Consider the following 144179-nt stretch of genomic DNA (forward strand, 5'->3'; position numbering starts at 1 on the left):
TTGGGGAATATATGACTTAATTTTCAACAGGCTTACATGTACCAGTTAGATACACCAACAGGATTTCCTACTAGTGCAGTTTTCTAGCTACTCTGAAAGTATTTGTGAAAACTTTAAAGTTTTTTGTTGTTGTCAATCATACAGTATACATTCTCACATAGTATTGTAGGGGTATGAGGCCACATGAAGGTTTCCTACATTTTTACATTCAATACAACTCTCCACTTTGAGTTTTCTTCATGATCTTTCCAAGGAAAAGAGACAGCTGAAGGCTTTACCACCTTCACTCTATGTATACACTATTTCTCCAGGTGCATTCTCACATGTCCAAGAGAGGCTCTCCCAAATTCCTATGTTCATACAGTTATTCTTGGGTGTGAGTCCCTTCATGATTTTGTACAGAACTAGGATGGCCAAAGGCTCTTCTACCATGTTCACATGACAGGGCTTCTCTTCAGTGAGTTCTTTCATCCTTTACAATAAACTGGAAGAAATGAATGCTTTCTAACCCTCTTACATTTCTAGGGTCCATCCCCAATATGGATAATCATGCATGATAACACAGCTGAGAGATAAATGAAGGCTCTTTGTTATTCTTTTTTTAAAAATATTTTATTGATTTTTTACAGAGAGGAAGGGAGAGGGATAGAGAGTTAGAAACATCAATGAGCGAGAAACATCTATCAGCTGCCTCCTGCACACGCCCTACTGGGGATGTGCCCGCAGCCAAGGTACATGCCCTTGACCGGAATCAAACCCGGGACCCTTCAGTCTGCAGCCCGACGCTCTATCCACTGAGCCAAACCGGTCATGGCTAATTCTTTTTTTTAATTGAACCTGAAGGGTCCCAGGTTCCATTCCAGTCAAGGGCACGTACCTTGGTTGCGGGCACATCCCCAGTGGGGAGTGTGCAGGAGGCAGCTAATCAATGTTTCTTTTAAAAAAAAATATATATATATATTTTATTGATTTTTTACAGAGAGGAAGGGAGAGAGATAGAGAGTTAGAAACATCGATGAGAGAGAAACATCGATCAGCCGCCTCCTGCACACTCCCCATTGGGTATGTGCCCACAACCAAGGTACATGCCCTTGACCGGAATCGAACCCGGGACCCTTCAGTCTGCAGCCCGACGCTCTATCCACTGAGCCAAACCAGTCAGGGCTAATTCTTTTTTTTAATTGAACCTGAAGGGTCCCAGGTTCCATTCCAGTCAAGGGCACGTACCTTGGTTGCGGGCACATCCCCAGTGGGGAGTGTGCAGGAGGCAGCTAATCAATGTTTCTTTTTAAAAAAAAAAAAAAAATATATATATATATATATATATATATATATTTTATTGATTTTTTACAGAGAGGAAGGGAGAGGGATAGAGAGTTAGAAACATCGATGAGAGAGAAACATCGATCAGCCGCCTCCTGCACACTCCCCACTGGGTATGTGCCCACAACCAAGGTACATGCCCTTGACCGGAATCGAACCCGGGACCCTTCAGTCTGCAGCCCGACGCTCTATCCACTGAGCCAAACCAGTCAGGGCTAATTCTTTTTTTTAATTGAACCTGAAGGGTCCCAGGTTCCATTCCAGTCAAGGGCACGTACCTTGGTTGCGGGCACATCCCCAGTGGGGAGTGTGCAGGAGGCAGCTAATCAATGTTTCTTTTAAAAAAAAAAAAAAAAAAATATATATATATATATATATATATATATATATATATATATTTTATTGATTTTTTACAGAGAGGAAGGGAGAGGGATAGAGAGTTAGAAACATCGATGAGAGAGAAACATCGATCAGCTGCCTCCTGCACACTCCCCACTGGGTATGTGCCCACAACCAAGGTACATGCCCTTGACTGGAATCGAACCCGGGACCCCTGAATCAACAGGCCAACGCTCTATCCACTAAGCCAAACCAGTTGGGGCTAATTGATGTTTCTAACTTTTTATCCATCTCCCTTCCTCTCTGTAAAAAATCAATAAAATATATTTTTTTAAAAAAGAATTAGGATGGTCAAAGCTTTTGTACTATCTTTACACATTAGGGCTTCTTTTCAGTGTGAGTTCTTTCATTCATTATGATTTCTCTCCACGATGCAAGTTTTTGTGGATTTGAAGGGAACTGGGATGAATAAAGGCTTTCTTCCATGACTTACATTGATAGGGTTTTTCCTTATTATGAGTTCTTTCATGACGTTGAAGGGAAGTTGGATAAGAGAAAGCTTTACCACAATGACTACATTCATAAGGTTTTTCCCCAGTATGAATACTTTCATGAAGTCGGAGGTGATATTGATCAGGGAATGTTTTACCACATTCCTTACATTCATGAGCCTTCTTTCCGGCATGACTTCTTTTATGTTTTCCAAGAGAGCTGAGCCAACTGAAGACTTTCCCACATTGCTTACATTCATAGGGTTTCATCCCAGTATGAGTATTTTCATGATTTCTAAGGGAATAGTGATGATGGAATGTTTTACCACATTCCTTACATTCATGAGGCTTCTTTTCTTCATGGCTTATTTTATGAATTGCAAGAGAGCTGCTGGAACTGAAGACTTTTCCACATTGCTTACATTCATAGGGTTTTTCCCCAGTATGAGTTCTTTTATGATATTGGAGGGAAGTTGAATAAGAGAAAACTTTACCACATAGCTTACATTCATAGGGTTTTTCCCCAGTATGAGTTCTTTCATGATCTCGGAGAGAAGATTGATAATAGAAACCTTTACTACAATGCTTACAGTCATAGCATTTTACCCCGGTATGAGTTATTTCATGACGTTGGAGGGCAACTAGAGAATAGAAACCTTTGCCACACTGCTTACATTCATAAGGTTTTTCCCCACTATGGGTCCTTTCATGATCTCTAAGAGAGTAGCGACGAAGAAATGTTTTACCACATTCCTTACATTCATGAGGCTTCTTTTCGGCATGACTTCTTTTATGTTTTCTAAGAGAACTGAGCCAACTGAAGACTTTCCCACATTGCTTACATTCATGTTTCTCGCCAGTATGTGTTCTTTCAGGATTTCTAAGAGAAGTGGAACTGGAAGCGTTACCAGATTTCTGATATTGATAGGGTTTTTCTGCAGTGTGTGTTCTTTCATTTTCTCCAGAGTACTTGGAAGAACGGAAAGCTTTGTCACGTTGCTTACTTTGATATGGTTTCTCTCCACTATGAGTGTTTTTGTGAAGTTTAAAGTAACTGAGACGACTAAAGACTTTCCCACATTGCTTACACTCATACAATTTCCCAGCAATATGCGTTCTTTCATGATTTCTAAGGGAAGCTGAATAGTGGAAAGCTTTCCCACTGGGGCTGCCTTCATGGCTTCGAATATATTGATGATGCTTGAAAGCTTTCTCAGGTTCCTTACATTTATAAGGGCTTTCTTCATATTCTTGACACAGGTATAGTTTGGGTCCAATGTGAGAACTCAAGTGGCTATTCAAGGATAAATAATGCATGAAGATTTGCCTACACAACTTGGATTTAGGTTGTTTTATTTCAGTAGGAGTTTCCTTCTTTTCATTATGATTTGGAATCTGGCTGAAGTTTTCTCTGCATTGACTACCATCCTTCCTTGTACAGAGTCTCTCTACCATATGACTGCTGTATAAATCAGAAGCATATTATTAATACTCTGTTAACCATTTAATATTGATTAATAGCATGACAATGACATTTTTAACATTTTCAGAGAAAGGGTGGAGTTTCTGTACATTCCAATTTTTGAAAGTGTATATCCTAAAACCTCTAAAATAGACTGGATCATAGATATTACAAAAATACTTACAGTCATTAATGGTACTTCTGTATGTTGTTTTCAAGTGTAAATATTTTTTATACACTAAATATATAGCTCATATTAAAAAAAAACACATTTGATGAGATTATTCAAAGAATCAACAAATTTGAAACAGAGCTGAAATAATTGGATTACCTGTTTTTAAGATTCTGTTTCGAACTGGGCCCATATGGCTCAATGGTTCAGCATGGACCCATGCACCAGGGGGTTGCTGGTTCAATTCCCCAAAAGGCAACATGGCAAGACTTCAGACTTATTAACCCCAGTATAGGCATGCAGGAGGCAGCCAATCAATTTTTCTATTTCTCCCTCTCACCTCCACACACCAAAATCAATAAAAACATATTTCTGCACCAACGGAGAGGCTCATTGATTGAGAGCTGACCTCTGAACTAGGAGGTCACAGTTCAATTCCTGTTCAGAGCATATGCCCAGGTTCTGGACTGGATTCCAAGTGTGGGGCATGCAGGAGGAGCCATCAATAATCTTTCTCATCATTGATATTTCGCTCTCTTTTTCCCTATCCATAGCTCTCTGAAGAAAAAAAAAGTCCTATATAATAAAAGCCTAATATGGTAAGTGTCCAGTCGTCCGGTCTGCCATTCAACCAGTCAAAGCATAATATGCTAATGATATACTAAGGCCACTCAACTGCTTGCTATGATATGCAGTGACCACCAAGGGGCAGACGCTCAACGCAGGACCTGCCCCCAGGTGGTAGGTGCGCTCCCACAGCAGGAGTACTGCTCAGGCTGAAGCCAGGTTCATGACTTATGAGCACAGTGGCTGTGGCTAGGGTCTCGCCTGCTTCCGTGGCAGCACTAAGGAGCAGTGAGGCAAGTGGTAAGGAGTGAGCAGGCGGGTGGTTAGGGACAAGGGATCCAGATTGCAGGAGAGTTCAGGGAGGGGGGAGGGGCTCCCCCCCCCGCAACTCACGCACAAATTTCATGCATCAGGCCTCTATAAATATATAAAAATAAATTTTGGGGGGAAAAAAAGATGCTCTTAATGCTTTCTCATGTCAATATGACTCACCTAAGATTCATCCCATGATTTTCATACTGATCTTCACTGTGATGGTCTTCACATTTTTCTTCTAAAATACATGCTAGAAAAAGCATTAGAAACTATTAAAGAATATAAAAAATGGTTAGGTTTTAAGTACACAATGAGCTGTGATCATTCCTAGTTTAATTACCAATGTATTCCCTTTCCATATTTCAGTTTCTGAAACAGCATTAATGAGCAAGCAACACTAGTTTTCTAATTGACTAAGTAAGTAACAAGTTGTTGCCGGCCAGAGTCACACTGTGGTTGACAGTCAACCTATGAACCAGGAGGTCATAGGTCAATTCCCAGTAGGACCGGTCTGCAGGCTAGATCCCTGGTGTGAGCCGCGCCGGAGGTACCCACTCAGTGATTCTCTCTCATCATTGATTTTTCTCTCGTTCTCTCCCAACTCCTTCCTCTCTAAAATAATTTAAAAGGTATTTTAAAAACAAGAATTTGTCATAACTACCTACTGATGCCAGGTTCCAGAAGGTTTCCAGCATCACATCTGTGTAGAGTTTCTTCTGGGTCAGATCCAGGAAAGTCCACTCCTCCATGGTGAACTCCACATTAACATCCTCAAAGGCCACTGAGTCCTAAAACATCCCACATATGCATATAGGAGAATGTGTGAGACATTCAGCACTGGGGATTTATATACAAGAAGTTCACATAGGCCACGTGGTCCCCAACATTCAGTGTATGATTTTATTGTAAGACTATTGACTATTGTTAATTTGCTACACTCATTTCCTCAAGAACACATGGAACTTATTGATATGATTTTACTGTGATCACTTCAAGTCTTCATTGCTCTGAAACGTCAGGGTAAAGAGCACTTCAAACAACTTCTATATTAATAAATTAAAATACTTTTATTTTATGAGAAAAGTCATCTCTATTATCACCACCAGCAGTCCATGAAACATACTGTCATATCTACATAAAATTTCAATGACTATGAATACAATAAAGGCCTGGTAGCCTTTCTATTCTCATCACCAAACAGGAAAGGCCAAGCGGTGAATGGAAATTCAAGTTGGAACAAAATGTATTTGGCCATATTGTCCTGAAGCACTCCAGAATATTACAAGTAGTTAGATATACCTGAATGAATGAAAATATTCTTATGGAGGAGTATGAATGATCAGTTGTTTTTATAATATTTATTAGTAACTCAGTTTGACCTTTAGCCTCTCTCATTTCATGGAGATAGGACATTAGAGTTAGAGCTCAGTCATGAACAAGACAAGACAACTTAGTACTCTACAAAAGTCCTCTACTCATGAGCCTGAGGGTTAGTTACTTCATACTGATTTTTAGGACACATAGAAACGTACACTGAAATCATTGGATCACACTCAAAAGAAGTCTTTCTGGCAGAATTGTGACACTATAACTGGGGCCTGAACCTTGAGGAACAATTTAAGACTTGGCATGTGTAAGGCCCTTTATTGAAATCATCAATATTTTCTTTTCTTTTTTTTTTTTTTAGATTGTGTAATTATTTATTACAAATAAATGGTGGTTTCACAGCTGTCAAAAATGGGTCCTGTTTTTACATGTGTGTGCAGGTTCTGAATGTACAAGAAAGGGTCATGTGCTTAGTTCGTCCATGCAAAGCTCACACGTACATCACTAAATACTTTAAAAACAGAACGATCTCCTTTTGAACCAATCTGGAGGAAAGCAAACTGCTGGATATAGAGTTCAAAACCACACTTTTAAGGTCTTTAAAGAACTGTCTAGAAGCCGCTGATAAGTTTAGTAAGACCCTCGCAAAGACTGGTGAGACCGCCAATAAATATAGTGAGATCCTCAAGAAATCTAGTGAGACCCTCGATGTTGTAATAAAGAACCAACTAGAAATTAAGCATACACTGACTGAAATAAAGAATATTATACAGACTCCCAACAGCAGACCAGAGGATCGCAAGAATCAAGTCAAAGATCTGAAATACGAAGAGGCAAAAAACACCCAACCAGAAAAGCAAAATGAAAAAAGAATCCAAAAATATGAAGATAGTGTAAGGAGCCTCTGCGACAGCTTTAAGCGTACCAACATCCGAATTATAGGGGTGCCAGAAGAAGAGAGAGAGCAAGATATTGAAAACCTATTTGAAGAAATAATGACGGAAAATTTCTCCTACCTGGTGCAAGAAATAGACTTCCAAGTCCAGAAAGCGCAGAGAACCCCAAACAAAAGGAATCCAAAGAGGACCACACCAAGACACATCATAATTAAAATGCCAAGAGCAAAAGACAAAGAGAGTATCCTAAAAGCAGCAAGAGAAAGTAAGTCAGTTACCTACAAGGGAGTACCCATACGACTGTCAGCTGATTTCTCAATAGAAACTTTGCAGGCCAGAAGGGAGTGGCAAGAAATATTCAAAGTGATGAATACCAAGGACCTACAACCAAGATTACTTTATCCAGCAAAGCTATCATTCAGAAGTGAAGGTCAGATAAAGAGCTTCACAGATAAGGAAAAGCTAAAGGAGTTCATCACCACCAAACCAGTATTATATGAAATGCTAAAAGATATCATTTAAGAAGAGGAAGAAGAAGAAAAAGGTAAAGATACATATTATGAACAACAAATACACATCTATCAACAAGTGAATCTAAAAATCAAGTGAATAAATAATCTGATGAACAGTATGAACTGGTGATTATAATAGAATCAGGGACATAGAAAGGGAATGGACTGACTATTCTTCAGGGGGAAAGGGGTGTGGGGGATGCGGGAAGAGGTTGGAAAATAATCGTGCACCTATGGATGAGGACAGTGAGGGGGGAGGAGGTGAGGGCGGAGGGTGGGGTGGGAACTGGGTGGAGGGGAGTTATAATGGGAAAAAAGAGGAACCAATGTAATAATCTGAACAATAAAGATTTAATTTAAAAAAAAGAAAAAAGAAAAAAATGAATAAGCAATGCCTGCCTTCTAGGCACTCCCAACGATATCATGCCCTACATTCAGAGGTATATGCAAATTAACAAGCATATTAAAATTATACTTTCACTTGAAAAACAAAACAAAACAAAACAAAACAGGACCCATACATTTGCTGTCTACAAGAGACCCAACTCAGAAGAAGGGACTCACACAGACTGAATGTGAAGGGATGGAAGATCTTTCAGGCAAATGGAAATGAAAAGAAAGCTGGGATAGCAATACTTATATCGGACAAAATTGACCTCAAAGTGAAGGCCATAACAATAGATAAGGAAGACCACTTCATAAAACTAAAGGGATCAATACAACAAGAAGATTTAACCTGATGAACATATATGCACCCAATGCAGGAGCACCCAAATACATAAAAAACGCCTGAAAGATATCAAAGGAGAGATCGACAACAATACAATCATAGTAGGGGACTTTAATACACCATTGACATCATTGGATAAATCCTCTAGACCAGGGGTGGGCAAACTTTTTGACTCGAGGGACACAATGGGTTCTTAAACTGGACCGGAGGGCTGGAACAAAAGCATGGCTGGAGTGTTTGTGTGAACTAATATAAATTCAAAGTAAACATCATTACAGAAAAAAGTACGGTCTTTTTTTTTTCGTTTTATTCATTTCAAATGGGCCGGATCCAGCCCTCAGGCCGTAGTTTGTCCACGGCTGCTCTAGACAAACAATCAGCAAAGAAACAGCAATCCTAAATGACTCACTAGATCAGATGGACTTAACTGACATCTTCAGAACACTTCAACCCAAAGCCACGGAATATACATTCTACTCAAGTGCTCATAGGACATACTCAAAAATAGACCACATATTGGGTCACAAGCAATGTCTCCCCAAATTCAAGAAGACTGAAATCATACCAAGCATCTTCTCAGACTACAATGGCATAATATTAGAAATAAACTACAATAAAAACAACCCAAAATACTCAAACACTTGGAAGCTGAATAGCATGTTATTAAATATTGATTGGGTTACCGATGACATCAAAGAAGAAATTAAAAACATCATGGAAACTAATCACAATGAAAACACAACAATCCAAAACCTATGGGACACAATGAAAGCAGTCCTGAGAGGGAAGTTTATAGCTCTACAGGCCTATCTCAAAAAACAAGAAAAAATGGTAGTAAATCATCTAACTCTACATCTCAAAGAATTAGAAAGAGAGCAACAAGAAAACCCCAGAGTGAGCAGAGGGAAGGAGATAACAAAGATTAGAGCAGAAATAAATGACCTAGAGACCAAAAAAACAATACAGAAAATCAATGAAACCAAGAGCTGGTTCTTTGCAAGGAAAAACAAGATTGACAAACCTCTAGCCAGGCTCACCAAGAAGCAAAGAGAGAGGACCCAAATAAATAAAATCAGTAATGATAGAGGTGAAATAAGAACAGAGCCCACAGAAATATAAATGATTGTTTTTTGTTTTTTTTTAATTTTTTGCTAAAAGTATTACAAAGGGTATTACATAAGTGTCCTTTTTTCCCCCCCACCCTTAACAAGCCCCTGCCCTCCCTTACCCCCCAGTGTCTTATGTCCATTAGCTATGGTTATATGGATGCATACAAGTCCTTCGGTTGATCTCTTACTCCCCTCCCTCCTGTCCCCCAACCCTCCCTGGCCTTCCCACTGTAGTCCAACAATCAGTTTGAGGCAGCTCTGCCACTGTATTTATTATTGTTCAAAAGTTTGTAATGGTCTTAATTATCCATGAAAGAGTGAGATCATGTGGTATTTTTCCTTCATTGACTGGCTTGTTTCACTTAGCATAATGCTCTCCAGTTCCATCCATGCTGTTGCAAATGGTAAGAGTTCCTTCTTTTTAACAGCAGCATAGTATTCCATCGTGTAGATGTACCACAGTTTTCCAATCCATTCATCTACTGATGGGCACTTAGGCTGCTTCCAGATCTTAGCTATGGTGAATTGTGCTGCTATGAACATCTGGGTGCATATATCCTTTCTGATTGGTGTTTCTGGTTTCTTGGGATATATTCCTAGAAGTGGGATCACAGGGTCAAATGGGAGTTCCATTTCCAATTTTTTGAGGAACCTCCATACTGCCTTCCATAGTGGCTGCACCAGTCTGCATTCCCACCAGCAGTGCACAAGTGTTCCTTTTTCTCCACATCCTCTCCAGCACTTGTCGTTTGTTGATTTGTTGATGATGGCCATTCTGACAGGTGTGAGATGGTACCTCATTGTTGTTTTGATTTGCATCTCTCGGATGATTAGTGACTTTGAGCATGTTTTCATATGTCTCTTGGCTTTCTGAATGTCCTCTTTTGAAAGGTGTCTATTTAGATCCTTTGCCCATTTTTTGATTGGATTGTTTATCTTCTTTTTGTTAAGTTGTATGAGTTCCCTATAAATGTTGGAGATTAAGCCCTTATCAGATATGACGTTGGGAAATATGTTTTCCCACGAGGTGGGCTTTCTTGTTGTTTTGTTGATGGTTTCTTTTGCTGTGCAGAAGCTTTTTATTTTGATGTAGTCCCATTTGTTCATTTTCTCTTTAGTTTCAACTGCCCTAGGAGCTGTATCAGTGAAGAAATTGCTTTGGCATATGTCTGAGATTTTGTTGCCTTTGTATTCTTCTAGAATTTTTATGGTTTCCTGTCGTACATTTAAGTCCTTTATCCATTTTGAGTCCTTTATTCTTGTGTATGGTGTAAGTTGGTGGTCTAGTTTCATTTTCTTGCATATATCTGTCCAATTTTCCCAACACCATTTATTGAAGAGACTATCTTGACTCCATTGTATGTTCATGCCTCCTTTGTCAAAAATTAATTGTGCATATTGGTTCAGGCTAATTTCTGGACTCTCTATTCTATTCCACTGATCTATATGTCTGTTCTTGTGCCAGTACCAGGCAGTTTTGAGAACAGTGGCTTTGTAATACAGCTTGATATCTGGCATTGAGATCCCACCTACTTTGTTCTTTCTCAGGATCGCTGCAGCTATTCGGGGTCTTTTTTTATTCCAGATGAATTTTTGGAGAGTTCGTTCTAGATCTTTGAAGAAGGCCATTGGTATTTTAATGGGAAGTGCGTTGAATGTATAGATTGCTTTGGGTAGTATGGACATTTTAATGATGTTGATTCTACCAATCCAAGAACATGGTATGTTCTTCCATCTGTTTATGTCTTCCTCTATCTCTTTTTTCAACGTCCTGTAGTTTTCTGAGTAGAGGTCTTTAACCTCTTTAGTTAAGTTTATTCCTAGGTATCTTAATTTTTTTGGTGCGATGGTAAATGGGATTGTTTTTCTAATCTCTCTTTCTGAAAGTTCACTATTGGTGTATAGAAATGCCTTAGATTTCTTGGGGTTAATTTTGTATCCTGCTACATTGCCAAATTCATGTATTAAGTCTAGTAGCTTTTTGATGGAGTCTCTAGGGTTTTGTATGTATAATATCATGTCATCTGCAAATAAGGACAGTTTTACTTCCTCTTTTCCAATTTGGATGCCTTTTATTTCTTCTTCTTGCCTAATTGCAATGGCTAATACTTCCAGTACTATGTTGAACAGGAGTGGTGAGAGTGGGCATCCCTGTGTTGTTCCTGTTCTTAGGGGAAATGGTGTTAGTCTTTGTCCATTGAGTATGATGTTGGCTGTGGGCCTGTCATATATGGCTTTTATTATGTTGAGGTATGATCCTTCTATTCCCACCTTTCTGAGGGTTTTTATCAAAAATAGGTGTTGGATTTTGTCGAATGCTTTTTCTGCATCAATTGATATGACCATGTGGTTTTTTTCTTTCAATTTGTTTATGTGATGTATCACATTTATTGATTTACGGATGTTGTACCATCCTTGCATCTCTGGGATAAATCCTACTTGGTCATGGTGTATGATCCTTCTGATGTACTGCTGGATCCGATTTGCTAAGATTTTGTTGAGGATTTTGACATCTATGTTCATGAGGGATATTGGCCTGTAATTCTCTTTCATTGTGTTGTCTTTTACCTGGTTTTGGTATTAGGGTGATGCTGGCTTCATAGAATGAGTTTGGAAGTGTTCCTTCCTCTTGAATTTTTTGTAGTAGTCTGAGGAGGGTAGGTTTTAGTTCTTCCTTGAATGTTTGGTAAAACTCCCCTGTGAAGCCGTCTGGCCCTGGGCTTTTGTTTGCTGGAAGCTTTCTGATGACTGCTTCAATTTCTTCCATAGTTATTGGCCTATTGAGATTTTTAGATTCTTCCTGATTGTGTTTTGGAATGTTGTATTTTTCTAGGAATTTGTCCATTTCCTCCAGGTTGTCTAGTTTGTTGGAGTAGAGTTGCCCGTAGTATTGTTTAACAATCATTTGTATTTCTGTGGAGTCTGTTGTTATTTCACCTCTATCATTTCTGATTTGGTTTATTTGGGACCTCTCTCTTTGCTTCTTGGTGAGCCTGGCTAGGGGTTTGTCAATCTTGTTTATCCTTTCAAAGAACCAGCTCTTGGTTTCATTGATTTTTTGTATTGTTTTTTTGGTCTCTATTTCATTGATTTCTGCTCTAATCTTTATTATCTCTTTCCTTCTGCTCACTCTGGGGTTTTCTTGTTGCTCTCTTTCTAATTCTTTGAGTTGTAGAGTTAGATGATTAACTACCATTTTTTCTTGTTTTTTGAGATAGGCCTGTAGAGCTATAAACTTCCCTCTCAGGACTGCTTTCATTGTGTCCCAGAGGTTTTGGATTGTTGTGTTTTCATTGTCATTAGTGTCCAGGATGTTTTTAATTTCTTCTTTGATGTCATCGGTAACCCAATCAATATTTAATAACATGCTATTCAGCTTCCAAGTGTTTGAGTATTTTGGGTTGTTTTTATTGTAGTTTATTTCTAACATTATGCCATCGTGGTCTGAGAAGAAGCTTTTTATGATTTCAATCTTCTTGAATTTGTGGAGACTTTGCTTGTGACCCAATATGTGGTCTATTTTTGAATATGTCCCATGAGCACCTGAGAGGAATGTATATTCCGCAGCTGTGGGGTGAAGTGTTCTGAAGATGTCAATTAAATCCATCTGATCTAGTGAGTCATTTAGGATTGCTGTTTCTTTGCTGATTATTTGTCTAGCGGATTTATCCAGTGATGTCAGTGGTGTATTAAAGTCCCCTACTATGATTGTATTGTTGTCGATCTGATATCTTCCAGAAGTTTTCTTATGTATGTGGGTGCTCCTGCATTGGGTGCATATATGTTTACCAGGGTTATATATTCTTGTTGTATTGATCCCTTTAGTATTATGAAGTGGCCTTCCTTATCTCTGGTTATGGCCTTCACTTTGAGATGTATTTTGTCAGATATAAGTATTGCTACCCCAGCTTTCTTTTCCTTTCCATTTGCGTGAAAGATATTTTTCCATCCCTTCACTTTCAGTCTGTGTGAGTCCCTTCTAATGAGGTGGGTCTCTTGTAGACAGCAGATGTATGGGTCATGTTTTTTATCCATTCAGCCACTCGATGTCTTTTGGTTGGAGCATTTAGTCCATTTACATTTAAAGTTATTATTGAAAGGTACTTGTTTGTAGCCATTTCTTTTTGTGTGTGGCTTTTTTCTTTCTGAGCTTTTTATTTCTTCTTTTTACACCAGTCCCTTTAGCATTTCTTGCATTGCTGGCTTGAACTCCCTTAGCCTTTTTTTGTCTGTGAAGCTTCTTATTTCCCCTTCAATTTTGAATGATAGCCTTGCTGGATAGAGTATTCTTGGATTCAGTCCTTTGCTTTGCATCACTTTGTAGATTTCCGTCCATTCTTTTCTGGCCTGATGTGTTTCTTTCCGTGGAGGGGTGCAGGTCTCCTCTGGGCTCTTGCAGTCGCGCTGCTTGCGAGTCGTTGCCGCCGGGTTAGTAGCCGATCTCTGGATGCCGGTAACAGCAACCCAAGATGGCGCGGTCTCTCCGCTGCGCTGGCGCCCAGGGGGAGCTGATTGTTAAAAAATACTTTGGACAACTCTACTCCAACAAACTAGACAACCTGGAGGAAATGGACAAATTCCTAGAAAAATACAACATTCCAAAACACAATCAGGAAGAATCTAAAAATCTCAATAGGCCAATAACTATGGAAGAAATTGAAGCAGTCATCAAAAAGCTTCCAGCAAACAAAAGCCCAGGACCAGACAGCCTCACAGGGGAGTTTTACCAAACATTCAAGGAAGAACTAAAACCTATCCTCCTCAGACTACTACAAAAAATTCAAGAGGAAGGAACACTTCCAAACTCATTCTATGAAGCCAGCATCACCCTAATACCAAAACCAGGTAAAAGACAACACAATGAAAGAGAATTACAGGCCAATATCCCTCATGAACATAGATGCCAAAATCCTCAACAAAATCTTAGCAAATCGGATCCAGCAGTACATCAGAAAGATCATACACCATGAACAAGTAGGATTTATCCCAGGGATGCAAGGATGGTACAATACCCGCAAATCAAAAAACGTGATATATCACATAAACAAATTGAGAGAAAAAAACTACATAGTCATATCAATTGATGCAGAAAAAGCATTTGACAAAAATCCAACACCCATTTTTGATAAAAACTCTCAGCAAGGTGGGAGTAAACGGATCATACCTCAACATAATAAAAGCCATATATGACAAGCCCACAGCCAACATCATACTCAATGGACAAAAACTAACATCATTTCCCCTAAGAACAGGAACAAGACAGGGATGCCCACTCTCACCACTCCTGTTCGACATAGTACTGGAAGTATTAGCCATTGCAATTAGACAAGAAGAAGAAATAAAAGGCATCCAAATTGGAAAAGAGGAAGTAAAACTGTCCTTATTTGCAGATGACATGATATTATACATACAAAACCCTAGAGACTCCATCAAAAAACTACTAGACTTAATACATGAATTTGGCAATGTAGCAGGATACAAAATTAACCCCAAGAAATCTAAGGCATTTCTATACACCAATAGTGAACTTTCAGAAAGAGAGACTAAAAAAACAATCCCATTTACCATCGCACCAAAAAAATTAAGCTACCTAGGAATAAATTTAACTAAAGAGGTTAAAGACCTCTACTCAGAAAACTACAGGACGTTGAAAAAAGAGACAGAGGAGGACATAAACAGATGGAAGAACATACTATGTTCATGGATTGGTAGAATCAACATCATCAAAATGTCCATACTACCCAAAGCAATCTATAAATTCAACGCACTTCCCATTAAAATACCAACGGCATATTTCACAGATCTAGAACGAACCCTCCAAAAATTCATCTGGAATAAAAAAAGACCCCGAATAGCTGCAGCGATCCTGAGAAAGAACAAAGTAGGTGGGATCTCAATACCAGATATCAAGCTGTATTACAAAGCCACTGTTCTCAAAACTGCCTGGTACTGGCACAAGAACAGACATATAGATCAATGGAATCGAATAGAGAGCCCAGAAATCGGCCCGAACCAATATGCTCAATTAATGTTTGACAAAGGAGGCAAGAACATACAATGGAGTCAAGATAGTCTCTTCAATAAATGGTGTTGGGCCAAACCGGTTTGGCTCAGTGGATAGAGCAGCGGCCTGCAGACTGAAGGGTCCCAGGTTCGATTCCGGTCAAGGGTATGTACCTTGGTTGCGGGCACATCCCCAGTAGGAGGTGTGCAGGAGGCAGCTGGTCGATGTTTCTCTCTCATCGATGTTTCTAACTCTCTATCCCTCTCCCTCCCTCTCTGTAAAAAATCAATAAAATATATTTAAAAAAATAAATAAATGGTGTTGGGAAAATTGGACAGATACATGCAAGAAAATGAAACTAGACCACCAACTTACACCATACACAAAAATAAACTCAAAATGGATAAAGGACTTAAATCAACATACGACGGGAAACCATAAAAATTCTAGAAGAGCCAAACCGGTTTGGCTCAGTGGATAGAGCGTCGGCCTGAGGACTGAAAGGTTCCAGGTTCGATTCCGGTCAAGGGCATGTACCTTGGTTGCGGGCACATCCCCAGTGGGAGTGTGCAGGAGGCAGCTGGTCGATGTTTCTCTCACATTGACGTTTCTAACTCTCTGTCCCTCTCCCTTCCTCTCTGTAAAAAATCAATAAAATATACTTAAAAAAAAATTCTAGAAGAATCCAAAGGCAACAAAATCTCAGACATATGCCAAAGCAATTTCTTCACTGATACAGCTCCTAGGGCAGTTGAAACTAAAGAGAAAATGAACAAATGGGACTTCATCAAAATAAAAAGTTTCTGCACAGCAAAAGAAACTATCAACAAAACAACAAGAAAGCCCACTGCGTGGGAAAACATTTGCCAATGTCATATCTGATAAGGGCTTAATCTCCAACATTTATAGGGAACTCATACAACTTAACAAAAGGAAGATAAACAATCCAATCAAAAAATGGGCAAAGGATCTAAATAGACACCTTTCAAAAGAGGACATTCAGAAAGCCAAGAGACATATGAAAACATGCTCAAAGTCACTAATCATCTGAGAGATGCAAATCAAAACAACAATGAGGTACCATTTCACACCTGTCAGAATGGCTATCATCAACAAATCAACATACGACGACAAGTGCTGGAGAGGATGTGGAGAAAAAGGAATGCTCATGCACTGCTGGTGGGAATGCAGACTGGTGCAGCCACTATGGAAGACAGTATGGAGTTTCCTCAAAAAACTAAAAATAGAACTCCCATTTGACCCTACGATCCCACTTCTAGGAATATATCCCAAGAAACCAGAAACACCAATCAGAAAGGAAATATGCACCCATATGTTCATAGCAGCACAATTCACCATAGCTAAGATCTGGAAACAGCCCTAGCCGGCTTGGCTCAGTGGATAGAGCGTTGGCTGCAGACTGAAGGGTCCCAGGTTCGATTCTGGCCAAGGGCACATGCCTGGGTTGCGGGCTTGATCCCCAGTAGGGGCTGTGCAGGAGGCAGCCAATCAATGATTCTCTGTCATCATTGATGTTTCTATCTCTCTCTCTTCCCTTCCTCTCTGAAATCAATAAAGAATTATATTTATTTAAAAAAAAGGCACACACAGGAAGAGAGTGACAGGATGAAATCAATTTTTCCATGCAAATGGAAAAAAAAACAACAACTGGAGTAGCAATACTCATATCCAACAAAATAGTTTAAAATGAAAGCCATCACTAGAGACAACAAAGGGATCGATCTAACAAGGGGATATAACCCTGCTAAACATATATGCACCCAATATATGAGCACCTAAATACATTATATAACTTCTAGAGAACTTTAATGGAGAAATAGACAACAATACAATCATAGTCCGAGACTTCAACACCCCACTGACTTCACTGGGTAGATCTTTCAGACAAAAACTTAACAAGGAGACAGTGACTCTAAAGGACACACTGGATCAGATGGATTTAATTGAAATTTATAGAACATTTCAGCCCAAAGCAGCAGAACATACATTCTTCTCAAGTGCACACGGCTCATTCACAAAGATAGACAACATTAGGACACAAAACAAGTCTCTAGAATGTCAGGAAGATTGAAATGATATCAAGCATCTTCTCAGATCACAGTGGAATGAAATTAGAAATCAACTACAATAAAAACACCCAAAACATTCAAACACATGGAGGCTAAAGAGCATATCATTAAACAATGAATGGGTTAACAACGAGATCAAGAAAGAAATCAAAAAATTCCTGGAAACAAATGAAAATTTGTTGTGTGGAAACACACAACAACCCCAAATCTCTGGGACACAGCAAAAGCAGTCCTGAGAGGAAGATTCATAGCACTACAGGCATACCTCAAAATACAAGGAAAATCGACAATAAATTATTTAACCCTACAACTTAAAGAACTAGAAAGAGAACAACAAGAGTCCAGAGTAGTAAAGATGAGAACTGAAACAAATAACATAGAGAAAAAAAAACAGCCGAAACTGGTTTGGCTCAGTGGATAGAGCATCAACCTTCAGACTGAAAGGTCCCAGGTTCGATTCCAGTCAAGGGCATGTACCTGGGTTGCAGACACATCCCCAGTGGGAGATGTGCAGGAGGCAGCTGATCGATGTTTCTCTCTCATCGATGTTTCTAACTCTCTATCTCTCTCCCTTCCTCTCTGTAAAAAATCAATAAAATATATATATATTTTAAAAAGATTTGGTTTAAAAAAAAAACACAAAAAAACAAAAACAAAAAAAACAAGCACACAAATGAAACCAAGAGCTGGTTCTTTGAAAGGATTAAAAAAAATTGATAAACTGCTAGCCAGACTTATCAAGAAACAAAGAGAGAGGACCCAAATAAGTAAAACCAGAAACGAAAGTGGAGAAGTAACTACCAACACCACAGAAATACAGAGGATTGTAAGAAAACACTATGAACAACTATAGGCCAACAAGCTTGAAAATGTGGATGAAATGGACAAATTCCTAGAAAAATACCACCTCCTAAAACTGAATCAGGAGGAATCAGAAAACCTGAATGGGCCAATAACAACTGATGAAATAGAAGCAGTAATTTAAAAACTCCCAGTAAACAAAAGTCTATGTCCGGATAGCTTCACAGGGGAGTTCTTCATTCAAAGAAGAACTAACACCTTTACTACTCAAACTATTTCAGAAAATCCAAGAGGAAGGAACACTTCCAAACTCCTTTTATGAGGCCAGCATTATTCTAATTTCAAAACCAAATAAAGACACTACAAAGAAAGAGAATTACAGGCCAATATCCCTGATGAACATAGATGCTAAAATCCTCCACAAAATATCAGCAAACTGCATCCAGCAATATATTAAAACTAGAGGCCTGATGCACAAAATTCGTGCATGGGGGTCCCCTCAGCCCAGCCTGCACCCTCTCCAATCTGGGACCTCTCAGGGGATGTTCGACTGCCGATCCCTGGGATTGGGCCTAAACCTAAACCGGCAGTCGGATATCCCTCTCACAATCCTAAACCGCTAGCTCCTAATCGCTCAGCTGCCTGCCTGCCCGATTGCCCCTAACTGCCCCCCACCCCCGCCAGCCTGGTCACTCCTAACTGCACCCCCCGCCGGCATGGTTACCCCTTACTGCCCCCTCTGCCGCCTGGTTACCCCCAAGTGCCCCCCCTGCTGGCTAGTCGCCCCTCACTGCACCCCCCCATCAGCCTAATCGCCCCCAACTGCCCCTCCTGCCAAACTGTCCCCCTCTGCTGGCCTGGTCACCCCCAACTGCTCCCCCCTCTCCCCCCCGCAGCCTGGTTGCCCCTCACAGCACACCTGCCAGCCTGGTTGTCCCATGCAGCCTGCTGTTCAGTCATTTGGTTGTCCCTCACTAACCCCCCTACAGGCCTGGTTGCCCCACGCAGCCTGCTTGTTCAGTTGCTTGGTCATCCCTCACTAACCAAAAGAGAGCCCACTGTATGGGGGAACATATTTAGCAATAGTACATCTGATAAAGGGTTAATATCCAAAATATATAAGGAACTCATACAACTTAACAGAAGGAAGACAAACATTCCAATTAAAAAATGGGCAAAGGACCTAAATAGACACTTCTCCAAGGAGGACATACAGATGGCCAAGAGATATATGAGAAAATGCTCAAAGGCGCTAATCATCCGAGAGATGCAAATCAACACGACAAGCAGGTACCATCTCACACCTTGTCAGGATGGCTGCCATGAACAAATGACAAGAGCTGGAGAAGATGTGGAGAAAGGGAACCCTAGTACACTGCAGGTGGGAATGCAGACTGGTGCAGCCACTGTGAAAAACAGTATGGAGTTTCCTAAAAAATTAAATATGGGTCTGCCATTTGACCCAGGAATCCCACTTCTAGGAATATCTCCTTAGAAATTCTGAAACACCAATCAGAAACAATGTAGGCACCCCTATGTTCATAGCAGCACAATTTACAATAGCTAAGATCTGAAAACAGCCCAAGTGCCCATCAGTAGATGAGTGGATAAAAAAAGCTGTGGTACATTTATACCATGGAATACTATGCAGCAGTAAAAAAGAAGAATCTTTTACCCATTGAGACAGCATGGAGGGATCTGGAGAGTATTATTCTAAGTGAAATAAGTCATTCAGAGAAAGACAAGTAGCACATGAACTCACTGTTACGTGGAATCTAAGTAAAAAAAAAATAAACTGATAAAAGGAGTAGATACAGAGACATGGAAGAGAGTGTGGAATCTCAGGGGAAAGGCGGGGGAGAGTGGGTGGGTGGGACGTAATCAACCAAAGACCTTGCATGCATATATGCATAACCCATGGACCCAGACAATAGGGTGCTGAACACCTAGGGTGGGGGGCAATGTGGAGGGGGCCAGGAGACAGCTGGAGGGGGTCAATGGGAGGAAAAAGGCAACATGTAATACTTTCAACAATAAAGAATAATTATTTTAAAAAAGGAAGTACAGCCCTAGCTGGTTTGGCTCAGTGGATAGAGTATCGGCCTGCGGACTAGAGGGTCCCAAGTTCAATTCCGGCCAAGGGCACATGCCTGGAGTTACGGGATTGATCCTCAGTAGGGGACATGCAGGAGTCAGCCAATCAATGATTTTCTCTCATCATTGATGTTTCTATCTCTCTTTTCCTCTCTGAAATAAATTTTTAAAAAATGTTTAGCCGAAACTGGTTTGGCTCAGTGGATAGAGTGTCGGCCTGCAGACTGAAAGGTCCCGGGTTCGATTCCGGTCAAGGGCACGTACCTTGGTTGCGGGCACAACCCCAGTAGGAGATGTGCAGGAGGCAGCTGGTCGATGTTTCCCTCTCATCAATGTTTCTAACTCTCTATCCCTCTCCCTTCCTCTCTGTAAAAAATCAATAAAATATATTTAAAAAAAAAAAATGTTTTTTAAAAAAAGGAAGTACAAATTGGTAGTTACAAAATAGGGGGATGTAAGGTACGGCACAGGAAATATCCTATCCTATATATCCTATATAATAAAACCCTAATATGCAAATCAACCAAATGGTAGACTGACTGGTTTCTATGACGCCCACTGAATACCAGTTGGTACAGGCCCAATGTAGGACCTGCCCTCTGGTGGTCAGTGGGATCCCACAGGGGGAGCGGCACTCAGCCAGAAGCCGGGCTCACAGCTGGCAAGTGCAGGGGCAGTGGCGGGAGCCTCTCCTGCCTCTGTGTCAGAGCTAAGGACCCCTCAGGGATGTTGAGTGGGCCTAAGCTGGCAGGCGGACATCCCCGAAGGGGTCCCGGACTGTGAGAGGGGGCAGACTGAGCTGAGGGAACCCGGCCAACCCCCCAGTGCATGAATGTCATGCACTGGGCCTCTAGTAGTCTATAATATTCTATTAACTATGTGTGGTATCTGATGGGTATTAGACTTCGTAAGTTATGTACATGTCTATTCATTATGGTGACACCAGAAACTAATATACAGTGTCAACTTATTGGAGAAAAAAACAACTTTAAAACCTAGCCAGTTTGGCTCAGTGAACAGAGCGTTAGCCTCTGGACTAAAGGGTCCCAGGTTTGATTCTGGTCAAGGGCACACACCTTGGATGCAACTACCCCTCGATGGCCTGAGCTCTGGTCAGGGTATGTGCAGGAGGCCACCAGTGATGTGTTTCTCTCACATTGATATTGCTCTCTGTCTTTCCCTTTCTCTTCCACTCTCTCAAAAAATCAATGAAAAATAAATTTTTAAAAGAAAATGGTGCAAACACACACACACAGAAGAATATTATTGCATTATTCAGCCATTAGAAAAAGAAATTCTGCCCTAGCCGGTTTGGATCAGTCGATAGAGCATCGGCCTGCGGACTGAGCGGTCCCGGGTTCGATTCAGGTCAAGGGCATGTACCTTGGTTGCCGGCACATCCCCAGTAGGAGATGTGCAGGAGGCAGCTGATCGATGTTTCTCTCTCATCGATGTTTCTACCTATCCTTCTCCCTTCTTCTCTGTAAAAAAAAAATCAATAAAAAATATTTTAAAAAGAAAAAGAAATTATGCTACTTGTAACAACACATTCATGAACCTTAGGGCAGGATGCTTTGTGAAATAAGTCAGAAAAAGAGAAATACCACATGTTCCCACTTATCTGTGGAACCTTTAAAAAAGCAACTCCATAGATACAGAGCACAGACTGATGGTTGTTAGAGGTTGCGGGAGTGGTGTACGGAGGTGAGGAGGGGGTTAAATGGATGAACTTTATCAAAAAGTACAGACTTCCAGTTATAAAATAAGTCTTGGAAATGCAGCTTACGGCACGGCACGGTGACTGCAGCTATTAATACTATATTTCAGATTGGAAAGTTGCTAACAGTAACTCTTAAAAGTTCTCTTTACAAGAAAAAAATATTCTGTAAGTATGTATGACTGATGCTAACTAGACTTATTGCAATGATCACTTCACCATACATACAAATATCAAATCATTATGATGTACACCTTAAACTAATATAATGTTGTATGTCAACTGTAACTTACTGAAAAATAAAATCTCTTCTATAAAAGATTACAGTGGATTTGAAAAACTGCAATCCCTAGTGATGTCACACCCATCACAATGTCACAGGAAAATGCATTACTCAGATGTTTATGACACTGGTGTAAACAAGCTTCCTGGGCTGCCAGTCCTATGAAAGTCCAGCACATACAGTTACCTTCACTACATAGAATACTTGATGATGAGAAACTGGTTTAAGCATTTGCTATAGTATCCTCTTTATCTTTGTGTGCTTTCTACTTAGTGACAGAAAACTTTGCTGTGAAGCAGTATGCTGTTTTATGCAGGCAGCAAACTCACAGGTCCTGTGTTGACTGTGCCTTTTGATTGCATCATTGCCTCCTGGGCTTGATTGAATCTGATTTTTGTAAATTTCCTGGCCTAAGTGTACAGTGTGATACAGTCTACAGTCGGGTACAGTAACGTCCTAGGCCTTCATATTCACTCACCAATCACTGACTCCTGCAGAGCAGCCTCCAGTCCTGGAGCCCATTCAGGGTCAGTGCCCCACACGGATGTACCATTTTCTACCTTGCACACCACATTTTTACTGCACCTTTTCATAAATGCTTCCTACCACTGCATCACAATTGCCCACAGTATTCAGTACAGAAGCATGTTGTACAGGATTGTTGCCTAGAACCCACAGGCTACACCATATGGCCTAGGTGTGTAGCAGGCTGCACCATGCAGGTTTGTAAGAGAACTGAAAACAACAAAACTGCCTCAGGATGTCCTCCCCAGGTTCAGGGGTGCAGGACTGTATGTAACTGCAGTTTCACCTCTCCCAGGAGTAAAGTTTTAACCCAGTCACTCTGCAACTTGCTGTTCAACACTAATCTGTCTAAAGACTCCTGCTGTTCCTTCCCCTAAGGAAGGGTGACCCTGCCTGAAGCAATCCCCTCTTTGCTTTTACTAATAACCTCTCAAAGCCACTTCCTTTCTGCCTGTTGTAAAAGCCTTCCATTGTGAACAGCTGCTCTGAGATTCTATTTCCTAGATGGGATGCAGCCCGATTCGTGAATGGGGAATCAAGCCAGTTAGATCTTCCAGCTTACTCAGCAGAAGTTTGTTTTTAACCGTTTGAAAACCACCACGAAACAAGTAGCTGATAAGATGCTGTGACTCAGAGAAGGGAAGATGGCGGTTAGGATTCGGGGGAGAGACTGGAAATGCAGACATTTGCTGCAGAGCTAGGCCTGGGGGACAGCGGGTGGACTTGAGAGCCTGCTCCACAAACATCAAAACTCAGGAGAAAACGGGGTCCTTCTGGGGAGAAAGGAGGGACAGGGGGCCCCACAGACCACAGCTCCTCCCATGAATGAACCGCGGGGGCCGAGTCACCATTGTCCCCAATGACTCTCCACGTGGTCACCGCACCGACTGCGGAGCCGCGGGGATGTGGGTGCAGAGCTGCCCAGACGCGCTCCGCAGCCCAAGGCCCTGCCGCGGGGACACACTGGACGCCCGAGTCCCGCCTGCGCCCCACCCTGCGAGCCCGAGGGGCCTGCAGTTTCAGCGGAGCCGCCGGCGCCTCGGGTCCGCAGGCTCCGGACCTGACCGTGGACAGACGGTCCCGCCACGGCGGCTCCACCCGCCCCTCCTCCCCGTCTCCGCGCCCGGCCGCACACTCACCATTTCTAGTTCCTGGGCCTCCCGAGTCCCGCACGCAGCTCCCACCACCTTACAGATCGCAGATGAGGACAGAACAAGGGAGATGCGACCCCAGTGCAGCTGAAGGGAGTGGGAACAAAAGGGTGGAAACAGAGCTTAGCCCCGCCCGCCCCCACCGCTACTCATAAGACGCACACTTTGCACGACATCGCCCCCTAGCGCCTGAGGGGCACAGGCCTGAGCCCAAAGCAGCCAGATCTCTTGTCCAGGGACCTTTGCACTGAGAGGCAGCGCTGAGAGTCCCCAGGGAACAGCGGTCCTTCCTTGCAAACACACACACTGAAAAGGCACCTAATGAATCTGGCTCCATTTTCATCTTTGTTGACAATTGGAGTTTGACGTGTGGATTTACAAAAAGGTGCACAGGCTCAGGGACCAGGGATGCCTTAGGGTGATATCCTTCCAGAACCACAGTCAGATTCCCAAAAAGAGCAGTGAATCCAGAAACAAGCCATCATTTCCAGCGTGAAAGTGACTTCTGTGCATTTAGAATGGTTAACTTTTGAAAATGTTTTTCACATGAAAACATGTGTTCCCACTGGTGATTCAGTCACGCTCCTCTGAGGCCATGAGCCAGCCCTTCCTTGTGGTTGTCTTGTGGGCAGTTCCACAGACCTACCCAGAGCAGGGAGATGGGCCAGGCACAGAGGTCACCAGGGTGGAAGCCCAGGTGTCCAGCAATGGGCAACCAATTGTAGGGTGGGGCCTGGTCCCCAGGGTGACTTTTCCTCCTCTAGCAGATCACTGGTCCTGGGTTTGGACCCCCTGATCTTCCTCCCTAGAGATAACATCTATGCCTCTTTGTATTTCAGCTCCAGGCCCAGATAAGCAGCAAAATGCCAGGGTTGACATCAGGACCAGCTGCATTGAATAATGACCCCTGTCCTGGTGCCGGCCAATCCATCAGTGGAGGCCACATCCCTGAATGGACACACCTGGAAAGCTACAGAATATGCCATTCAGCTCTTCCCCTGGGACCTCCCCTCAAATCTCCACCCTTAAAACCTTCAGGAAGGAGGACCCAGTGCGCTCTCCCTCCCTGGAGCACACCTGTACCTTCCCCTTCCCGTCCATCTCCTCCTCCCCCAGGCAGGTTACCATTAGCTTGTGCTCCCAAGCTCCAAGGGCAATTCTTTTACCTCCTTAACTCCTTTCCTAAGCCCATTTCCTCTAAGACTTACTTCTCCTACCTCTGTAATTTAGCCAATAATGTTCTCTTACAGTTTGGGTCTTGCCCTGTATTCTTACCCAGCCAGAACCAAGTACCAAGGTTGCTGAACCCAGGTTGGGTGTGACCCCACCTGTCAGACACCTGGTGCCATTCCTGCTGCCACCACAGTTACAGTTTAATCCAGCAATAATGAGATTTATCAGAAAACTGGATCCCATCTATGTAAGAATCATTCAAACCTATACAGAATTTTTATGAGTTCATGTCAGGAAGCAAGATGTCAATGAATCAAGATAATGTCCAGAGTATGGAGGTTTGGTACCTTATTTTATATATTACAGTCAAAAGAGAATACCCAAGTGGGTTACATGAAATTCACTGGGGATAGATTAGGGAGCTGGGAGGAAGCAAAGCAGGGAAACCCCTGGGATAGGATGAAAAGTAAGATGATAGGCATACAATATATTTTACATAGCTGGGTACAGGGTAATTAATACTTAATGATTAACATGATAACAATAATAATGCAAGGAGTTATGGTCTCAGCCCTGCTGCATTGGTTGTGCACTGAGGGCTCTGAAATAAAAGTATTCGCCCTGACAATGACAAGATATGCAATCTTATATGCAAAAGACAATGGACAGGCGTAGGTAAAGGAAAGATTGAGTTTTGTCAGGGGAGATTCTAGCCTGGGACATGACTACCATAAACTGCTCCTAGTTAAAACGTTCTCATTTTAGACCATCCCTTGTGGTTATTTTAGCTCTTTGAATTTGCAAGGCCATCACACACAGGCCTTCCCTGAACTTGGCAGGTTAGCATGTGGACTCTTTTCATCCCCAATCTCAATAATAATCCCCTCCGATTGGTGAGTCTGTGATACTAACATAACATTCATTCTGACCATGATGGAAGCACTCCCTGCCAGGCATCCTCTCCATAGAGAATGCTCAGCTTCCTGGCTCTGACCATTGCCTCTCTCCAGTCCCTGAGGAAATGCTCACCTTTAGTATCATCTGAGACAAGCAGCCCCACCCAAACTGCAGCAATAACCCCATCGAGCCTGGGACACAGAAGAACCTGGAGGCCATCTGACACAGGTTTCCTTAACCTCAAATAAATGACCTCCTACTAAAAATGCATGTTCACTGGGGAAGATGCACATGTTTGGTCTCTTCTCTCACACTGTTGAACTTCAGGAACCTGCTGCTGCAGAAATTACATCCTATCCCTGCCCTTCCACACCCTGCTGGTACTTGCACCTGTGGGAATTGTATAGTTCCAGCTGTGGCCCCATCTGGGCAGAGAACGCTCCATTTCTCACAGGTAACAAAGCTGGTCGCTTTGCTGAGGCCACTTCATGCTGCTCTCTAAGGTGCTTGAATTACTGGGTTGTGTTTAATAAGAGGAGGTGGTTCCTGTGATCTCCATCATGGCAAATGCAAGGGCCAGAATAGACTTAGTGTTGCTGCATCCACCTGCATCATGGAAACCATGAGGTCTCAAGACTCACCCTACAAGATGGTCTTTTCAGTCAAAGAGCTCCACTGAAAAGGCACAAGGAGTTCCTTGTATGTATAGAGAGATTTTCCCCGTAGCCTTGGCATATGGCTCTAATGGAAAGAGTCACACAAGTTCAAGCAGCTGCTCTGTGGGAGGGTCACTGAGATAATGTGACTGCTAGTCAACCAATCAGCTGGGCAATGAGATTCCTTCCTCCCACCCCTGTCCTTGGGATATATGTCCTGCCCACGGATGGAGAACTAAGAGCCATTTCAAGGACACAGCTTTGAGAGAACAATGTGTTGCTGACCCCACCTGAACCATGTACATGACCCAGTGAAAGCTTCTAGGAAAACTTTGAAGATTCTGGTGGGCAGGGTGGAGGTCTACTCCTCTTCTGTCCACCCAATATCACCCTGGTATGGGAGTTCCTTTGATTTTTAAAACTGACACTTAAAACTCAGGAGTGGCCTGGCTCTGTGGTTGAGTGTCAACCCATGAATCAGAAGTAAAATATGAGCAATACAAAAATTTTTATCATAAATTGTTTATTTGAAGAGCAAGTGTCAAAACCTAAAGCTGAGATGGAGAAGTGTGCGTGAGGAAACACTTCTAGCTCGTCCTTGAACAAAGGGGGCTAGTTTCCCTATAGAGAGCAATGTAGTTTGTTTCTTTCCAATCTTTTCAGTGTTCATGCGAAAGGACACCATGTAAAGTATACTGTTCTCTCTCCATTTTGACAAGCACAGGAGTTGTTTTGAAATATGCTTTCCCCCCTCGTTCTTTTAAAAATAAATCCTGCTCTAATTTTCATGTCCATGGTGCTGTGCCACCAGCACACGTGATGGAGAAGAGATCCCTGGAGAGCTGCTGCGACTGACCCTAACCCGGCCATCCCTGCTCTGAAATGGGACCCAATGAACAGCAAGATTAGTCACCTCCAGGCAATCATGCCACAGGATGCCCTGGCAAATAGTTGACCCCATCTGGACATTTTTACAACTTTCAGGCCATTGCCAATGGTCTGGCTGTCTGGCACCAAGAGCAACAACTCTTAATTGAAGATCACCCTTTGAGATAAACCGCTCTGGAATAACCCTGCTTATAATTACTCAAAAAAAAAAAGAGAATGTCACACGTCTCTGAACATGGGAGAAATGAAACCGCAGGGCTTCATTTCCATCACAGCCAGATAAATTGGTGCAAGTTTCTGAAACACACTGACACTTCAGGTGCACTCAAAAACAAGGGTGAGGGAACCTGAGGTTGTAGTACCAAGACAGGGAGGTGTCCCTGTGCTTCCTGGGAGGATGTAATAGGGTTGTTAATACTCCTGTGCACAGACATGGAAATGACCCCCGCTGCCCTGTAGGCTGAGAAGGCTGCAATACTATTCTGTAAAATTATGCTATATGACACCCTGTAAAATAAATTATATAATATATTCTAAGTATCCAAAATATATGCTAAGATATACTACTGTACTATATATTACCAATACTATACAAATATACTACATACACTATATATACTAAATTCTACATTATATATACATACACAAACATAGATAAACAATATATGTAATAATTTTGTACTATATAATATATTATAATACATTACACAGAGGACCACTTTAAAAAATATTTTAAATTTATTTTAGAGAGGAAGGGAGAGGGAGAGGGAGATATAAATATCAATGATGAGAGAGAATCATTGATTGGCTGCCTCCTACTGAGCATGGAGCCCACTTTGGGCATGTGCCCTTAACCGGAATCAAACTGGGGACTCCTTAGTCTCAGGACGATGTTCTGGCCACTGAGGCAAACCAGCTAGGACCACTTTGTTATTTTACTAGCATATTGTTTTTAATATTTGCACATACTGTTGCTAGAGCCATTATGAGTTTTCACGAATGCCATTACACCACTAAGAAGACGGAAAACACTCCATCAATTCAAAGGAACACATCGTGGTGGTGGTTTATACTGGATTTGTTAGAGCTTCCTCTAAACCTTTACCTTTTTTATTCTCATATTTAAATATTCTTTTTATTGATTTCAGAGAGGAAGGGAAAGGGAGAAATAGAAACATCAGTGATGAGAATCATTGATTGGCTGCCTCCTGCTCGCCCCCTACTGAGGATCAAGTCTGCAAGCCAGGTGTGTGTCCTGACCAGAAGTCCAACCATGACCTCCTGATTCATAAGTCGACACTCAACCACTGAGACACACCACCCAGACCAAACCTGTATGTTTTCCAGAATGTGATGTAGTGGATCACCATTTGTCTTTCACCCCAGCTGGGTAGCTCAGTTGGTTAGAGCATCATCCCAAAGTGCCAAGGTAGCAGGTCAAATCCCAGGTCACACACAAAAATCAACCAGTGAATGTAGAAATAAGTAGGACAGGGTGCTGCTTCTCTCTCCTCTCTCTCTCTCTCTCTCTCTCTCTCTCTCTCTCTCTCTCTCTCTCTTTTCAATTATAAAAAAACAACAACAAAGTAAAACAAAGCTGTAGCTGGTTTGGCTCAGTGTACAGCGCGTAGGCCTGTGCATTGAAAGGTCCCAGGTGTGATTCTGGTTAAGGGGACTTGCCCAGATTGCAGGCTTGATCCCCATTAGGAGGCGTGCAGGAGGCAGCTGATCAATGATTCTCTCTCATCATTGATGTTTCTAACTCTCTGTCCCTCTCCCTTCCTCTCTGAAATCAATAAAAATATATTTAAAAATAAAAAGTAAAAGAAAATAATACTCTATCACTTTTTGAAAATGCATCCAATACCCTCTAGGAAACATTTCTGTATTTATTTATTTATTTATTTATTTATTTATTATTTTTTGATTGTTTGTTTTTTTGTTAATCCTCACCCAAGGATATTTTTCCATTGATTTTTAGAGAGAATGGAAGTGAGAAGGAGAAAAAGAGAGAAACATCGATGTGAGAGAAACACATCAATTGGTTAGCTCCTGCAGGAGCCCTGACCAGAGCCCCAGGCTAGGGAGGAGCCTGCAACCAAGGTACATGCCCTTGACTGGAACAGAACCTTTGGTTCACAGGTTGATGCTCTATCCACTGAGCCAAACCCGCTAGGGCTATTTTAGTATTTAGATAACAAGAAAGGAAAAAGCTGTTCGAGACACTTGGTTAAAGGCCTTGCACTCCCTGCCAGCCCTAGATCTATCTTGTTGAAAAGAAAAGGTCACACATGTCCATCATCACACAGAGCTACTCCATGACCACAATGAATCAAGACCAAAAAAAAAAAAAAAAAAAAAAAAAGGCATTCATGTCTGTATAACGGATGAAAGAGAACAGGCTTCCAAAGAATAAAAATAATAAAAACTCCCTTTTCTCACTAATATGATTTCTGTTTCCTACAATTCAGGGTTAGCATGACTTTATTTTTCCTGCCTTCTAAATAAAAGTTAGTATCACCACCCAATGTAGAATTAAGTTCATTTCCTCACAGAATTCAACGCAGGAAAATGTCTGGCTTCCCTGAATGTCAAATAAATGATCTATCACAAGGCAAAATACAAAAAGAAACCCTTTTTATGCCAAACCGGTTTGGCTCGGTGGATAGAGCATCGGCCTGTGGACTGAAAGGTCCCAGGTTCGATTCCAGTCAAGGGCATGTACCTGGGTTGCGGGCACATCCCCAGTGGGAGGAGTGCAGGAGGCAGCTGGTCAATGTTTCTCTCTCACCGATGTTTCTAACTCTCTATCCCTCTCCCTTCCTCTCTGTAAAAAATCAATAAAAAAATATATTAAAAAAAAAAAAAGAAACCCTTTTCAGTGTGCTGTTACTGTCACACCCCACAGCCATTTATGGCTTGGGGTCATTGTTATTATTCAAATTCATTCCATTCCATGTCTTTTTTACCACAGATATGAGTTTGCTGGTATTTCGCTGGAAGGGACAGAAAAAAACATGATTGAAGTTTTTAATATTTTGAACAAATAAGAAAGCAGTCTGTGACAAATATAAAAAATGAAATTTCTCTGAGAAAACATGTCTGAGTTTATACATAAATGATAATTGTGACTCAGATTGTATGATTAAGTGGAAAAGATTACATGTTGATCTGAAAATACATAATTACAATGGGATATTTAAACATATCTCAGAAAAAATAAAATGCAGTAGCTATTAGCATAAGAGTGCTTGGCAAACAGTTCATATTTCTTTAAAAAGTACAGAAGCATTGATTACAGGGAAAAATGCACATAATTTTAATCACATACAAACAAAGATAACTGACAACATTGAGAGATTAGGCTCAGCTCTGAGGGACAGCACACATCAGAGTCTGCCTGCAATGAGGAAAGTGCCGATCCTCACATGGAAGGACTGGCTCAGAGCCCTCACTGCAGAGGGAGGTACAAGAACAAACTGTCACGGGGCTCCGTGGCACTGCACCACTGCAGCTGTCACAGTAGGATCTGAATCACAGTCAGTAGTAGAACCAACAGGACAAGATGATTACTCGTCAAATTAGACCTCATGCAAATGCAATCTAGAGAACAGTGCATACTTTCAGAAAACAGCCTCAACCATGACAGTCTATGTTTGTTGCCTGGTGGACACCTATGGGCTTGCAGGAAAAGCCAACCTATGCTGGGTCTTTACTGTTGAATTCTGAACATCTATAAAGCTTACGCCCGACATCAAGGGAAGTGAAGCAGTCGCTGGTGGTTTTGAGAATATTCTTGGCTGGCTGGGCAAAGATTGAGGAAACAACTCAAAGCAAATGTACACAAAAGCTCTATGCTTCTGGCCATCTCCTTTACACAAGAGGATTCAAAACCAATCTAATCCTATTCCACCTCTGCATTCAAGTTTCATGGAAGTGAGGCCTTGGTGATTTCTAACATGGAACCATAAAGGCACCAGATTGTGCAAAATGTAGTTCACAACATTCCTCACGTTGACCTAACAGTCAGGAAGGGTCATCTCTGACTCTAGATCTTACTGTCCTATCACAGGTATTCTCCTCTTAATGCAATCATCATAGTTCAAACCCAGCCAAAAGCAGTGACAAGCAAAGGACATAGATGAAAATAACTCACATGGGACTCTACAGTGCACTTTGAAAACTTACAAATAGATGGCAAATATTTATTGACTAAGATAATACTGAATGTCAACTGCAATTGAAATATTACAAAAACATTTATTGACAAGAAAATGGAGTAAATCTCTTCTAGTCACTGAAAAGGCACTTTTCCATTACGGTAGAATATATATATGGCACATTCATTCAATGCTTGCCATGGGAGGCCAATAAGACAAAATGAAGAAATACCAAAGTAACCTTTTCTTATTTTTCCATTGATTTCTTAGAGAAAAGAAGAGAGAGGGAAAGAGGACATTGTTGTGAGAGAAAGATACCAATTGGTTGCCTCCTCACGAGCCCTGACCATGGCCCAGCCAGGGAAGAGCCTGCAACCAAGGTACGTGCCCTTGACTGGAATCAAGTCCAGGACCCTTTGGCCTGTAGACCGACACTCTAATCCTTGAGCCAAACCAGCTAGGGCTGTCTTTATCTTTTCAATATATTTTTGTAGATTTTAAATAGGAAGGGAGAGGGAGAGAGATATAGAAACATCAATGATAAGAGAGAATGATTGATAGGCTACCTCCTGGGGATCGAGACCCCAAACAGGGCATATGCCCTGAGGAGGAGTCTAACCATGACCTCCTGGTATGTAGGTCAACATTCAACCACTGAGCCACACTGACTGGGCTGTATATCCCAACTTTTTAAAAACAGTGCCTGGAACTTGGAAAGAACAAATTACATGATAGCTATTACAACCTCAGGTGAGGATCATTTCCTTCATCTATATTATGGTAGAGAAACTAGATACAATGACTCTATAACAGTGGTTCTCAACCTTGGCTGCACATTAGAATCACCTGGGAATCTTCTTAAAATCCTGATTTCTAGGCCTCATCTTCCGAAAATTCTTTGTTACTAATGTTGTGGCCCCACCCCATAACAAAGAAACAGAATTTCCGGAAGATGGGGCCCAGAAATCAGGATTTTAAAAAGATTCCCAGGTGATTCTAATGTGCAGCCAAGGTTGAGAACCACTGCTCTATAATAAAACACAGAAACCTGATTACTTTTCCTGTGACATCATCTTCCAAAAAACAATTACTACCACATTAAAAATATTTCCTGGACTAAGAGAAGTAAAGTATTTACTGAACCAAGAGAAGTATTTCTTTGTCTCCTCCCTTCTGAAGAAGCCATCTGTCTCTTACCTCTCTACCAATGCTCTCAAGTAATTTCCAAATATTTTTTTAAATATATTTTATTGATTTTTTACAGAGAGGAAGGGAGAGGGATAGAGTGCCAGAAACATCGATGAGAGAGAAACATTGATCAGCTGCCTCCTGCACGCCCCCCACTGGGGATGTGCCCGCAACCAAGGTACATGCCCTTGACCAGAATCGAACCCGCGACCCTTGAGTCCGCAGGCCGATGCTCTATCCACTGAGCCAAACCGGTTCTGGCAATTTCCAAATATTATCCAAGATTTTGGTTTCTAACATTGGAATAGTTTTTTATTTATATGTTTTTATTCATTTCAGAAAAGGGAGAGATAGGAACATCAATGATGAGAGAATCATTGATCGGCTGCCTCCTGCAATGCCCCCTAATGGGGATCTTCCCCGCAACCCGGGCATGTGCCCTTCACCAGAATCTAACCTGGGACCCTTCAGTCCCCAGGCTGACCCTCTACCCACTCAGCAAGACTGGCTAGGGCTTAGTATGTCTTTTTATTACAGCAAGGAGCTTCTTCCCGGAAGCCCAAGCCTCTGCTAGCCATGCCTAGGAACAAGACACCCACTTGCGCCTGGCCAATTGGCAGGGCCCACAGTCCTCTCTCCTCCTCTTACTCACAAAGCTCGCTCTCTGCCTCTTGCCGCTGCGTCGGTGAGTGTGGTAGATGGGGAGCCCAAGCTAGCTTGAATAAAGACTCTTATGCTTTTGCATCAGACTTGGCTGGCTCCCTGGTGTGGTCTCTTGGGGATCCTGAAATCTGGGCATAACACATACCTCAATCAGATTGAGGACATTTTAAGCAACGGGCAGCTTAGGAGTACCCTAATTAAGTTAATAACAATGTACCTACCTATATAGTTTAAGTTTAAAAAATTTGGCTCTCAAAAAAAATTTCAATAGTTGAACTGTTAATATTTGGCTCTGTTGACTAGTGAGTTTGCTGACCACTGACCTAGAAGGATGTCTCCCTTTTTGAGAAATATAGTTCCCTTTTCCTTCTTATAAGCTAGAGTGATTTTTTCGTGATTTCATCTCTGGATTGGGATAGGGATGGTGGTATATGCTGAAGAGGAGAGGGAAAGGCAGAGCCAGAAAACCCTGGCCAATTTGGATTGGTCTGGTTTAGGAGGGAATCGTTTGAGATGAGTAAAGGTGAGAAAGTTCCTTATGGGAGGAGAGGAAGGTTGGAATAGGATGAGAAGGAGAGCTAATCCCCACTTCCAGGGCCAGGATTGTCCCAAGGAGGGGAAAGGGTATGTTCAGGACCTAGAAAGAAGGAAATCTCATCCCATAGTAATCCAAGTCCCCTTGTAGAGGGGTGTCCCATAGAAAGGTGAGAATCCTGATGCAAAGGGAGAGGGGCAGTAGCTAGGACCTGTAGGATTTGTATTGTGAGAGGAGGTGGGCTTCCCGAAAAGTCAGGGTTGGTAGGTCAGTACACGGGGGCAAGTGCAGGGGTATTCACTCATTTGTCCTCTTCCGCTGGGATGTGGATAAGACAGAGTCTGGTGGGCCCAATCTGGTGTCCGTAATACTTAGGGGAAAGAGGTGTTCCAGGGAAGGAGGAACCATGGGGTACACCCTGGTAGTTTAGCTGCAACTGGGGCAGTTAAGAGTACCTGATAAGGGCCTTGCCATCAGGGCTATAAATTATTGATGGATAGATGGATTTCCTTTTGGAGGACCTGGTGCCCTGGCTGTGGAGGAGCAGGGCGAATGTCTCCTGTGAAAGGTAGAGGGAGGACCTGATCAGCACGTTCTCTCAGTAATTCTCAGATGAAGTTTAAAATGGGGACACAGTCTCCTAGAGGGATCCCTGTGGAAGGGAAGTTTCCTAATGACAAGGATCTTCCATACATGAGTTCAAAGGGACTAAGAAAGGAGGATGCATGGAGAGGTTGCCCTGATGTGCATAAAGGCTAGAGGTAGGAGAGTAGTTTAAGGTTCTTTAGTTTAGAGAGTTAATTTAGTTGGTTGAGACTTAAGGGATTTGCCTGTTGTACCTTGTCTGAAGATTGGAGTTGGTGTTGGGGGCCGGGGCATGTAAGTTCCATGAGATGTTTAGAGTGGAGGAGACCTGTTGAGTGATTTGAGATATGAAAGCAGGCCCATTATCTGATTGTAATGAGGTGGGTAGGCCGAATCTCGGAATGATATGCTGAATGAGAGTTTGAGTGACCTCGGGGGACTTTTCAGACCTAGTGGGAAATGCTTCTACCCAGCCTGAGAAGGTATCTACTAAGGTTAAGAGATATTTGTGTGTTTTTTAATAGGGGGCCTGTGAGTGAAGTCAATCTGCCAGTCTGGTCCAGGATTTGGCCCCTTGACTAATGAATGGGGAAAGAAGGAGGTCTAATCTAACCTGTCCTTGGGGAGATACTGAGTAACAAGTAGAACAGGTTTTGGTGATACCTTGCAGTAGGAAGGCTAGGCTAGGACATGGGATGAGGGGTTTTAGGTTGTGAATGTATCCTATATGTAGGGAGTTGTGAATAGCCCATAAGATATCACAGGCCTGTTCCTGGGGAAGGATATATTTTCCCTGAAATTTTAACCCTGAATCTTCCTAAGGAGCCCAAGATGTAGTAGGGACTGAAGTTGCTCTGGAGGGTATTAGGGGGTTAGATGGGGTATAGCTAAGAGTTGGGGAGATGGAGGCTTCGTCTGAGCCGCTGCCTTGGCCTCCTGGTCTGCTTTGTTATTTCCCTGTATTACGGGATCATTCCTGACTTGGTGTCCTTTGCAGTGTATGACTTTTAAGCAGGCTAGAAAAGGGGAGAGAAGTGCCTAAATACCAAGCAGGAAGACCTGTGGAGGTTTCAATGACAGTGTCAAGGACTGTGAATGAGGGGTTGGAAATAAAAAGTCTAGGCTCAGATAAAGGGTCTTACGCAACAGGAGAGAGCCTGGGTGGGGCTGCTTTAGCTTCCTAGGAGAGAAGGGGTCCCTTCGGACATCAGGGGTGATCAAGTCCTGGCTCACTGGACAACACAAAACTTCTACCCAGTCACAAATAACCAGCTGTAGCCAAAAATAAGCAACCAGCATTTACATTTGAGAACTCACTTTAAACACCCTCTTACTATCAACAAAATATACATTCAGCAAAGTACAAGGGACCTTCTGTAAGAAAACTAAGAGCAGGTGAATTAAAGCTTGTCTAGCAATCAATGTTTCAGCACTTTATGCTATTTTAAAATATTCAGATGCTTGTCATTTAACCCAGCAATGCTTCAAAGTCTTTAAGTTACCAAAGACTTTGGAAAATTATGTATAGGAATATGAGGTTGAGGAAAAGGTATGGGGGGTGGAGGGAGGGAGCAGGCTCAGCAGCCTGTTTCCAGGCCTCTAACCACTTGGATTTAAAACTGCCACATTTTCCCTTCGAGATAACATGCTAAGGTTTGGGTGATATTGAGTTCAGCTTCTGATAGTAAGTGTAGTTTTGCAGCAAAGCAAGGTGCTCTTTGGGAAGGGGGTGGTGTTGTGAGAAGGTGCTGAGGTGAAAGCAGTTTTCAGAGCATTTAAGGGGGTGAAAATGCTGGCCTTGGGATCTAAAGGCTCAGTGAGGGATCCCTTCACTGCGTCATAGAGGGGCTTTGTGAGAAGATTAAAGTTGGGAACCAGAGGGGACAGTTCCCAGTCAGCCCAAGAAAGAAGACTATTTCTTGTCTAGAGGACAGTCATGGAGGAGATAAGGCATTTAGAGTCCATGGTAATGGCTCAGCTTTGTGGTGTGGGAGTGAAACTGAGGTAGGTGACTGTTGGTAGGGATACTGGGCTTTATGGGAGGATGCCTGGTAGCCCCGGTTGGGCACTGAGCTACACGAAAGGAGTCAATAAAGGGAATCTCTAGTAAGATGCAGTGTAGAGTGAGGTGGCTAATGGCTGTGAGACTAGTCTGTCGATTCCGATAATAGAGACTGAAGCGAGGACAAGGGTTCAAGTGAATTCGGAGAGGGCAGACTGAGGCAGGCACAAATGAGCCCAGTGTCAATGAAAAGGAGATTGGCTTACCTGCTACCACAATCGTTCCCAAGGCGCTGTCCTGGTGATGTAAGTCTGTGGGACCTTGTCGGGGCCTGGGCAGCTTCAGTGTTTGGTGGCCAGTCCCAGGAGGTATGGGAGCTGAGGTCCAACCTGGAGGGGCCAAACTACAGTCTCATTTCCAGTGGCCTTCCCTGTGTATGTTCCCCCACATCCCGCATGGTTCAGGGTTCAGTATCTGGAGGAGGAGCCGCACACAAATGAAAGAGACAAGAGATAATTGGGGAATATTGGGGCAACAGGCGGGAAAGTCCAACTCAAGAGGAAGGACTTCCACTGGTGCCCAGGCCTCGCCAGCCTTTTATTCAACTTTGGTTACACATAAAGCCCTTAGTCAGGCATCCAATTGTGGTAGCAGACAGACTATCTTAAGGTCAGTAAATAGAAGGATTTACAATGAGACTATTTGATCAGGAAATAGCTTGAGCCCCCATTGTCAGGACTAGACAATCAGTGCATAAGTCAGGCCCTTGCCATGGGTTCAAGATTCACCAGCATTCCAGGATCCTTCTGCAGGTGATGGAAGGGATGTGTAAGAGGGTGAAGGTTGCCGAAACCGGTTTGGCTCAGTGGATGGAGTGTCGGCCTGCGGACTGAAGGGTCCCAGGTTCGATTCCGGTCAAGGGCGTGTACCGTGGTTGTGGGCACATCCCCAGTGGGAGATGTGCAGGAGGCAGCTGATCGATGTTTCTCTCTCATCGATGTTTCTAGCTCTCTATCTCTCTCCCTTTCTCTCTGTAGAAAATCAATAAAAAATATATTTAAAAAAAAAAAAGAGGGTGAAGGTTGGTGGTCTGCTGGGTCAAAAGTAGATTCAGAATCAGAAGTGTTTGGGGTATGATGTTTTGTGTGAAGGAGAAGAATCTGATGGGTAGAGCAGGACTGACAGAGAGAAGGTGGAGACTGAAGGATGAAAAGGCCTGGACGTAGGGAATCTCTGACCATTTTCCACTGTGGTGAAAGCAATTACCTAAATTGTGCAATGTGTTAAAATTCCAAGTGCTGTCTTACTGTTTTGATTTCCATTTCCTTGGTGACTAATGATGTCCAGCATTTTTTCATATGCTCTTGACCATTTGCATATCTTCTTTGGCAAAATGTGTATAGATACTTTACCATATTTAGATTGATTTATTTCACTTTTAAGAATTAGTTTGTGCCCTAGCTGGTTTGGCTCAGGGGATAGAGCGTCAGCTTGAGATCTGTTTATGTCCCAGCCTTCTATTCTAGTTCTAGTCTGAGTAGAACTGTACATCAGTTTGTAATTTTTAAGTAATTACTATCTTGTTTTTCATACCATGACAAAATATCATATCCCCAGGAGTAGCACACTGGGTTCCAAAAAGTGCTGATGGTGTCCTTTCAACCATAAGTTTTAATTTGATGAATTTGATTATCTGTTTCTCTCTCACTAAATGTTCCTTAAAAAGGAGGCAGCCTACTGACCTTGAACCACAGATAGGTGACCTTGGAGACCCAAGAAAACATGGAAGCTGTTGTAAGACCAAGGGGGGAGGTGTGGCTCATTTCTGACTGTTCCTTCAAGTACTGTTGTGAAATGTGCTTCTTGGCACAGAGGAGGTGTTCATGGGACAGTGGGGTTACTGTTTCAGAGGTGTGTTCTTCATGACATGGGCTCTGGGTTCTGTCCCTGCTTCACCTCAGAGTCACCTGGGGCTACATTTTGCCAACTCTGATTGTCTTTCCACTTAGGAAAAAGAAAGTATGAATATTAAACTAAAGGGACCACTTGTGTTTATTTTGACATTAGATTTGGCTATTTCCACCTAACTGATCCCATCGCAGAAAATTGACAAAGTGATATAGGTGTTGCATTTAAACATGTTTCCCAGAGAGCAGGCAAAGATCCAGCCTGAGATGGGAAATTTAAGGATTGGAAAAGGCCTCAAGGCCTGCCCTGGGAAGACATGAAGCTGATGCCCAAGGATTAGATTAGGACATGCCCAGGCTGTCCTAACTTGTGCACACCAGTTAGAGTCCCTATTTCTTTATTTTTTAAAATTTCTTTATTGATTTCATAGAAGGGAGAGGGAGAGAGAGAAATATCAACGATGAGGGAGAATCATCGATCCGCTCCCTCCTGCACGTCACCCACCGGGGATCAAACCCACAACCCGGGCATGTGCCCCTGGCGGGAACCGAACCGGGACCCTTCAGTCCACATGACGATGCCCTATCCACTGAGCCAAACCAGCCATGGCTAGAGTCCCTATTTCTGATCATAGCATTTCCTGAATAGGACTGGAGAACCCTGGTTTCACCTCAAAGGTGGGGGCCAGGGGCCCTATTACTGTATAAGCAGTTGTGTGAATGAGGGCAGAGGTTGCCCGAGAGGCTGTTTCCTAAAATCAAATTCAGTATCAAGAACATCCTGTTGTGGCCTGTGCTCTTCTCCAGACCTCTCAGTTCTTTATCAGAAGGACCCCAAGGTGGTGGAAGGAAGTGTTGCACATGCAGAACAAGTTTACCATTTTTGTTGTTTCATATTGTTTTTAATATTTGCACATACTGTTTCAAGAGTAGTTATGAGTTTTCACAAATGCAGTTACACCACCGTCAAGACGGAAAGCACTCCATCAACCCAAAGGAACACAGTCGTGGTGGTGGTTTTTACTGTATTAACCTTTGAACAGGGATTTGGTACAGGTTCCTTCAACCCTGGAGCTTTTCCAGAATGTCATGCAGTGGGTCACTATGTTGTCTTTTAAATCCTGTTTAGGAACTTTGACACTGCATTTGCAATGGTACAGAATTATATAAGGCTAGCAGCGTTCTTCTGAGTGAAAGTTTTTGACTTTGGACAATGCGGCACACATTAGGACTTCAAAATGGAGAGTCTACTATTATGAGTTATGTAAATTGGGACAAGATTTCTACTTGCCTGTCTTCATTTGCATAGGGGGGAGGAATGATGGGGGCAGGGGATCGTAGGAGATACCAATAACCATGAAATCATAAAATATCTACACCGCTAAGAAAACATAAACTAGCACCGAAAGAAAGAAGAGGGACCAAGTCTGGACATTCTTTACTCTTCAAAGAAATAAAATCAACACCTTTCCCCCCATGTTTCATAACATCTCCTGGAAGTGTAAACATGGAAATGATCCCTGAAAACAGCAAAAATGAGCATGGACAGCTTGGTGCCTTCTGCTGAAACAAAAAAAAAAAAAACCCAGCTACTCTTCTCATCAGAGGCTTTGCTGATACTCTGTCTGCAGTTCACCTTAATTTTCCCTTAGATCATTATCCTCTGAACAGCAATAGCTTCCTGGTGTTTTAACCAGAAAACCACCCTAGACAGGCCCAGGAATCACTCTACTCACAGAAAACCCATGATGGGTACAACTGTGCAGATGACCAGAACTTTGAACTGGGAGGAACTCAAAAGTTTCAAAAGGTACACAAATTGTGTCACTGTTTGAATAGAGGCAAAATGATAGGCCATTTTAAAAATGAATTTCAAATTATTTCCATTGGTTTTAAATCGAAACTCCATGGCCTAAAGCAGTGAGGAGTCCTTCACGTCACACACCCATGCCCAGATTCTTAATCAAGTAGCACATGCTCTGAAACTTACAACCATGTCTAGAGCTTTCGGGAAAGCCATTGCTGTGAATCCCAGGAAGGCAGAACTTTGGGGATGTTTGTCCATTGTTTAAATGCACACTCTAGCAGATCCACAAGTCTTTAAGAAGTATTACATGGGAGGAAAGATGATCAAAGATGACACCCCCATTTACTGAGGCCCGTACTCTCCATAATGAAGAGGTATAATCCACCCCATTCCCAATTATCTTACCTGTCAGTATTTGTGCTTACTTTTTTTCTTTTCTTTTGAAAATAATATTGTTATTGTTGTTTTAAGACAGAGAGTGAGATAGAAACATCAATGAGAATGAACATATATCAATCAGCTGCCTCCAGCACACACCCTACTGGGCATGTACCCTGACCATCAATCAAACCATGACCTCCTGGTTCATGGGCTGATGCTCAACTATATAGTCACACTCACCTGGCAACAACTTCATTTTCTAAGACACTAAAGTGTTTTTTATTTAACCAGTATCTCCTTTCCCACAAAAACATAAGCACCAGCAATGCAAGACATTTTTTCTTTCATGCCTGTATATCATGACTTGGAGAGGTGTGCTAAATTGGGCATGTTTTCCATGTAAATCGCCTGGCACGTGCAGGATGTTGACATTATCATCACGATCATACTTCCACCTTGGCCAGGCAACTCAGTTGACTCAAGCGTTGTCCCAATATGCCAAGCTTGTGGGTTCATTCACAGGTCACACAAGAATCAACCAATAATTGCATAAACAACTGCAACAACAAATCGATGCTTCTCTTTTTCTGTCTCTCAAGTCAACTTTTTTTAAAAGGTGGGGGGAAAAGAGTAAAATTCTGTCAGCAAGAGCAGCTTCTTGGAAGAGAGATCCTAACTTTGTTTTCTTGCTAGGTTTGGGTTCTTTGATAATATTCCTAAACTTATAAACCTCAATTGACTCATAAAAAAAGTTAAATATTTTGTTAAGAAGTACATGACTTTATGTTAATATATATACTTAACTGAGGTACTTTTTACAAGGTGCCCAATACAGCATAGTAAATATTTCAGTATTTAGGTAACAACTGGCGGCCTATTGAAAAGAAATATATCTTGTTGAAAAGAAAATGTCACACATCCATCATCACACAGAGCTACTCCATGACCACAATGAATCAAGACAAAAGCAAAGGCATTCATGCTTGCACATGTGATCAAGGAGAACGGGTTACAAAGGAATAAAAATAATGAATATTGCTTTTCTCACTAATATGATTTGTGCTTCTTACAATTTTGTTTAGCATGATTATTTTTCTGCCTTCTAAAGAAAAATGATTTTCATTATGTAAGATAGAATGAAGTTCATTTCCTCCCAGACTTCAATGCAGAAAAATGTATTGCTTCCTTGAATGGAAATCAAATTGTCTATCACAAGGCAAAATATAACAAGAAATCCTTTTAAAGGCTGCTGTTACTGTTACATCCCAGGCGTTTATGGTTTCTGATCATGCTTATTAGTTCAATTCACTCCACCTCATTTCTCTTTTACTACAGATGTGACTTTGTTGGTCTCTGGCTAGAGGGGACTAAAAAAATACATGACTGAAGTTTTTAATACTTTGAATGAATAAGAGATGAGTCTGTGCCAAACATTATAAATATAAAGTAATAAAAAATATAATTTCCCTGAGAAAACCATTTCTGAATTTGTACACATATGATACTTGTGACTCAGAATTTATAATGATTAAATGGAAAAAATGTCAAATTGACTGGAAAATACATAATTACTATGGGATATTTAAATATATCCTCAGAAAATAACAAAACACCAAAACATTTCTTAGTATAAGAGTGGTTGGGAAACAGTTCCTATTTCATTAAAAATTACAGAAGCATTGCCCTAGATCAGTGGTCGGCAAACTCATTAGTCAACAGAGCCAAATATCAACAGTACCATGATTGAAATTTCTTTTGAGAGCCAATTTTTTTAAACTTAAACTATATAGGTAGGTACATTGTTATTAACTTAATTAGGGTACTCCTAAGGCTTAGGAAGAGCCACACTCAAGGGGCCAAAAAGCCGCATGTGGCTTGCGAGCTGCAGTTTGCAGACCATGGCCTTAGATCAGGGGTCCTCAAACTACGGCCCGTGGGCCACATGCAAATACAAATATTTTATTTGTTCCCATTTTGTTTTTTTTACTTCAAAATAAGATATGTGCAGTGTGCATAGGAATTTGTTCATAGTTTTTTTTAAACTATAGTCCGGCCCTCCAACGGTCTGAGGGACAGTGAACTGGCCCCCTGTTTAAAAAGTTTGAGGACCCCCTGCCCTAGCTGGTTTTGCTCAGCAAATATAGAGCATAAGCCTGCGAAATGAAGGATCCCAGTTTGATTCAGGTCAAGAGCATATGCCCGGGTTCCAGGCTCAATCACCAGCAGGGGGCGTGCAGGAGGCAACTGATCAATGGTTATCATTGATGTTTCTATCTTTCTCTCTCTCTCTCCCTTGCTCTCTGAAATCAATTTAAAAATATTTTTAAAAATTACAGACGCATTTATTAGGAAAAAATGGACATAATTCTAATCACATACAACCCAAGATAACTGAAAATATTGAGAGATTAGGATCAGCTCTGAGTGACAGCACACATCAGAGTCTGCCTGGAATAAGGAAAGTGCCGATCCTCACATGGAAGGACTGGCTCAGAGCCCTCACTGCAGAGGGTGGTACAAGAACAAACTGTCAAGGGGCTCCTTGGCACTGCACCATTGCAGCTGTCACAATGGGATCTGAATTAGTCAGTAGTACCAACAGGACAAGATGATTACTAGAAAAACTAGATCTAATGCAAATGCAATAAAGAGAACAGTGCATACCCTTCCGAGAACAGTCTCAACCATGACAGTCTACATTTGTTGCCTGGTGGGCACCTATGGGCTTGAAGGAAAAGCCAACCTATAGTGGAACTTTAATGTTGAATTCTGAACAACTGTAAAGCTTCACCGACATCAACGGAATTAAAGAAGTGGCTGGCAGTTTTGAGGATATTCTTGGCTGGCAGGGCAAAGATTTAGAAAAACAAACTAAAATATTCTCTCTCTTTTTGGGAAAATATATTTTATTGATTTTTTACAGATAGGAAGGGAGAGAGATAGAGAGTTAGAAACATCGATCAGCTGCCTCCTGCACATCTCCTACTGGGGATGTGCCCGCAACCTAGGTACATGCCCTTGACTGGAATCAAACCTGGGACCTTTCAGTCCACAAGCCGACACTCTATCCACTGAGCCAAACCGGTTTCGGCAAATATTCTCTTCTTAATGTGAACCCCATAGCACAATTCCCAGCCAAAAGCAACACACACAAAAATACATGAAAATAATACACAGGGGACTCTACAGTGAACAGTAAGTATGTACAAATGTGGCAAATACTTATTGACTAAAAGAATAGTGAATTTCAAGTGCAATTGAAAATTTAAAAAGAATATATATGTGTGTAGGGCCTATTCATTCAATACCCATCAGGGCACATTACTGGTCAGGGCACAGGAAAGACAACCCATTGGTGTTTCTCTCTCACATCTATGTTTCCCTCTATTTCTCTCTCTGCCTTCCTCACTCTAAAGCATCAATTTAAAGAAACCAACAAAAAAAGAATGAGTACTGATAATGACCAAATTTGTCAAAAGTTCATAGAACTTCTTTAATGCTGTGAGTTTTGGGGTGTATGTGACTTCATTTGCAACAGGTTTACATGTACCAGTTAGTTACACTAATAGGATTTCCTTCCAGGGCAGTTTCAGATACTCTGAAAGTATTTGTTAAAATTTAAACTTTTTTTTAAATAGGCAATTATACAGTATCTATCCAGTGTACATTTTCACATCGTATTATTGTAGGGACATAAGGCAACATGAAGGTTTTCCTATATTTTTACATTAAATACAATTCTCAAATTTGAGTTTTTTTAATGATCTTTCCAAGGAAAAGAGACAGCTGAAGGCTTTCCCACCTTCTCTACGTATACACTATTTCACCAGGTGCATTCTCACATGTCCAAGAAAGGCTCTCCCACATTCCTTATGTTCATACACATATTGTTGGGTGCGAGTCCCTTCATGATTTTGTAAAGAACTAGGATGGCCAAAGGTTCTTCTACAATCCTTACATGACAGGGATCTCTTCAATGAGTTCTTTCATCCTTTACAATAAACTGGAAAAAATGAATGCTTTCTAACCCTCTTACATTACTAGGGTCCATCCCCAATAAGGATTATCATACATGATGGCACAGCTGAGAGATAAATGAATGCTCTTGGCTATTCTTTACATTAACGGTGTTTATCAATACATTTTGTTTTCACATGTCTGTAAAAACTAGTTGGAACCTAAAGGCTTTACCACATTCCTTGCATTGATGCGGTTTCTCTCCACTATGAGAAAAAGAATGGCAAAAACGGTTTACCTCATTTCTTATTCATGAGTCTTCTTTCCATTGTGAGTTCTTTTATGTCTTCGAAGATGTGAGGTACAACTGAAGTCTTTTCCACACTGCTGACATTCATAGGGTTTTTCCCCAGTATGAGTTCTTTCATGATGTCGGAGTACGGCACCTAGAGCAACGAAAGCTTTCCCACATTGCTTACATTCATAGGATTTCCCCTCAGTATGCATTTTTTTATGACTTCTAAGAGATTGGGAAAGACAAAAAGCCTTTCCACATTGCTGACATTCATAAGGTTTTTCCCCAGTATGAGTCCTTTCATGACATCGGAGGTAAGTTAAAGAAGAGAAAGCTTTATCACAATACTTACATTTATAGGGTTCTTCCCCAGTATGAATTTTTTCATGACATCGGAGGGAAGTTACATTAGCGAAAGATTTGCCACAATCCTTACATTTATAGGGTTTTTCCCCAGTATGAGTTCTTTCATGATGTCGGAGATTACCTAGAGTAACGAAAGCTTTCCCACATTGCTTACATTCATAGGGTTTTGTCCCAGTATGAATTCTTTCATGACATTGGACAGAAGATCCATTAGCGAAAGTTTTGCCACAATGCTTACATTTATAGGGTTTTTCCCCAGTATGAATTCTTTCATGACGTTGGAGGGCACCTAGAGCAAAGAAAGCTTTCTCACATTGCTTACATTCATAGGGTTTTGTCCCAGTATGAGCTCTTTCATGACATCGGAGGGAAGATGCATAAGAGAAAGCTTTACTACAATGGTTACATTTATAAGGTTTTTCCCCCGTATGAGTTCTTTCATGACATTGGAGGTAAGTGGGATGAGAGAAAGCTTTGTCACATTGCTTACATTTATAGGGTTTTTCCCCACTATGAATTCTTTCGTGGCGTTGGAGGGTACTTGGAACCATGAAAGCTTTCCCACATTGCTTACATTCATAGGGTTTTACCCCAGTATGCATTCTTTCATGATATCGGAGGGTACGTACATTAAAGAAGGCTTTTCCACATTGCTTACAATCATACGGTTTTTCTCCAGTATGAGTTCTTTTATGATTTTGGAGGGAAGTTGAATAAGAGAAAACTTTACCACAAAGCTTACATTCATATGGTTTTACCCCAGTATGAATTCTTTCATGATATCGGAGGGTACGTAGAGTAAAGAAGGCTTTTCCACATTGCTTACAATCATACGGTCTTTCCCCAGTATGAGTTCTTTTATGATTTTGGAGGGAAGTTGAATAAGAGAAAACTTTACCACAAAGCTTGCATTCATAGGGTCTTTCTCCAGTATGAGTTTTTTCATGATTTCTAAGGGAGGCTGAATAGTGGAAAGCTTTCCCACTGGGGCTGCCTTCATGGCTTCGAATATTTTGGTGATGCTTGAAAGCTTTCTCAGGTTCCTTACACTTAGAAGGGTTTTCTTCATATTCTTGAAACAGGTATAGTTTGGGTCCAGTGAGAGAGCTCAGGTGATTATTCAAGGATAAATAATCCATGAAGATTTGCCTACACAACGTGGCTTTAGGTTGTTTTATTTCAGTAGGAGTTTCCCTCTTCTCATTATGATTTGGAATCTGGCTGAAGTTTTCTCTGCATTGACTACCATCCTTCCTTGTACAGACTCTCTCTACCATATGACTGCTGTAAAAATCAGAAGCATATTATTAATACTCTGTTAACAATTTAAATATTTGTTAATAGTATGATGATGACATTTTTACCGTTTTCAAGGAAAGCGTGAGATTTCTGTACATTCTGATTTTTGAAATTGCATATCCTAAAACCTCTGAAATAGGCTGGATCACAGATGTTATGAAAACACTTATATTCATTAATGGAACTTCTGTATATTGTTTCCAAGTGTAATTACTTTTTATACACTAAACTTTAGATCACATTTCAGAAAAAACATTTTAATGAGATTATTCTAAGAGTCAATACATTTAAAACTGGACTGATACAATTGGATTACCTGTTTTAAGATTGTTTTGTGGCTCAGTGATTCAGCATAGACCCACCCACCAAGGGGTTGCCAGTTCAATTCCCCAAAAGGGAACATGGCCAGACTGCAGACTTATTAACCCCAGTACAGGGCATGCAGAAGGCATACAATTAATGCTTCTACCTCTCCATCACACCTCCACACTCTAAATTCAATAAAAAAATATTTTCTCACCACTAGCATGGCTAAGTGGTTGAGCGCCGACCTCTGAACAAGGTCACAGATCGATTCCTGGTCAGGGCAAATGCCAAGGTTCTGGGCTTAATACCGAGTGTAGGGTATGCAGGAGGCAGCCATCATAATTCTCACTCATCATTGATGTTTCTCTCTCTTTCTCCCTCTCCCTACCTCTCTGAAAAAAATAAAATAGCTGTAACCGGTTTGGCTCAGTGGATAGAGCGTCAGCCTGCGGACTGAAAGGTTCCAGGTTCGATCCCAGTCAATGGCATGTACCTTGGTTGCAGGAACATCCTCAGTAGGAGGTGTGCACGAGGCAGCTGATCGATTGTTTCTCTCTCATCAATGTTTCTAACTCTCTATCCATCTCCCTTCCTTTCTGTAAAAAATCAATAAAATATATTTTAAAAATAAATAAATAAATAAAATATATAAATAAAATACATCTATTTAAAAATCAAAAACAAAGATGCTCTTAATGCTCTCTCATGTCAATGTGACTCACCTAAGATTCATCCCATGATATTCATATTTATCTTCAGTGTCATGGTCTTCACCTTTTTCTTCTAAAATACATGCTAGAAAAAGCATTATAAACTATTAACACGTTAAGCGCCCAGTCACCGGTAACTGACACTATACTTTCCGTCTAGAAGACAAAATAGGCTGGGCACTTAACATGTTAAAGAATATAAAAAAATGGTTAGATTTTAAGTACACAATGAGCTGTGATCATTCCTAGCTTAATTACCAATGTATTCCCTTTCCATATTTCATTTCTTGAAACAGCATTGATGAGCAAGCAATAGCAGTTTTCTAATTGACTAAATAAGTAACAAGTTGGTGTAAGCCAGAGTCGCTCTGTGGTTGACCAACAACTTATGAACTGGAATGAACAGGGAGGTCACAGGTCAATTCCCAGTAGGACCGGTTTGCAGGCTAGATCCTCAGTGTGAGGCGCACAGAAGGTAGCCAACCAGTGATTCCCTCCCATCATTGATTATTCTATCATTCTCTCCCAACTCCTTCCTCTCTAAAATCAATAAAAACATATTTTTTTTTAAAAAAGGCCCTAATTGGTTTGGCTCAGTGGATAGAGCGTCGGCCTGCAGACCGAAGGGTCCCAGGTTCGATTCCGGTCAAGGGCATGTACCTGGGTTGCGGACACATCCCCAGTGGGGGCTGTGCAGGAGGCAGCTAATCGATGTTTCTCTCTCATCGATGTTTCTAACTCTCTATCCCTCTCCCTTCCTTTCTGTAAAAAATCAATACAATATATTTTTTTTATAAAAGAATTTGTGATACCTACCTATTGATGCCAGGTTCCAGAAGGTTTCCAGCATCACATCTGTGTAGAGTTTCTTCTGGGTGGGATCCAGGAAAGCCCACTCCTCCATGGTGAACTCCACATTAACATCCTCAAAGGCCATTGAGTCCTAAAACATCAAACATATACATACAGGAGGAGAATGGGTGAGAGAGACAGAACTGGGGACCTATACATAATTCATAGGAAGTTCACATAGGACATGTGGTCCCCAACATTCAGTCTATGACTTGATTGTAAGACTATTATTAATTTGCCGCACTCACTTTCTCAAGAACACATGGAATTTAATGATATAATTTTACTGTGATCACTTCTAGTCTTCATTGCTCTCTAATGTCAGGGTAAAGAGCACCTTGAACAACTTCTATATTAATAAATTAAAATGCTTCTATTTTAAGCCCATCGATTCCCTGTGAGAAAATTCATCTCCACTATAACCACCATTTGATCCATCAATCCATGAAGCATACTGTCATATTTACATGAAGTTTTAGTGACTACAATAAAGGCCTGATAGCTTTCTCTTCTATTCACACCAAACAGGAGAGGCCAAGTGGTGTGTGGAAATTCAACTTAGAACAAAATGTACTTGGCCATATTGTCCTGAAGTACTCCAGATAGTTAGAAGTAGCGAGATACACCCAAATGAATGAAAATATTCTTGTGGGGGAGTATGAATGATCATTTGTTTTTATAATATTTAGTAACTCAGTTTGACCTTTTTTTGCCTCTCTCATTCCATGGAGATAAGAAGTTAGAGTTAGAGCTCAGGCATGAGCAAGACAGGACAACTTAGCACTCTACAAAAGCCCTCTACTCATGAGCCTGAGGGTTACTTGATATTGATTTTTACGAACATAGACACGTATATTTAAATCATAAGATCACACTTAAAATTCTGGCAGAATTATAACACTGTAACTGGGGCCTGGACCTTGAAGAACAACTTAAGACTTGGCATGTACAAGGGCCTTTATTGAAGTCTGGACTATTTTCATGCTGAAATGGCACATAATTTACAAAGTACATAAGAGGTCAGGGGGGTAATGAAAATATCAGGCAGAAAACTCTGTAAAATTTGTCTCAACATATGTTCTACTCTTGAAACGAATACAAAATATAATGTAAACTGTAATTGGAATGTAAACTATAAATGGAAGCATATGGGGTGTTTATGGATAGGAAAAATTAATATCATTAAAATGTCCACACGTCCCAAAGCAATCTATACCTTCAGTGCAATTACTATCAAGATACCAATGCTGGCCCTAGCTGGCTTGGCTCAGTCGATAGAGCACGGCCTGTGGACTGAAAGGTCCCAGGTTCGATTCCGGTCAAAGGCATATGCCTGGGTTGTGGGCTCGATCCCCAGTAGGGGGTGTGCAGGAGGCAGCTGATCAATGATTCTCTCTCATTATTGATGTTTCTATCTCTCCCTGTCCCTTCCTCTCTGAAATCAATAAAAATATATTAAAAAAAAAAAAGAGATACCAATGCTGAATCTCACATAACTAGAGCAAATATTCAAAAATATTACATGGGACCACAAAACACCCTGAATAACAACAGCAATCCTGAGACAGAAGCACATATGTGGATGAATCACACTACCTAATATCCAACTGTACTACAAGGCTATAGTAATCAAAACAGCATGGTCCTGGCATAAAACAGCATATAAATCAGTGGGATGGAACAGCGCCTAGAAATAAACCCATGCCTTTATGGTCACGGAATACTTGACAAAGGAGACAAGAATACACAATAAAGTAAAGATAGTACATTCAATCAATGATGCTGGGAAAATGTTAAAAAAGGAAACTAGAACAGTTTCTTACAACATACACAAGAATAAGCTAAAAATGCATAAAAAGCCCTAATCGGTTTGGCTCAGTGGTTAGAGCATCTGCCTGCGGACTGAAAGGTCCCAGGTTCGATTCTGGTCAAGGGCATGTACCTTAGTTGCAGGCACATCCCCAGTAGGAGGTGTGCAGGAGGCAGTTGATTAATGTTTCTCTCTCATCGATGTTTCTAACTCTCTATCCCTCCCCTTTCCTATCTGTAAAAAAAAAAAAAAAAAATCAATAAAAATATATTTTAAAAAATGCATAAAAGACTTAAATGAAAGACTCAAAACCATAAAAATCCTAGCCAAAAAAACTGGCAATAAAATCGTGGACATTTCTCCTAGCAATACTTTTTCTGATATGTCTCCTGCGAAAGAGAAACAAAAGAAAAAATAAACAAATAGGACTGCATCAATCTAAAAGGAAACCATCAATAAAATAAAAAGGCAAACAACCCAATGGGAGAACATATTCACCAATGAAACCTCTGGTAAGAGGTTATTACTCAAAATTTATAAAGAATTTATACAAGCCAACACCAAAAAATAATTTTAAAAAAAGGTCATGGGTTCAGTTCCTGATCAGGGCACATGCCCCAGTTTTGTGTTTGATTCCCAATTGGGGTGTGAATGGGAGTGAACCAATAGATGTTTTTCTCTACCTCTCTCTCTCTCTCCCCTAGCTATCTCTCTAACATCAATAAAAACATACCTCACAGTGCGAATTTAAAAACATGAAATAAAAAACAGCAAAGAAAATAGCTTATATCAAAAGAAAAATGTGCAAAGGACCTGAATAGGTACTTCCCCAAAGAGGACACACAGATGGCCAATACAAATATGAAAAATGAAAATTAAAACCACACTGAAAAATCACCTCACACCTGTCAGAATGGCAATCCTATCTAACAAAGAGGGAATATGCTAATTGACTGTCAGGCCCTCACAAAGATGGCAGCGCCCATAGCCGATAAGGAGGGAATATGCTAATTAACTGCTATGCCCTCAAAGCTGGCGGCACCCAGAGTCACAAGATGGCAGTGCCCAGTCCCCTCAGCCCCGCCAGGGCAGCAGGCCCTGCCAGGCCGCACCTGCCTCCAGAGTCCCTCAGTCCCCTCCACCCCCCAGCCGCCCAAGGCCGGCCCGAGGCGCAGGCAAGTCTCGGATGTCAGCTGCCCAGCCACCCAGTGCCGGCCCAAGGTGCATGCAAGCCTCAAATGGCGGCTGCCCAGCCGCCCAGGGCTGCCCGAGGCTCAGGTAACCAGGGCAGGCCAAGGCTTTTGCTGCTGACAGTGGCAGCAGCAGAAGTGTGATGGGGGTGTTGTCTTCCCCTAATCGCCAGATCACCTGACGCCCCTGAGGGCTCCAGGACTGTGAGAGCAGGCAGGCCAGGCTGAGGGATGCCCCCCTCCAGTGCATGAATTTTCATGCAGCGGAACTATAGTCATCAATAAAGGCACAAAGTGCAAGTGTCAGTATGGAGTTTCCTCTAAATTTAAATATACAACTGACTCATAACCAGTTGGGGAGCACATGAGACTTGGTTAGAAAGTTTGTAAAAAATTATTAACATGCGGGAGAGGATATGCGTGTGTTTCTACCCCCACAGGGCACTGTGGATTCCAGCTCAACAGATTAAACCCTGCCAAGGCATGGCACGAGACCAACCCTCTTCCAAAAATGAAGAATTTGGGCCTGAGGACTCCACAGCCCCGAATGATGCACCTTCCCAGGACCCAAATGGTCCAGGGAATAACCTGGGGGATGATGATGAGGTTGATGACAGAGGCTGAGCAATTATTGGAGTGTATTCACACTCTACACATTCCAGATAATTAACCATTCCTCTTTTTTGTCTTTCTCATAGCTTGTAAATTCGGAACCGGAGCGGTAAATGCAATTCACAAAATCTGATAATCCAAAGCAGAAAGTTCACTGCCTCTCTTCTACCAATACATTCAGCAAAACAAAAAAGGGGAGGATGACAGGCAGCACTCGAGACTTGGTTGGAAAGTTTGTAAGGACATTCCGAGAAAAAAGCAATGTGTGGAAGACTGCCTGCCTTTTATGGAAATTCCAACTTAGGGGAGGGCTGAAGGCAGTGACCGTAATTATTCCTTGACCTTTCCAAACAATTCTATGCACACGCAGACACTAGGTGTTTACTGGAATCCTTATACTTAATCTTTGGGGGTCCTTGCTTAAAGGATATTACAAACACAAGTGTCCTCCCAAAATTACTTACCTTACCGATCATATCTGAAAGATAAACTTTATCTTAAACTGCTGTTACAATAAAAGCCTAACAAGGCAGGCAATCGAGGCTGCCTGGATTCCTTTAGCCAGGCAGTACCTTAGGCCTCTCTTTCACAGCAAACTTTGTGTCAGAGTAATCCATTCATCTGTCCCTCAGGGTCTGCAGGTCAGCCCAGCAATGACCCAGACATTTCACTTCTGGGAATATATCCAAAAAAACTCAAAACACTAATGCAAAAAAAAAAAAAAAAATGCAACCCCTGCCTTCATTGTAGCATTATTTATAATAGCCCAGATTTGGAAGAAGCACAAGTGTCCATCAGGAGGTAAGTAGATAAAAAAGCCGTGGTAGAAGTCAATTGAATATTACTCAGCAGTAAAAATGAAGGAAATCTTACCCTTTGTGACAGCATGAATAGACCTGGAGTGCATTATGGTAAGTGAAGAAAACAAGTAAGAAAAACACAAACATCACATGCATTCATTGATATTAGGAATGTAAAGAAGAGAAACTAACGAAGTATACAGAGACTCATAGATACAGAGAACAGACTGACAGCTGTCAGGGGGGAGGGAATGAAAACAGGGGGAGGGATTAAGCAACACAAACAAACTCTTAGACTCAGACAACAGCATTGGGTACCAGAGGGAACAGGGAGTGTGAGGAGCTAGAAGAGGGTAAAGGGGAGGATTAAATGGTGATGGAAGGAGACTTTGGGTGGGGAACACACAATACAATGTACACATGATGTTATGGAATTGTACACTTAAAATTTATATAATTTTATTAGCCAATGTCATCCCAATAGTTTTTAAAAAATTCTTCAATTTGTAGACATAAAACTTACAAAAGTGATTTTCTCCAAAAACTTGAAGCTACTCTAGGGGCTCTTCTCCCAACTGGTCTCATTTCTGACCTCACCTGTGAGTTCCAGCAGCAGCAGGACAGTCTATCTCAGGCACAGGACATGCCCAACAGCATAATTCCCCTAAATGCTGCTCCCAGAGAGACATCATACCCACTGATGTCTATGTATAGGGGACAGAGAAAAGGTTCCCACTCACCACTTGTGATGCCAGAAAAAACAATGATCTATTACCTCTCTTGTGTTAGGTCCAGGGAGGGGAAGGAGTAAGATAAGCTCCCGGTTGAACCCTAATTGCTTTTTCTACAGAGCAGGGATTGGGAACCTCATTTCTCCCGAGGGCCATTTGGATAGTAACAACATCAATCATGGGCCATACAATATCATCAACTTACGAATTAGCCTGCTCTATTTGGTCACACATTTATTTAACTGGCAGAGCCAGAGCAAATGACTCCAGAACCACTTTCAAGTGGGCCCAATACCATACTCTGCCTGCCAATTGCCTAGAAATGCATGAAAGCTCCCACTCTGGTACAGTGAAGTGAGGCGCAACAGGCTCAGCAATGCCACATGGGGCAGCACAGCTCCCAGCACCATCCGCCCACATTGACTTGTTTCAGTGTGGATGAGAGTGATGCTGGTGTGTCGCACCCCTCACACCCACACCAGGAGAGCAGGACAAGCCTTAGGACTCACACAGAGGTCTCTAAGGAGGGCCGGGCTGGCCTCTCAAGCAGCTGAGACCTGGCTTCAGAGCCAGAAATGGAGCCTGGTGTGGTCATGGTCCGGGGCAAGAGTTCTGCACAGGCAGGGACCCTGTGGTTGGAATCACCTGCCTGCTCTATAGGAGACACCACCCAGGCTTTCTTATCAGCTTGTTCAAGTGGGAGGCAATAGGGCAGTGATGGCGAACCTTTTGAGCTCGGCGTGTCAGCATTTTGAAAAACCCTAACTTAACTCTGGTGCCGTGTCACATATAGAAATTTTTTGATATTTGCAACCATAGTATAAAAAAGATTTATATATTTTTGATATTTATTTTATATATTTAAATGCCATTTTACAAAGAAAAATCAAACAAAAAAATGAGTTCACGTGTCATAGGTTCGCCATCACTGCAATAGGGACAAGAGCGGACTAAGGCTCAAGCTGTCAGCAGGCAACCCACCAAAAAATGCATAGTTTGCCCGAACCACATGGTTCAGTGTTTGAGCATCCACATATGAACCAGGAGGTCACAGTTCCATCCCTGTTCAGGGCAGATGATCAGTCACAGTTTCGATCCCCAGTGGGGAGGGGGCGGGACAGGAGGCAGTTTATGGATTATTCTCTTTCATGATTGATATTTCTATCTCTCTCTCCCTCTCCCTTCCTCTCTAAAACCAATAAAGATACATATATTTTTAAATGAATAGTCCAAGTGCTAATTACAAGGTAAGAAAAACCCTCGGATCTTGTGCTCTGCTGGGGAGTCAGCTGCCTGGGCCTGTGTGTGGGCAGACTCTAAGGTGTCAGTGACTGAGTTGTGCCTCTGGGAAGGGGTCATTCCCCCAAAGTTTCCTATGAACCTGACTGGTGCCGCCCCCTCAAGAGAGATGCCCTAGGCCAGTGGTCGGCAAACTCATTAGTCAACAGAGCCAAATATCAACAGTACAATGATTGAAATTTCTTTTGAGAGCCAAATTTTTTACTTAAACTATATAGGTAGGTACATTGTTATTAACTTAATTAGGGTACTCCTAAGCTGGCCTTTGCTAAAAACGTCCTCAATCTGATTGAGGTACGTTCGCTGAGGTCGACCCCTTCCAATTCTCCCATCCACACTCGTCTTGTATACTTGTTTCTCTATCTCCTTTTGTTCATCCTCTTTATATGTCCAAACCAACACAACATACCTTTCTCAATCCTCGACGCTACATCTTCTTTCACTCACCTCCACAACATTCCCTAAAATTAACTAACCACTGCACAGTGAGACTGCTGACTGACTGGCTCACTCAACTCGTGCATGAATTGCTCGAGCCTCCCCCGCGCTGTGTATCCCGCAGCCCGCCTGCACTGTGTCTCCTGGTGCCTGACCGAACGACCAACACCCCCCACTTCTTCTAACGCCACTTCTTCTAAATAGACTTGCCCAGGCCGAAAACCGACTTCTGCGCATGGGCCAGGAAGTTTCAATAGTACTGTACATGCGCACCCCCACGTGGTATTTTGTGGAACAGCCACACTCAAGGGGCCAAAGAGCCGCATGTGGCTCGCGAGCTGTGGTTTGCTGACCACTGCCCTAGTCCCACCTCTGGACTCCCAGCAGCACGCCCTTCCTGGGGGCTCCACCATGCTGAGATGTGGGCAGAATCCAGGACAGCCTGAGTTGGGTGCTCAAGGCTGAGTGCCACTCCACCCACCTTCCCCCAAGCCTAATGGGCACCTCCCCCTCAAGGGAGACCCCAAGCCCCACCCGCCTCACACTTAGTGGGCCTGTCCTGCAGAGATCAAGTTCCTGGAGGATCTGGCACAGACTGAGTTATGTGGCTCTAGGTCTGGGGCCTGTACACAGTACTACTCCCTTCACATGGTCTAATTTTGGTCCATTTGCATCTGATAAACTGCTGGCCTCATCCTGAGGACTTCCTGAGGCCCTGCCCCACCACAGCGGTGTGAAGCATCCAGCGGTAGCGGGTAGACTTGGTATACGTTGGGATATTTGCTAAGAAATGATCAAAACTCAATTTAGGGGTAACTGGAGAAACAGTGCTGGAGGGACCAGCATATGTGGGCAGTGAGTCTTAAGTTGCACTTTTCTTTGTCTTTTTTTTAAATATATTTTATTGGTTTTTTTACAGAGAGGAAGGGAGAGGGATAGAGAGTTAGAAACATCGATGAGAGAGAAACATCAATCAGCTGCCTCCTGCACACCTTCTACTGGGGATGTGCCCACAACCAAGGTACATGCCCTTGACTGTCACTCTAGTCACTGAGCCAAACCGGTTAGGGCTGCACTTTTGTATTTTACAGGTGTATTGCAAAAAAAATGCAGAAATTTACACACTACTTTTAACCATTCTAGAATTTAATTCCTTTAAATAATAACAGTTTAACTCCTAAAATGTATTGAATTTTCAGACATTTACATAATGTTCTCATAGTTGTCACATCAACTACAATAAAAATTCAATGATGTAACCATTTTTAAGATTCTCTAGAGCAGTGATTCTCAACCTGTGGGTCGCGACCCCTTTAGGGGTCGAATGGCCCTTTCACAGGGGTCGGCTAAGACCATCGGAAAACACATATATAATTACATATTGTTTTTGTGATTAATCACTATGCTTTAATTATGTTCAATTTGTAACAATGAAAATACATCCTGCACATCAGATATTTACATTATGATTCATAACAGTAGCAAAATTACAGTTATGAAGTAGCAACAAAAATAATTTTATGGTTGGGGGTCACCACAACATGAGGAACTGTGTGAAAGGGTCCCGGCATTAGGAAGGTTGAGAACCACTGCTCTAGAGACATGCCATACAAACAGTTATCTAAAAATAAAAAAAATGTGCCCTGTAGGTGTGGCTCAGTGGTGGAGTGTTGACCCATGAACCAGGAGATCATGGTTAGATTCCCACTCAGGGACAAGCCTGAGTTTTGGGCAGGCTTGATTCCCAGTAGGGGGCATGCAGGAGGAAGCCAATCAATGAATCTCTCTCACCATTGATGTTTCTGTCTCTCCCTCTCTTTCCTCTCTGAAATCAATAAAAATATATTTAGGAAAATAAAAATGTGCCTGAAAACTTAAATACATTCATTTCACATTTGAAGTTTCTCTTGCATAAAAGGGAAAAGAAAAATCTGTTTGCTTTCACAAATTGCCTTGCTTTTTTCATGTTAACTCTCTCTCTCTTTTGTTAATTCTCAACCAAGGATAATTTTCCACTGATTTTTAGAGAGAGTGGAAGAGAGAGGGAAAGACAGAGATAAATATCTATGTAGGAGAAACACATCGATTGGTTGCCTCCTGCACATGGCCAGACCAGGGCCTGGGCCAGGGAGGAGCCAGCAATCAAGTATATGCCCTTGTTCAGAAACAAATGTGGGACACGTCGATTCACTGAGGTAAACCAGCTAGAGCCGTCTCTCTTGCTCTCATTTTCTCTCTCTCTCTCTCTCTCTCTCTTTCTGTGTGTGTGTGTGTGTGTGTGTGTGTGTGTATATATGTATGTATTTTTAATATATTTGAGAGAGGAAAGAAGAGTGAGATAGAGAGAAACATCAGTGATGAGAGAATCATTGATCGTCTGCCTCCTGCATGCCTCCTACTAGGGATCAAGCCTGCAACTCTGGCATGTGCCCTGACCAGAATGGATCAGTGACCTGCTTCGTAGGTTGACACTCACCACTGCGCGACTCTGCCGGGAAGTATCAATATTTCTCTCTCTTTTTTCTACCTGGTACATTCAATCAATGGACATTTTCATTCTCAAGGAAACTAGAGTGAAAGGGCTTCCCAAGTCAGTGGATAAAGAATGTGAAAGAAACACATACATTGGATTCAGCTCAAATGAGCAGCCTGCTTCCCATAGGACAGAAGGAAAGCCAGTTTCAGAAGGTTCCATATTCTAGACCAGTGACCCCACCCTATAACAAAGAAACAGAATTTCCGGAGGATGAGGCCCAGAAATCAGGATTTTAAAAAGATTCCCAGGTGATTCTAATGTGCAGCCAAGGTTGAGAACCACTGTTCTAGACTCTCCTGACTGAGACAGAACCCCTGGAGGGTTACAGTCCTCAGGGAAGCAGAGGAGGGACACCTGAGCAGCCACCCCAGGAATGAAGTCTGGGAGCTCCGATACCTCCTCTCCCTGGGGAATAATGGACATGTGCTAGGCAGTTAGACAGACATGAGCAGAGCAAGGAGAATGGGCCAGGGGCAGAAGGTCATGCCCAGCAACAGACAACTGTAGGCTGTGACGTCATCGCCAGGAGACCTTTCATCCCGTAGCATATCGCTGGCCGTGCAGTTTAGACCCTGGACCTTTTCCCCCTAAAGATAACCTCTAGGCCACACTTCTATTTTAGCTGCAGGCCCAGAAAAGCAGCAAAACCAGAAAAGCGATGCCAGGGCTGACCTGAGGACCAGCTGCATTGAATGATGACCTGTGCTCTGGCCACAACCAATCAATCAGTGGAGACCTAGACTGTGAAGGGAAACATCTGGAAAGCTGCTGAATATTCTATTGAGATTTCCCCTGGGCCCTCCCTTAAAATCTCCACCCTTAAAACCTTAGGACAGAGAACCCAGCTCGCTCTCCTTCCTGGGAGCATGTCCCAACCTCTCCTCACCCACCCATCCCCGCAGGCATGTAACAGCTACCTTTCTCACTTCTAAGAGCCAAGGGCCCTTCCATTACCTCTGTAACTTGTTTCCTAAACCCATGCCTTCTAAGAATTTCTTCTTCTACTTCTGTGATTTCCCAATTAAATGTTCTCTTATAGTGTGAGTCTTGGCTCCGAATTCATTCCCAGCCAGAATTCAAGCACCTATGTTGCTGAACCCAGATCCAGTTCAACCCCATGGGTCTAACATGAGGTGCTGTTCCCGCCATGCCTCCGCCAACAGACGTGCTCCCTCTCTCAGGCTTCAGCTCACAGTGAGGGGGTGCTCAGCTGGATTCAGTGTAAGGTTCTGATCCAAACGAACTCCCAATGTCACAGTCCCTAACCCAGGACACACACTCCTGACTTTCCCAGATTTCTCAATGTGCACCCACACCCTGGATGCAAAACTTCACCCGATGCCTAGAAACAGGCCCAGGGGGACCACAACTAAAACCTCAGAAGGGGCATCACCCACTCCCGCAGGTGCACTTGCTTCCCAAGCTTTCAAGTGTGGTAGCTTCTCTCACTGTAAAGGCTCCCTCCATGGAGTTGTGAGCAGGTAGGACACCTGCAGGGAGAGGCTCCCCAGGAAGATCAGTGGGCCTTCAAGTACTTCCCTTGGCAGGCTCAAGGGTGTAGGGGGCTTCCTTAGCTTAAGGCACCTGGCCTCGGACCCCTGCTCCCCTCTGACGTTGCTCTGGGCCACCACTGACGTTTCAAGCGACAAAAACCCAGAGGTGGAGAAAAGGGAACCCTACTACACTGCAGGTGGGAATGGAGATTGGTAGAAACTTCATGGAAAACAGTATGGAGTTTCCTAAAAAATTAAATATGGATTTGCCATTTGACTCAGTCATCCCACTTCTAGGTATATATCCTAAGAAACCCAGAAACATCTATTAGAAACAATGTATGCACCCCTATGTTCATAGCAGCACAATTTACAATAGCTAAGATCTGGGAACAAAGTGCCCATCAGTAGATGAGTGGATAAAAGAAGCTGTGGTACATTTAGACCATGGAATACTATGCAGCAGTAAAAAAAAAAAATAATAATCTCTTAAGTTTTGAGACAGCATGGAGGGATCTGGAGAGTATTATTCTAAGTGAAATAAGTCACTCAGAGAAAGACAAGTATCACGTGATCTCACTTATGTGTGGAATCTAAGTAACAAAAAATAAACCGATAGAAGGAGTGGATCCAGAGACATGGAAGCATGGAAGAGAGTAGAGAATCTCAGAGGGAAGGCGGGGGAGGGTAGGTGGGATGTAATCAACCAAAGGCCTTGCATGCATGTATGCATAACCCATAATACAGACAGTAAGTTGCTAAACACCTGGGGTAGGGGACGAGATGAGGGGTTGGTGGGGGGAAAGGGAGAGGGCTGGAGAGGGTCAATGGGGAAAAAAAAAAGGTGACATATGTAATAATATCAACAATAAGAAAATTAAGCCGAAACCGGTTTGGCTCGGTGGATAGAGCGTCGGCCTGCGGACTGAAGGGTCCCAGGTTCGATTCCGGTCAAGGGCATGTACCTGGGTTGCGGGCACATCCCCAGTGGGAGATGTGCAGGAGGCAGCTGATCGATGCTTCTCTCTCATCGATGTTTCTAACTCTCTATCTCTCTCCCTTCCTCTCTGTAAAAAAATCAATAAAATATATTTAAAAAAAAAAAAAAAAGAAAATTAAAAAAAAAACACGGAAGTAGCTTTCTTTCCCATCTTGCAAGATGGCGGGTAAAAAGAGAACTGAGAAGCCAGATACTAAGGAGAAGAAGCCTGACACTAAGGAGAAGAAACCTGAAGCCAAGAAGAAGGCCGAGGCCAGCGGCAAGGTTAAGGCGCCTAAGAAGGGGAAGCCCCACTGCAGCCGAAACCCCGTCCTCGTCAGAGGAATTGGCAGATACTCCCGGTCGGCTATGTATTCGAGAAAGGCCATGTACAAGAAGTTATTAGGCCCCTAAATCCAGGATTGAAAAGAAAAAGGAGGAGAAAGTTCTTGCTACTGTCACAAAACCAGTTGATGGCAACAAGAATGGTGGTACCTGCCCTAACTGGTCTGGCTCAGTGGATAGAGCGTCGGCCTGCGGACTGAAGGGTCCCAGGTTCGATTCCAGTCAAGGGCATGCACCTTGGTTGCGGTCACATCCCCAGTAGGGGGTGTGCAGGAGGCAGCTGATCAATGTTTCTCTCTCATTGATCTTTCTAACTCTCTATCCCTCTCCCTTCCTCTCTGTAAAAAAAATCAATAATATATATTTTTTTAAATCCAATACCCTTAAAAAAAAAATGAATGGTGGTAACCGAGTGGTTAAACTCCGCAAAATGCCTAGATATTATCCTACTGAAGATGTGCCTCCGAAAGCTGTTGAGCCATGGCAAGAAACCCTTCAGTCAGCGTGTGAGGAGATTGTGGACCAGCATGACTCCTGGGACCATTCTGATCATCCTCACTGGGAGCCACAGAGGCAAGAGGGTGGTTTTCCTGAAGCAGCTGGGCAGTGGCTTGCTACTTGTGACTGGACCTCTGTCCCTCAATCGAGTTCCTCTTTGTAGAACACACCAGAAATTTGTCATCGCCACCTCCACCAAAATTCATATCAGTGGTGTGAAAACCCCAAACATCTCAAGAAGAAGCAGCTGCGCAAGCCCAGGCACCAGGAGGGTGAGATCTTCGACACAGAGTAAGAAATACGAGATTACAGAATAGCGCAAGGTTGACCAGAAAGCTGTGGACTCACAAATTCTGCCAAAAATCAAAGCTGTTTCTCAGCTCCAGGGCTACCTCCGCTCTCTATTCACTCTCACCAATGGGCTTTATCCTCATAAACTGGTGTTCTGAATTTCTTATGAGAACCCGATTAAATAACTGATATGTTTTAAAAAAACAAAAATGGAAGTACACGCCCTAGCCGGTTTGGCTAAGTGGACAGAGCATCAGCATGCAGAGCAAAGGGTCCCAGGTTCGATTCCGATCAAGGGAATGTAACTTGGTTGCAGGCTCCTCCCCCGCCCAGCTCTGGTAGGGGCTCCTGTAGGAGGCAACCAATTGATGTGTTTTTCTCTCACATCAATGTTTCTCTCTGTCTTTCCTTCTCTCTTCCACTCTCCCTAAAAAAATCAATGGAAAAATATCCTCGGGCCCTAACCACTTTGGCTCAGTGGATAGAGCATTGGCCTTCAGACTGAAGGGTCCCAAGTCAAGGGCATGTACCTTGGTTGCAGGGACATCCCCAGCAGGGAATGTGCAGGAGGCAGCTAAATTGATGTTTCTATCTCATCAATGTTTCTAACTCTCTATCCCTCTCCCTTCCTCTCTGTAAAAAATCAATAAAATATATTAAAAAAAAGAAAAAATATCCTCAGGTGAGGATTAACAAACAAAAACAACAACAACAAAAAGGAAGCACAAATTGGTAGTTACAAAATAGTCAGGGGGATGTAAAGTACAGCGCAGGAAATATAGTCAATAATATTCTATTAACCATGTGTGATATCTCATGGGTATTCGACTTTGTAACTTATGTACATGTCTAATCACCATGTTGACACTGGAAACTAATATATTGTGTTGACTTATTGAAAAAGAAATTTAAGCCCTAGCCAGTATGGCTCAGTGAATAGAGCGTCAGCTTGTGGACTGAAGGGTCCCGGGTTCAATTCTGGTCAACGGCACACACCTTGGATGCAAGCGGCCCTCCCCCAGCCTTGCCCTGGTCGGGGCACGTGCAGGAGGCAACTAGTTGATGTGTTTCTCTCACATCAATATTTCTGTCTTTCCCTTTCTCTTCCACTCTCTCTAAAAATCAATGGAAAAATATCCTCGGGTGAGAATTTAAAAAAAATTTTTTTAAAGAAAATGGTGCATGCCGAGGCCGGTTTGGCTCAGTGGATAGAGCATCGGCCTGCGGACTGAGAGGTCCCGGGTTCGATTCCGGTCGGGGGCATGTGCCTGGGTTTCAGGCACCTTCCCAGTGGGAGGTATGCAGGAGGCAGCTGATCGGTGTTTCTCTCTCATCGATGTTTCTAACTATCTCTCCCTTCCTCTCTGTAAAAAATCAATAAAATATATTTTTAAAAAAAAAGAAAATGGTGCATGATTTGGAAACAGCCTAAGTGCCCTTCAGTACATGAGTGGATTCAAGAACTGTGGTACATCTACAATCTACACAATGGGCTACTGCACTGCTATGAAAAAGGAACTTTTACTATTTGCAACAGCATGGATGGACCTGGAGAGCATTATATTAAGCAAAATAAGCCAGTTGGAGAAAGATAAATATCACATGATCTCACTCATATGCAGGAAATAATGAACAAAAACTGATGAACAGACATTAATCCAGAGACTGAACAGACAGTCCAACCTCAGAGAGAAGGCAAGGGAGGGGAGAGGGTTAAGAGATCAACCACAGGCTTGTATGCATGCATATTAGCATAACCAATGGACATGGACACTGGGGCTTGTCCTGGGGGGAGAGAGTGACAGGGGGCAGGGTCAATCTGGAAAAAAAGGAGATAATATGTAATACTTTAAAAAAAAGAAAAAGAAAATGGTGCACATACGCACACAGAGGAATATTACTGTATTATTCAGCCATTAGAAAAAGAAATTCTGCCGAGACCGGTTTGGCTCGGTGGATAGAGCGTCGGCCTGCGGACTGAAAGGTCCCAGGTTCGATTCCGGTCAAGGGCATGTACTTAAGTTGCGGGCACATCCCCAGTGGGAGATGTGCAGGAGGCAGCTGATCGATGTTTCTCTCTCATCGATGTTTCTGGCTCTCTATCTCTCTCCCTTCCTCTCTGTAAAAAAAATCAATAAAATATATTAAAAATAAATAAATAAATAAATAAAAAAAACTTAAAAAAAAAAGAAAAAGAAATTCTGCCGCTTGTAACAACACATTCATGGACCTTGAGGGCAGGATGCTTTGTGAAATAAGTCAGAAAAAGAGAAATGCCATGTGTTCTCACTTATCTGTGGAACCTTTAAAAAAACACCTCCATAGATACAGAGCACAGGCTGATGGTTGCTAGAGGTTCCAGGAGTGGTGTACGGGGGTGCACTGGGGGTCAAATGAATGAAGGGTGTCAAAAGGCACAAACTTCCAGTTATAAAATAAGTCATGGAAATACAGCTTACAGCATGGTGACTGCAGTTAGTAATACTGTATTTCAGATTTGCAAGTTGCTAAGAGTAAATCTTAAAAGTTCTCTTTACAAGAAAAAAATATTCTGTAACTATGTATGATGACAGATGCTAACTAGACTTATTGTGATGATCACTTCGCATTACATACAAATATCAAATCATTATGCTGTACACCTTAAACTAATCTAATGTTGAATGTCAATTGTAACTTAATGAAAAATAAAATCCTTTCTGTGCCCAGTCAGCTCAGCCAAGGGTTCGAAAGCCTGAGTGAGGGCGGTGAAGGATGAAGAAATTACAGACATAGAGAATAAGCTGGGTCTAGGTGGATCTTCCTGTGCCTGGCTGAGGCCACAGAGAGAGATCCAGACGCAAGCTGAGCCTTTATTTTATAGCCAGAGGTAAACAAGGTAGTGGTCACCACAGTTACAGTGTTCTTAGGAGTTTCACTTGTTTTGGCAGCACTTGCTGCACCTCCCACAGCCCATTAGCTACCCAGGAAGGATCTAGGGAGCATCATAAGGTCAAGCCCAACAATGCTAACAAGACTGTGCCCTCTAAGCTGGGACTTGTTTGTGGCTTTGCCAACAGGTCAATCAGAGGCTTAACCCTATAGCCGTGCCTTACACCTTTCTATAAAAAAAAAAAAGATCACAGTGGATTTGAAAAACTGCAATCACCTAGTGATGTCACACCCATCACAATGTCATAGGGAAATGCATTGCTCAGATGTTTATGATGACGCTCGTGTAAACAAGCTCCCTATGCTGCCAGTCCTATGAAAGTCTAGCACACACAGTTACGCTCACTACATAGAATACTTGATGATGAGAAACTGGTTTATGCATTTGCTATACTATCCTCTTTATCTTTGTGTGCTTTCTACTTAGTGACAGAAAACTTTGCTGTGAAGCAGTATGCTGTTTTATGCGGGCAGCAGCCTCAGAAGTTTTGTGTTGACTGTGCCTTTTGATTGCATCACTGAATCCTGGGCTTGATTGAATCTGATTTTTGTAAATTTCCTGGCCTAAGTGTACAGTGTCATAAAGTCTACAGTCGGGTACAGTAACGTCCTAGGCCTTCATATTCACTCACCAATCACTGACTCCTGCAGAGCAGCCACCAGTCCTATAGTCCATTCAGGGTCAGTGCCCCACACGGATGTACCATTTTCTACCTTGGACACCACATTTTTACTGCACCTTTTCATAAATGCTTCCTACCACTGCATTACAATTGCCTACAGCATTCAGTACAGTAGCATGTTGCACAGGTTTGTTGCGTAGGACCCACAGGCTACTACACCATATGGCCTAGGTGTGTAGCAGGCTGCACCATGCAGGTTTGTAAGAGAACTGAAAACAACAAAACTGCCTCAAGATGTCCTTCCCAGGTTCAGGGGTGCAGGACTGTATGTAACTGCAGTTTCAACCTCTCCCGGGACTAAAATTTTAGCCCAGTCACTCTGCAACTTGCTGTTCAACACTAATCTGTCTAAAAAACTCCTGCTGTTCCTTCCCCTAAGGAAGGGTGACCCTGCCTGAAGCAATCCCCTCTTTTCTTTTACTAATAACCTCTCAAAGCCACTTCCTTTCTGCCTATTGTAAACGCCTTTCATTGTGAACAGCTGCTCTGAGATTCTATTTCCTAGATGGGATGCGGCCCGATTCGTGAAAGGGAATCAAGCCAGTCAGACCTTCCAATTTATTCACCTGAAGTTTGTTTTTAACCGTTTGAAAAGCACCACAAAACAAATAGCTGATAAAGACGCTGTGACTCAGAGAAGGGAAGATGGCGCTTAGGATTCGGGGGAGAGACTGGAAATGCAGGCACTTGTTGCAGAGCTAGGCCTGGGGGACGGGAGGGTGCACTTGAGAGCCTGCTCCACAAACATCAAAACTCAGGAGAAAACGGGGTCCTTCTGGGGAGAAAGGAGGGACAGGGGGCCCCACAGACCACAGCTCCTCCCGTGCATGAACCGCGGGGACCGAGTCACCATTGTCCCCAATGGCCCTCCCCGTGGTCACCGCACCGACTGCGGAGCCGCGGGGATGAGGGTGCAGAGCTGCCCAGACGCGCTCCGCAGCCCAAGGCCCTGCCGCGGGGACACACTGGACGCCCGGGTCCCGCCTGCGCCCCACCCTGCGAGCCCGAGGGGCCTGCAGTTTCAGCGGAGCCCCCGGCGCCTCGGGTCCGCAGGCTCCGGACCTGACCGTGGAGAGACGGTCCCGCCACGGCGGCTCCAACCGCCCCTCCTCCCCGTCTCCGCGCCCGGCCGCACACTCACCATTTCTAGTTCCTGGGCCTCCCGAGTCCCGCCTGCAGCTCCCAGCACCTTACAGATCGCAGATGAGGACAGAACAAGGGAGATGAGATCTGACTGAACTTCCGCGTAGTAGCAGAGCGTAGCACCACCCACCTGGCACCCAGCTTCGGTCACCTACATTACGCACCACACGCCCCCTAGCGCCTGAGGTGCACAGGCCTGAGCCCAAAGCAGCCAGATCTCCTGTCCAGGGACCTTTGCACTGAGAGGCAGCGGTGAGAGTCCCCAGGGACCAGTGGTCCTTCCTTGCAAGCCACACACTGAAAAGGCTCCTAATGACTCTGGCTCCATTTTCATCTTTGTTGACAACTGGAGTGTGACGTGTGCATTTGCCAAAAAGGTGCACAGGATCAGGGACCAGGGATGCCTTAGGGTGGTACCTTCCAGAACTACAGTCAGATTCCCAAAGAGCATTGAAACCAGAAACAAGCCATCATTTCCAGCATGAAAAGTGACTTCTGTGCATTTAGAATGGTTAACTTTTGAAAATGTTTTTCACATGAAAAAATGTGTTCCTACTGGTGATTCAGTCACGCTCCTCTGAGGCCATGAGCCAGCCCTTCCTTGTGGTTGTCTTGTGGCCAGTTCCACAGACCTACCCAGAGCAAGTAGATGGGCCAGGCACAGAGGTCACCAGGGTGGGAAGCCCAGGTGTCCAGCAGTGGGCAACCAATTGTAGGGTGGGGCCTGGTCCCCAGGGTGACTTTTCCTCCTCTAGCAGATCACTGGTCCTGGGTTTGGACCCCCTGATCTTCCTCCCTAGAGATAACATCTATGCCTCTTTGTATTTCAGCTCCAGGCCCAGATAAGCAGCAAAATGCCAGGGTTGACATCAGGACCAGCTGCATTGAATAATGACCCCTGTCCTGGTGCCGGCCAATCCATCAGTGGAGGCCACATCCCTGAATGGACACACCTGGAAAGCTACAGAATATTCCATTCAGCTCTTCCCCTGGGACCTCCCCTGAAATCCCCACCCTTAAAACCTTTAGGAAGGAGGACCCAGTGCGCTCTCCCTCCCTGGAGCACACCTGTACCTTCCCCTTCCCCTCCTTCTCCTCCTCCCCCAGGCAGGTTACCATTAGCTTGTGCTCCCAAGCTCCAAGGGCACTTTCTTTACCTCCTTAATGCCTTTCCTGAGCTCATTTCTTCTAAGACTTACTTCTCCTACCTCTGTAATTTACCCTGTAAGTGTTCTCTTACTCTTTGGGTCTTGCTCTGAATTCTTTTGTAGCCAGAACACAAGTACCCAGGCTGCTGAACCCATGTTTGTTCTGAGCCCAGTCAGACACCTGGTGCCATTCCTGTTGCCAGCACAGTTACACAGTTTAATCCTGCAATAATGAGATTTATCTGAAAACTAGGTTCCATCAATGTAAGAATCATTCACACCTCACAAGAATTTTTGTGAGTTTATTGTCAGGAAGCAAAATGTCAATGGATTGAGATATTGTTCTGGAGAATGGAAGTTTTGTGCCTTATCTATAATAATAAAAGTATAATATGCTAATTAGACTAGATGTCCTTTCAGACAAAGCCGGGGCTGTGAGGGAAGCCTGGGTCCCAGGTGCCAGAGGGAAGCTGGTGCCAGCAGCCAGGGGAAGGAAGGCCTATTCTTGCACGAATTTCATCCATCAGTCCTCTAGTTTTATATATTACAATCAGAAGAGAAGATTCGATTGGGTTTCATGAAATCCACTGGTGAGACATTAAGGGGTAAGAGGAGGTGGTTCTTGTAGTCTCCATCATGACAAACACAAGGGGCAGAATAGACTTAGTGTCGCTGCATCCACCTGCACCATGGAAACCATGAGGTCTCAAGACTCACCCTACAAGATGGTCTTTACAGCCAAAGAGCTCCACTTTTAACCTTAGAAGAAAAAAATCTAACCTCACACCTAAAGAAACTAGAAAAACAACAACAAATACAGGCCAAATAAAGGAAATAATAGCCGAAACCAGTTTGGCTCAGTGGATAGAGCATCGGCCTGCGGACTGAAAGGTCCCAGGTTCGATTCCGGTCAAGGGCTTGTACCTGAGTTGCGGGCACATCCCCAGTAGGAGATGTGCAGGAGGCAGCTGATCGATGTTTCTAACTCTCTATCTCTCTCCCTTCCTCTCTGTAAAAAAATTAATAAAATATATATATTTTTTAAATAAAGGAAATAATAAAGAAATGAGTAGCCCAGCCACTGTGAGCGTCGACCCATGTACCAAGAGATCCTTGGTCAATTCCCAATCTGGGAATAAGCCAGGATGTCCAGGTTGCTAGGGCTTGAAACCCAGCGGCGGGCATGCAGGAGGCAGCAGATCTATGTTTCTCTCTCTCTCTCTCTCTCTCTCTCTCTCTTTCTCTCCCCCTGTCTCTTTCTCACTCTCAAAAATCAATAAAACCTGCCGAACCGGTTTGGCTCAGTGGGTAGAGCGTCGGCCTTCGGACTGAAGGGTCCCAGGTTCGATTCCAGTCAGGGGCATGTACCTTGGTTGCGGGCACATCCCCAGTGGGGGGCGTGCAGGAGGCAGCTGATCGATCTCTCTCATCGATGTTCCTAACTCTCTATCCTTCTTCCTTCTTCTCTGTAAAAAATCAATAAAATATGTTTTTAAAAAAATCAATAAAACCTTATTTAAAAAAATTAATAAGCAACAATAAAATAAGATCTAAAAATTTATAAAAGATCAGTGGAACCAAAAGCTAGTTCTTTGGAAAAAAATACATAAAATTAATAAAACTTTAACTAGAGTCATTAAAAAAAGGGATAGGACCCAAATACATAAAATTAGAAATGAAAGAAGATAAGTGACAATGACACCAGAGAAATCCAAAAACTTAGAAGACAATACTATGAACAACGAAATGCCAACAAATTTGAAAATTTAGAAAAAAAGGATAAATTCCAAGAAACATACAATCTTCCAAGACTGAATAAGAACAAACAGAAAATCTGAATAGACATACGATTGCTAATAAAATTGAATCTGTAATCAAAAAGTCCCAACAAACAAAAGCCCTGGACTGAATGGCTTCACAGGTAAATCTCACCAAGTTTACAAAAAGAATTAACACCTAGTCTTCTCAAACTATTCCAAAAAATTAAGAGAAGGAATGGCTCCCAAACTCCATTTATGAGGCCAGCATTATCATGATCGCAAAATAGACAGGCCAATATCTCTGATGAACATAGATGCAAAAATCCTCAACAAAATATTAGCAAACCAATCCAGCAATAGTTAACAAGATCACATACCATGGTCAAGTGGGATTTATTCCCCAGATGCGAGGTAGCTTCAACATTCTCAAATCAATCACCTGATACACCACATGAACAACAACAACAAGTCATATAATCATACTTAAAGAATACAAAAAAAGCATTTGACAAAATTCAGCATTCATTCATGAATAAAATTAACAGTGAAGTGGGGTTAGAGGAAATGTACCAGAACCTAATAAGAGCCATATATACTAGTAACAAACCCACAAACACTAAAATAAATTAAGTAATTAAATAATTTTTTTTAAAGGGCCAGTTTCCAGCTGTGCCTTCCCCTCCTGGGGCCTGAAACCCGGGCTTCTAGGGCGTGGCTGTGGATACAGGAAGGGGGAATTTGGGGGGAGAGGGTTAGCAGATGAGGGTCCACAGGTGGGACAGCCCCCGGGAGCGGGTCTCTAAGTGCCTCTACCTTTGCCCCCAAGGCCAGGAACTGCCCCATCCCTGCTGGAGCCAGTGGTGGAGGGCCCTGGTGGGGGAAGTCTAGGGCCCCTGGAAATGCAGACCAAAGAGGGGTGGCAAGAACAGCGTTGGTCCCCACAAACCGCCCAAAGTCAAGCAGTTGTTTTCTTCTTCTTTGAAAAGTTGGATGATGGTTTCAAAGCTACTTGGACCTAGCCTGTACCTGTCGTAGCCAGAACAGCAGACTCACTCCCTGGAGTGTGTTTACTGAAAACTACTTGCTGGACAAGGAAGTGCCAACTCCTTAAAGGAGCCTGATGGCTCTTAGCAGTCTGGCCAACCTCCATATAAATCTTCCGCACGATAGAGGAGCACTTATTGCAACCTCTGTAGCCCTGAGAGATGCCTTCTTAGTGCAGTGGCTGTGCTCTAGTCTCTGGAACCAAAAGACCTCTCTGAATTCCAGCTCTGCCCCTTGCTAGGTGATGAGGTGTCTCTGAGAATGCACCTCACAGACCCACACAACAAGGAGCTTAATTGACCAAGGAGCCCAGCTGCTGTGCTCTGAAATGCACCAATGCACCTGTGCCAAGGCCTTGCTGCTTTCACAGCTCAGTGGCCAAACATGACAGAGATGCTAAGGTAGGCTTGTTTCTGGGAGACACATTGTTAGGGTTTCCAAAGGAGAAACACGCAAGGCCAAAGTGGTAAGGGATTATAACTTTATAAGGTCATCTGGAGACCAGATGGGCTGAGCCCCCAAATGGCACAAGTCCCCAAAGACGGGGAGTCAGAGGTTTTTAAAGGACTCTAGGCGGGCTTTTTCTGGGTGGAGAATTCTCTGTGCAGGTGCAGATTCTGGGAAAGTCCGGAGGGGAGAGATAATGGTCTTAGCAAGTGGAAAGTGGTCTAAGCAAGTGAAATGTCCATTGTGAAGTGGCCTAAAGGTTAGTAACCAGGGGAGAGGGTATCGATTCACTTATTTGATCAGACCTAACATTCTAGCCTTTTTGTTTTATGGAATAAGGAGGAAGGTCCTATCTTCTGTACTGACTTCCTGCTGAGGGGAGGACGTTGAGATCACAGGGAATGGACTTTGATAGTGGTGGACTGGAAGAGGGATAGCAGCAGCATGATTTCCCTGAGAGACCTGTTGGTGAAGGCTCAAAAACGGTCCTGTTGAGTGACTTGGGAGGTAAATGCTGGTCCTGAGGTTGCCACAGTGTCACTTGTCTGGTTTGGCTGCTTTTCTGGGCCTGGAGCTGAAATACACCTGAGGCCTAAACATTATCTTTAGGGAGGGACAGCTCAGGGGTCTAAGTTGCCTGACTCGTGATATGAAAGGGTGGATAGTTTACCCTGGGGGCCAGGTTCTTGCTTTCCCAGTTTTGCCCCTTGCTATGCATCCACAGCTTTCTGGTAGATCCTGAGACAGGATTTCAAAATAGGTAGAGCAGTGGTTAAGCTCCCTATGGCAGTTCCAGCCCTGCTGTGATGCCGAGGGTTAGGAGGAGAGGGATTATCTGGGCTGCCCTTTTGTGCCAGATATGAAAAGCTACCGGGACAGGTAAAGACTGATTATTGGGGGCCACATCTGCAGGAGATGCAGGACGCCACCCATTGTCTTCACTAGCAGAGAAGTGCAAACAAGGATCCCAGAAGGCTGGTGACCCTTTTACCCACGGCAGGGCCTGAGTTATGCACCGATTGTCTAGTCCTGACAATGGGAGCTCAAGCTATTTCCTGATCAAATAGTCTCAGAGTAAATCCTTCTAATATTTACTGACCTTTTTGATAGCCTGTCTATTACTGCTATTACCTGCCTGCCTAAGGGCTTTATGTTTAACCAAAGCTGAATAAAAGGCTGGCAAGGCCTAGGCACCAGTGGAGGTCCTTCCTCTTGAGTTGCACTTGCCCACCTGGCCCCCCAATATTTCCAAATTATCTCTTGTCTCTTCTCTTTCATTTGTGTGGGGCTCCTTTTCCAGATCCTGAACCCTAAACCACACAGGACGTGAGGGAACACACATACAACACACATCTGCATTGGGTGAGAGATAGATGAGGGAACAGGTTCCTGTCCAGTTGGATCAGGAGGCAGATGTATGTTTGTCTTTTTCCCACAGAGGAAGAAAAATCCCTGATCATGGAGACAAGCTGAAAGGTATAGAGAAAAGTGGTGGACAAAAGGGTATGAGGTTCCTTTTTCCGGTTCTGAGCTCCACGCTGAGAGGGTAGTCGCCAGGGCCTTACCAAAAAGCGGTGACAGATGATTGGTTGAGAGTCTACTGCAGTGAAAGTGGCAGGAATGCGAGAATGGGCTGTTATCCAAGAGAAAAGTGAATGGGAAGGAAAGGAGCTGTTGAAGCCTGGGGCCTGGATGGTTGGATAAGAAGTAAAACAGTCGAGCTATAAACTTCCCTCTCAGGTTTGCTTTCATTGTGTCCCATAGGTTTTGGATTGTTGTGTTTTCATTGTCATTAGTTTCCAGGATGCTTTTAATTTCTTCTTTGATCTCATTGGTAACCCAATCAATATTTAATAACATGCTATTCAGCTTCCAAGTGTTTGAGTATTTTGGGTTGTTTTTATTGTAGTTTATTTCTAATATTATGCCCTTGTGGTCTGAGAAGATGCTTAGTATGATTTCAATCTTCTTGAATTTGGGGAGACTTTGTTTGTGACCCAATATGTGGTCTATTTTTGAATATGTCCCATGAGCCCTTGAGAAGAATGTATATTCTGTGGCTTTGGGGTGAAGTGTTCTGAAGATGTCAATTAAGTCCATCTGATCTACTGAGTCATTCAGGATTGCTGTTTCTTTGCTGATTGTTTGTTTAGAGTATTTATCCAGTGATGTCAGTGGTGTATTAAAGTCCCCTACTATGATTGTATTGTTGTCGATCTCTCCTTTTATATCTTCCAGGAGTTTTTTTTATGTATTTGGGTGCTCCTGCATTGGGTGCATATATGTTTACCAGGGTTATATCTTCTTGTTGTATTGATCCTTTTAGTATTATGAAGTGGCCTTCCTTATCTCTTGTTATGGCCTTCACTTTGAGGTCTATTTTGTCCGATATAAGTATTGCTACCCCAGCTTTTTTTTCATTTCCATTTGCCTGAAAGATATTTTTCCATCCCTTCACTTTCAGCCTGTGTGAGTCCCTTCTTCTGAGGTGGGTCTCTTGTAGACAGCAAATATATGGGTCATGTTTTTTTATCCATTCAGCCACTCGATGTCTTTTGGTTGGAGCATTTAGTTCGTTTACGTTTAAAGTTATTGTTGAAAGGTATTTGTTTGTAGCCATTTCTTTTTTGTGTGTGGCTGTTTTCTTTCTGAGCTGTTTATTTTTTCTTTTTACACCAGTCCCTTTAGCATTTCTTGCATTGCTGGCTTGGTGGTGAACTCCCTTAGCCTTTTTTTGTCTGTGAAGCTTCTTATTTCCCCTTCAATTTTGAATGATAGCCTTGCTGGATAGAGTATTCTTGGATCCAGTCCTTTGCTTTGCATCACTTTGTAAATTTCCGTCCATTCTTTTCTGGCCTGATGTGTTTCTGTTGAGAAATCATTTGATAATCTAATGGGAGATCCCTTGATGTAAATTTCCGTCTCTCTCTTGCAGCCTGTAAGATTCTCTCTTTGTCCTGAACATTTGCCATGGTAATTATGTGTCTTGGTGTGGGTCTTTTCGGATTCACCTTGTTTGGGACTCTCTGTGCTTGTGTGATTTGTTTCTTCCCCACCTCTGGGCAGTTTTCTGATATTATTTTTTCGAATAGGTTTTCTAATCCTTGTTCCTCTTTCTGTTGTTCTGGCACCCCTATTATTCGTATGTTGTTTCATTTCATGTTGTCCCATAGCTCCCTTAGGCTCTCCTCCTGTCTTTTAATTTTTTTCTCCAATTGCTGTTCAGTTTGTGTGTGTTTTGTTTTCCTGTCTTCTAATTCGCTAATTCGGTCCTCCACTTCTCCTAATCTACTGTTGAAACTTTCTTTCTTTCTTTCTTTTTTTTTTTTTTTAATAGAATTTTATGAAATGTACTCTTTTGTGTCTAGTTGGTGTTTTTTTTTTTTTTAAATATATTTTATTGAATTTCCACAGAGAAGAAGGGAGAGGGACAGAGAGCCAGAAACATGGATGAGAGAGATCGATCAGCTGCCTCCTGCACGCCCCCCAGTAGGGATGTGCCTGCAACCAAGGTACATGCCCCCGACCGGAATCGAACCCGGGACCCTTCAGTCCGCAGGCCGACGCTCTATCCACTGAGCCAAACCGGTTCGGCTACTGTTGAAACTTTCAATGGTGTTTTTTATTGCAGCTATATCACTCTTCATTTCTTCTTGGTTCTTACATAATTTATTGATTTTTTCATCTGTTTCTTCTTGCTTCTTGCATAAGTTGTTGATTTTTTCCCTCCATCCGGTTTATGCACTCTAGGACCCTTAATCTGAATTCTTTTTCTGTCATGTTGCATGCCTCTGTGTCACTTAGCTGCTTTTCTGGTGAGTCCTCCTCTTCTTTCCTTTGGGGGTTTCTTTGTCTACACATGTTTGATCTCACCACCATATCTAGATGTTGAGTCGTTCAGGGGTTGCTCCTTGGGTGGCAGTGGCTCCTCGGGCTGTGGTTGCTCCTCAGGCAGTTGTGGTAGCAGCTGCTCCTCAGTTGGCAGCAGCTCCTCTGGTGGGTGCTGTTCACAGCTGTGGTGGCTCCTCTGGCTTCTGGGGGGAGGCTTCACACACAGCTGCTGTTCCTCAGACAGGGTGTGCTGATCACGAGGCTGCTGTTCCTTGGATGGGGGCGAGCTACACACACAGTTGTTACTCCTTGAACTGGGGTGGACTGCTCACGTGGCTGCTGTTCCTTGAATGGGGGCTGGCAGCATGCTGCTGTTGTTCCTCTGATGTGGTGGGCTGGTTGTGGGGCTACTGCTCCTTGGACTTGGACAGGTTGATTGCAAGTCTGCTGCTCCTCGGACTGGGGTGGGCTGCTTGCGTGCTCTTTGGATGGGAGTGAGCTGCACGCGTGGCTGCTCCTCCTCGGATGGGGACAGGCCACTCACCCGGCTGCTGCTCATCAGACAGGTGCAGGCTGTGTGTGGCTCTGCTCCTCGGACCAGTGCATGCTGTGCAGGGCTGCCGCTCCTCGGACATGGGCGGTCTGCTCCTGTGGCTGCTGCTCCTCGGACCAGGGTGGGCTGCTGCTTCTCCTCGAATGGGGACGGGCTACTCGCAGAACTGCTGCTCCTTGGATGGGGGGCGGGCTGCTCACTGAGCTGCTGTTCCTCGGACTGGGCAGGCTGCTCGTGTGGCTGTTGCTGCTCCTCGGACTACTGCAGGGTGCGGGCTGTGCCCAGCTGCTGCTCCTCGAATAGGGGCGGGCTGCCGCTCCTCAGATGTAGGTAGACTGCTCGTGTGGCTGCTGCTCCTCGGATGGGGGTGGTCTGCACAGGGCTGCCTCTCCTCAGACGTAGGTAGACTGCTCGTGTGGCTGCTGCTCCTTGGACAGGTTGTACTGCTCGCATGGTTGCTGCTCCTCAGACGGGGAAGCAGGCGGTTCACACAGCTGCTGCTCCTTGGACAGGGGCAGGACACATGAGGCTGCTGCTCTTAGGCCTGAGGCAGGCTGCTCGCAGGGCTGATGCTCCTTGGACAAGAGTGTGCTGCTCATGTGTCTGCTGCTCACTTGGTTGAAAAAATAATGTAAAAAGAAGTTGAAAATAAAGCAACAAACAATAAAAGGAGAACAAAGAAAAAACCAAAAAAAAGGTGCAAAAACAAAAAAAAAGGGAAAACAAATAAAAAAGCTAACAAAATAATTAAAAAAATGAAAAATTGAAATGTCATTCTTTTGGCTGGCTTAAGATCCCAGTTTTCTGGAATGTCTGTGATTTTTTTTTTTTTTTCTGTTGCTGGGACTGAAAGCCCCTCTCTAGGCCAGACCCTGTTAACTCCCAGGGACTAATCAGATTTGTTTAATCCTTCATCCCATTCAGGGTGGAATTTGGGTGTGGCTGTATTCCTTGCCTGGGGCCTGGAGGTAGGAGTTATATCCTCAGGAGGAAATGGCTGCCCAAGTCCTGGGCTCAGGTGTGACTCAGCACTCAATTTGCTGTCACCTCTCCTGGAACCCCTTCTCTCCCCAGCCTCTTTCCAGATTCCACTCGTCCGAACCTTCTCCTGCTCCTCAGCACGGGTGAATGTCTGTATCCGAAATGTCCTATGAACAGGGTTCAGTGAAAACAAACAAACAAATGCCGGCTGCAGAAACGGGGAGGACTGATTCTCTGTATGCTCCTCTCTTACCGGCACTGTGTGGTCTGGTCAGTGCTTCAGGCTGCCCCCTTTAGGCATAGTCCTCCGTAATTATGGAACCCAGATCTCAAATCCCCCGGCACCAACAGTCCCGTGGATCTCCTTTCCAGTCAGGGGCTGTGCCTGTCCCAAGGGACGCGGCTGGGTGCCGCGTGGTCTCCCTCTGGCCCTCTGGGCTCAGAGGTCTGGCAAACTTTCCCGCCCAGATCCCTGGTTTTTACCTTTCCAGGGGAACTCTGCCCTTCCCAGCTGCAAACTGTCTGACCAGCTGAGTATACTTTGCCAATTCGGGGTGGGTGTAATTAGTTTCAGCTGCTCATTCTATTTGCTCCAGGAGAAGCCTTGAGATGCGTCTGCCTATTCTGTCGCCATCTTGAGTTTATCCTCAAAGTGTTTTTTAAAAAAAATAATCCTTTATTGTTGAAAGTATTACATATGTCCCCTTTTATCTCTCCATGCCCTCCAGCCCACCCCCACCCCCAGGCCTTCAGCACCCTATTGTCTGTGTCCATATATGCACACAATGTGTTTTAGGTAAGTTAAGTGTTATTTCGAGTCAAAAGTTAAAAGTTATAAAGTAAAAAAGTTACAGTAATCTAAGTTTTACTTATTAAAAATACTTTTTGCCAAACCAGCATGGCTCAGTAGTTGTTTTGACCTTTGAACCAGGCCAAGGTTTGATTCCCTGGTCAGGGCACATGCTCAGGATGCGGGCTCAATCCCCAATGGGGAGCATGTAGGAGGCAGCCAATTAATGATTCTCTCCCCTCCCAGAAATGAATAAAAATATTATTTAAAAAACATATTTAGCTGAAACCGGTTTGGCTCAGTGGATAGAGCGTCGGCCTGCGGACTGGAGGTCCCAGGTTCGATTCCAGTCAAGGGCATGTACCTGAGTTTCGGGCACATCCCCAGTAGGAGATGTGCAGGAGGCAGCTGGTCAATGTTTCTCTCTCATCGATGTTTCTAACTCTCTATCTCTCTCCCTTCCTCTCTGTAAAAAATCAATAAAATATATTAAATAAATAATTAATAAATAAATAAAAATGACTATAGCCTATATATATATATATATATATATATTTAATAAATTTAGTTTAACCCAGCCATGGGCAAACTACGGCCCACGGGCCGGATCAGGCCCGTTTGAAATGAATAAAACTAAAAAAAAAAAAAAAAAAAAAAGACCATACCCTTTTATGTAATGATGTTTGCTTTGAATTTATATTAATTCACACAAACACTCCATCCATGCTTTTGTTCCGGCCCTCCGGTCCAGTTGTTTAAGAACCCATTGTGGCCCTCGAGTCAAAAAGTTTGCCCGCCCCTGGTTTAGCCTAAGTGCACAATGTTTATAAAGTCTATAGTAATGCCCTCTAGATCTTCACATTCACTCACCACTCACCTACAGAACCTTCCAGTCCTGTAAGGTCCATTCACGGTTAAGTGACCTTTAAAGGTATACCATTTTTTATCTTTTATACCATATTTTTACTGTGCCTTTACCATGTTCAGATGTTTAAATATACAGGTTCCACTGTGCTACAAGTTCTTTCAGTACTCAGCACAATAACATGCTACATAAATTTGTAGTCTAGAAAAAGACTATACCAGGGGTGGGCAACCCTTGGCACATGTGCCAAACATGGCACGCCAGTAACTTCTGCTGGCACACGAAACCCTCTCTTATAATCTTCAATTTACAATTGTTGTGAACATTTGAATGACTTAAATGTTAAATTACAAAGAACTGGCAAGACACTTGATGTTATGTTTAGTTATATAAAGGCTTTTGAAAAGAAACTAGAAGTCTTGAAGAGGGATGTGGATGGTGATTTAGATATTTCCCAAACCTCAAGAGGCACATCAAAGACTTCCCAAAAGATGACAGAACAGACTGTCAGTGCCTTTAAAGGCTGTTTTTATTCTATTTTTTTAAAATATATTTTATTGATTTTTTACAAAGAGGAAGGGAGAGAGATAGTTAGAAACATCGATGAGAGAGAAGCATTGATCAGCTGCCTCCTGCACTCCTCCTACTGGGGATGTGCCCGAAACCCAGGTACATGCCCTTGACCGAAATCAAACCTGGGACCTTTCAGTCCACAAGCCGATGCTCTATCCACTGAGCCAAACCGGCTTCAGCTAAAGGCTGTTTTTAAACATCATTGAGTCAACTATTGAGCAGTTCTCAAGATTTACAAAATTCAGAGAACTGGAAAAGACAGCAAAACTCATGAGGTTTCCAGACAGCATGAAACTGGAGGAACTGAACTTACAAATGTTTTCATGGATAGGCATGGCTGACTTTGAAATGCAGTTGATTGAATTTCAAAGTAGCTCAATTTGGAAGCAGAAATTTGACCTTAGAGTTGACTTGGAAAACATTGAAAAAAAGCAATTAGAGACAGGAGTACCAGAGAGAAGTGTCAAAAACAAACTATTGAGGACTTGAAATGCCATTGCAGAAAATGTTTTCTGTTTAAAAAACTTTGCAACAGCCCTAACCAGTTTGGCTCAGTGGACAGAGCGTCGGTTTGCAGACTCAAGGGTCCCAGGTTCGATTCTGGTCAAGGGCATGTACCTTGGCTGCAGGCACATCCCCAGTAGGGGGCGTGCAGGAGGCAGCTGGTCGATATTTCTCGCTCATCAATGTTTCTCTCTATCCTCCCTTCCTCTCTGTGGAAAATTAATAAAATATATTTTAAAAAAACATAAAACTTTGCAACAGCGTTACTCTCCATGTTTTCATCCACATACGCTTGTGAATCTTTGTTCTTAGTGATGAATTTTGTTAAGTCTTGTAATAGGAGTAGCCTGACGGATGAAAGTAGTAGCTCGTGCATATCTCTGAAGCTCACGAAATATAACCCTAATGTAAAATCTGTCATCAGTGATGCAACAGCAAAAGTCCCACTGATAATATCAAACGGAGTCATAAAGTTTTTTGTCGGACAATCAGTGTACATGTATACATTAAAAAATAAATGTATTTTTCATCATATACTGTATTTTTGTTGCTCGAATGAATTTTATTATATCTTAAGGTGTTCTTTGTACACCTTAAGAGATATCAAGTAGGCATAACATGTTCTCAAAAAATTAGGGTTGGCACACAGAATTTTGAGTCAGATTTTGCTGGTTTTGGCACGCACTCACAAAAAAGTTGCCCACCCCTGGACTATACCACATAGTGTAGGTATGCAGTAGGCTATGCCATCTAGATTTGTGTAAGCCCACTCTATGTTTACACAATTACAAAATTGCCTGATAAAGAGACACATACTTTTATTCACATATCATGAAAAGTAATTAAGAACTTTGAAAGAATACATTCACCTACAAGTAAGAGGAAACCCCCAGTCTTCCAGGTAGGAAAAATGTGCTTATGCTCACATTTCACACATGAAAGGACCAGGTCAAAGCAGCCAGTGTACAATGCAGTGGAGAAACTAACTCCCATATCCTTCTTAGTGACTACACAATTGTAGATGTCACAAAGTGAATTGGGAACACACTATTTAGCTCTGTTGACAGTATAAGGTGTCTCCTATACAAATGAGATATTATATAATCTAAAGAGGGGAATTAGACATTATTCCAATATTAAAGTCTGAATCAGTTTCCTGGCTTACAGAAAAATGCTAACCCTGATGAATCATTGATGTGGGTCTTCTGAAAATATCAGTGAAAATCTACTCTTAAAAAAAAATATGAAGGAGTTGATGGAAGTTCTGAGGATACTCTTAATTGGAAGTGGAAAATCCAGAAAATGATATAAAACATTATCCACAGGGGAACAGTGGAAAATCCAGAAAATGATATAAAACATTATCCTCAGGGGAACATCCCAGCTCTAGATTTTTGTCCTTATTACAGGTATTTCTTCTCACATCAAAATCTATTAAGCAAATAGAAAAAAAACAAAAAGTAAAACTCCAAATATTAAGAGAATTCACATAAAACTATATCATTGCATAAACTTGCCTTATTCAACTATTCCAACTGTTTATGTGTATAAAGTTCTTATACTTGTCAACCAAAAGGGGAACTTTTGATAGAGTTACTAAGGTAGAGTATATATAATGAACTAGGGATTTACAGGTACTGCTACAAGACCAGTAGAAAAATCCCAATAAATACCACAGTCAAAATTCAATGGCCTCTTAGCACAAGCTAAATAAATATTATAACAAACTAATCCTAATTGCATATTAGAAGTAAACTTTGCCCAACCAGTGTGGCTGGGTTGTTGAGTGTAGACCTATAAATCATGTCATGGTTCAATTCCTGGTCAGGTCCCATGCCCAGGTTTTGGGCTTGATCCCCATTAAGGGGTGTGCAGGAGGTAGCCAATTAATGATTATCATCATTGATGTTTCTCTCTCTCTCCCTTCCTCTGAAATCAATAAAAATATATATTAAAAAAAAAAAAGAAATGTCTTTAACTAACCCATCAATCCCAATAGGATTCAACATGATAGTGGAACAGATAGGGAGAAACAGCAATAGGTTGCCTCCTGCATACATCTGACCAGGGCAGGGGAAAATTGCAACCAAGGTATTGACTCTGACCAAAATCGAACACAGGTCTCTTCAGTGTTCAGGCTGACCCTCTATCCACTGAGCCAACCTGGCTAGGGCTAAACATTTATTAATGACTTGTGCTGTTGTCTGGAACACTATACTACACATGAATTTCCATTAAGCTTTCCTTATGAATTCTCTTGTGTTTCTAAGAAACTGTAAGGTCTGTAGGCTTTACCAAACTACTTACATTCATAGGATTTTTTCTCATGATTTCTTCAATGACTTTTAAAGGAAGAGGAATAGCTAAAGGCTTTACCACATTGCTCATATTCATATGATTTCTCTGCTGTGCAATTTAGTATATACTTTTAAGGTTTGGTAATATGAGAAGGCCTTTTCACATTCCTTACATTCAATGTTTCAAGTATGACTTCTTTCATGTTTCTCAAACCAAACAAAATACCTGAAGGCTTTACCACATTGTTTACATTCATAGAGTTTCTTCCCAGTGTGCAGTCTCATGTGCCGTTTTAAGGTTCCGTAACGATGAAAGCCTCTATCACATTCCTTGCATGTATAGTGTTTCTCTCCAGTATGAATTCTCTCATGTAATAGAAAGGAAGAGTGATAACTGAAGGCTTTCCCACATTCCTTACATTCATAAGGTTTCTCCCCATTATGAGTTTTTTCATGACTTTGGTAAGAACTGGAACAATTGAAAGCTTTACCACATTGCTTACATTCATACAGTTTCTCTCCTGTGTGAGTTTTTTTATGTTTTTGGAAGCCTTGAAGATATCTAAAGATTTTTCCACATTGTTTACATTGATACCATTTCTCTCCAGTATGAATCTGTTCATGTTTGTGAACAAACTGGGGATGCCTAAAGGATTCCCCACATTCCTTACATTTGTAAGATTTCTCTACACGTTTATAAAAAAAATGGCGATAACTGGTTTTACCACATGTCCTAAATGTATAAGGCTTCTCTCTGTATTTGTCATATTCATATGGTTTGTGTCCAGTGTGACATCTGATGTGCCTATCAAGGGGTGAATGATGCATAAAGACTTTTCCACATGTACTGCATTTATGTGGTTTCACTGCAGTGGTCTTCTTGTTCAAAGTCATTTCTGAAATAAGATTGGAGTTGTCTTCACATTGACTACCCTCTTTAGTTTCACAGAGTCTCTCCACCATATGATTTCTGTAAAAAACGAGAAGTACGGTATTAATGATATCTTTATTAGCAATTTTGTTTATTACGGTATTTGGACTGCATTTTTATGGTTTGTATCAAAGGGGTAGGGTTTTTGCCCTGGCAAGACTGGTTCAGTTGGTTGGAGTGTGTGCAGGAGGCAACTGATTGATGTTTCTCTCTCTCACTAAAATCACTAATAATAAGCTAGAAAGGGGTAGGTTTTCTGCTTTGTTTGATTTGTTTAAAGTTCAATATAAGAAATGTTCTCAATGGGGTTAGAAGGGAGACATATGTAATACTTTCAACAATAAAGAATTGAAAAAATGAAACAATGTTCTGCAAGAGGATTTCACCCTTCCTATTACTAAAACAGCAATAATCATAAATAAAATTTAACAATACTGTTTTAAAGTAAGCTACTTCACAAACACTGAACATACATGTCTAATAAAAAGGTAATTTTGGTGAAAATGTTCTGTAAGTAAAAACTGAAGCAGGGATTATTTCCTTTTTTAAAAATTTCATGACATAATCAAATCTTCAAATCAGCCATCTATTATAAATAGGACTCACCTTAGTTTTCTCCCCTGGTTTTTATACAATTCTTCAATGTCATGATCATCCCATTTCTTCCCTGAAATGCAAACAAAACAAATCCAAAATATTTATATTAGAGAAATATTAGATTATTGGTCCATTTTTTTTTTTTAGCTGTGACCATGCCTAGTTTATTTACCAATGTCCTATCTTTTCACAATCCAAATCTTGGGGAAAAAAAGCAATGACCAAGAAACACGTACCTATAATTGATGAAATGAAAATACATCCTTACCTATTGAAGCCAGGTTCTTGAAAGTTTGTCGCATTACACCTCTGTAAAGTTTCTTCTGTGAAGAATCCAATAAGGCCCACTCTTCTAGGGTGAAGGTTACAACCACATCCTCAATGGCCACTGAGTCCTAAAACATCCCAAATATGTATTAGGATGTGTGACTGACAGCCCTGGATACCCAGACTCCATGTATAGAAAGGTTACATATGATTCTGTTGTCTCCAAATATTTATTCTATGACTGATCATCCTAAATTTACTCCCTTGTCCACTTCATGGAAATTATTTGTGCACTTTTACTGTTATAACATTACATGTTACTGCTTTGCAATGGCAGAGTTCACAGCATGTTGAGAAATAACAGAATGCTTTAAAAACACACACATATATTTTTACTTTTTGTAATTGTGATTTGCATTTTTTAAAATATATTTTTATTACTTTCAGAGAGGAAGAGAGAGTGATAAAAACATCAATGATGAGAATCATCAATCAGCTACCACCTAAACACCCCCGCCCTCCCCAGCCCATTGGGGATCAAGGCCACAAACCAGGCATGTGCTCATATGCCTTGACTGGGGATGGAACTGTGACCACCTGTGACCACCTGGTTCCTAGGTTGACACTTAACCACTGAGCCACACCAGCCATACCAAATACTATCATTTTAAGACCATCAATACTTTGTGAGAAAAGCTTTCATTCCCTTCCTTATACAGTTCTCCACTGTATAAGGCAGAATTTAATCAATAAAAACAAAATGAAGAACTAGACTCTTTTTCTTCCATTCCTATCACCACACATGAGAGTCCACGAAAGCTGTGGAAATATAACTTTTAATGAAGTCCAGCTGGCTATATTGTCCCTAAAGTACTCCAGGGCTTTAGTAGTCAAATGCAGCTGGCAGAATGAAAACATTCTTGTTGGGAAGTATTGCTTGTAACTTGTTAAATATTCATCACAGATCTCTCTGTACGCTTTGATCACCTTTTCTATGAACCTAGAACTGCTTTTTAAAAAAAGCACATTAGGGGGAAAAAAAGACAGATTTGTTACAATTCACCGCTGACTGACTTGGATGAAACACACCATGTATCATTCAACTGATTTAAACTTATTTCAACAACCTAGCATGATGCTCTATGAGCCTGAGACCAGTAAGGGAGGTAAAATTCCCATGGAACACCTTGTTGGAGAACCTAGGACTGTACATTCTGAGAAATGCCATGGTTACTACCAGTGTCTGGAACTCCAACATGGATCAGCAGTTTCCTGGTGAGTCCTGACAGTGCAGACTTAGTAATAATGTACAGACAAGTGTTGCCTGGCTTTATATTTTGGTTATCTGATTAAAGACATTCCCAGAGTTCTTTTACCACAAAGGGGCAACTCTTAGACAAGTCCAAGAGTCTGTAAACATATGTAGATGGGGCCGATGTGGACTAGTAGTAAGGCGACTGCCTGATGCTTGGTTAGAGGTGGTGACTCTTGGGGTTTAGTCCGCTATCAGAAATGAACCAATTGAACAACAACTCTCCACTAAGATCCATCCTTTACTTGTGTGTATTATCCTGAAAGCGTGTGCAAGTCCCCAGTGCTGTCCACTCAGTGAATCCCAATACCACAGTCTCCTTCAATGGACTGAATATAGAAGGGGCAACCATCCTGCAGGTGGCATAAGCCATAGAAGCAAGATATCAGTAGGTGTCCATACCTGGTGTGGTACTGTTTTCTAGCCTAAAGCACAATGGCCAGCTCAGTTTAGGATCACATGCTCAGTCTTTATGAGCACCTCTATTACAAGAGGTCCTAATACATGATGATTATAGTTCTAACGGCATATAGTGGGTGGCCTAGGGCAGGTTCTTGCATCAGAAGCAAATGGATAACTTAAGACCTTCATAATTAACTCCAGGAGGCATGAAAGACCATCACTAAAGCCTCTACAATGAAGGAGACTCCAAGGTCACTAGTAGGAGTGCCAATTGTATGGTAATTTAAGTAGTCTAGAACCTTCTGTGCCAGCAACAACATAAATAGGCTAAAGTGAATTGGTAAAGAAGGAAATTGTGGCCGAAACCGGTTTGGCTCAGTGGATAGAGCGTCGGCCTGCGGACTGAAGGGTCCCGGGTTCGATTCCGGTCAGGGGCATGTACCTGGGTTGCGGGCACATCCCCAGTGGGAGATGTGCAGGAGGCAGCTGGTCGATGTTTCTCTCTCATTGATGTTTCTAACTCTCTGTCTCTCTCCCTTCCTCTCTGTAAAAAATCAATAAAATATATTTAAAAAAAAAAAAAAGAAGGAAATTGTGGCTTCCCCAAATCAAGCAGATATTGTGGTTGCTGAGAGGGACTGTGGCTACTTCAAGTAGGCATGAAGTACTCAAGGTAATAAAAAGCAAGGTTCTGAACCAAGATTACTATATCCAGCAAGGCTATCATTTAAAATAGATGGTGAATAAAGAGCTTCTCAGGCAGCCCTAGCTGGTTTGGCTCAGTGGACTGAGTATTGGCCTGTGGACTGAAAGGTCCCGAGTTCAATTCCAGTCAGGGGCACATGCCTGGGTTGCGGGCTCGATCCCCAGTAGGAGGTGTGCAGGAGGCAGCCAATCAATGATTCTCTCTCATCATTGATGTTTCTATTTCTCTCCCCTTCCTCTTAGAAATCAATAAAAATATTTTTTAAAATGGCAATAAATAGTACCTAGCAATAATAACTTTAAATGTAAATGGACTAAATGCTCCAATCAAAAAATATAAGGTAGCTAAATGAATACAAAATCATGACCCAACTATATGCTATCTGCAAGAGACCCACCTCAGAACAAAAGACTCACACAGGATGAGAGTGAAGGGATGGAAAAAAATTTTCCATGCAAATGGAAACGAAAATTCAAAAAGCTAGGGTAACAATACTCGTATCAGACAAAATAGATTTCAAAATGAAGGCCATCACAAGATATATAAAAAAATCATTACATAATACTAAAGGGATTGATCCAACAAGAGAATATAACCCTGGTACTAGTAAACATATATGCACCCAATATAGGAGCATCCATATATATTTTAAAAACTACTAGAGGACTTTAAGGGAGAGATCAATAACTATAGTCATTGTAGGGGATTTTAACAACCTGTTGACTTCACTGGATAATCTTCCAGACAAAAAATCAACAAGGAAACAATGACTCTAAAGGACACACTGGGTCATGTGGACTTAATTGACATTTATAGAACATCTCACCCCAAAGCTGCAGAATATACATTCTTCTCAAGTGCATATGGGTCATTCACAAAAATAGATCACGTGTTAGGACACAAAACAAATCTCTAAAAGTTCAAGAAGATTGAAATTATATCAAGCATCTTCTCAGATCATACTGGAATGAAATTACAAATCAACTACAGTAAAAACACTCAAACACATGGAGGTTAAATAGCATGTTATTAAACAATTAATGAATGGGTTACCAATGAGATCAAGAAAGAAATAAAAAACTTCCTGGAAACAAGCAGTCCTGAGAAGGACGTTCATAGCACTAACTCAGAAAACAAGAAAAATTGATAATAAACTATTCAACCCCACAACTTAAAGAACTAGAAAGAGAACAAGAAAATCCAGAGTAAGTAGAAGGAAGAAAATAATAAAGACTAGAGCAAAAATAAGTGACATAGAGACTAAAAAAAAATATATATATATATATATATAAAAATCAATGAAACCAAGAGCTGGTTCTTTGAAAGGATAAATAAGATTGATGGACCATTAGCCAGATTCATCAAGAAACAAAGAGAGAGACGCCGAGGCCAGTTTGGCCGGTTTTGCTCAGTGGATAGAGCGGTTTGGCTCAGTGGATAGAGCGTCGGCCTGCGGACTGGGGGGTCCCAGGTTCGATTCCGGTCAAGGGCATGTACGTTGGTTGCGGGCACACCCCCAGTAGGAGATGTGCGGGAGGCAGCTGGTCGATGTTTCTCTCATCATCGATGTTTCTAACTCTCTCTGTCCCTCTCCCTTCCTCTCTGTAAAAAATCAATAAAATATATTTAAAAAAAAAAGAAACAAAGAGAGAGGACTCATCTATAAAATCAGAAATGAAAGTGGAGAAGTAACCACTGACACCACAGAAATACAAAAGGTTGTAAGAAAATACTCTGAACAACTAACTATATGCCAACACGGTGGACAATGAGGATGAAATGGACAAATTCCTGGAAAAATACAATCTCCCAAAACCGAATCAGGAAGAAGCCGAAAACCAGAATGGGCCAATAACAACTGATGTAATAGAAGCAGTAATCAAAAAATTCCCAGCAAACTAAAGGCTGGGTCCAGATGGCTTCACAGGGGAGTTTTACCAAACATTCGAAGAAGTTACACCTATACTCAAACTATTTCAGAAAATCCAAGAAAAAAGAACATTTCCAAGCTCTTTTCATGAGGCCAGCATTATCTGAATTCCAAAACCAGATAAAGACACTACAAAGAAAGAGACTAACAGGCCAATATCCCCGATGAACATAGATGCTAAAATCCTCAGTAAAATATTAGTAAATCGGATCCAGCAATATATTAAAAATATTATACCCCATGACCAAGTGGGATTTATTCCAGGGATATAAGGCTGGTACAATATTTGCAAATCAATAAATGTGACACATCAGATAAACAAATTGAAAGACAAAAATCACATGATCATATCAACCGTTTGTACGCCATAAGCATCTATAGATACAAGTAGTGGACCTTCCTCACATGCCACGCATCTATAGCCACAAACCTCACATATCAACTCTGGTCACCCAATTTTAAAATCAGACTTGTTAGTGACATCTCTGGGTTTATAAAGAAATTTATGGTAACTTAAATTCATAAATATTCCAGCGCATATGGAAGAAATAGGGATGGTTTCCGTTTGGACCAGTTAACTGGTCAATAGACAGAGAAAAAGCATTCGACAAAAATCCAACACCCTTACAGCAAGGGGGAATAGAGAGAGCACATATCAACATGATAAAGGCCATATATGACAAATGTACAGCGAACATTATACTCAATGGGCAAAAACTAAAAGCATTTCCCCTAAGAACAGGAACAAGACAGGGATGTCCCCTTTCACCACTCTTATTCAATACAGTACTGGAAGTCCTAGACACAGCAATCAGACAAGAAGAAATATAAGGCATCCAAGAAGAAATAAAAGGAGGAAGTAAAACTCTCATTATTCACAGATGACATGATATTGTACATAGAAAACCCTAAAGATTCCATCAAGAAACTACTGGATTTAATAAATGAATTTGGCAAAATAGTAGGATATAAAATCAACAACCACAAATTGATGGCTTTTTGATACACCAATAATGAATTCTCAGAAAAATACTAAAACACACACACACACACACACACACCCATTTACCATTGCAACCAAAAAATTAATAGGAATAAACTTTAACCAAGGATGTAAAAGACTTGTACTTGGAAATCTACAGGACCTTGAAAAAATATAGAGGAAGATATAAACAAGTGGACGAATATACTGTGTTCATGGAGTGGAGTGGTAGAATCAACATCATTAAAATGTCCATACTACTCAAGGCAATCTACAGATTCAATGCAATCCTTATTAAAATACCAACAGCATATTTCACAGAACTAGAACAAATACTCCAATAATCTTGAGAAAGAAGAACAAAGTTGGAGGAATCACAATACCAGATATCAAATTATACTACAAAGCCACCGTACTCAAAACAGCCTGCTACTGGCACAAGAACAGGCATACAGATTAATAGAATAAAACAGAGAACCCAGAAATTGACTCAAGCCATTATGCTCAATTAATATTTGACAAAGGAGGCAAAAGCATACAATGGAGTTAATTCAATAAATGGTGTTGGAAAAATTGGACAGATACATGCAAAACAATGAAACTAGACCACCAACTTACACCATACACAAGAATAAACTCAAAATGGGTAAGACTTAAATTTAAGTCCGGAAACCATAAAAATCCTAGAAGAAACCATAGGCAGCAAAACCTGAGTTATCTCTCATAGCCATGTTTGCAGATACATCTCCTAGGGCAAATAAAACTAAGTAGAAAATAAACAAATGGGACTACATCCAAATAAAAACCTTCTGTACAGCAAAAGAAACCGTCAACAAAACGAAAAGGAAGCCCACTGTATGGGAGAACATATGTGACAATGATACATCTGATAAGGGGTTAATATCCAAAATATATAAGGAACTCATATAATTTAACAGAAGGAAGACAAACAATCCAGTTAAAAAATGGGCAAAGGACCTAAATAGACACTTCTCTAAAAAGGACATGCCAATGGTTAAGAGACATATGAAAAAATGCTCAGAGTCACTGATTATCAGAGAGATGCAAATTAAAATGACAATGAGGTATCACCTCACAGCTGTTAGAATGGCTACCATCAACAAATGCAAGTGCTGGCGAGGATGTGGAGAAAAGGGAACCCTAGTACACTGCAGGTGGGAATGCAGACTGGCGCAGCCATTATGGAAAACAGTATGGAGTGTCCTAAAAAAATTAAAAATGGAACTGCCATTTGACCCAGTGATCCCACTTCTAGGAATATATCCTTAAGAAACCCTGAAACACCAATCAGAGAGAATGCATGCACCCCTATGTTCATAGCAGCACAATTTACAATAGCTAAGACCTGGAAACAGTGCAGTGCCCATCAGTAGATGAGTGGATAAAAAAGCTGTGGTTGCCCTGGCCGGTTTGGCTCAGTGGATAAAGCGTCAGCCTGCGGACTCAAGGGTCCCAGGTTCGATTCTGGTCAAGGGCATGTGCCTCTGTTGCAGGCACATCCCCAGTTAGGAGGTGTGCAGGAGGCAGCTGATCAATGTTTCTCTCTCATCGATGTTTCTGACTCTCTATCCCTCTCCCTTCCTCTCTGTAAAAAAAATCAATAAAATATATATTTAAAATTAATCAAAATTAAAAAAAAAAAAAAAGGCTGTGGTAGAGACCTAGAGAGTATTATGGAGAGACCTAGAGAGTATTATGCTAAGCCAAATAAGCCAGTCAGAGAAAGACAAGTATCACATGATCTAACTCATATGTGGAATCCAATGAACAAAATAGATTGAGATGTAAAAGCATGAAACAGTGGAATTTCAGAAGGAAGGTGGGGGAGGGTGATTGGGAAGAGATCAACTAAAGAATTTGTATGCATATATGCATAACCCATGGACACAGACAATAGAGTGCAGAAGGCCTGGGGAAGGGGTGGGGACTAGAAGGAGTCAATGGGGGTAGGGAGGTGAAGGGGAGACATATGTGATACTTTCAACAATAAATATTTATTTTTAAAAAATGAAAAGATAACATCTAGGTCTTAATTACATTTCAGCTCCAGGCCCAGAAAAGTAGCAAAACCAGACAAGTGTCCCTCAGGACTAGCTACATTGACTAATGACCCCCCTAGGGGGCCCAGGCACGGACCAACCAGTGGAGACCCTGACCCAGAAAGAGCACACCTGGAAAGCTAAAGAATATTCATCAAGACCTCCCCTGACAACTCCCCTAAGATTTCCACCAGCAAGAGAGATAAATACGCTCAGGACAAAGGCCCCAGGGCATGCTCTCCCTCCAGAGACCACACCCATCACTGGTGATATTCCCTTCCCCCACAGGCACGTTTCCTCCGCCTTCTACCCGGACCCCTGGAGTCTTGCAACCCGGAGAAAGGCAGCAGCAGCTCATCCGGCGAAGTTCCTGAACCTGTCGCCAAGACCCCCGCGCCGCCCTCAGACTCCTCAGTGAACCAAAGCAGCCCAACCTAGGCTTCCCTCTAGCTTCTACGCTCTGCCCTGTTTACTGTCCTCAGTAGATTTTTGCTGCCATCATGGACCCAACACCCTTTGGCTCCGTGCTGTGTACCTCTTCCCTTTGTATATCTCGGTCCCCCAACCCCTTTCCTTAAACAAATTCAATTTTTCTCTATCCCCCATCTGAGATGGCTATTTATTTAGCCTGACCACGCACCACCGACTTTAACCTTTCAGAAATATTTTAAACTGTCTTTAAAACTCTATTAAGTAAATACATGTTACCCTTACTGAAAAACGGGGGCTTACAGAAGTGAATAAAGCTTTTAAGGGTAACTAATCCAGGAGGACCCCCCACCCAAAAGACTTTTTTTTAAATTTTTAAATTGATTTTCAGAGGGAGAGAAACATTAATGATAAGAATCATTGATCGGCTGCCTCCTGCACGCCCCCCACTGGGGATGGAGCCCACAACCCATGCATGTGCCCTTGACCGGAATGGAACCCGGGACCCCTCAGTCGGCTGGCTGACGCTCTATCCACTGAGCAAACCGGCTAGGGCCCGAAAGACTTCTTTTTTTTTTTTTCGAAAGACTTCTTATAGCATGTCTGTGCCCAGGGAAGATCCTGAGTGGATAGGCACAAAGATTTCATGGAAAGTGGTTCCACCTGGTTAATTTTCTGTTTCCTCTCATGTAAAATATCCACAGAACAGACATCATCTTTAAAAATGAGCCATTCATGCCTCCGGGGAAAATCATAAAGTTAAAATACAGGGTCTGTTTGAAATACACCGGCGAGAAAAAGCAGCTGATGGTGCTGTGAGTAGCAGAGGGGAAGGTGGCGTTTGGGAATTGGGGGGGGGGGGGGGGGGGGGATCTTAATTTTAGGGACTTACTGCCAGTCCCAGTTAGAGTTAGGCGGCGGCTGGGGGGTGGGGGGTGGGCAAGGGTCGTGAGTTTCAGACTCTGCTTCGCAAACATTTGGAAGACGGCGGAGAAAACAGGTGCTCCGAGGTGAAAGTTGGGACCGGGGACCTCACGGACCACAGCTCCGCCCACGTCGGAATTCCGGGAGGCCGAGTACTGCGGCCCCCACGACCCTCCACGTGGTCACCTCACAACCTGGAAGGATGCTGGGCTGTGTGCGCAGAGCTGATCCGAGCGGGTCTAAGTGCCCGCGCGGGGGCGGGACAGGACGCCCGGCGGGGCTGCCGGCTCAGCCCCCGCGCCGCGAGCTGCAGGGGACGGAGGTCCTAGCGGCGCGCCCCGGGGACTCGGGTCCGAAGACTCCGCACTTGACCGTGGGGAGGCCGTGCCGCCCATGGTTCCACCAGCCCCTCGGCCGGGTCTCCTGATCCGGCCCCCGCACACTCACCATTTCGGGGTGTCTGGGGTCTCCCTGAGTCCTTCCTACGAACCCCACGACCGGTGCAGATGGCACAAGGGGTGCGGCCGAGCCACCGGGGACTGTCTAGGTCTAGGACGAGAGGATTCGCCAACCCCCGCAAGGCTGAGCCGGAAAGCACGGACACGCCCCTCGGCGCCTCAGCCCACCCACCCGGCCCAGCGGCATCCTTGATTGGGTACTTCCCCTAGGCCCCGCCCCCTCGCGTCTGAGTGACAATAGGCGGGAGGATCAGCCAGAGTACCCTCAACTCAGCCAAACCTTACCGCGCCTGGTCTATTTGCATTCAAATAGACCCTTTTCCTGGGTGTGGGCTGGCTGTGCTCAGCTCTTTGCGAACACTGAGCCCAGGAAATTTCGGATTGAATTTCCAAGAACCTGAGGGTGACTCAGCAGGCCTGGCCATGCTGGAATGAGAGGGTCTTATGCCTCGAGGGGGTCACCTAAGAGTTGGAGTCCACTTATGAAACTGTTGACCCTTGTTTAGAAACACAGACAATGAAATGTGACCGGGCCATCTTCAATAGAGTCTGGCTCCATTGCAATCTTTGCTGAGTCCCAGCCTTGGCACTTTCCAACCGTCCCTTCCTCGCCCCCAGCCATTCTGTCCTTAAGAGAAAGAATCCCAGAGCACTGGGTTCTGGCGGGAAGTCCTAGCCTGGTCGAAAGGACTCTCCTCAGTCTAATTACTAGGAGATGTGTTCATGAATTAGGTACATATTTTACTCGAGAAGGAAATGTACTTTAGTTCGTTTTTGCCTGTATCACCCTCCCCTTCCCTTCCCCCCTCGCCCTCCCCCCTCTCCCCTGGCTTTAGGTGGAGTGGATGAAAAGGGGCCACATGCTACCCTGACAAACTCAGGGAAGGCCTGCTGCCTGCACGCTCCCTTGCACACTCAGAGACCTAAAGTAACCACAAAGGATGGTCTAAAACGAAAACTTTTAAATTACAGTTTATGCCAGGTAGTCATGTCCTAGGCTAGAATCTTCTCTGACAAAGTCCATCTTTACCTTAACTAAGCCTGTCTGTTGTCTTTTGCATCTATGATAACAGACCTTTGTAATGCCAGGTTAACTCCCCTTTTTCCAGGTCCCTCGGGGCACAACTTGGGTGGAGACCATACTTCCCTCATCTTTAGTGTTGTCATGTTAATTGCTCACTGTTAACTATCCTGTACCCACCTACGTGAAAGTGTGTGTATCTACCATTTTACTTTTCATCCACTTTGCTTTCTCCCATCTCCCTAATCTCTCACCAATGGCTTTCAGGTAACTCACGTCTTCTGTTTTGAGTGTAATGTCTAAAACAAGGTGCAAAACTGCCATTACCTGACGCATTATCTCATTCAAACCTATAGCGAATTTTTGTGAGTTTATTTGAGCCAAACTGTCAATGCTGGGAAGCAAAATCTCAAAGGATTGAATGTACTTCCTCAATATGGTTTGTTATGTTTGATTGTATATGCTTAAAAGTACATGCATTTTTTGTCAAATGAATACTTCTATAGTTGTTTCATAGAACTTTTTTATTAATGTTTTTGAAGATGCTGAATGCTAATACATAGTCTATTTTATTGAGAGAATATATTAAATTATTTCAATGTAATTAGATTGTCAGATAAACTTGGCAATTTTCTTCATTATACTTTGAGTCAATTATATCATGTATCAAATACATATTCAGGTATTTTTTCTTAACAATTTTCATTCTTTTATAGTTAGAACTTTTGTCATGAAACTCATTTCTTATTCATTCTTTTTTTTTTTAAATATATTTTTATTGATTTTTTACAGAGAGGAAGGGAGAGAAATAGAGAGTTAGAAACATCGATGAGAGAGAAACATCGATCAGCTGCCTCCTGCACAGCTCCCACTGGGGATGTGCCCGCAACCCAAGTACATGCCCTTGACCGGAATCGAACCCGGGACCCTTCAGTCCGCAGGCCGACGCTCTATCCACTGAGCCAAACTGGTTTTGGCCATTCTTTTTTTAAAAAAAAAACCTTTAATGTTGAAAGTATTACAGATGCCCCCTACTTTTCCCCCATTGAGCTCCTCTCCCACCCCTTTGCCCCCAGGCCTTCACCCCACTATTGGCTATATCAATGTGTTGAAGGCAGGGAAGGCACCTGGTGTCTGACCTGCGGGGTCAGACCAAACCTGGGTTCAGCAACCTCAGTATTTAGGTTCTGGCTAAGAAAGAATTCAGAGCAAGACCCAAACTGTAAGAGAACAATTATTGGGTAAATTATGGAGGTAGGAGAAGTAGTTTCTAGAAGAAATGGGTTTAGGAAACAAGTTATAGAGGTAAAGGAAGGGCCCTTGGAGTTTGGGATTGAGGAAGCTAATGGTAACATGCCTGGGGCTAGGAGGGGGAGGGGGAGTAGGAAGGGAAGGGAAAGGCAAGGGCGTGCTCCAGGGAGGGAAAGCGCTCTGGGCCCTCCTTCCTAAGGGTTTAAGGGTGGAGATTTTAAGGGAGGTACCAGGAAAAGATCTCAGTAGAATATTCAGCAGTTTTCCAGATGTGTCCATTCAGGGTTGTGGTCTCCAATGATTGATTGGCTTACACCAGAGAAGGGAGTCATTGTTCCATGCAGCTGGTCCTGGCCATGGCCGGTTTTGTTGCTTATCTAGGCCTGGAGCTGAAATACAATTTGAGGCCCTAGCTGGTTTGGCTCAGTGGATAGAGTGTCGGCCTGCAGACTAAAGGGCTCCAGGTTTGATTCCGGCCAAGGGCACATATCCCTTGTTGTGGGTCACCCCCCCCACCCCCCCCGTGGGGGACATGCAGGAGGCAGCCAATCAATGATTCTCTCTCATCATTGATGTTTCTATCTCTCTAGCTCTCTCTCTTCCTCTCTGAAATCAATAAAAATATCTATCTACACTAATAAAAGAGAAACATGGTAATTGGCGTACGACCGCTACCCTTTTCATTGGCTAATCAGTGAGTATATGCAAATTAACTGTCAGCCAAGATGGCGGCCGGCAGCCAGGCAGCTGGAAGCGAACATGAGGCTTGCTTGCTGCGGACTCCAACGTTCCCCGCCTCACTTTCCGGCCTCTCAGTTGCAACTCTAAGCAACTATATACTATGTTGCAAATAAGAAGCTAAACAAAAGCCCAGAAACTGGCTTTCAGTCAGCCGGGCTTTAGCAACATTGTATCGATGTTTTCAACTGCGAGGCCTCAGAGCTAAAGCTGGCCCAGAATAAAAAAAGAAAACAAGGAGCGGTTGGAAGCTTCAGTCACTCGCTTCCGGAAAACAGCCCTCAGCCCCTCACCCAGACTGGCCAGGCACCCCAGTGGGGACCCCCACCCTGATCCAGGAAACCCTTCAGGGCAAACCAGCCGGCTCCCACCCGTGCACCAGGCCTCTGTTCTATATAGTAAAAGGGTAATATGCCTCCCGGCACCGGGATCAACGTGACAGGGGGCAGCGCCCAAACCCCCTGATCGCCCTGCAGCTCTGTGTGTGACAGGGGGCAGGGCCACAACCTCCCTATCTGCCCTGCTCTGTGCCTGATAGGGGGGAGCTCCCCAATCCCCTGATGGGCCCTGCTCTGTGCGTGACAGGGAGTGGCGCCGCAACCTCCCCATCGACCCTGCCTTGAGTGTGACAGGGGGCGGTGCCCCAACCCCCCAATCGGCCCTACCCTGAGCGTGACTGAGGGTGGCATTGCAACCTCCCGATCCGCCCTGCTCTGTGCATGATGGGGCGGCGCCCCAACTCCCCAATCGGCCCTGCTCTGAGCCTGACCAGGGGCTGCACTTAGGAATTGGGCCTGCCCTCTGCCACCTGGGAGCAGGCCTAAGCCAGCAGGCCGTTATCTCCCGAGGGGTCCCAGACTTCGAGAGGGCACAGGCCGGGCTGGGGGACCACCCCCGCCGCCCCGAGTGCACAAATTTTTGTGCACCGGGCCTCTAGTATATATATAAAAGCCTAAGCAACCATTTGACTGGTAACTATGATGCGCACTGACCACCAGGGGGCAGATGCTCAACCCAGAGGCATGGAAACATGGAACACAATGATGAATCTCAGAGGGAATGGGGGAGGGAGAGGGCAGGAAGAAATTAACCAAAGATCTTACATGCTTACTAGAGGCTTGGTGGCATGGATTCGTGGCCTGCAGGGATCGAGCCAAAACTGGCCCAGTGCACAGATTCTTGCACCAGTAGGGTCCCTCAGCCTGGCCTGTGGGGATCGTGCCAAAACCGGCAGTCCAACATCCTCTGAGGGGTCCCAGATTGCGAGAGGGTGCAGGCCAGGCCAAGGGACCCCACCAGTGCACGAATCTGTGCACTGGGCTACTAGTATATATATAAAAAAGCCAAGAGCTTTCTTAAAAACAACAACAACAACAACAAAAACAGAAAGAAAAAAAATTTAAAAAAAAGAAATACAGCCCTGACTGGTTTGGCTCAGTGTATAAAGCGTCGGCCTGTGGACTGAAGAGTCCCAGGTTGGATTCCAGTCAAGGGCATGTACCTTGGTTGCGGGCTCGTCCCCAGTGGGGGGTGTGAAGGAGGCAGCTGATCAATGTTTCTAACTCTCTATCCCTCTCCCTTCCTTTCTGTAAAAAATCAATAAAATATAAAAAAAGAAAAAGAAATACAACTTGAGGCCTAGATGTTATCTCTAGGGAGGAAAGGTCAGGATCCAAACCTCAGGACCAGCCATATGCTAGAGGAGGAAAAGTCACCCTGGGGCCAGATCCCATCCTGCAATTGATTGTCACTAGGCACCTTGGGCTTTTCCACCCTGATGGCCTTCTGTGCCATTAATTTCTTTCCACCCCTCCCTCCCCTTCTCTCTGAGATTTGTCAGTCTGTTCATGTCTCAATTCATTTAATAAGTGATTTAATAAGAAGGGTCACAAACCACAAAGGACTGTGAGGTACAATAACAGTACCAGGATGCTGGAAGGGGCTTGTTATAAGATTTGGCTTCTGTCAGGTGATTTGATTGCTATTCAAGGAAGCAGGACCTGTTTCTGTATGGGAGGCTGTGAGGAGGTAAACTTTATGCTGTCACTGGTGATCATGATGGCTTTCTAAAAGGAAAAATAATGTAGTGGAGTTAAAGGTAATTTGTAAGAAGCTCCGGTCAGTGATATTAGTAAGGAGAGTGGAACATTGGTCATTTGTATAATTTGGAACTTTATTTTATACCATTTTTAGAGATGTGGTTACATATGCTCTTATTAATATTTTGGTCCATCATGGTCACCAATTGTTTTTTATGAAAGGGGAGTGTGACATCTTTCTCTTCAACGGGAAAAAACTTGGCCTTGCAATGAGTGCAAGACCAGCTCTCGGTCCTGTGGAACGCCTTCTGACTTTCCTACTTATTATCTAAACCAGTGGTTCTCAACCTTCCTAATGCCGCGACCCTTTAATACAGTTGCTCATGTTGTAGTGACCCCCAATTTCATTGCTACAAATTGAACATAATTAAAGCATAGTGATTAATCACAAAAACAATATGTAATTATATATGTGTTTTCCAATGGTGTTAGGCGACACCTGTGAAAGGGTCATTTGACCCCCAAAGGGGTCTCGACCCACAGGTTGAGAACCGCTGATCTAAACATTGATTGTATTTCATACAGTGTATTAGGCACCATTTACCATAAGTACCTCAGTTAAAATATATAAAATCTTAGTACACTATGTAATATTTTAAACATCTCCTTTATGACTCAACTGAGGCCTATTCATTTTTTAAAAAATATATATTTTATTGATTTTTTACAGAGAAGAAGGGAGAGGGATAGAGAGTTAGAAACATCAATGAGAGAGAAACATCAATCAGCTGCCTCCTGCACACCCCCAATTGGGGATGTTCCCGCAACCAGGGTACATGCCCTTGACCGGAATCGAACCCGGGACCCTTGAGTCCACAGGTCGACGCTCTATCCACTGAGCCAAACCGGTTCGGCAGGCCTATACATTTTGGTAAATTGTGAGAGAACACAAACCTAGCAAAGGAGAAGTTGGGACCACTATTCCAATCAGGTCTTTCTTTCTTTTCTTTTTTTTATATATATACTAGAGGTCCAGTGCACAAAAATTTGTGCACTCGGGGGGGTGTCCCTCAGCCTGGCCTGTGCCCTCTTGCAGTCTGGGACCCTCAGGGGATAACCACCTGCTGGCTTAGGCCCGCTGAGCGGGCCTAAGCTGGCAGTCAGACATCCCTCTGGTAGCCTGGGAACCCTCGGGGGATGTCCACTAGCAGGGAGCAGGCCTAAGCTGCAGTCGGACATCCTTAGTGCTGCTGAGGAGGCCCGAGAGGCTCCCACCACCACCACTATACTGGCAGCCATCAGCCTGGCTTGTGGCTGAGCAGAGCTCCCCCTGTGGGAGGGCACTGAGCTTCTGCCCCCTGGTGGTCAGTGTGTGTCATAGTGACCAGTCATTCCCAGTTGTTCTGCTGTTAGGGTCAATTTGCATATTACCCTTTTATTATATAGGATAGAGGCCTAGCGCATGGGTGGGGGCCGGATGGTTTGCCCTGAAGGGTGTCCCGGATCAGGGTGGGAGTCCCGCTGGGGTGCCTGGCCAGCCTGGGTGAGGGGCTGAGGGCCTTTCGCAGGCTGGCCACAGCCTCTTCAGGGTGGGGGGTCCTGCTGGGGTGCCTGGCCAGTCTGGGTGAGGGGCAGAGGGCAGTTTTCAGGCTGGCTAAGCCCCCCCAGTGGGGACCATAACCCCATGATGGTGTGGCCAGCCTGGGTGAGGGGCTGATGGCTGTTTGCAGCCTGGCCACAACCCCCAGCCACCCAAGCTCCCAGTGGAGGCTGGCTGGAAGCAGGTATCTGGGATTTGTCTTCTTTTTAAAACAAAAAAAATACTTTATTGATTTTTTTTACAGAGAGGGAGAGGAATAGAGAGTTAGAAACATCCATGAGAGAGAAACATCCATCAGCTGCCTCCTGCACACCCCCTACTGGGGATGTGCCTGCAACCAAGGTACATGCCCTTGACTGGAATCGAACCTGGGACTCTTCAGTCCACAGGCTGATGCTCTAGCCACTGAGCCAAACTGGTGTGGGCATTATTTGTCTTCTATAATTGAAACTTTGTTCCCATGACCAGAGGCCACAGCTGGCTCAGTGCAGGCGGGAAGCTTGGCTTCCTCCATCGCCCGGGCAACCAAGCCTCCTGCTTGCTCCAGCTCCGTGGCTGCTGGTCGCCATCTTGATTGGGTTAATTTGCATATAGTTGCTCTGATGGGCTGGTGGGCATGGCTTAGGGCATAGTGAAGGTACGGTCAATTAGCATCTTTGTCTTTTATTAATGTAGATTTTTATTGATTTCAGAGAGGAAGGGAGAGGGAGAGAGAGACAGAAACATCAATGATGAGAGAAAATCACTGATCGGCTGCCTCCTGTACGCTCCACACTGGGGATTGAGCCCGCAACCCGAGCATGTGCCCTGGCCAGAATCGAACCCAGGACCCTTCAGTCCACAGGCCAATGACAAATCAGCTAGGGCACAATCAGGTCTTTCTTGCTCAGAGACTATACTCCTATGGTAATGGGTCAAGATCCCTCATTGCCATGCCCTTTAGAGTCATCTACTCAATTTAGCACAAAAACTCTGTAAGATTTGAAAATCTTGGTATGAAACAAACAAGTTATTGAAGCCCTGGTGCTTATGTTTTTGTGGAAAAAGAAATGATTAACAAATGGTAAATCTTTGGTTTATAACATGGCTTTAATGGAATGTAAAAAAAAAAGATAATAGTGAGGCTGGGTTGCATATATATTTTTCTATGAAGTTAGCAGCCACAGTGAGTAACAATGTCATATTGATCTCTTGAATTTCTACTGTGCAATATATCTTGAACAGTGGTTCAGGAACTGCATGGGTATGGAAGTCAACAGAGGGAGAAATATTGAAATTCCCGCATTCCTGTGATTAACAGTAAAGATTCCCCATAAAGATAAAAGATACAGGCATGGTTATTCATTCTAGCAATGGTTAAACATTTTGTGTAAAAAAAATTCATGGTCACCCTAGCTGGTTTGGCAGTGGATAGAGCATCACCTGTGGACCAAAAAGTCCAGGGTTCAATTCTAGTCAAGGGCATGTACCTCGGTTTCAGGCTCCTCCCCAACCCGGGCCCTGGTCAGAATTCATGCAGGAGGCAACCAATCGATGTGTTTCTCTCACATCTATATTTTTCTCTGTCTTTCCCTCTCTCTTCCACTCTCCCTAAAAATCAATTTAAAAAATATCCCCAAGTTGAAGATTTAAAAACAAACAAACACATAATCATGAGTTTCGGCATTGTCATCTGGAACTTTCTATTGATTAGGGCCACAAATATTGGTTGTGTCTTTTTGTGTTTAATGTTATTGAGAGAATTTGAATTTACCTTCAAATGTTTAAAATATTATATAGTATTTGACATTTTCATTTGTTGCTGTACACACTGACACAATATATCCACCATTAAACCATAGAGTTCCTCCCATTTAGGGAACACCTACATCCATCTGCCCCATTCTACCCTATCCTGAGTTTATTCTATGTGTAGGGTGATATCTATGCAACCCTACTGTGAATCCCCAGTGGAAAACCAGAAAGAGGTATGCATGCTTAGAGGCAGTCATCTATGTTATAACTGAGGTGAGCTGTAGAGTGGTGGTATCATTTTGAGACATATCCTAATCCTATTTAATAAAAGCCTAATAGGTTAAGTGTCCAGTTGTCTGGTTGGCCATTCAACCAATCAAAGCGTAATATGCTAATGACATGCTAAGGCCACTCAACTGCTTGCTATGATGTGCACTGATCACCAGGGGGCAGAGAGTCAACTGGTCAACCAGTTGCTATGACATGCATGGACCACCAGGGGGCAGATGCTCCAACTGGTGGGTTAGCTTGCTGCTGGGGTCCAGCAGATCAGGACTGAGAGAGATGGGCTGGACACGCCCTGGAGGCCTCCTGTGGTCCCTCCCTGGCTGGCCAACCTCCCGAATCCCTCCCTGGCCCCAATCGTGCACCCTTGGGGTCCCTCTCACAATCTGGGACCCCTCGGGGGATGTTGGAAAGCCAGTTTCAGCCTGATCCCACAGGCCAGGCTACGGGACCCCACTGATGCACGAATTTGTGCACCAGGCCTCTAGCTGACTAATAAAAAGATGTATGAGAAGTTTTCAATATCTTTTTATCATAAAAATGACTGCAAGTCCTTTGTGTCAACATTCCTCAAACCCCATAGTTGATTTTCCTGTTCAAAGGTTTTATTCCCATACGTTTAGATGTGCAGCACACGTGGAAGAGTGGGAAACAAAAGGAATAGCAGCAGGTAACAGTCTTCCTGACAGGAGGAAGGTTCTTATTCTCACAAGGAAGCCACTGCACATGCACCGGAGAAGCAACATCCAGTGTCCTTTTCTTTTTCTTACCATTGTTTCTATTTCTATTTCTCTCTCCCTTTCTCTCTGAAATAAATAAAAACATATATTTTTTTTTTTAAAAAAAGAAACATCAATAATGAGAGAGAATCATTGATCGGCTGGCTCCTGCACTCCCCCACCCCCTACTGAGGATTAAGCCCACAACCCGGGTATGTGCCCTGACTGGGAATTGAACCATGACCCCCTGGTTCATAGGTCAGTGCTCAACCACTGCCACAGTGGCTGGGCTCTTTACTCCATTTTGAGTTTATTCTTGTATATGGTGTGAAAAAGTGCTCTAGTTTCATTATTTTTTGCATGTATCTGTCCAGTTTTCCCAACACCATTTATTGAATTGGCTATCTTTGCCTTCTTTGTCATAGATTAATTGACCATGGATTTAATTTCTGGGCTCTCTATTCTATTCCATTGATCTATGTCACTGTTTTTATGCCAGTACCATGCTGTTTTGATTACTATAGCCTTGTAGAATACTTTGATACCAGATCACATAATGTGTCCGATTTTGTTCTTCTTTCTCAAGTTGGTTGTGGCTATTTGGGGTCTTTTGTAGTTCCAAATAAATTTTATGATTATTTATTTCAGTTCTGTGGGGGAAAAAAAGCCATTGGCATTTTATTGAGATTGCATTAAATCTATAGGTTACTTTGGGTAGTATGGATATTTTAATTCTTCCTATCCATGAGCATGGTATATGCTTCCCTTTATTTGTATCTTATTCAGTTTCTTTCTAATGTCTTACAATTTTCTGAGTGCAGGTTTTTTACCTCCTTCCTGTCACTTTCCTTTTTGTTTTCTATAGTTCCCGTGTTGGTTTTAGCTCTCTAGTACTTCTTTTTAGCTTTCTTTTGCATTGAAGTGAAGATTTTTGAACGCAGCATTTTAATTTTTAAATTACTTTTTCACCATACCTTTAAACTTATATTTTTTTAGAGGTGGCTCTGTTCAACATGCACTTCTTAATTTATTAAAATGAGCCTCAGACCCCTCAGTGTATAGAGCGTCGGCCTGCGGACTGAAAGGTCCCAGGTTCGATTCCGGTCAAGGGCATGTACCTGGGTTGCGGACACATGTGCAGGAGGCAGCTGATTGATGTTTCTAACTCTCTATGCCTCTCCCTTCCTCTCTGTAAGAAATCAATAAAATATATTTAAAAAAAAAAAAAAAAGAGCCTCAGACCCATACAAGCTTAATTCCAATGATATATGGAAATGGTACTCTTGTCTATTCCCCTTAGCAAGTTTTGTGGTATTATTGTTATGCAGATTATATCTATTTATGATATAGCCAAATAAAATTTTTCTTACACTTACCATCTGTAGTCATTTTATTAGCTCAATACAGTTCTGCCTCCTCCATTTTTATTTTTTAAAAATATATATTTTATTGATTTTTTTACAGAAAGAAAGGGAGAAGGAGAGTGAGAGGGAGTTAGAAACATCCATCAGCTGCCCCCTGCACACACCCCACTGGGTACGTGCCTGCAACCAAGGCATGTGTCCCTGACCGGAATCGAACCCGGGACCCCTGCATCCACAGGCCGAAGCTCCATCCACTGAGCCAAACCGGTCAGGGCTCCTTTGTGCTTTTATTTTATTTTATTTTATTTTTTTAAAATGTATTTTATTGATTTTTTACAGAGAGGAAGGGAGAGAGATAGTTAGAAACATCGATGAGAGAGAAACATCGATCAGCTGCCTCCTGCACATCTCCCACTGGGGATGTGCCCGCAACCCTGGTACATGCCCTTGACCGGAATTGAACCTGGGACCCTTCAGTCCGCAGGCTGACGCTCTATCCACTGAGCCAAACCAGTTCGGCAATGAAATATTTTTAAAAATACATAGTTTATTGATTTTTTACAGAGAGGAAGGGAGAGAGACAGAGAGTTAGAAACATCAATCAGCTTTCTCCTGCACACCCCCTACTTGGGAGGTGCCTGCAACTAAGGTACATGCCCTTAACCGGAATCGAACCTGGGACCCTTCAGTCCCCAGGCTGATGCTCCATCCACTGAGCCAAACCAGTTAGGGCAATAAAATATTTTAAAAAAATAGAATTCAAAGGCTTACATTTGAATACCAGTAGTGTTCAGGTATGATGAATTTATATATATATATATATATATATATATATATGAAAGCCTAGGCGACCATTACGACCAAATGACTGGAACAACCAGTCGACTAGTCACTATGACGGACACTGACCACTAGGGGGCAGACAGTGGACTGACTGACCAGTCCCTATGACATGCACTGACCACCAGGGGGCAGATGCTCCAACGAGTAGGTTAGCTTGCTGCTGGGCTCTGGCCGGGGGACTGAGTGAGATGGGCCAGACACACTCTGGAGCCCTCCCGCAGCCCCTTCCTGCGTCCCTCCTTGGCCTGATAGTGCACCAGTGGGGGTCTCTTGGCCTGGCCTGCACCCTCTTGCAATCCACGACCCCTTGGGGGATGTTGGAGAGCTGGTTTCAGCCCGATCCCGCAGGCCAGGCCAAGGGACCCCACTGGTGCATGGTTTTGTGCACCGGGCCTCTAGTTTTAAATAACAATTTATGAAAAGATCAGCAAATATCTGTTAGATAAGGTTTAAAGTAGACTTACCACAGGAGTATCCTGGACCCCCTCAGTGCTCTTGCTTCAGCCACCCTTAATAACCAGTGTTGGATTTCTTGAGCATCCTATTATAGTTTTTTATATAAAAAGAAACAGTTGTTGCCGAAACCGGTTTGGCTCAGTGGATAGAGCGTTGGCCTGCGGACTGAAAGTCCCAGGTTCGATTCCAGTCAAGGGCATGTACCTGGGTTGCGGGCACATCCCCAGTGGGAGATGTGCAGGAGGCAGCTGATCGATGTTTCTCTCTCGTCGATGTTTCTAACTCTCTGTCTCTCTCCCTTCCTCTCTGTAAAAAATCAATAAAATATATTTTTAAAAAAAGAAACAGTTGAAACTGCATATTTTTCTCACCCATCACTCTCCTTGCAATGAGCAGTGTTATTAATAGTAACCAAAAAGTAAAAACAAAATGTCTCTTAACAGATGAACAGATAAACAAAGTGTTTTACCTATACAATGGAATATTATTTGGCCATAAAAGCAAATGAAGTGTTGGTACATGCTACAACATGGTTGTCCCTTGAAAATAATTATGCTGAGTGAATGAAGTCAATCGCAAGATCATATAGTATATAATTCTATTCATTTGAGTACCCAAATAAGTTAAGAATACTTAGAGACAGAAAGTAGATTAGAGGTTTCTAAAGCTGGGGATTGGAGGAGGAAGATGGGGACGTTGGGAGTATCGTAAAGTGTAGAGGAGTTTGTTCTGGAGAGGCCAAATGTTTAAAAACTAACTGTGGGGATGATGGCACACACCTGGGAATATACTAAAACCTGTTGAATTGTACCTTTTACGTGGGTTGCACTGTATAATATGTGCATTATATATCATAAAGCTGTTCATATAAATAAGTAAATGCATTAGAAGTTTTGCAATCCAATCATTTAGGCATATAAGTGCTCCCAGATTAATTAAAATATCCATTGTTTCACAGTTACTTTGTGTATATGTGTATGATGAAAAAGCTTAATCCGCTCTTAGCAAATTTCAAATATACAGTCTAGTATACATATATCAAATCATCATGTTGTGATCCTTAAATATAGACAATTTGATTCATCAATTATACCTCAATAAAGCTGGAAGAGAGGAGAAAGTTTCCAGATGCATCCCAAGTTTACATAACCATTTATTGTTTCTCTTATGTCAGTGAAAATGAAAATTAATTATCTTAGGGATATTTAGTCGTTTACATTTCAGAGTTCTCTAGAGACACAGGCAAAAAGTAAATTAAATTTCCTACCGGTGTAAAATGTACAGCTAAAAATATAATTAACACATCTCACACCCTGTGGTTAGACTAAGTGTTCTTGCACCCCGGCTAGGGCATCAGGATTCCAACTCCCCACCTGAGCCAAGTGCTCTTAGATTCTTTCTCTTAAGGGCAGAATGACTGGGGGTGAGGAAGGGATTGCTAGGAAGCATCAAAGATCAAAATGGAGCCAGACTCGTTATTGCCGATGGTGAGGTCGCCTTAGGTGTCTGTTTCTAAGGAATCTCAGTGCCAGGAATGGCCATGACGGCCTTGCACCAAGCCCTTGACCTGGAGAGAACATAAACCCTCTTGTTCCAGTGTGACCTGGCCGGGGACAGCCTCGTGTTCTGTACTTTCTTGCACGATCTGGAAACTGAATCAGGAATTCCCTGTGCTCACCTGCGCCCACGTGTTCACAAAGCGCTGGGCAAATGCAGGGAAGTCAGCCCCAGCCTGGTCCGGAGTAAGTTCAGTTTCAAGTCTGAGTCGAGGGTCCTGCGGGGGGCTGTCACTCAGGCAGAGGAGGCGGCGTCATCAGCAACTGTCCAATCAGGGGTGCTGCCGGGGCAGGTGGGTGGGGCGAGGCACCACAGGGGCGTGGACTTCTCGCCGTCCGCCGGGCTGGGGAGTGCTGGTCGCCGGTGCTTAACGGTCCCTGGCGCCTCCGTTGCAGGCTCTGCGGCGCGGTGATCCGCACGCGGAGAGGAAGTTTAGGCGGGACTCGGGGAGACCTAGGAAACCTGGAAATGGTGAGTGTTGGGGGCCCCGTGAGGCACGGGGAGGAGGGGCTGGTTGGAACTGGCTGGAACTGGCTGGAGCCGGCCGTGGTCGGACGGCCACCCCTCGGTCAAGTCAGAGTCTGCGGACCGAGTCCGCTTTCCGCTTGGGCTCCGCTGGCCCCGCGTCCCCCCCGGCGCACGGCGCGGGGCTGGGCCCGGAGCAGGACCCGGAGTTCCGTCCGGTCCCTGCGCGGGGACTCCAGCCGCGGGCTCTGTGGGCCGCCCGCGTCTCCCCAGATGCTGCGGGGACCACGGGGAGGGTCATCAGGGACCATTGTGACTCGGGCTGCGGGGCCGGTGCAGGGGCGGGGCTGTGGTCTGTGGGGTCCCCAGTCCCTCCTCTCTCCGCAGGGGGAACCGCCTTTTTATGAGTTTTCTTAAATGTTTGGGAAGCAGGGGCTCAAATCCTGGACCCTGGTCCCCCAAATTGGCCTTTACTGAAACTGGCGGTAAATCTCTGCATTTCCAGGTCCGTCCTGAATTCCCAAAGCCAGCTTTCCTCCTAAGTCACAGCATCATGACCGACTAGCCTCCGGGGTGCGTTTCAAACAGACTCAATATTTCGTATATTTTATTTAACAACATTTTTTATTGTCTAAAGTATTACATATGTCTCCTTTTCCCCGATTGACCCTCCTCCCCACTACTTAAAATTTTTTTACGGAATAATGGCGGAATGCTCTTCCTTAGAGATTTACATTTGTCTGGATATTTTGCGTGAGAGGGAAGCCGAGAGTAACACCTAGAAGACCTATGAAGTCCGCCTTCCTCTCGCCCAGGACCTTCCCTGGCACAGACACAGGGGAAGTCTTCTGGGGGGAGGGGGGGTCCCTCTTTGGAAACTTTCCCGGGTGTTGTGCCCTGTCAGCACGGCCCCTTCCCTGGGCTGATCACTTTGAAAACACTTACTGACTTATTTAAATCTGTTTTTTGTTTTGTTTTTTTAAATAAATATATATATATTTAATATATTTTAATTGATTTCAGAGAGGAAGGGGGAGGGAGAGAGAGATAGAAACATCAATGATGAGAGAGAATCACTGATGGGCTGCCTCCTGCTCGCCCCACACTGGGGATCTGGCATGTGCCCTGATCAGGAATCAACCCTGTCCTCCTGGTTCATAGGTGGACGCTCAACCACTGAGCCACGCCGGCCTGGCTAAGTATGTTTTGTTTTTTGTTTTAAATTTATTTTATTGATTTTTTTTTTTTAATTAAATCTTTATTGTTCAGATTATTACATTTGTTCCTCTTTTTTCCCCCCATAACTCCCCTCCTTCCAGCTCCCACCCCACCCTCCACCCTCACTCCCCACCCACTGTGTTCATCCATAGGTGCATGATTTTTGTCCAGTCACTTCCCGCATCTCCCACACCCCTTTTCCCCCCAAGAATAGTCAGTCTATTCCCTTTCTATGTCCCTGATTCTATTATAATCACCAGTTCATTCTGTACATCAGGTTATTTATTCACTTGATTCTTAGATTCATTTGTTGATAGATGCATGTTTGTTGTTCATAATTTGTATCTTTACCTTTTTCTTCTTCTTCCTCTTCTTAAAGGATACCTTTCAGCATTTCATATAATACTGGTTTGGCGGTGATGAACTCCTTTAGCTTTTCCTTATCTGTGAAGCTCTTTATCTGACCTTCAATTCTGAATGATAGCTTTGCTGGATAAAGTAATCTTGGTTGTAGGTTCTTGGTATTCAGCACTTTGAATATTTCTTGCCATTCCCTTCTGGCCTGCAAAGTTTCTGTTGAGAAATCAGCTGACAGTCGTATGGGTATTCCCTTGTAGGTAATTGAGCCTCTTTCTCTTGCTGCTTTTAAGATTTTCTCTTTGTCTTTTGCTCTTGGCATTTTAATGATGATGTGTCTTGGTGTGGTCCTCTTTGGATTCCTTTTGTTTGGGGTTCTCTGCGCTTCTTGGACCTGTAAGTCCATTTCTTTATCCAGATGGGGGAAGTTTTCTGCCATTATTTCTTGAAATAGGTTTTCAATATCTTGCTGTCTCTCATCTTCTGGCACTCCAATAATTCTGATATTAGACCGCTTAAAGCTGTTCCAGAGGCTCCTTACACTATCTTCACACTTTCGGATTCTTTTTTCATTTTGCTTTTCCAATTGGGTGTTTTTTGTCGAATCCTTTGTTTGATTATTGTGCTCCTCTGGTCTGCTATTGGGTATAATATTCTTTATTTCAGTCCGTGTATGCTTACTTTCTAATTTCTTTATCGTAGCATCGAGGGTCTCATTAGTTTTCGTGAGGTTCTGCACAAATTTATGGCAAGCCCTCAAAATTGCGATTCTTAGCTCCATATCCTCCATTTCTGTCATGTTTTTTTGTCTCCGCATCTTTTATGCTTTCTTGGTGTACCCCCTTGTGGTCTCTGTGCACAGTCTTGTTCTAGCCAAGCCTTAATTGTTGTAGTTAACACTAGAGGGGTTTGACCACCAGGCCGACTGGCTATAGGAATCAGCTGTATGGAAAACGTCTGCCTTCTGGGGAGGCGCTAATCCAGCCTTTGCCTGAGGCGATCGGCAAATGGCTGTGCGCAGGGTTTGGGCGGGGCGGGATCAACAGGGCGGGCGGAGGGAGCAGTTGTGGCCACGCTCAGTCCCGTTCCCAGAGGCTCTGCTTCTCAGAACCCCGGCAGCCGCTGCAAACTTCGGAGAGAAAGCTGCCCTCAGGTTCCAACTGATGCCGGATAATCCCGCTTCTCCCGTTTGAGTCTGGGTCCCTAGAGACTCGCCCGGATCTGGAGCCCAGAGTCTGAGACTCACTCCCGACAGAAAACGACAACCGCGCCCTCAGCCACCAGCCCGCTTTGCGCGCGCACCTCGGTACCTTTGTATTTTCCACACTGCGCCGCCTCTGAGCCTCGATTTGCTGTTCTCTTTCCTTCTAGTTGTAGAGTCTCTCTTCAGCCAGCCTTCCTGTGGTTCTGGGTGATGTCCGTTCAGTCTTTTAGTTGTATTTTTGAAATGGTTGTTTGCGGCAGCGGTCTCCGGTGTTTACCTACGCCGCCATCTTGGTCTCTTTTATTGATTTTTTTATAGAGATGAAGGGAGAAGGATAGAGAGTCAGAAACATCGATCAACTGCCTCCTGCACACCCCCCACTTGGGATGTGCCGGCAACCAAGGTACATGCCCTTGACCGGAATCCAACCTGGGACCTTTCAGTGCACAGGCCGACACCCTATCCACTGAGCTAAACGGGTTAGGACTGTTTTTGTTTTTGTTTTTGTTTTTGTTTTTGTTTTTGTTTTTTAATATATATTTTATTGATTTTTTACAGAGAGGAGGAGAGAGAGATAGAGAGTTAGAAACATCGATGAGAGAGAAACATCGATCAGCTGCCTCCTGCACATCTCCCACTGGGGATGTGCCCGCAACACAGGTACATGCCCTTGACCGGAATCGAACCTGGGACCCTTCAGTCCGCAGGCCGACGCTCCATCCACTGAGCCAAACCGGTTTTGGCTGTTTTTGTTTTTTTAAAAAATATTTTTATTGATTTCAAAGAGGAAGGGAGAGGGGGAGAGAGACAGAAACATCAATGATGAGAGAGACTCATTGATTCATTGCCTCCTTCACACCCCACAGCCCACAACCCAGGCTTGTGCCCTGACTGGGAATCGAACCCAGGACCTCTTGGTCCGTGGGATGATGCTCAAGCCACTGAGCCACCACAGCCGGGCAAGTCTCAGTTTTTAATAGGAGTAAAATGTATGTAATCACTAGAACGTGAAAGACAATATAAAAGAGTTCCAAATAAGCAAAAAGAGTAGAATTTGGAAAAAAAAAAAATTTTTTTTTTAGTATTACGTTCCATTTCTAGAATTTTTCTCTCACTCTTCCTGAGCATGTGTAGTAAGTTTCTGAGGTTGTTTTATTTTGGGGAGTTTTAAAAAACAATCCCAGGGCTTAGCCTTGCAGAGCAGAAATGCTGAAGTAGATTCTAAGAAAAGCTCCTGAGCCCGGAAGTGGGGATGCAATGCAGGGCCTTGGGTGGAGGTGGGTGCTGATGCTCTGTCTGTGGTTGTGGTTGTGGTTGTGGATCCTTAGTCCCAGCCATTTCTAGATTTTATGTTGAGGTTTACATTCAGAGTATAATTTATACACATTGAGAAGGTCTATGCCAGTGATGGCGAACCTATGACACGCGTGTCAGAGGTGACACGCAAACTCATTTTTTTGGTTGATTTTTTCTTGTTAAATGGCATTTAAATATATAAAATAAATATCAAAAATATAAATCTTTGTTTTACTATGGTTGCAAATATCAAAAAATTTCTATATGTGACATGGCACTAGAGTTAAGTTGGGGTTTTTCAAAATGCTGACATGCCGAGCTCAAAAGGTTCGCCATCACTGGTCTATGCAGATCAGGTACTTTGTTGTCTCGTGGACAAAAGGTTTATGGATTTGGGAGTTCATTTGGATCAGAACTTAAAACTGAATCAGGCTGTAAGTTGCCTCACCTGTGAGAATGGAAGCCTCAGGGAGGGAGCGTTTCCATGCTTACAGGTGAGGCGAGGGTGTGGAGCTCCCAGAGAGCTCACTCCTGGGGCTGCTCAGGTGTCACCCATGTCCTTCCCCAGGGACTGACCCACTGCAGGGGCTTTATCTCAGCAGGGGGTGTCTAGATCCTTAGTGGAAACAGTCCATTTTCTGGGTGTGGGTTTCCTTCTGAACTGTAGGGAAGCAGCTGTGTACCTTTCTTGATTCCAATATTGCTGTTTACTTTCATTGGATTCCTTTCTCCATCGAATATTGCAGCTCTTTGAATCTAGATTTCATTAACACTTGTGCTTTTAATATGTAAGTTGATAGAAAGATACCGTATATATAAGGCAAGATAATTGTGGAACTGAATATAATTTTGGTTTTATTATGGAAGAGAGCCTGGAGAGGGGAGAAGGGTGTTTTTAAGTTATCAGGTGATTTTTCCATTTTTAGGTCAGTTTTTATATGTCCATGACTCTAAAGAAATTTGACATTTAAAAGAATTTCTATTTGAGCCGAAACCGGTTTGGCTCAGTGGATAGAGCGTCGGCCTGCGGACTGAAGGGTCCCAGGTTCGATTCCGGTCAAGGGCATGTACCTGGGTTGCGGGCACATCCCCGGTGGGGGATGTGCAGGAGGCAGCTGATCGATGTCTCTCTCATCGATGTTTCTAACTCTCTGTCTCTCTCCCTTCCTCTCTGTAAAAAATCAATAAAATATATTAAAAAAAAAAAAAAAGAATTTCTATTTGAATGGATGTGAGGAAAAAGCAGTTGAATTTTTATTTTCATTGATGTAGTAAGAAAAACAACTAAAAATTAAGGGTATATTTGAATTTTCTAGTTCATTTCAGGGCTTTATTGCAAACCCCTAATGCATTATAATATACTACTCAATCTCAAAAATATCCCAAGTGTAAAATACAGTGGACAAACTATTATAATGTCCCTTGGCTTTTTACCAGAAAGGAATTTGGGAATTTTTGATGGTTTGGAGTTTTATATTTTTTAGTGTTTAAAGGATTACATCTTAGAGTAATATTCTGTAGAGAAAAGTTAAAATTGGATTAATTTTAAAAAGTAAAAATTAATTTAAAATAATGATTACACATAGGAAATAATGATATATATGTATTTTTATATATTATATATTTATATAATTTCTCCTTATTTTAAATAAGTAGTGCATTGGAAGGAAGGCTGATTAAATTTCTAAGATAGAAATCAACAAGAAGACTTCCTGACCACATATCCTGGTCCATTGCAGTGCTGTAAGCTAGCCATCCACAGCACAATATTTCAGTCACTTCTGTATTACCCCCTATTTATATAAAAACAGGCCAGAGCTAATGCCTGTTTTTCTTACTTGGGTTTGTTCTTGTCATAAGTGGTCAGGCTCCACGTGTTTGATATTTGTTTACTGAAAATTTAAGCCTCGCCCCTCCCTCTTCCCCTGTCCTTACCTGTCAGGCTGATAAGAACCAGGAGGCTCCTGCTCTGGGCCTGCTGCTTGCTGGGGAGCCCCTCCCCTGAGCTGTGCTGCCCTGTGTTGCATTGTTGACCTCACAGAGCCTGGGTTCTGTGCTCAGAGGACTCTGGGTTGGCAGCTTCAGTCATTCCTTGCTGTTTGGGAGCAGGAGTTTGAGAATGGAGCTCTCCTTACAGTGGTTTTGGTTGGAGTCCCTGTGTTTAGAGTGAAGGTGTGACTCAGGCTGGGTTCTCCTTAACATTAGGGTGAGTCTTGGTGGGGGGGGGGGGGCAGGGGGGTGTACTAGGGTGATTGATTATACCCCGTGAGTGCGGTGAGCCCATCAGATGGTCACTCCTTAAAGAGCAGGTATTTTCTTTCTCAGTTAAAAAAAAACGTTTAATTTTTTAAATTGAAGTATAGTTGACATACAATATTATATTAGTTTCAGGTGTAAAACAGTGATTTTTACATTTATGTATTTTAGAATGTGTTAACCAAAACAAGTATAGTAACCAACTGTCATCATATGAACTTACTGTAATATTATAGACTATTTTCCCTATGCTGTAAGTTACATCCCAATGACTTATTATGTAACTAAAAGTCTGGATCTCTTATTTATTTCTCTTTATCTTTTTCACCTATTCAGCCAAAACTCTTCTTTGGGGAAAGCTATCCATTCTATGTTCTTTGAGTTTGTTTCTGTTTTGTTTTGGTTGGTTGTTTTGTTTTTTTAGATTACACATATATGTGTAATTATATGGTATTTGTCTTTCTTGGTACGACTTTTTCACTTAGCATAAAATCTCTATCTTCACTCATGTTTATGCAACTGGCAAGATTTTATTATTTTTATACCGGAGTAATATTCCATTTGTCTCTGTGTATGTATGTATGTATGTATGTATTACATAATACTGTAATTAACATAGGGGTACAAATATCTTTTTGAATTAGTATTTTTGTTTTGGTTGGATAAATACCCAAAAGTAGAATTGCTGATTCGAATGGTAGTTCTAATTTTAATATTTTTGAGGAACCTTCATACAGTTTGCTATAGTGGCTGTACCAAATTACAATCCCACCAACAGTGCACAAGGTTTCCCTTTTCTCTACATTCTTGCCAACACTTGTTATTTGTTGACTTTTTGATCATAGCTATTCTGACAGGTATGAGGTGCTACATAGGGAGAACAGACTGATGGTTGCCAGAGGGGAGAGGGATTGGGGATGGGCAGAAAAGTTGAAGCGGGTTAAGAAGTACAAACTTCTAATTATAAAATAAGTCATGGGGGCGGAATATACAGCACAGGAAATAGAGTCAATAACTTTGTAATAACTATGTATGGTGACAGATGGTTACTAAAATTATTGTGGTGATCACTTTATAAGATATATAAATGTTGAATCACTATGTTGTACACCTGAAACTAATATAACATTGTTCCGGATGTTAGGGGGAAAGCTCTTAGCTTTTCACCATTGAGTGTGTAAGCTCTGGGTTTGTCATATGTGGTTTTTATTATATTGAGATATGTTCTGTTTAGTTCCACTTTGTTGAAAGTTTTATGGATGTTATATTTTGTCAAATGATTATTTGCATCTATTGAGATGGTTATAAGATTTTTATTTTTGTTTTGTTATTGTTTTGTATTATGATTCTTGTTTTGTGGATATTGGACCATTTTTGCAATCCTGGAATAAATTTTACTGGATCATGGTATATGATCCTTTTAATGTATTGTTGAATTTGGTGTGCTAATATTTTTTGAGGATTTTTACATCTATATACATAGATGGGAGATATATATATATATATATATATACACATTTTTTTTAAAAAATATATTTTATTGATTTTTCACAGAGAGGAAGGGAGAGAGATAGAGAGTTAGAAACATCGATGAGAGAGAAACACCGACCAGCTGCCTCCTGCACATCCCCTACTGGGGATGTGCCCGCAACCCAGGTACATGCCCTTGACCGGAATCGAACCCGGGACCTTTCAGTCCGCAGGCCGACGCTCTATCCACTGAGCCAAACCGGTTTCGGCTATATATACACATTTTTTAAATAGTCTATTGATTTTTAGAAAGAGAGGAAGGGAGAAGAGAGAAACGTTGATGTGAGAGCATAACATCAAATGGTTGCTTCCTGCACACCCCCTACCATGGATTGAACCTGAAACCTGGGCTTGTGCCCTGACTAGGAATGGCAAATTGAGCCAGCAACCTTTCGATGCCTGGGATGGCGTCCAATCAACTGAGCTATAGCAGCCAGGGCTGGTAATTTTTTTTTTTTTTTGTAGTGTCTTTGTGTGGTTTTGGTGTCAGGGTAGTGCTGGCCTTGTAGAATGAGTTTTAGAGTGTTCCTTTCTCTCCAATTTTTTTGAATACTTTGAGAAGTATAGGTAATAATTCTTAAAGTTTTTGGGTAGAATTCAGCAAACTATTAGGTCCTAGATTTTTGTTTGTTGGGATTTCTTTCATTACTGGTTTCAATTTTGTTACTAGTTATCTGTTTATTCAGATTTTCTATTTTTGTTCCTGATTTAGGCTGGAAATATTGTGTTTCTAGAAATTTATACATTTCATATCGGTTGTCCAGCTTGTTGGTGTATTCACTTATGATTTATTTGTACTTCTGTGTTGTTGGTTTTAACTTCTCTTTCATTTATGTTTTTATTTATTTGGATTATTTTTTACTTTCTTGATGAGTCTGGCAAAGGATTTATTCATTTTATTTTTTCAGTGATCTTACTTTCATTGATCTTTTCTATTTTTTCCCTCTGTTTCATGTATTTTCACTTTGATCTTTATTATTTCCTTCTACTAACTTTTTTTTTTATAGTTCTTTTAGGTGGAGGATTAGGTTGTTTATTTGAAATTTTTGTTTCTTGAGGTAGTTCTGAATCACTGTAAACTTCCCTTTTAGAACTGCTTTTGCTTTGCCCCATATACAGGATGTCCTCCCTAAAATGTATATAGCTCAATTTTGAAAATGAAATATATTTTATTGTTTTTAATTGATTTCAGAGAGGGAGAGAAAGAGAGAGAAAGATCAATGATGAGAGAGAATCATTGATCGGCTACCTCCTGCATGCCCCCTAGTGGGAATTGAGCCTTCAACCCAGGCATGTGCCCTTGACTGGAATGGAACCTCGGACCCTTCAGTCCACAGGCCAACCCTCTATCCACTGAGCCAAACAGGGTAGGGCAATGAAATGTATTTTAATAAACATTGCCTTTATAATTATTCAAAGTGTATGTATACATTTTTGGGACACCCTGTGTTTTGGAATGCTGTGTTTTTATTTTCATTTGTCTCATATTTTTTGATATTTTCTTTGATTTCTCTGTTAACCTCTTGATTATTTTTTTTTCTGTTCATCAGATTATTTATTCACTTGATTTTTAGATTCACTTGTTGATAGATGTGTATTTGTTGTTCATAATTTGTATCTTTACCTTTTTCTTCTTCTTCCTCTTCTTAAAGAATACCTTTCAGCATTTCATATAATACTGGTTTGGTGGTGATGAACTCATTTAGCTTTTTCTTATCTGTGAAGCTCTTTATCTGACCTTCAATTCTGAATGATAGCTTTGCTGGATAAAGTAATCTTGGTTCTTAATGTAGGTTCTTGCTATTCATCACTTTGAATATTTCTTGCCACTCCCTTCTGGCCTGCAAAGTTTCTGTTGAGAAATCAGCTGACAGTTGTATGGGTACTCCCCTGTAGGTAACTGACTTTTTTTCTCTTGCTGCTTTTAAGATTCTCTCTTTGTCTTTTGCTCTTGGCATTTTAATTATGATGTGTCTTGGTGTGGTCCTCTTTGGATTCCTTTTGTTTGGGGTTCTCTGCGCTTCCTGGACTTGGAAGTCTATTTCTTTCACCAGGTAGGGGAAGTTTTCTGTCATTATTTCTTCAAATAGGTTTTCAATATCTTGCTGTCTCTCATCTTCTGGCACCGCTATAATTTGGATGTTGGTGCGCTTGAAGTTGTCCCAGAGGCTCCTTACACTATCTTCATATTTTTGGATTCTTTTTTCTTTTTGTTTTTCCGGTCTGGTGTTTTTTGCTTGTTCGTATTTCAAATCTTTGACTTGATTCTTGGGATCCTCTAGTCTGCTGTTGGAACTCTGCATAATATCCTTTATTTCAGTCAGTGTATGCTTACTTTCTAGTTGGTCCTTTTTCATAACCTCGAGAGTCTCACTAGATTTCTTGAGGGTCTCACTAAATTTATCGGCGGTTTCTAGAAAGTTCTTGAAAAACCTTAAAAGTGTGGTTTTGAACTCTATATCCAGTAGTTTGCTTTCCTCCGTTTCTGTCATTTGTGACCTGTTTCTTTGTCTCCGCATTTTTTATGCTTCCCTGTGTTGATAGAGTGGCTTTCTGTGCTAGGTGACCTATAGGGCCCAGTGCCTCAGCCTCCCCAATTACCTGAGGTGGACATTCTGGTGCACCCCTTTGTGGGCTTTGTGCACAGTCTTGTTGTAGTTAAGCCTTGATTGTACTTGGTATCACTGGGAGGAATTGACCTCCAGGCCAATTGGCTGTGAGAATTAGCTGTGTCTGCAGTGGGAGAACTTCGGTGCTGGAGACACCCTTCTGGAGCAAGACTTGCTTCAGTGGGGCTTTGGTGCTCACTGAGTCTGCCCCCTGAGTGTGTCCCTTATGGATCTGAGGAGTTGTAATCTGGATGGTCCCACTCTGACCACTGGGTACACTGGCTCTTGGATCTCTAAGGAGGTGCTAATTTAGCTTCTGCCTGAGGCTACCCAGCAGGAACTATGGAGAGATCTGCAGATTCCTCTTCTTTGTTTGGGGTTGGAGGTGCCCAGATGAGGCCCAGCTGTGAAGCAATGCAAGCTGCTGTGGGGCCTTGGACCTTCTTTTGGAAGTTCTGGGTCTCTCTGACCCAGCTGCAGTTAGTTAGGTAATTTTCAAATTACAAACGGCCAGGGCTTTTATATGCAAAAGCCTCTGCACACAGCTTGGGTGGGGTGGGGTCTTGGGGGAATCAACAGGGTGGAGCAAGCAGCTATGGCTGCTCCTCAGTCCTGCCCTAAGAGGCCCCTTGTCTCAGTGTCCCAGTAATCGCTGCAAGCACCTCTGAGAGAAAGCCGCCCTCGAGTTCCGCTTGAGGCCAGACAGTCCAGTTTCTCCCTGTATGAGTCTGGGTCCCCGGAGACTCTCCCGGAAATGGAGTTCAGAGCAGTCGGGAGCTTGAGACTCCCTTCCAATTGAAAAAGACAACCGTGTCCTCAGTTGCCAGCCCTTTCCATGTGCGCCTCCTTACCTCTGCACTTTACTTCCGTACCTCCTCTGAGTCTCAGTGTGCTTTTCTCTTTCCTTCTAGTTGTATTTCCACTCAGCCAGCCTTATGATGTCCGTTTTGTCATTTAGTTGTATTTTTGAAGTTGTTGTGCGAGGCAGCAATTTCAGGTGTTTACCTATGCCGCCATCTTGGTTTCAGGACCCTCTTGATTACTTAGGAGCATGTTATTTAGCTTCCACATATTTGTGTTTTTTTCCAGTTTTTTCCTTATAATCAATTTCTAGTTATATACTGTTGTCATCAGAAAAGATATTTCAATACAAAAAAATTCTTGATATTTCAAAAATTCTCAAATATACTAAGACTTATTTCGTGGTCTAATGTGTGCTCTTTCCAGGAAAATATTCCATGTGCACTTGAAAAGAATGTGTATTTTGTTATATTTGGATGGAATGTTTCTGTAAATATCTATTAATTCCATCTGATCTAATGTGTCTTTTAAAGCCAGTTTTTTCATGTTTGGTCGTCTGGATGATGTATCCATTGATGTAACTGGGTTGTTAAAACCTCCTACTGTTATTGTCATACTGTCAATCTCTCCCTTTATAGTGAGTAATTTTTGCTTTATGTACTTAGGCATTTCTATGTTAGATGCATAAATGTTATTATTATGTAATGCCTTTCTTCAGCTTTTATTAGAGACTGTTTTAGTCTATTTTGTGTGTATTTTGTAAGTATTCCTACACCAGCTTTCTTTTCATTGCTATTTGCATGAAATATATTTTTCCCTTCAATTTCAGTCTGTGTGTGTCTTTATAGCTGAAGTAATTTTTATAAGCAAATATGTATGACTCTTGTTTTTATTATTCATTCAGCCACTCTGTGTCTTTTGATTGGAGAATTTAGGTCACTTACATTTAAAGTAATTATTGATGGGTATGCACTTATTGCTTCTTTATTAATTGTTTTCTGGTTGTTTTTGTAGTTCTTCTCTATTTCTTCTTCTCTTGTTCTTTTCCTTTGTACATTGAAGACTTTCTGTAATGTTATGTTTGGATGCCTTTCTCTTTATTTTGTGTACCTGTTTTATTTTGTGTACAGGTTTTTGGTTTATGGCTACCATGAATTTCACATACAACACCCAATGATAATAGTAATTTAAGTTAATAGTTGCTTAAATTCAACTTATTTTAAAAGCACCATTTTTTTACTCATCCCCCCTTATATTGTTTTTAACATTATATTTCACATCTTTGTGCATGTGTATGTCTCTTAATTTATTCCAGATACACGTTATTTTAAACTGCTTTTCTCTTGCTACATTTAAAATTATCTTTGTCTTTAACTTTTAGCATTTTAATTATGTGTTTTGTAAGTTCATCTTGTTTGGGACCTATATGCTTTCTGACTTGGATATCTGTTTCCTTCACCAGGTTAGGCAGTTTTCAGCTATTATTTCTTCAGATAGGTTTTCTGTTCCTCTCTCTCTCTTTTTCTGGGACCCCTATGGTGAGAATGGTAGCACACTTGATGTCCCAGAAGTCCCTTAAACTATTTTCACTTTCAGAAATTCTTTTTTCTTTTTTCTGTTTCAGTTAGGGTTTTCCACTACCTTGCTTTTCAGTTCACTGATTCACTCTTCTGCATCATCTAATCTGCTATTAATTCCCTCTAGTGTATTTTTTTCTTTTCAATTATTATATTCTTTAGTTCTGATTGGTTCTTTTTTTATATTTTCTATCTCTTTGTTGGGGCTTTCCCTGAGTTTATTTATTCTCCAATTTTATTGACCAACTTTGTAGCCATTGCTTTCAACTTTTTATCTGGTAGATTGCTTGTCTTCATTTCATTTAGTTCTTTTTCTGGGGTTTTGACTTTTTATTTTGCTTATAGCATAATCCTCTTTCTCCTCATTTTGTCTTTCTCTTCATGTTTGTTTCTATGTAGTAGGTAGACCAGATACATCACCACATTTTGAAAGAGTGGCCTTATGTAGGTGTGCTGGGGGTATCTTGTGGTGCAGTCTTCCCTACACAGGGGAGCTTGGAAATGACAAAAGGGGAGAGCATTATCTAGATATATGAATAATAGCCTTGTGTTACAATTGCCCGTAGTATTCAGTCCGGTAACAAGCTGTCCAGGTTTGTAGTTTAGGAGCAATCTGCTATGCCATATAGCCTAGGTATTTGGTAGGCAATGCCATTTAGATTTGTGAAAGTACATTCTACATGTACCCACAATGATGAAATTGCCTAACAATACATATCTCCGAATATATCCCCATAGATAGGTGGTGGTACCAGACTAATTTTCTAGGCCATCATATTGGACAGAGAGGGAAAGGAAAAAATAAGTCTGTAATAAATATTACACAAGAAAAAAGCAGTGTTGGTCTGTATGAATGTTATTCAGCCAGCTACATCTGATGACTTTTAATGATCTGGAGAACTTTAAGATGATATGACTACCTGGACCTTCCTAAAGCTAGCATTGTCATAGGCCTTTTGGACTCATGTTTAATGATGGCAATAGAACAAAAAGCAAGTATGTTTATTTAGTATTATTTATTCCCAGAAATCTTATGCACATTTAACCCGATGCCTCATGGAGTACTGTAAGTGGTGAGTAATAAGGAAAAAAGATGACAAGGTTTGTTTTTTTTCTGCCCGGTATGGCTCAGTGATAGAGCATTGACCTATGAACCAGGAGGTCATGGTTCAATTCCCAGTCAGGGCACATGCCTGGGTTGTGGGCTTGATCCCTAGTAGGGGGCATGCAGGAGGCAGCCAACTAATGATTCTCTCTCATCATTGATGTTTCTATCTCAATCTCCCTCTCCTTTTCCTCTCTGAAATCAGTGAAAATATATTAAAAAAAATTTTTTCCCCAAGGAATTTATCATCTTAAAATGATAATACAATATTCGTTTCATTTCTGTAGCATTTCTTTCTTTTCCCAACATGCTCTGAACCCTGCCATTAGAGGAAATACATAAAATATAATGGATTATGGTAACAATGTGTAAGTAATTTCCAGGTGTTCGTGATGGCATTAAATTTATGAGAAAGTAATTGTGGACAGAGTGTAAGTTTCTGATGACGAAGTCTTAGAGTAAATGTTTGGAGATGACAGAATCAAATGTAACTTCCCTGTAAATGGAGTCTAGGTGTTCAGTGCAGTCCGTCTCATAAATTTTACTGTACACGTATTTGTGATGTTTTAGGACTCAGTGACATTTGAGGATGTGGCTGTGAACTTTAGTCTGGAGGAGTGGGCCTTACTGGATTCTTTACAAAAGAAACTCTACAAAGATGTGATGAGGGAAACCTTCAGCAACCTGGCCTCCATAGGTAAGGTTGACAAGTTACCCTTTACTTCCTCATCTGAAGGAGAAGTGTTTCTTATCCGTCAACATTGTGCTAACATGTAATGTAGGAATAGAGGACATTGATAAATAAACCAGGCATAGTCACAGCTCATTATAGAACTAGAATCTAATAATTTTTCTACAATTTCTAATACTTTGGAATCCTATTTCTTGGTCTGAATTTTAGGGGGTAAATGGGAAGATCACGAAATTGAAGATCAGTACAAAAACCAGGGGAGTAAACACAGGTGAGTAACATTCACAATAGAAAGCAGTGTCTCAGATGAGAAAACAATTATGCTATAAAAATTTTAGAAGAATTTTCCCAGCCCAGCTCAGTGGTTGATCATCAACCTATGAACCAGGAGGTCACAGTTCTATTCCCAGTCAGAGCACATGCCCAAGTTGTGGGCTCATTCCCCAGTAGGGGGTGTGCAGGAGGTAGCTGATCAATGATTCTCTTTCATCATTGATGTTTCTATCTCTCTCTCCCGCTACTTTCCTTTTGTTATATATTTAAAACAAATGAAAAAAATCAATCTAAACTACCCCTGCTTCAAATTACTTCTCAGAAATTTTTTACTAAAGTACTTTTTATATGTGACATAGATGTGTAGTGTTTGCAAAAATAGTTTACATGCAAAGAGCATTCATGAAGCTAAATATGAAGGTTATTTTTTTTATAATAGCAAGGCTGAAGTTGTCTTGCAGAAATTTTGGTGTATTCAATATCCAACAATTTGTACAAGACAGTAAACCTATACTTAGCAGTAAATCATAAAGATGTAGTCCAAATATTCTTCCAATAAGTATAAAATTATTAACAAAGAAATTAATAATGTGCTTCTTATTTTTTGCAGAAGTCAAATGGTAGAGAGGAGCTGCAAAAGGAAGGAGGATAGTCAGTGTGGAGAAAACTTAACCCTTATTCCAAATCTCAATCTGACGAAATCTCTTCCCGGAGCAAAACCATGGGAATGCAGTGCATGTGGTGAAGTCTTCATGCATCATTCATCCCATAATAGGGACATCACATGTCAAACTAGACACAAGACCTCTGAGAATCAGAAATATGGAGAGAAACCATATAAATGTAGTAGATGTGGGAGAGCCTTCACTTATATTCAGTTGTTTGAAAAACATGAAAGAAATCACAATGGAGAGGAGTCTTATAAATGTGAGGAATGTTGGAAAGCCTTCAGGTGGCTCAAAAGCCCTCAAAGACACATGATCAAACATACTGCAGATGCTCCTTATAAATGTAAGGAGAGTTTGAGAACCTTTAGTTCTTCAGTTTTTCTTCAAACATGTGAGAGAAGCCACATTGTAGAGAAGCCCTATCAATGTAAACTCTGTGGAAAAGCCTTCCGATATTATAAAAGTTTTCAAAGACATGAAAGGAATCACCCTGGAGAGAAACCCTATGAATGTAAAAAATGCAATAAAGCATTCAGGTATCCCAGTCATCTTCAAATACATGAAAGAATTCACACTGAGGAGAAACCCTATGAATGTAAGCAATGTGGAAAGACCTTCAGATCTTACAGTTCCTTACAACCACATGAAATGACTCACACAGGAGAGAAACCCTATGAATGTAAGGAATGTGGAAAAGCATTCAGATATTACAGTTCCTTACAAATACATGAAAGGTCTCACACTGGAGAGAAACCCTATGACTGTAAAAAATGTAGCAAAGCATTCAGTGCTCCCAGTTGTCTTCGCAAACATGAAAGAATTCACAGTGCAGAGAAACCCTATGGATGTAAAGAATGTGGAAAAGCCTTTAGATTTTATAGTTCCTTACAAACCCATGAAAGGACGCACACAGGAGAGAAACCCTATGAATGTAAGCAATGTGGAAAGGCCTTGAGATACTACAGTTCCTTGCAAATACATGAAAGGATACACACAGGAGAGAAACCCTATGAATGTAAGGAATGTGGAAATGCATTCAGATGTAACAGTTTCTTAAAAATACACAAAAAATCTCACACTGGAGAGAAACCCTTTGAATGTGAAAAGTGTAGTAAAGTGTTCAGTACTCCCAGTAATCTTCGAATACATGAAAGAACTCACACTGCAGAGAAACCCTATAAATGTAAGGAGTGTGGAAAAGCCTTCAGATACTATCGTTCCTTACAAACACATGAAAGGACTCACACAGGAGAGAAACCCTATGAATGTAAACATTGTGGGAAAGCCTTCATTTGTCGCACCACCATTCAAAGACACATGAAAATGCACACTGGTAAAACACCGTATCAATGTAAGGAATGTGGGAAAGCATTCACTTGCCTTAGTTTATATCAAAGACACGAAAGAACTCACACTGGAGAGAAACCCTATGAATGTAAACAATGTGGAAAAGCCTACAGAGATCACAGTTCCTTACAAAGACATGAAAGAACTCACACTGGAGAGAAACCCTATGAATGTAAGGAATGTGGGAAAGCCTTTATTTGTAACAAAATTTTTCGAATACACATGATGAGAGTGCACACTACAGAAAAACCATATAAATGTGAAGAATGTGGGAAAGCCTTTAGTCATCCCTATTCCTTTCGAAGGCATGAAAGGACTCACTGGATAAAACCTCTTGAATGTAAATAGTGTGGGAAAGACTTCAGTTGGCCCACATCCTTACATGTGAAAACTCCCACTGAAAAGAAATAAAAATGCAGATAACATGAGAAGGATTGACATAATCCTATATAATGAAGATGGAATATGCAAATTGACCATCACTTTGCGACAAAGATGGTGGCGCCCACAGCTAATAAGGAGGGAATATGCAAATTGACACAACAAAGATGGCAGCGGCTGGGCCGGAGCGAAGGCAAGAGGCGGCGGCCAGAGCGAAGGCTCAGGTTCCGGGTGCCAGAGGGAAGCCGGTGCCAGCAGCCAGGGGAAGGAAGTGCTATTCTTGCACGAATCTCCGTGCATCGGGCCTCTAGTTTAGTTATAATGCTCTAGAAAACTTTCAGTATTTAAAATAGTAAGTAAATTATGTTTACCAGTTTTTTAAGTGCATAGTTGTACATGGGATTTATGCTACAGTTGATCCTTGGAAACCTCAGGAGTTAAGGGAACCTGTTTTCCATGCAGTTGAAAATTTTTGTGTAACCTAAGCTAGCCTTCTTCATAAATGAATACCAAACCAAAGATTGAAAATACAGTTGATCCTTGAACAACTCAAGTTTGAAACTGCACAGGTCCACATTTTATATTTTGCAGAAAAATGGACCTGCACATTTCAAACTCATGTTCTTTAAGCATCAGTTACTTTTAGAAATACAGTGGGGCCTTGACTTATGAGTGTCCCGACTAATGAGTTTTTCGAGATACAGCCGTCTCTCGGCCGATTTTTTGCTTTGAGTTGTGAGCTAAAATTCGAGTTACGCGAGACAGCTTCAGATACTCCACCACTAGTTGGCGCAGCGAACATCACAGTGAACGCCACAACATTAGCCCAGCATCACGTGTCTCACTCGTTCACAATTGATTTGACATACGAGTAATTTGAATTATGAGCTCCTTCATGGAACGAATTAAACTCGTAAGTCAAGGCCCCACTGTATTGAGGTGAAATAATTTTAGAATTTGCCTTTAAATAATTATATAACATTAATAGGTAATAAATAATGAATTCTAATAATGAGCACAAACCATCAAGGACTGTGAGGTGTAATATCAGAGTGTTCATAAGGACTTTTAACAAGATTTTGACTTGTGTTAGGTGATTTCATTGCTAATCAAGGAAGTCCTTTTTCTGTATTATCATCAGTTAATAACATTGTTTCTACATTTTGAAGCTTGTTAGATCCATGGGTGAATTCAAGTTTACTTCTAATATGCAATTAGGTTTAACTTTTAATAATATTTTGTTTCATGTTAAGGGGCCATTGGAAAAAAAGACAGTTTGGTATTTGGGATTTTCCTACTGGTTTTATGATAGTTCCTGGATATTTCTATTCCATGATAAACATATTCTCTCTTTCATACTGACAAGACTCCTTGTGTGGGGTGATGGGTATTAGATACTGTTTCCATTTTTCATTCTAATTAAACAGGTAAAATAAATTTTTAAGTATGTCAAGTTTATGAAAGATTTTAGTTTCGTGTGAATTATTTTCATATTTCAGCCTTTGCTGTTGTTTTATTTGACTTGCATTTGGTGAATAGATTTTTATTTAAGAAGCGAATCCTGTAATAAATAGAAAAAGAAAATAGAATTGGGAATATCACCCCTGTGGGTAGTGTTAGGAACTAGATTTTTAGAATCTATGCCCTTTGTAGTTCCATTAGACGTTACTAGTAACCCCATAGTGTGAGATTTCGAAAGCAGAAGTGAAGAAGACATTAGTCATATTGTAGACCTACCACACAGGGAGAAAGAGGTGCCTACATACCATCTTACACCTCATTTTAAAAAATTCTTTGCCCTTCCAGTCAAGAGTATACTTGAAACCACCACCAACTGTGTAATTTCCATTTTTTAGGTATAAGTTTCCACTGATGTCTTCACAAATTGCACAGCAAAGATCCATCAGAGTTGGGATTTTCCTGTAAGCTGTCTTGTGTCCACCATGAAACTGATTCAAACTTTTATGTTTATATCTGATTCCCCTCTTCTCTAGATTACATCTGCACAAGGTCTAAATTATATAGGAAATACCTTATGCTGTTAATAGTGCTAGTATATGTCCTTGGTTGACCATGACATCTACATGCTGCTACTGAAAAGAACATGGAGTTTGTTTCTCTGCTGCATGTTTTGGGGCTGTGTTGACCTGGTCCTTCGGTGTGAGAATAAGCACCTTCCTCCTGTCGGGAAGACTGGGTGTTTCCTGTTACTTGTAGCTGAGCCCAATCAGTTAATAACATATATAATTTTACATATATATACATATATAATTTTAATTCTCACTCAAGGATATGTTTTTATTGATTTTAGAGAGAGGAAGGGAGAGAGAGAGAGAGAAACATTGATGTGAGAGAGAAACATTGATCTGTTGCCTCCTGTATGCTCCCAAAATTGTGATTGAACCTGCAGCCTTTTGGTGTATGGGATGGCGCTCCAACCAACTGAGCCACTCAACAGGGCCTCAGTAAGTTTTTAATTATGTTTGATTGTATGTGATTAAAACTATGTGCTTACTTTTTTCAAACTAACACTTATGTAGTTGTTTTATAGAAATATTGTAGTAACTATTTTAAGATATAAAATGCTGATATTTTGTTTTCCATTTCCTGAAAAGAATATATTAAAATGTCTCATTATAATATGCATTTTCAGATACACTTTGCAATTTTTTACATTTAATGATTACATATTATTGTTAGTCAATATTATCATGTACATACACGTTCAGGTTTTTTTCTCAAATTTTATTTTATTTATTTTTAAATATATTTTTATTGATTTCAGAGAGGAAGGGAGAGGGAAAGAGAGAAACATCAATGATGAGAATCATTGATCGGCTGCCTCCTACACGCCCCCTATTGGGGATCGAGCCCACAACCCAGGCATGTGCCCTTGATTGGAATTGAACTCGGGACCCTTCAGTCCACAGTCCGATGCTCTATCCACTGACCCAAACCAGCTAGGGCCTCAAACAGATTTTACAGTGGGGCCTTGACTTACGAGTTTAATTTGTTCCGTGATGGAGCTCATAACTCAAATTACTCGCATGTCAAATCAAAAAGTGAACGAGTGAGACACGTGATGCTGGGCTGATGATGTGGTGTTCACTGTGACGTTTGCTGCGCCAACTAGAGGTGGGGTATCTGAAGCTGGTTTGTAACCCGAATTTTAGCTCGCAACTCAAAGCAAAAAGTCAGCCGAGAGATGGCTCGTATCTCGAAAAACTCGTTAGTCGGGACACTCGTAAGTCAAGGCCCCACTGTACAATCTTATCATAAAACTGATTTATGTCCTAGCCGGTTTGGCTCAGTGGGTAGAGCATTGGCCTGTGGACCAAAGGGTCTTAGGTTCAATTCCTGTCAAGGGAATGTACCTTGGTTGCAGGCTCCTTCCTGGCCCAGACCCTGGTCGGGGTTCATGCAGGAGGCAACCAATCAATGTGTTTCCCTCACATCGATGTTTCTCTCTGTCTTTCCCTCTCTCTTTCACTCTCCCTAAAAATCAATGGAAAAATATGCTCAGGTGAGGATTAACAGCAACAATAAAAAATCATATTTAAGGACACAGAACATCGTAAAGCACATTTCAGAAAAATAAGTTTAAAAAACCAACCCACACATTTCTTTTTTATTCTTTTTTTTTTTTTTTTTTTTAAATATATTTTATTGATTTTTTACAGAGAGGAAGGGAGAGAGATAGTTAGAAACATCGATGAGAGAGAAACATCGATCAGCTGCCTCCTGCACATCTCCTACTGGAGATGTGCCCGCAACCCAGGTACATGCCCTTGACCGGAATCGAACCTGGGACCTTTCAGTCCGCAAGCCGACGCTCTATCCACTGAGCCAAACCGGTTTCGGCTTCTTTTTTATTCTTAATGGCAGAACTATAAGTCATATTTTTCTCAGTTCTCTTTTGCCAGTGACCTGCAGGATTACACCTCTAGTCAGAAAGAGAGGAGTAATTGATTCTAGTAAGAATGAAGACAAACCAGCAGGGAATGTGAGGTACAATATCAGCATGTTCAAAAGGACTTTTAACAGGATTTTGACTTGTGTTAGATGATTTAATTGCTATTAAGGAAGCAAGACCTTTTTCTGTATGGAATGCTGTGAGGAGGTAAACTTTATTTGATCATCAGTAATCATAGTCATTTTCTAGAAGGCAAAAACAGTGTAGTGGAGCTAAAGGTAATTTGTGAGGAGCCCCAGTCAGTGATATTAGTAAGAAGAGGGGAATATTGGTCATTGTTACGATTTGGAACTCTATCTTTATTTTTAGAGCTATGGTTACAAAATCCCCTTATGAATGCCTTGGTGCGTCATGGTCACTTTGATAAAGGGGTGTGGCATTTCTCTCTTCAGCAGGATAAGACTGGTCTTAACAAGGAAAGCAAGGCCAGCTCCCTCTGCACCAGGGTTTGCCTTTCCTAGTTATTAAATATAGATGTATTTTCTACAGTGAATTAGACACCATTTACCATAAAGTACCTCAGTTAAAATATATAAATTTACTTTCTGGTATACCGTGTAATATACTTAATATCACCTTTCTGACTCAACTGAGTTAATTGTGAGTGAACACAAACCTAGCAAAGGGGAAAGGATATTTTGTTCAATTAAGCCTTTCTTGTTTAGAGACTATACTTCATTTTTGATTTATAAAAAAGTATGTTTTTATTGATTTTAAAGAGGAAGGGAGAGGGATAGAGAAATAGAAACATCGATAAGAGAGAAACATCAATTGGCTGCCTCCTGCAGGCCCCCTACTGGGATCGAGCCAGCAACCCAGGTATCTGCCCTGACTGGGAATGGAATCAGTGACTTCTTGTTTCATGGGTCGATGCTCAACCACTGAGGAACACTGTCCGGGCTGTGAAAGGGCGAGGGCTAGGCCCTCCACCTTCCCCCAGGGTAAGGGCTACGTCCTCCATCTTACCTTGGTCACGTGTTGGGCAAGGAGCTTCTTCACGGAAGTCTAAGACTCTGCTAGCCACACCCAGGAACGGGACATCGACTTGTGCCTGGCCAATCGGCAAAGCACAGTCCTTTCTCCTCCCTTACTCCAACCCCCCCTATATAACCGGTCTCTGGGCGGGGTTGGCCTCTCTCAGCCACTTGGCCTGCCGTTGTGTCGGTGAGTCTGGTGGACGGGAGCCGAGCTAGCTCGAAATACAGATTCTTATGCTTTTGCATCGATTGGCTGGCTCCCTGATGTGGTTTCTTGGGAATCTTGAAATCTGGGCATAACAGGCTGATTTTTTTTTTTTTTTAAAGAGATAAATGGTTCCTTTGGTAACAAGGAGTAAAAGAGGAATTCTTAATTCCCTTCCTCTCTTCTGGTGGCTGAACTGCACAGTGAAATGGATAACAACATAAGAATTCCCTTGCGGTCCTTGATCTTTTGCAGAAGTGCAAAGATGTCTGAGTTCTGTGACTTGCAGTTATTTTCTAGACGGAAGTGCCAGTGTATCAGCAGTTGCTACATTTTCCTTCTTGACTTCAGGTTTCATGGCAGGAAACAGGAGTACTTCCTTGATGTTACTGGAATCTGTGAGACACATGGTCCGTATTCCAGGGCAGTGCAGAATTTTTCTTTTTTTTTTTTTTTTTTTTTTTTTTGATGGGCACTATAAAACCAATTTTATTATTATTATTATTTTTTTAAATCTTTATTGTTCAGATTATTACATTTGTTCCTCTTTTTTCCCCCCATAACTCCCCTCCTTCCAGCTCCCACCCCACCCTCCACCCTCACTCCCCACCCACTGTGTTCATCCATAGGTGCATGATTTTTGTCCAGTCACTTCCCGCATCTCCCACACCCCTTTTCCCCCCAAGAATAGTTAGTCCATTCCCTTTCTATGTCCCTGATTCTATTATAATCACCAGTTCATTCTGTACATCAGGTTATTTATTCACTTGATTCTTAGATTCATTTGTTGATAGATGCATATTTGTTGTTCATAATTTGTATCTTTACCTTTTTCTTCTACTTCCTCTTCTTAAAGGATACCTTTCAGCATTTCATATAATACTGGTTTGGCGGTGGTGAACTCCTTTAGCTTTTCCTTATCTGTGAAGCTCTTTATCTGACCTTCAATTCTGAATGATAGCTTTGCTGGATAAAGTAATCTTGGTTGTAGGTTCTTGGTATTCAGCACTTTGAATATTTCTTGCCATTCCCTTCTGGCCTGCAAAGTTTCTGTTGAGAAATCAGCTGACAGTCGTATGGGTATTCCCTTGTAGGTAATTGAGCCTCTTTCTCTTGCTGCTTTTAAGATTTTCTCTTTGTCTTTTGCTCTTGGCATTTTAATGATGATGTGTCTTGGTGTGGTCCTCTTTGGATTCCTTTTGTTTGGGGTTCTCTGCGCTTCTTGAACCTGTAAGTCCATTTCTTTCTCCAGGTGGGGGAAGTTTTCTGCCATTATTTCTTGAAATAGGTTTTCAATATCTTGCTGTCTCTCATCTTCTGGCACTCCAATAATTCTGATATTAGACCGCTTAAAGCTGTCCCAGAGGCTCCTTACACTATCTTCACACTTTCGGATTCTTTTTTCATTTTGCTTTTCCAATTGGGTGTTTTTTGTCGAATCTTTGGTTTGATTCTTGAGCTCCTCTGGTCTGCTATTGGGTATAATATTCTTTATTTCAGTCCGTGTATGCTTACTTTCTAATTTCTTTATCGTAGCATCGAGGGTCTCATTAGTTTTCGTGAGGCTCTGCACAAATTTATGGCAAGCCCTCAAAATTGCGATTCTTAGCTCCATATCCTCCATTTCTGTCATGTTTTTTTGTCTCCGCATCTTTTATGCTTTCTTGGTGCACCCCCTTGTGGTCTCTGTGCGCAGTCTTGTTCTAGCCAAGCCTTAATTGTTGTAGTTAACACTAGAGGGATTTGACCACCAGGCCGACTGGCTGTGAGAATCAGCTGTGCGGAAAACGTCTGTCTTCTGGGGAGGCGCTAATCCAGCCTTTGCCTGAGGCGATCGGCAAATGGCTGTGCGCAGGGCTTGGGCGGGCGGGATCAACAGGGCGGGGGGAGGGAGCCGCTATGGCCGCTCTCAGTCCGTCCCCAGGGGTTCTGCCTCTCTGTCCCAGCAATCGCTGCAAACCTCGGAGGGGCCGTAGCCAGACAGTCCCGCTTCTCCCGTTTGAGTCTGGGTCCCTAGAGACTCGCCCGGATCTGTAGCCCAGAGTCTGAGACTCACTCCTGATTGAAAACGACAACCGCGCCCTCAGCCGCCAGCCCGCTTTGCTCGCGCACCACCTCACCACCGCACCACCGCACCACCGTACCTTTAAATTTTCCACACTACGCCTCCTCTGAGCGTCGGAATGCTGTTGTTTTTGCTTCTAGTTGAAGAGTCTCTCCTCAGCCCGCCTTCCTGTGGTTCTGGTTGATGTCCGTTCCGACTTTTAGTTGTATTTTTGAAGTGGTTGTTTACGGCTGCAATCTCCGGTGTTTACCTATGCCGCCATCTTCGATCTCCTCGAATTTTTCATCTTTGGACATGGCCTCATTATCACCAGCCTTGGCCTCTTCTTTGAAAAGCTGCCAGAGCCGCCTGGAGTCATTCAGCTCAGTGTAGGCATTGCATATTTCTTCCCTTCCTTTGTGACAAGAAGCTCTAAGCTCTCAGTCAGAACCTCTTAAGAGCTGTGGCATTTTGCCAAAGGGCTCATTGTCTGCAGGTGATCACCGATGAACTAGGATGGATGGATGTCACTTTCAGAAACTCCCCAACCAGCAGATCAAGGAGCCTGGCTGTGGTCCGAGGTGGAGGGCATTCAACAGCTTTTGCCACACAGATATCAAGAATTTTGTGAGTTTCATGGAGCTCCAGTGGCACAATCAGTTAGCGCGGTACTTACAAGAATTTTGTGAGTTTCAGAGAGGTTTGTTTCTGGCAGCTTCACCCCCAGGGCTCCTGCAGACTCTTCTGCCATGCTGATTCTCCCAGAAGGAGAGACTACTCTTGATGCTAATCTTTAAACATCCCTCATTGCCATGCACTTGAGAGTCATTATTCCCAACTTAGCAGAAATAATCAAGACCCTGTAGAATTTGGACAGAGAGGCATAAAGCAAGTTTTTGCAGTCCTGATGTTTATATTTTTTGGGAAAAGATGGATAACAGTTGGAAACGCTTTGGTTTATAAGATGAAAAAAAACTATGATCGAATGTAATAAAAACAATGAGATGATACTGAGGCTGGGGTATGTATATCTGCTGTGAAGATAGGAGCCTCAGTAAATGATGAAGTCATTATTGATCAGTTGAATTTCTGTGTAATACATCTTACTGTTTTAGGAGCTGCTTGAGTGTGGAAATAAAGCTGAGCAATATAGAAAGTCCTGCATTCCTGTGATTAACAGAAAAGATGCCCCATAAATACAAAGATCTAGACATCATTTATCTTCATTTTGGAAATTGTTAAATATTTTATGTATAGAATATGTACTTACATTGCTGCCGGAAGCCAATTCCAGCATGTCGGCAGGGCTGAATCATCTGGAAGTGGCTGAGGGCATTTCCCCAAACCTGAAAAGGATGCATAAATGATTGCTTGCTGCCAGACAGCTGAGGGCATCTCAATCTACATGTTATTGAGTCCTACTGACCAAACACCTGAACAGCCTTAGGCAGTTCTTCCGATCTGACAATGGATTCTGTAAACCTAATCCTGGCCTTTGATGTGTATATCTACCTTGCCTTAGGACAGTTTGTGTTAATAAATAGCAAGGGGTCCTGAGACAAGGAGAACTTAGTTCCTTTAGCTAAGTCTTCTCTGACTCCCCATAATGCCTTCCAAAATTATGTTTTGTCTCTGGACTCGATTAATTTATACACAGCGCTTCTCCAGACTCCTGAGCCCTTCTAGATGCTGGATGAAGACCACCAGCATTACATTGCTATCTGGAACTTGAAACTTACTAATGATTTGGGCCACAGATATGTTATGCCTTTTTGTGTTTAAAGTCATTTGAGAGTATTTTCACTTTCCTTTACATTTTAAATGTAACAGTATTTTGCATTTACATTTTGCTGCTGTATACACTTAGTGACAATGTATACCCCGTTATACCATGGAGTCCTTCTCTTTAGGGAAACAAGTTAATCTGCATTGTCCTAGTCCATCCTGAGTTTATTCTTTGAATAGGATGATATCTCTGCAAGTCTGCTGCGATTCCCCAGTGGAACACCACAAAGAGCTGTGGGTGTTTAGAGCAGTCATCCAACAAATAATTAAAGTGAGCAATAAAACAGGAAATTATTTTCTACAATTTAGTATAAAATTAGTAATTTAGTAAAAAAGGATATGTGCTAAAATTTCAATGCCTTTTTTTCACAAGGGTGGCTGGAAGTCTTTTTGACCATCACTAACAGGCTCTATAGTCCATTTTGCTATTCATGGGTTTTATTTTTTTATGTGCTTACTAGAGGTCCGGTGTACAAAAATTTGTGCACTTATGGGTGTCCCTCAGCCCAGCCTGCACCCTCTTGCAGTCCGGGACCCCTCGGGGGATGTCCACCTGCCAGCTTAGGCCCGCCCCCCAGGGGATCAGACCTAAGGTGGCAGTCAGACATCCCTCTGGCAGCCCGGGAGCACCTTGGGGAATGTCCAACTGATGGCTTAGCGCTGCCAAGGAGGCGGGAGAGACTCCCGCCACCACCACTGTGCTAGCAGCCGTCAGCCCGACTTGTGGCTGAGCAGAGCTCTCCCTGTGGGAACACACTGACCATCAGGGGGCAGCTCCTGCATTGAGCGTCTGCCCCTGGTGGTCAGTGTGCATCATAGCAACCAGTTATTCTGCCGTTAGGGTCAATTTGCGTATTACCCTTTTATTATATAGGATTTCTAACACATGTGAAACAGTGAGAAACAAAGGTAATAGCTACAAGTTTTTGTAAAGAGCACAGGAATGTAATCTTTTCTGTTTTGTTTTTGTTTGTTTTTGTAGTGGTAACGTATTAGAAGGGTTTCATTTTAATGGGCACCAAAGGAAGTGGTCTTTGGGGGTGATAAAATATTTCCCATCTTTTTTTTCTTTTCAGGCTCCAGATATTCTGCTGGTTTATTTCTTAAACTCAACTGGGAAATAAAACCTTGGTGCTTGGAAAGGCCCATGCAAAACAATGCAGGATCAAACAAAGCAATACTGGCCCTATTGCTTTTTTTTTTTTAATTTTAGGTTTTTTTTGTTTTTTAAAAAATATATTTTATTGATTTTTTTTTACAGAGAGGACGGAAGAGGGATAGAGAGTTAGAAACATCGATGAGAGAGAAACATCGATCAGCTGCCTCCTGCACACCCCCTACTGGGGATGTGCACGCAACCAAGGTACATGCCCTTGGCCGGAATCGAACCCGGGACCCTTCAGTCCCCAGGCCGATGCTCTATCCACTGAGCCAAACCAGTTAGGGCTGGCCCTATTGCTTTCTGTTCTAGGTGCTAGACAGTGCTATTGGAGGAACTGACAGGTAGTCAGAGTGGCCAGCCCCAACAGCAGGAGTATGGGATGAGCCACAGAGGAAAGCTGGCCTGGCTGGATTATCTAGGATGTCACCACCAACTCAGGGTCCAGGCTGTCACTAGCAAGGCCAGTGGGGACATTGAGTGATTAGAACTCCTGAGGCCATCTCAGATACACCAATGGCAGACATCCCCCCACCCCACTGCTGCCACTCCATGGGTCCCACAGCAGCTACATTGAATGGTAAAACCCAAGAGGCCTCTGCCAGGTGAGAGTCTGAATGGTGGGCCAAGCAGCCACCCAGCACATATTTTCCATCTCTTGATAGTATTACTCCCCGTTTGTGAAAACTCAAAAGCACACCTAAAATAATCATATTGACATCTGTATATATAAAACCCCAACATACAAATAGACCGGATGGCGGAACAACCAAACAACCGGTTGCCATGACGTGCGCTGACCACCAGGGGTTGCACATGGAACATGGCTGGCCTCGGCCGCAATGGGATGGTGGGGCAGGGGAGCAGGGTCGCTGTCATCGGGGTGAGCCTCTGGTGGTTACTGAAAATTTGTTGCTCCTGTGTGCTGCAGTCCTACTCACCTGCTGCCAGTGCCTGGCACCATCAGTGGGTGCAAGCAGCGGCTGCCGGTCCCGATCGCCTCTCGGAGCTTCTCCACTTCCCCCTGCTCCTGAGGGGTGATTGGGGCCAGCAGCTGCCTCTCGTACCCACTGCCGACGATGGCCCCGCTCACACCCACTGATGGCGCTGGCCCCAATCACTCCATGATTCAATTCTAGTCAAGGGCACATGCCCAGGTTGCAGGCTCAATCCCCAGTGTGGGGCATGCAGGAGGGAGCCAATGAATGATTCTCTCTCATCATTGATGTTTCCATCTCCCTCTCCCTCTCTGAAATCAATAATGATATATTTAAAAAAATAAAATGAACCCATTGAACCATCCACTTCCATGTAAGTGGAGGCATGCTTCGTCCAGGTCTGTCCACTCTCAGGAAGCCTGAATAACTATGACAGATGGATGTGCCTGGTGCCAAGCCAGAAAAACGCAAGTCAAGAGAGGCCAAGCTTGTCCTCCCTGTGGGCTCTGGAGGCTTGGAGGAGGCGGTGTCTTTTTCTTAGAGAGTCCTCTCCCCACATTTTATGTTGTCTCCATCGCCTGCCCTGGTGGCTCCAGCATTCATGGGTGGTCTTGCTGCATGACAAGTCCCGGGCTCCTCGGAGACTCTAACAAAATGGGCTCTCCATACCTTGGCGGTTTTTTAATTATTAATTTTGGGGTCTTTGGCCAATCTGCCCAGCTGGCGCATCTAGTTGTAATCTGTGATGTAAATGTAAGAGTGATGTCCAATACTGAGTCTCTGATTAAATGTGTAATGAAATGGGCATAATCAATGATCTGACTACGTAACACCTTCCAAGTTGGTAAGGATATAAGCAATGTGTCCCTCATAGATTTTTCTGCCAACTGCAATTAAAAATTAATCCCAATGGGGCACAGATCATGGAGGTAGGCTAATAAGACTGATTGAATCAAGACTCTGAAAAATGTGAGCAATTAAGAAGGTAGGTGGAGTTAAATTGCATTGGCCTAAGTAGCAAAAATTGCAAAGGAACAACTGTTGAAACCTGGGATGCGTGGGAGGCTCACTGTTGCATGTTATAAATGTTACCTCTTACATCTCTGTAGGTTTGATTGGTTAGGTGAGAAGTTCTAGAAGGAGTCCAGGAAAGTCTCACCCAATATGTAGGTTTAATATTACCATTGGTATTCAGAGTTAGGGGAGAAATGGTTGAGAAATTGGCAGTTACATGTTGTAAAGGAGTTTTAGATTCCTGAACAGAGAGAGGCTTCTTCTGACAAATCCAACAGTTTGTCAAAATTGCTCCACTTGCAAGGGATTGGGATGTGTGATCTAGGCAGTTATCCTTCCAGGAGAAACGAAAAAGAAAAAGGAAATAACAACTATTGTAGCAAGTGTTTGGTCTCCTATACTATATTCCTTGTTTGAGGGATAGAAAGAGATTGCTCAGAATATATGCAAAAAGAAAGGAAGCCCAATAATTAGCATTGTAGTTGCAATGTATTCTACAAAGAAAGGATTCTTGGGATACAGTCCAAAACCACCAATTAATAAGGTGATTATGTTTTAGTAGGGCAAGTAGCATAAGACAGGCAATATTCCAAAAGTTTCCTGAAAGGTAGGCATCTAAATTTCAATACCAACACATACTGCAAAAGAGCTTTTGAAACCTGGCTCTTAGGCATATAAGAGTTTCCAGATTAATTAACACATCTATCAACTTTGTTAGTGTGTGTGTGTGTGTGTGTGTGTGTGTGGTGAGAATGCTTAAGATCAGCGCTCTCAGCAATTTACAATTGCACAATCCAGTATATGTATATGAAACCATCATGTAATCTTCACATTTTTAATAGTGAATTACAGCTCAATAAAGCTGGGGGTGGGGGAGGGGAAGGATTTTCAGATGCATCTCAAAACTAATCTAAATTAAATTTCCTTCCAGTTGTACACCTGAGAATATAATGGCCACATCTCACACCCTGTGGTTAGAGAAGAGCCCTTGCAGCCCGGCTAGGGCTTCTGCAAGTTCCCACCAGAGCCAAGTGCTTTGGGATTCTTCCTAAAAGGACAAAATGAGAGGAGATGCGGAAGGGATGGGTAGAAAGCTCAGTGCTGTCAAGGATCAAAGATGAAAATGGAGCCAGACACTTCATGACAGATGGTGAGGTCATATTAAGTGCCCATGTGTCTAAACAAAGCTCACAGTTCCATGACTGACCTCATAGCCTTACACCAAGCCCTAGGATGTAAGACCCTCTTGTTCTGTCAACCAAGTGTTAATGAATAAGGAGGCTTTGGCTGAAAATACATGGTAGATTTCTTCAAATGTTTTTTAGTTTGCTATGTGAAAACACAGCTAGACAAAATCCCAGGAGTGTTCGTTCCAATGAAGACGTAAAAGTTAAGAGTTCTCAGAGTAAAGTCACATGGTGGAGAAATATCTGCTGCATTCTTAGCCCTGGGATTGGCCCAGGGGGCTTATCAGACAGATGTCAGGGGGTCTGGAGAAGGGATGCTGGGTGGCCTGGAGGATGGGCGCCAGGAGGTCTGGTGGCCTCCTGAGTCCTTTAGAAGATAATCCCAAGGTTATCTGCCAATAAACAAATGTCAGGCTATTGCACAGGACTGGAAGCTTCAGAAGTTTACGTTCCCAGGCGAGTTAAGACAAGAAAAAGGATCATTTCTTCATGCGTGCCTCAACCTTCATAATATTAATAATGTAACAGCTTGATTAAAATGACTGCACTATGTATTTCCCTATCACTCTTTCCCTCGGTTTACATCAGTCCTGGCCTGGGCCACCCTCTCGTCCCTACTTACCCGCTGCATCTGGAAGTTGAACCAGGAATGCTTTGTGCTCACCGACGCCTTGGCGGGTCACAGAGCGCTGGGGAAACAAGGGGCAGCCCCGGGCCAGGAAAAAGTAAGGTCTTTAAAGTCCAACGCGCCAGGCGGGGTCAGGTTCCCGCCCACCTGCTGGGGCTTGTTCTGCAGGAGAACAGAGTCCTCCGAGCGCCGGTGGGTCAGGCCTGCGGGGCGTGGCCTGGAGAACAGCCTGTGGGGGGCACCGCCCGGGAGGTGGCGGGGCAGTGACAGCGGGCCTGCGGGTCCCTCTGCTCCGGGCGCACTTGGGGTCTGCTGTCGCCTGCCCTTAAAGGTCCCGGGCGGCCCTGCCAGAGCCTCTGTCCAGCTGTGATCGGCCCTGGTTGTGGAAGGACTCAGGAGACCCAGGAAATCTAGAAATGGTGAGTGTGCGGGGCCGTGTACGGGGAGGAGGGTGAGGGGCGGGCTGGTCGGACCCGCGGTGGCGTGGGGGCCTCCCGCCATCGCCTCCCGGGTCTGCGGGTCTCGGTCCCCTCCCGCACGCAGCTGGGCTGGGCGCGCAGCGGGACCCCGGCGCCCTGTCCCGTCTCTGCGCGCGGATCTTCGGCCCCGGAGCCTCGGAGCCCGGCTGGGCACCTTTGCGCCCCGCGTCTCCCCAGATGGTGCGGGGACCACGGGGAGGGTCGTCAGGGGACGATGGTGACTCAGTCTGCGGGGTTCCAGTGTGGGAGGAGCTGTGGTCTGTGGGCTACCCAGTCCCTCCTTCCTCCCCTAGCGTGACTGTTTTCTCCTTTGTTTTCCAAATGTTTGTTGTTGTTGGGGGGGGGGGGGGGGGGGGAGGGGTGAGTCTCAGATTCAGGAAACTCTGCCCCAGGCTAGTCTTTCCTGTGAATGTCAGTAAGTCCTTAAATATTCGAATCCCCCTCGCTTTCCCAAGCCCACTTCCCTCTTAGAGCCACAACATTAGGATGACTAACTCTGTCCTCAGGGATACATTTCAAACAGACCCAATATTTCAATATTTTATTCTCTCCCCGCAGAGTTAAGTGACTTGTTTTTTAAAAAAAATATATATATATATTCTTATTGATTTCAGAGAGGAAGGAAGAGGGAGAGAGAGATAGAAACATCCATGATGAGAGAGAATCATTGATCAGCTGCCTCCTGAATGTCCCCTACTGGGGATCGAGCCCGGAACCGGACATGTGCCCTGACCAGAATCGAACCCGGGACCCTTCAGTCTGCAGGCCTATGGCTCTAGCCACTGAGCTAAACCAGCTAGGGCATGACTCATGTTTAGAGATTTATATTTGTTGTGGATGTTTTATAGGAGGGAAAGCCTAGACTAGTCACCTAGAAGGTGTTGTATGAAATCCCTGTCCCTCTTTCCCCAGGATCTTCTCGGGAAGTCCTTTGGGTGGAGGCTCCTGTTTGAAAGGTTTTCAGGTGCTGTGTTCTGTCAGCACCGGCCCTCCCTGAGCCTCCTTGATTTAGTCACTCATTTAAGTTTATGTTTTCCACAGGGGTGAACTATTTTGAATCATTAGAGTTGGAAAGACAGGATAAAATATCTCCAAAGAGCAAGGAAGGGAGTGAATTTCAGAAAGAAATATTCTAAGATTACATTCCATGTTTACAGAATTCTTTCCGTCTTTCTTCCCTGAGTGTATAGTAAGTCCCCGAGGCCTGTTTTCCACTTCTGGGTGTTTTCAAGTAAAATTTCAGGGCGTACCTTTGCAGGGCAACTTCCAAGTGTTCAAGTCTGATTAACTATTTGCAAGACTAGTAATTTCCGTGCAAATAATAATTAACTTTTTTTTTTCCTGAAAGGAATAGGTATTTGTGGTTTTGTTTTTTTAGTTGAACCAGTACAAGTGCATCACAGTTTTCTTTCTGTCTGCACACAAGCTGGTTTGAAGTCATTTTGCTGGATTGTTCAAACGCTGGGCTTGTGTCATTTAAAATATCAACCACGTTCCACAAGGTTGCTGTGGCTCAGTGGTCGACCCGTGCACCAAGAGGTCGCTGGATTGCCGAAACCGGTTTGGCTCAGTGGATAGAGCATCGGCCTGCGGACTGAAAGGTCCCAGGTTCGATTCCGGTCAAGGGCATGTACCTGGGTTGCGGGCACATCCCCAGTAGGAGATGTGCAGGAGGCAGCTGATCGATGTTTCTCTCTCATCGATGTTTCTAACTCTCTATCTCTCTCCCTTCCTCTCTGTAAAAAAATCAATAAAATATATTTAAAAAAAAAAAAAAGAGGTCGCTGGATGGATTCCCAGTCCAGGCATATGCCCAGGTTGTAGGCTCTTGGGTGCAGGCTCAATCCCCAGGGGGAACGTGCAGAGATGGCCAATCAATGCTTCTCTCTCATTGATGTTTCTCTCTCCCTCTCTCTCTCTCTCCCTCCCTCTTTATTTAATATCAATAAAAACATTTTGTTTTGTTTTGTTAATCCTCACTGGAGGATATTTTCCCATTGATTTTTAGAGAGAGTATAAGGGAGGGAGGAGGAAAAGAGAGAGAAGGAGGGGAGAGAGAGAGAGAGAGAGAGAGAGAGACATTGACATCCCTCTTGCCAGTCCAGCCACGACGCTGTGTGCGGGGACTGATGTCTGCAGACCCCGGAGGTGATGGTGCGGTGAGGGCGGCTTGCCACCCTGGTCTGACCAGCCCCTCATCCTCCTCTCCATACACATCGATTGGTTGCTTCCTGCACGCTCCCTGACCCAGGCCAGGGATGGAACCTGCAACTGAGGTAAGAGGTATATTCGACTGGCAATTGAACCCGAGACCCTTCGGTCCGAGGCCAAGGCTCTAACCACTGAGCAACCAGACGGGGCATAAAAGCATATTAAAACAAATCAACCATGTTCCAATGAAACTCCAAGGTGGAGCAGAGAGCTGAAGTCAGTGACTCCCCTTGAACCTGCCAAGGGAAGTACTTGGAGGCCCACTGATCCTTCCTGGGGAGCCTCCCCCTGCAGGTGTCCTACCCGCTCACACCCAAAAGGGAAGGAGCCTTCTCAGTGTAAAGTTTACACTGAGAAGCTACAGGCCTGGAAAGCTGAGGATGCAGGTGAACAAGGAGGGGGAGTAGGGATGCGACCCTATCTAAGGCTGTGATTTCTTAACTCTAGACAGTTTTAGATTCTATGTTTGAGTTTTGCATCCCCAGTGTGTGGGTGCACTCAGAGTGTTATTTGTGCACGTTGAGAAAGTCTGTGAAAGTGAGGAGCCAGTGTCCTGGGTTAGGGATTGTGAATTTGGGAGTTCATTGAGGTCAGAACCTGACACTGAATCCAACTGAGCACTTCCTCACTGTGAGCTGAAGCCTGAGAGAGGGAGCGTTTCCATTATTCCCCGGGGAGAGGAGGGTGTTGGAGCTCCCAGACTTCACTCCTGGAGCTGCTCAGGTGTCCCTCCCTTCTTCCCCAGGGACTGGCCCACTCCAGGGGTTCTGTCTCAACCTGGAGCGTCTAGGACAGTGATGGCAAACCTTTTGAGCTCGGCATGTCAGCATTTTGAAAAACCCTAACTTAACTCTGGTGCTGTGTCACATATAGAAATTTTTTGATATTTGCAACCATAGTAAAAAAAAGATTTATATTTTTGACATTTATTTTATATATTTAAATGCCATTTAACAAAGAAAAATCAACCAAAAAAATGAGTTCGCGTGTCAGAGGTTCGCCATCACGGGTCTAGGATGTAAACCTTCTGAAAGTGGCTTTCCTGTCCTGTGGGAAGCAGGCTGCTCATCTGAGCTGATTCCAATACTTATTTCTTTCCTTTGGATCCTTTATCCACTGAATACTGCAGCCTTTCGTGCTACTTTCCCTGAGCACTTTGTAATTCCATTCCCTGTGTGAGAAATAACACTTTCAGTGTCTTGGACTTAAAAATGTAAATTGAGACCTGGCCGTTGTGGGTTGATTCCTGGTCAGGGCACATACCTAGGTTGTGGGTTTGATCCCTGGTTGGGGCCTATGCAGGAGGCCACGGATCGATGTTTCTATCTCACATCGATGTTTCTCTCTCTCTCGTCATTAAAAATAAAAAATTTTTTAAAGAGTGAATAAAGTTAGTTGAATCAAACAGGATTTTTGAAAAAAATGTAAATTGATTGAGAGATCATGTTGGTAAGGCAAGTAAATAATGGAACTAAATAGAAGGCAAGTAAATAGTGGAACTAAATAGAATTTTTGGTATCTTCCAGGCTAGAAAACCTCAAGATGTGAGATGAATGTGTTTAAGCTCTCAGGCCCATCTTTTCTTTTTACACCAGTGTTTTTAATTCATATGAGGAAAACTATCAAAACTTTTGTAAATATTTGAAAAATTTACTATGTTTAAACAACTAAATCCAAACCCAAATTGTGTCATAATATGCTACATATTTCTGAAAATACCTTTAAGTGAGATTAAGGGACAGGACAAACTAGGATGCAACTTGTCTTTTAGTTAGCAAGAGATTTAAATTTTTTCATTCGTATGGTTTACATTTTCGTAATCATTAGTATTTAAAATAATTGAATCTTAGAATGGTTTCCTATGTTAAAAAGTTGTAATTAAAGAAATACTTGTAGGTAGTAAAACATGGTATATATAATTTTCTGTGTTTACCTTAAATCTGTAAGATAAAAATGTCTAACTTAAGAAGACTCACTGCCCACATGTCCTGATTTCTCCAAAAATGTTACTCCAGCCACTCCCAAATACAGTTTTCATGGAAGCAGAGTGGTGCAGCGGAAGTGTGCTGGGCCCATAACCCAAATACAGTTTTCATCATTTCTTGAGCATCTTGTTTTTTTTGTTTTTTTTTTTGTTTGTTTGTTTGTTTAGTTTAAAAACAAGGCATTGCAAATGCATATTGTGCTTCTCCATGTTTGTCCTTATAATGAGAAGTCATATTCCGCATTGTTTGGTATTTGCTGACAACTTAGGCCTCCTCCTCTCTCTTCCCTGTGTCCACACCAGGGCAGGCTGATAAGAAAAGTCAGGACTCCCTCCTCTGGACTGGCTTCAGATTCCAGCCACACAAACTCATCTGTGTGCAGAATTCTTGCCCTGGCTCCACCCCTGACAAAGATTCTTTGCTTGAACAGCTTTAGTCAGGCTCCTGAACCTCCTCCCAGGCCTATCTTTGCATGTCCTTGTAAAACTCAGTTTTAGCAGGTACCCTGCTAAGTTGGGTCAGCCAGAATCCTGCATCCTCCTGTCTGACCAACCTCCATATCTGATCAGGTTCCTCCTCCTCCAGCATCAGGTGATGCCTGGTCCCCCTGGCCTGTCAGCTGTAAGACTCCTGTTTGGTCAGTTTAGCAGGTACCCCCGTACCCCTGATTTTTCTCTGAGGAATTTTCCATCCATTGACCCCCACCCTGCTCTCTGGCCATGAAGTCTCACTTGCCCATGCTGTGCTCAGAGTTGACTTCAATCTTTGAAAGAGCCCTTTCTCACCCACTGCAAACCCCCACAGCAGCCGTCTCTCTACCTATCACAGTGGTTCTGAACAAATTCTGCCTTACTATCTTTTTTTAAAAACAAAATATATTTTATTGATTTTTTACAGAGAGGAAGGGAGAGGGATAGAGAGTTAGAAACATCGATGAGAGAGAAACATCGATCAACTGCCTCCTGCACACCCCTACTGGGGATGTGCCTGCAACCCAGGTACATGACCTTGACCGGAATTGCACCTGGGACCCTTCAGTCCACAGGTGGACGCTCTATCCACTGAGCCAAACCGGTTAGGGCTGCCTTACGATCTTTGACAAATGTAATTGATCATTTTTTACTGTATCACCCTGTAGCCACAATAAAAACCCAGGCCTCTTATTTATTTATTTTACTCTGAAGATATTTCAGAACTGCTTGAGAGGTCACCCTGCCCTCCCAAGAGACCTCAGTTATGTGGCCGAGCCTTTCTCTACCCTCTGTGTGTGTACGTGCTACCTTTACAGGTGGCCGTCACAGTGAGCAGCATGTCCCCACATGACCACCACTGTGCGTCCGTCTCTTGCTCTGACTTGCTCGCCTGCTCTGCTGCCTGCACTGTGTGGCTGCTGGGCGCTGGGGGGCTGGTGCCGTGAGCTGTGCTGTCCCGTGTGCATTGCTGAGCCTGCCACGCCTCAATTCTATGTGCTGCTGACCAGTGGGCAGTTTTGAGAATTTTAGGCATTTGGGAGCAGGAGTGTGGGGTTGGGCCCCGCCTTAAAGTGGTCCTGGGTTTTTGCCTTTGCTGGGATTTATCTGTGTGTTAGAGGGAAGCTGTGACAGAGGCTGGGTTGGCCCCAACATGCTCTGGTGGTGGGGGGGTGGGTAAGGGAGACTACACCCTGTGGCCCCATCTAGTTGTCACTTTTGAAAGAGCAGTTATTTAAAAAGAGAAAGAAGAGAGGGGGACATACAGCCAGTAGGTGGCCAGCTGAGTCCACCCCCTAATACCAGAGGGCTCCCCAGGGCCCTTGAGTACTCTTGAGAGTTCTTCTTTTATCCATGAGTTTGTTAACATTAGAACATCCAAAGCTATGGGAAAATTCATGTGCTTATTAGATTTTCTTTGAGGCAAACCAAGGACATGTCTGGAACATGATTTCAAGGGTCTGAGAAAATGCTCTGGACAAGGGCAGTTTTGCAGTTCTTTTTGTGCGCTGGGAAATAAAAGAGGGGAAGTAAGAAAGATTACATGACATCCATTGGTGGTAGATTAAGAAAGCGAGGGAAAGCAAGGTGGGAAAATTTTATGATTGAATAAAAGATACATTAATTTGGAATGAT

The 144179-nt window shown here is 42.8% G+C and overlaps 4 protein-coding genes and 1 pseudogene across 6 annotated transcripts; 2 read left to right on the top strand and 3 right to left on the bottom strand.

Annotated features, from left to right (window-relative positions):
• Positions 1–1844: 1844 nt before the first annotated feature.
• On the bottom strand, positions 1845–23951 carry LOC139009840 (zinc finger protein 14-like). The gene is made up of 4 exons (XM_070413958.1): positions 23896–23951; positions 5331–5457; positions 4847–4919; positions 1845–3615 (listed from the first exon to the last, which is right to left on the bottom strand). Exons 1-4 carry the CDS (start codon positions 23896–23898, stop codon positions 2076–2078), a joined length of 1743 nt encoding a protein of 580 aa, XP_070270059.1. The 5' UTR covers positions 23899–23951; the 3' UTR covers positions 1845–2075.
• A 13229-nt stretch (positions 23952–37180) lies between these two features.
• LOC139010985 (zinc finger protein 709-like) lies at positions 37181–66393 on the bottom strand. 3 transcript variants are annotated; one of them, XM_070416128.1, is made up of 5 exons: positions 66312–66393; positions 48499–48625; positions 47695–47767; positions 45354–46651; positions 37181–45152 (listed from the first exon to the last, which is right to left on the bottom strand). In XM_070416128.1, the coding sequence occupies exons 1-5, from the start codon at positions 66312–66314 to the stop codon at positions 45013–45015; spliced, it is 1641 nt and encodes a 546-aa protein (XP_070272229.1). In that variant the 5' UTR covers positions 66315–66393; the 3' UTR covers positions 37181–45012. The 3 variants fall into 3 exon arrangements, with proteins under 3 accessions (XP_070272229.1, XP_070272228.1, XP_070272230.1); XM_070416127.1 differs by having other exon boundaries at positions 37181–46651; XM_070416129.1 differs by lacking the exons at positions 47695–47767; positions 66312–66393 and having other exon boundaries at positions 37181–46651; positions 48499–48560.
• On the top strand, positions 60603–61714 carry LOC139010986 (large ribosomal subunit protein eL6-like; annotated as a pseudogene).
• Positions 66394–79653: 13260 nt separating the features above from the next.
• On the bottom strand, positions 79654–93461 carry LOC139011459 (zinc finger protein 14-like). The gene is made up of 4 exons (XM_070416992.1): positions 93453–93461; positions 82903–83029; positions 82644–82704; positions 79654–82076 (listed from the first exon to the last, which is right to left on the bottom strand). Exons 1-4 carry the CDS (start codon positions 93459–93461, stop codon positions 81290–81292), a joined length of 984 nt encoding a protein of 327 aa, XP_070273093.1. The 3' UTR covers positions 79654–81289.
• Positions 93462–106061: 12600 nt separating this feature from the next.
• Positions 106062–124908, top strand: LOC139009841 (zinc finger protein 709-like). Its single transcript, XM_070413959.1, has 4 exons — positions 106062–106182; positions 120700–120826; positions 121031–121091; positions 121704–124908. The coding sequence occupies exons 1-4, from the start codon at positions 106180–106182 to the stop codon at positions 123454–123456; spliced, it is 1944 nt and encodes a 647-aa protein (XP_070270060.1). The 5' UTR covers positions 106062–106179; the 3' UTR covers positions 123457–124908.
• The last annotated feature ends 19271 nt before the right edge of the window (positions 124909–144179 follow it).

The sequence above is a fragment of the Myotis yumanensis genome, unplaced genomic scaffold (genome assembly GCF_028538775.1).
Source record: "Myotis yumanensis isolate MYYU_CA2020_CCGP unplaced genomic scaffold, mMyoYum1.0.hap1 SCAF_5, whole genome shotgun sequence".
NCBI lineage: Eukaryota > Metazoa > Chordata > Mammalia > Chiroptera > Vespertilionidae > Myotis > Myotis yumanensis.

What these genes read in the sequence shown, in the direction of transcription:
- LOC139009841 (XM_070413959.1), top strand. An exon ending in CAGCAACCTGGCCTCCATAG is followed by an intron (nt 120,827 to 121,030) that starts GTAAGGTTGACA and finishes TCTGAATTTTAG; the next exon opens with GGGGTAAATGGGAAGATCAC. An exon ending in AACCAGGGGAGTAAACACAG is followed by an intron (nt 121,092 to 121,703) that starts GTGAGTAACATT and finishes TATTTTTTGCAG; the next exon opens with AAGTCAAATGGTAGAGAGGA.
- LOC139009840 (XM_070413958.1), bottom strand. An exon ending in CTGGAACCTGGCATCAGTAG is followed by an intron (nt 4,920 to 5,330) that starts GTAGTTATGACA and finishes TGCTTTTTCTAG; the next exon opens with CATGTATTTTAGAAGAAAAA. An exon ending in AATCATGGGATGAATCTTAG is followed by an intron (nt 3,616 to 4,846) that starts GTGAGTCATATT and finishes TGATTTATACAG; the next exon opens with CAGTCATATGGTAGAGAGAC.
- LOC139011459 (XM_070416992.1), bottom strand. An exon ending in CAAGAACCTGGCTTCAATAG is followed by an intron (nt 82,705 to 82,902) that starts GTAAGGATGTAT and finishes TTTGCATTTCAG; the next exon opens with GGAAGAAATGGGATGATCAT. An exon ending in AACCAGGGGAGAAAACTAAG is followed by an intron (nt 82,077 to 82,643) that starts GTGAGTCCTATT and finishes CGTTTTTTACAG; the next exon opens with AAATCATATGGTGGAGAGAC.
- LOC139010985 (XM_070416127.1), bottom strand. An exon ending in CTGGAACCTGGCATCAATAG is followed by an intron (nt 47,768 to 48,498) that starts GTAGGTATCACA and finishes TGCTTTTTCTAG; the next exon opens with CATGTATTTTAGAAGAAAAA. An exon ending in TATCATGGGATGAATCTTAG is followed by an intron (nt 46,652 to 47,694) that starts GTGAGTCACATT and finishes TGATTTTTACAG; the next exon opens with CAGTCATATGGTAGAGAGAG.